At 41.6% G+C, this 123,795-nt stretch overlaps 1 protein-coding gene across 3 annotated transcripts; it reads left to right on the plus strand.

Moving 5' to 3' along the window:
* The first annotated feature begins 4,470 nt into the window (after window positions 1-4,470).
* RALBP1 (ralA binding protein 1) lies at window positions 4,471-116,903 on the plus strand. 3 transcript variants are annotated; one of them, XM_033934061.1, is made up of 10 exons: window positions 4,471-4,615; window positions 14,168-14,461; window positions 37,250-37,708; window positions 53,620-53,969; window positions 64,116-64,277; window positions 73,665-73,796; window positions 75,592-75,702; window positions 84,935-85,056; window positions 96,493-96,616; window positions 111,544-116,903. In XM_033934061.1, the coding sequence occupies exons 2-10, from the start codon at window positions 14,218-14,220 to the stop codon at window positions 111,808-111,810; spliced, it is 1,971 nt and encodes a 656-aa protein (XP_033789952.1). In that variant the 5' UTR covers window positions 4,471-4,615; window positions 14,168-14,217; the 3' UTR covers window positions 111,811-116,903. The 3 variants fall into 3 exon arrangements, with proteins under 3 accessions (XP_033789952.1, XP_033789951.1, XP_033789953.1); XM_033934060.1 differs by having other exon boundaries at window positions 4,492-4,677; XM_033934062.1 differs by lacking the exon at window positions 4,471-4,615 and adding an exon at window positions 4,810-4,925.
* The last annotated feature ends 6,892 nt before the right edge of the window (window positions 116,904-123,795 follow it).

The following is a 123,795-nucleotide window of genomic DNA, read 5'->3' on the forward strand; positions in this document are numbered from 1 at the left end:
GCAGTGAATGGCCATCTCCCTGTCCCCGCGGCAACCTTTTCTTTTTTGTCCCCGTTTCAGCGGGTAACACTCACTGTGTCATTCTCTAGTGTAGGTGATTTTCAGAGCTTTAAATAGCGCTTCTTTAATCCCATTTTAGAGGCCAGTTTAAAGGCTCAATTAGACACCTTTAAAATGGCTGCAACTCTTTTAGCTGTGAGTTATGTTATAAATTATGAACATTTCTTTATCCACACCAGAATGTTAACAGTGACTTAACTTCTACAATTGAGTACCCCAATAATGCCTGCCATTGTAGTTGTCTGACTTCTGTCGCTTATTTTGGAGCCTCTATCATAAGACTAACCTGAAGGTGTTTATTTCCCTAAAGCTAATCAAAATATATAAGTCCAATAAAATGGAATCGCATGGGGGGGGGTCATTTGTTTTTTTTCTATGTATTAGCCTTTATTTCTATGTACAGGCAGTCCCCAGGTTAAGAAGGAGTTCCCTTTTTTAAACCATTCTTGTTGTAACTTGGATCCTATACAGTACACAGTTTATAAAAACATTAAACATAAGAATAGCTTTACTGGGTCATACCAAAGGTCCATCAAGCCCAGTAGCCAATCCAGGCCCCTAGTACCTGGCCAAAACCCAAAAGTAGCAACGTTCCATGCTACAATCCAAGGCAAGCAGTGCCTTCTGCCATGTCTTTCTCAATAACATAGACTTTTTCTCCAGGAAATTGTCCAAACCTTTCTTAAAACCAGCTATGCTATTTGCTCTTACCACAACCTTTGGCAATGTGTTCCAGAGCTTAAATCTTCTCTGAGTGAAAAAAAATATTTCCTCCTATTAGTTTTAAAAGTTTTTCCCTGTAACTTGAGTGTCCCCTAGCCTTTGTAATTTTTAATGGAGTGAAAATCGATCCACTTGTACCTGCTTCTTTGAACCTTTTCGTTTCTGGTGCCTACCTTTGCCGGAGGCACAATTCTATACATGGTGCTGTTGTGTAATTGACATGCAATCGGCAACTTTTAGGGCAGCCACTGACAACGGTGCCAGTTACAGAATCTGGGCTAAAATCTATATGCAGGGAGAACAGCTTCATCTCCAGGGGGGTGTGAGAGATGCTGGGCAGGGCACTTCTGCTCACTCATTTTGTGCTCAGGCCCACCTAAAATTGGGTGTCTGGTTATGCCACTGATTTATCTTTACAATTTCATAAGAGCAATTTTCACAACATGCTTCACATACAAAAGATGAAACATGGTAGTAGAAACTGTTTCCTAGCTCACCATCATAGAATCCACCATGAATTCTACCGTGTGCTTGAAGAACATGTGAGACCATCTGTAAGAAAAGTAAAGCTTTAGCAGAAGTGGACCCTGTAACATGATGACCCAAAACATACCAGTAAATACACCAAGGACTGGCTGAAAACTAAGAAATGGAGAGTCCTGGAGTGGCAGAGTCAAATCCCTGATCTTAATCCCATTGAGATGCTATGGGATGATTTGAAATGGACTGTATATGCAAGAAACCCCTCAAACCTCTCACAGCTGAAAGAATTGTGCATTGAAGAGTGGGCCAAACTTTCCTCGGACCGATGTCAGAGACTGGTAGATGGCTACAAGAAGCGTCGCACTGCAGTTATTTCAGCCAAAGGGGGTAACACTAGCTTTTAGGGTGTCCTAGTTTATTCCTCAGAATACACATTTTTGTGGATATCTTTTGTTTCATGAGTAAATCAAGGAAAATATTTGTTATTTACCTGCAATTATATCACTTTCTTTTCCAGAGATAAATAAAAACCAGCTGTGAACATTTCTTAAGCAAGAACTGAATTTTTCATGGGGTGTCCTAATTTTTTCACATGACTATATTAATTTGTGCTCCAAAAAATGCACTAGGGTTTATTTTTGGGCAATGTCTTATTTTTTTCATGTACAACAATCATCTCTCCTCTACCCCAATTCTTCCTCTTTCCTTTCTCTCTCCCCCCCCATGCGCAGCATCTTTCCTTGCCTATCGCCCATCCCCTTGACATCATCAGTGACACGTCAGGGGGAAGGCCGTGAGGCAGCCCGTTCAGAGCACTGCCGCCACTGCTGTTTTAAAGGCTTCAGAATGGAGGTATGTATGTCAAGGCTCACTGTCGGTCGGTGGGGTTCCGCTGCACAGAGAGATAGAAAGATGCTGCAGAGGGAAGGTCCGGCTCCAGTGGAGAAGGCTGTGAAGCTGCCCATTCAGAGTGCTGCTGCTGTTTTTGGAGGCCCTGGAGTTGCTGCACAAGGGGATGGTTGAGAGGCAAGGAAAGATGTTGCACATGGGGGGAGAGAAAGGAAAGAGGAAGAATTGGGGTGGAGGAGAGGAAAGGAGAGATAATTGGAAAATTGGGCAGCACTAAGTGTCAGGGAGGGTTGGGTGGCTTCGGGAGTCAATCATAACTAGGGCTTATTTTTGGGATAGGGCTTATATTAGGAGCATCTTTAAAAATCATGCTAGGGCTTATTTTCAGGGTAGGTCTTATTTTCAGGGAAACACGGTACTACTACTATTTTATCACTTATACTAGAGTGATGAAAGGCTTAGGCAGTGCTATACATTTTGACATTTAATAGACGGTCCCTTCATTTCTTGGACAGAAAGATATGACATATAGGGTTTGGGATGCAGAACCCAAGATCAGAGCAGCTAGGAGCTGAAAGCAGAATCGGAGGTGGGCTTTTAACTTGGATTTTTGAACACTGCCAGAGACATAGCCCGCTGTAGGGATTCAGGCAGTTTGCTTCAGGCATAGAAGGGACAGAGTCTGGAGTTGGCAGAGGAGGAGAACACAGACAAAATATCTCTCTTCCCTTTCCCCTCCCCATTATCCACATCTTTCTTCTTCCTCTGCTCCCACTTCTCTTTCTCCAGCATGACTCTCTCCCTTCTTCCTGGATAATAATGCCATTATCTAGCTTACTCCCCTCTCTTGGTTTCCCTGCTCTCCGTGCTGCTGCAGCTTATCCTGTTCCTCTCTTCAGATTGTCTGTATCACAAATAGACAGTTTATAAAGTAGTCCTGAGCGGATCAGTCTTTTACTTTCCCCCCCATCTAACCGAGCTTTGGAATAACTTGCCACTCTCGCTAAGAAGCTTAGGTCCCTTCTTATCTTTCAGGAAGGCTCTGAAGACAATCTTGTTCGCCAAACATTTTGGAAATTAATTATTCTACTGTTTCCAAATTAGATTTCTTTTGTTCTGTTCTTTTCAAATACAGTGTTCCCCCCCGCGAATCGTGGACTCGCTCAATCACGGTCGATCTGCTCCAACCGCCTCTTCCTGTAGTAAAGTCAGGCTACACCAATCAGGAGCTGCGTGTCAAAGCAGCTCCTGATTGGTGTAGCCTGACTTTACTACAGGAAGAGGTGGTCAGAACAGACTGGGAGTGATTTTCTTCACCCGCCAGCGCTCCACCTGCCCTCTCCTGCCTCTTGACAGGCAAATTTGGGGGGAGTACTGTATTCAATTCTTAATGTTAACTGAGCTGTGCTCCAAATTGGTTTATGGTGAATTGTGGTTGGCGATGGGAGCTCTCTTAGGGATTTCAAATTCCAGCTTTCTCCCTTCCTCAGGCAGCTCCTGGCCTATCCCAAACGGGGACGTCAATGAGGTCGAAGCTGGCCCAATAAATCAACATTCCCAAGAGTGCTAATAAGCAAACCAGAAGCAAACACTCAGCAGTGTGTTTATTCTGATGACCCTCAATATCTCTCCTCACTTCTCTCTTCTTATACAGCTCCCAGAGAACCCTGTTCCTCAGATAAGCCGCTCTTAGCTTTACCCTTCTCCTCCACTGCCAATTCCAGACTTTGTTCCTTTCATCTAGATGCCCCCTATGCCAGGAATAAATTACCTGAGTTTGTCCGTCAATCCCCTTCCCATGTTTAAAAGCAGACTGAAAACCCACCTTTTTTATATAGCTTTCAATCCTTAACCCTACTCCTCTACCCTCCAACCCAGCCAGCTGATTAACCGTTCCCCCCTTAACTGTATCCATGACATCTTGCTTGTCTGTCTTGCCTGTTTAGATCTGTGGTTTCCAACCCTGTCCTGGACCACCACTAGCCAGTCAGGTTTTCAGGCTAGCCCAAATGAATATGCATGAGAATGATTTGCATATAATGGAGGTGACAGGCAAGTAAATATGCCTCATGCATATTCATTAGGGCTAGCCTGAAAACCTGACTGGCTGGTGGTCCTCCAGGACAGGGTTGGGAACCACTGGTTTAGAATGTAAACTCTTTGGAGCAGGGACTGTTTTCTTGCTCTTTGTGACTGTGCAGCGCTGCGTGCGTCTGGTAGCGCTCTAGAAATAATTAATAGCGGTAGTAACTTCTACCTCAGCCCCGGCCCATCATCTCTCCTCTCGTTCCCTCCCCAGCTAGTATTTCTCTCCAAGCCCCAGATTGACCCTTGAAGTCGACCGCAGCACCACTAAGCAGTTCATCCAGGTTTACCAGCCCTGAACCAGTGCTTCCCTCCCTCCCCTTGACGCAACGTCTTCCGCCCCCCTCTGACGCCACTTCCTGTTTCCGGCGGGGCGGGATGATGCGGTATCGGGGCATCTCCGGGGTCTCGGCAGGTAGTCTGTATTAATTGCCTCCGCCGCCAAGAGCGACAACTGCCTTAGAGACAGCTCTCAAGGTAGGATAGAGGGTTGGAGACTAAGGGCGAGATGCTGGACCGCAGGCAGGGCAGGGGCGTGATGGCTGCATGGGAAAGAAAGTGGGAGAGAGAGGGAGAGATGTCAGCTCGCGGGGGTGGGGTCCTCGGAGCTCAAATGCTGCGAAGAGGGGGTGCTGAGCGTGTGAGAGCAGGGGAATGCGTGTCGCTTGGTGTCTGCAGCGAATCCGGTTGGAAGAATAGAAGATTTTGCGAAAGCCTTTCTTTGAGTAAAGTCCTTAGGTTGTAAATGGGGAATTGCTTTTAGACATTCTGAGAGATAGAGGCAGAGCTTTGCAAAGGCTTGAGATGGGGCATGGTCTTAGGCCTGGTATAAAAGATTCTTAATCCAGGAAGTGGTTGTTAATGGCTTGTTTGGCTTTTTTGCTATCTTTAGGAACCTTCATTATCAATTTGAATCAATTTTTGGAGAAGCTGAAAGTCAGTTGTCCTAATTCCTTTTTTTTTCAAATGGATTTTATATATGCAAATCGAGAACAATCTTGGCAAAGAAAAATGAACTATAATGAATTAAAAAGCATATATAAGAAATAAAGTTTAAGTAGGATTACAGCTGGAACTGCCCCAGCCTAATATACCATATCCCAAATTACTTTCACAAAAAAAATATACATACTGTATTAAGGAATCATGCAATCACTAAATTAATTGTTAGTGCAATGGGTTGAGAACCTGGGGAGCTGGGTTTGATGCCCACTATGTCTCGTTGTGAGCTGTGATGTCTTCTCTGTTCATTCTTCTCACAATTAACTTTACTATTATTTACCCTATGCTTGAAAACTTGCTTATTTGATCTGATTTTCTCTCACTGAATTAAACTCCCCTAGTATGGACTTTTACCTTTTGCCCATTCAGCTATATTGCAAAGCCTTACCCTTGGTTAAGTTCCTATAGCTTGAAAGCGAGCATTGGTTTGACTTATTTTGAAGAAGGCTTCTTGATTTTAATGCCATCTTGTTTCCAGATTACGTTTACTTTCAAAAGTGGCTGAAAAGATTGTCTTCACACGTAGATAGTTCATTGGTGTTGCACTCTCTTAAAGCTACTACTACTACTAATCATGTCTGTGCAATTACAACAATTAGAATTATTGTTTTATATTGAGTAGAGATCCAGAATAACAATTAAAATAAGTAAAATACTGTAAAAGAATCTCAATTTAATTTACCTTTAGCACGTATTTACTAAAAAGATATGACTTCATTACCCTTCTAAAACTTTTATTATAAGTCAAAGAAGTAATATGAACTGTCACATTTTTCCAGGATTAAGCAGCTTGATAGGCAAAAGTTGCAGTATATAGCCTGGCATGTTTCTTTCCTTTCACATCTGGAAACTGGAATGGGGATTTTATCCTTAGATCATATCGATGCTTCCCAACCCCAAAAAACATGATAAAGAGGTCTTATAGTTTGGTGCTTCTCCATAATAAATTTAAAACAACAAAAAAAAACCTAAACCATATTCTGGTGTTTACTGGAAGCTAATGCGATATCATCAGGTATGGTTAAATTCTATCTCCCTTTCTTAGCCCAAAAATCAATCTGATTGCTGTGTTTTGTAATGTTTGCAATCTACAAAGTAATGATTTTGAGCAATCCAAATAAATGATGTTACAAATAGTCTATCAATGCCGAGAATAAAGATTGTACCAACAAGCGAAAGAGATGTTCACCCAAAAATTTCTAATTCTCCAAAATAGACTAAATGACATTTTATCACTAACTCTGGCTTTTACAAAACTGTGGTTGAGGTTTCTACTGTGGGCCAGCAAGGTAAATGCTCCTATGCTTATAGAATTCATGAGCATTGGAGCATTTACCTTGGTGGCCTGCGGTAAAAATCTCTACCGTAGCTTTGTAAAATGAGCCCTAAATTAATATGAGGTGCCAAAGATAGATTTCTATCTACAGTGTATTAACACCTAGAATTTGAATAATGAAATAGTAAAATCAATATTATTTATGGACAATGATTTATATTGATATAACATATTTGGTGGATCGACTATTATAAATTTTGTTTTATCTCTATTTAGTTTCATTTGGAATTCTTCCATCCATTGATCTATTGTACTTATACGGTTAACAATATCGCCCATTGCTTCTTCTATACTAGCTGGAATAAGAAGCAAAACCATGATATCGTCTACATATAAATGTGCAAAAAATTAGCTTTTTACAATGTAAAACCTAATAGATGAATAAATACATTGAAAAGTGTAGGCGACAGCGAGGAACATTGAGGAACCATGTATGTAATATACCAACTATCTGAAACATCAGAATGCATTTTAACTTTATAAGTTCTAGTTAGAAAACCCTTAAACCGGTGCCACCTCCCCATAATTCCAATATGATCTAGCAACTACATTTATATCTTATGATCTAAATAGATTAAAATCACTTGAGAGGTTGAACTGCATAACTAACATACTTTTTCCTTCTGCAGAATATGATTTTATTTTTTTCCAACTTTGTCCCTACAACTGTCTCAGTACTATAACTAATGTAATCTTATCTTTAGGTTTATATACTGGATCATCTCTATATATCTAGAGCTTGATTCGGTTTACAATAAAGTCAGTAAGTACAAATATAGAAGATAATTGGATCTTAAAGCAGAATCAGTATCATTTTAATACAGATTAAAAAGTGCAGTTTTAAATAATTTATAAAAATCTGATGAGGTACAGGATCTGATCTGTATTGGTAACTTATTCCATAATGCAGTAAAAATATATGACTGCAAATGCACAACACAATTTCTATTATGAACACCTTTAACTGGAGGGAATGATAATGTATAAAGATGAATAGATCTACAAGTTCTTCTTAATGATACCAAGGTGTCCAATAGTAAGCTGTGAATAATTTAAAAAATTAGACAAGAACATTTGAACTTCACTCTAGATCAGTGTATCACAAACTGTGTGCCGTGGTACCCTAGTGTGCCTCCTGACATTTCAGATGTGCCGTAAGAAGCCGGGGAGGAGGAGAGGTGCCTGCACCGGCTGACTGCCTACAGGAGGCGCCTCTTGCGGTGAGAGGCACATCCTGTAGGAAGTCAGCCTATCCTCTCTGCCTGTCTTCCCTTCTGGTGCCCCCACTGGTGGCTCAAGGCCCTTCTGTAGGGCCTTCGCACATGTGTGGACATCGACATGATGACATCACGCATACATATGACATCATCACAGACATCTGTGCACTTCCGGATGCCTTAGCTTGACAAAGTTTGCGAGACATTGTTCTAGACCATACTAGAAGCCAGTTTAGTGGTCTTAGTAGTGGAGATACACCTCAAAGTTAGATTTAAAAAAAAAAAAAAAATTAAGCAAGCTGCAGTGTTCTGTATTAACTGTAATCTCTTCAGATTTCCTTTGCTCAAATCTATGTACAGTGGTACCTTGGATTACGAGCATAATCCGTTCCAGAAGCATGCTCGTAATCCAAAATGCTCGTTTATCAAAGCGAGTTTCCCCATAGGAAATAATGGAAACTCGCTTGATACATTCCCACCCCCCTACCGAGGCCAGCAGCGCTGCTCCCCCCGAAGGCCCCGTGATCCGGCACCCGTCGCCATCGGGCACCCCCCCCCCCCGCCGCCACTGGGCACCCCCCTGCCGTGATCGGTCACACCCCCCCGCCGCAACCTGAAGGCCCCCAGAGCCCTCTTCTTACTTTAATATAGCACCGGCATGTCGGCCTCCTCTTCTGTGCTGTCCTTGAGCATGTCCGAGAAGCTCGTGAACTCGCAAGCCTTGAGCATGCGCACATGCTCAAGGCCAGCACAGAAGAGGAGGCCGACATGCCGGTGCTACATTAAAGTAAGAAGAGGGCTCTGGGGGACTTCAGGTTGCGGCGGGGGGGGTGCCCGATCACGGCGGAGGGGTGCCCGATGGTGGCGGGGGGGGGGGGGTGCCCGATCACTGGGGGAGGGTGCCCTCGCAAAACGAGGCGCGCTCAGTTTCCGAGGCGCCGATTTTGCGAATGTTTTGCTCGTCTTGCAAAACACTCGCAAACCGGTGCATTCGTAAACCGAGGTACCACTGTATTTCTATATTTTTTTTATAAATTCCCATATCCTGTATACTTGTTTGGATACATTAATACATTTCAATTAACCCCCCCCAAAAAAACAAACAAACCCCAACTAATATGCTTAGTTATACACCAAACAGATCACTACATTCTGAAAATCTAGCCTTACTGAAGAAGAATGTGAATCCAAGGCTTGCTGAGACTGGTAAAATGACTTTCTGCTGCGCAGGAATTAAAATATGGAACTCCCTTTTGGGCCAAATACGAAACTGTCATGAAAAGGACACGTTTCTTTACCTTTTTTAAATTAATAATTGTCTTCCTTGGCAAAGCTGATGAACTGTTCGCAGCCTTTAACATGGTTTTAGTTTGTAGATATGATTTTTGAGGATTATTTGTATGTCTATGTTATGATGATTTTGTTTTTAAATTATGTATGTAATTCTGTAACCCATTTAGTTTTAAACAGTATAGAAATTTTTTAAATAAATAAATACTTGTATCTGAAATATCTAAATCTATTGAATTAGAATAGTAGATCTTTCTTGTTTCAATTAGTTTATAGTTATAATCAAAGGTGGCTTTTCTTCAGTTAGCTCTAGATTATTAATCTAGATTTTTTTTCCTCCATGTTCTTTCTAACTTCCTACATAGTTACATAAGACTTAGGGCTCCTTTTACTAAGGTGCGCTAGCGTTTTTAGTGCACGCACTGGATTAGCGCGTGTGCACACTAGCCCAAAAATTACCGCCTGCTTAAAAGGAGGTGGTAGCGACTAGCGCATGCGGCAATTTAGTGCGCGTTAGGGCCCTAATGCACCTTTGCAAAAGGAGCCCTTAATAATTCAGATGTAAACCAATTACCATTACTTTTTCTTTCCATGATCTTTTCTTCCTCTTCTTTAATGGAGCCTGCTTATCCCAAAACAGATTTAGCCAACATATTCCAATTTACAAAATCTTACCTTTATCAAGCTGTGCTAGAAGTTTTTAGCGCAGGCTGGCGAGGTAAGTGCTCTGACACTCATGGAAATTTTTAGCGTATTGGAGCATTTACCGCATCGGCTCACGCTAAAAACCTCTAGCGCAGCTTCATAAAAGGGGCCCTGAGTAAGATTGTTTATCTCCTCAATCTTAAATTGACTCCAAAATTGAGAGAGGTCTACTTTTTTTTTTCCAATATTCTTATTGCACTAGAATTAAATTTGACCACTTTGACACCAATTAATTAACAAATGTAACACAAAATGGTTGGACCATAATTGTTCAGTTCACCTTCATATAATGTGTATGAAGCACTGTACACATTACAGTATATGCAGGTACTTTCTCTGTCACCATTGGACTCATGATCTTTTTTTTGCACCTGGGGCTTGCCCAGGGTCAGAAGGAGCTACAGTTTTAGATTAGAAGTCTACACGGGAACGGGGATCCCGCAGGAATCCTCCCCTAACCCACGGGACTCCCACGGGGACCCCCCTCTGGCCCACGGGACTCCCACGGGGACGGAAGGCTTTGGAAGCCGGGTTCGTCCATATAATATAATGGACACGTCAGCCTTAGTAAAAGAGGGGGTTTATAAGTTAATTACCTGAACAGAAAACAAAAAAGGGGTTCCACCAAAGAGATTCCACAAGGAAAACAGCAGCGCAAACACAAAAGAAACTGTGGAATTGATGATGCTGTCAGAAGTAATTGCTGCTTTGTATGAGGACGGGCGGGGATGGAGGTAATTCCTTGCGGGGATGGGTGGGGACGGAGAGGATCCGATGGGGACGGGTGTGGACGGAGAGGATCCTGGCGGGGACGGGCAGAGATGGGTGGGATTTCTGTCCCCGCACAACTCTCTATTTTAGATACTCACACAGCACCATAACAGGACTGACTGACATCTGAACAGCTGTCTGCTTGGGCTGTGCTGCAGACCTAAGCTGGCATAGTCTGGCCATATTTATTTTTACCGTAAGTTAGGAAGAGAGAACCCACTCAAGAAACAATCTCAGGACTCCAGAAAGGCTGAATCAGTTGCTAGATCCCAGTGCTTGAGAATAGAAAACGTAAAGATTTTATTTGAAGGCTGAAAGTTCTTTGACAGCATTTCTGAAAATCCAGTAGTCTTCTGACTTTTGAAGCTGTTCTCAGCCAAAAACAATGACATGAGCAAGAGGGGCTCCACACTCTGGACAAAGCAAGCTCACCTGGGCTGAAGTCAAGTCAGAAACTGGCATGGTAGCCTCTCTTCAGCCTCCAAAACATGGGAAACATAGATGGTTCCAGTTGCCCCCCTAGTTTCAAAATGAATAGTTGTAGGTCCATGAGGATTTTCAATATCTCCTTCCCCAGCATTCCCAACAGTGGGAAGTGCAGAAAAACTGGGCATGAACCTTTTTTTTTACAGAAAGGGTGGTAGATGTGTGGAACAGTCTCCCGGTAGAGGTGGTGGAGACAGAGACTGTGTCTGAATTCAAGAAAGCCTGGGGCATGTGGGATCTCTTAGAGAGAGGAAGAGATAATGGTTACCGCAGATGGGCAGACTGGCTGGGCCATTTGGCCTTTATCTGCCATCATGTTTCTAATTAGAGGAGGGAGGCTGGATCAATCACCAAAGCTAGAAATGCTGGTAAAGCCACTCTGGAGAAGGGAGGCCAAAACTGCTGCTTGAGAGGAATTGAGCCACCAATGAAGAGGGAGGCAGAGGAAGCTGGTCGTGCTGGAGATGCAGTGAAGGGCAGAGGAAAAAAGGCAGATGCTGTGGCTAGAGAGAAGGAATAAATATTAGGGGCCTCTTTTACGAAGCCACGGTAGTGTGGCAAATTGCTACTGTGGCTTTGTGAAAGGGGCCCTAGTTAAGGAAGAAGGGGGAGAGGGAAGATAGAAATAAGGGAGATGTTGGAAAAGGTGAAGGACCGATAAGAGATGGAAGAGTAGAAGGAGAGGGGGGGGGGAAGAAAAGGAGACATGCTGGAGGGCAAGGTCATTAAAATGTTTGTCTAGCTCTGGCAAATGATTTTGAAAACTTTTTTGCCCTTTACATACAACTTTTGGAAACCCTGTTCCAGGGATCCTAATCTGCTTTGCATACAATTTTTTCTTCTGGCTTCTGTCTACAAAATTATACTTTGATTTTCCTCTCCTTTTATTATTGTCTTAAATTTCTGGAAAAAAATTTAAAATTCTATTAAAAAACGAAAATGAAGGTCCGTTCAAATTTGCCTAAATGATGCCGATAACGTGTGTGACTTTATTTTTTTCCTAACTTGCCTGAAGCTGTTAGTGAAAGGGTGGGATATCGAATATAATATGTGTATTAGGTGCCATCAACTTGGGTTTGAGTCCTAGTGATTTGATGAATTATAGATTTCCCCCCCCCAAAAAAAAAAAAATTGTATGAACTGTGGTTGTATTTTATTTATTTAATTCGATTTCTAGCCTGTTGTCTCCAAAGAGTTCAGAAGTTTATGATACAAGTTTTTATCCTAACTTGATACATGCTAGGGGCTAATGATAAGTTTACTGGTTGTCCTTACGATGCAAGGTTTCCAGTACCAGTTATACCTAATTTGACACACAGAAAGTTACAGTATATGATACCAGTTATCTTTATGTGACACATACTGGTTCTGGTACAAATATACATCTCTTTGTAGTCTTTATTGGTCAAGGGTAGGGGTTTAGGTGAAGAGGTATGTTTTTATTGCTTTTCAAGGGATCTGATCTGCAGGAGCTGTCGATTCCAATGACTCAGTATAAAGTGGGAGTAGAACCATTGCTTTGCGGTTTGCAGTTGAAGGGCACGAGGAAGGAATGATCAAATAATTTTGTGGCATATAGTTAGGGCTTCAGATTTTAGCTTTTAGCTGTTTAAACACTGATAACCCTCCCACCCAAAGCAAAAAAAAGTGAAGTAGCTGTTCTTTGGATAAATACTGGAAGAGCTTTGCTTCCCCTGGTGCTCTTTCACCCACCTCCTACCCTCCTTGAATCTTCCATTTCGCTTATCTGTCTTTTCTGCACTGATTGTCAATTTATTATTTGTGTGAGTCGTGTGGCGCAATGGTTAGAGCTACACCTTCATCCCCCTAAAAATGTAGGTTCAAACCCCAAGCTGCTCCCTGTGACCCTGGTCAAGTCACTTATCCTTCACTGAACCGGGTACATTGACTAGATTGTGAGCCCACCGGCTTTAAATGTGATTATATAACTATAAAAAGGCGGAATACAATTCCCAATCTCTTCCCCTCCCCCCCTTGTAATTTACTATATATGAACAGTTTCTTTTATTGTTTGTTACCCGCATTGAACTGCAAAGTATTGCGGGATAGAAATAAAATTTAATGTTTTATGTTATCCTATCTGTACAGCATCCCTAATTGTATATCCACTGGAATAGCCCAATCCTCCTTGCCGTATCCCATTCCCTAAACTATGCTACACCATTCTTCTTGTAACTCTTCTGGAAATGTTCTTCTTCTTGTAACTCTTCTGGAAAAGTCCGGAAGTCTCTTTGTAATCATCCTGGAAATGTCCAGATGTCTCTTTTGTAATCCGCCCAGAACTGCAAGGTTGAGGCGGAATAGAAATCAGTAATGTAATGTAATGAAGATTCTTCAGCTGCACAAATGTTTGTATTTTTCACAGCACAGGTGCTACTCCTCGCTGTTTTTTTCTATTGGAATTTCACACTTCTTTTTTTGTGCTCTCAAATAATGCCTAATTAGCTAGAAAATAAACACATTTATAGTTTATGAACACCTAGCTACAATATTCTGTAACAGTTATACGGAGCTCTGCAGAGTCACATTTTGATGGTGATTGGTATTTTTCCCATTGCGTTGACTTTCCATTTCTGTTACCTGTTTCAAATATTTGTGTGTAAAGGATATTCTCCCGTTTCTCTTTCTTGGCAGAACACTTTTGTTCAGATTGTACTGCTCTGATGCAGAGTTGGCATTTCCCCATATACCTTGTGTGATTTTGATAAGATATTGAATTCTTACTAGAACAGAGCTTATGCTTTTCTACTGAAATGGCAACGCTTGTCTGATAAGTTGTTGGTTTTTTTTCCAAAGCTGGTTTTGCTTTGAATGGATGTGTGCCTTGTTCAATTTCCTTCGTTCCTATCAGGTTTCATATGCTGTTCAGTGAGAAAGCTCATGTTTTCAGAAAGCATGAGGGGAGGAGGTGGCATCTAGGAAAGTACTTTCTTGGTCCTTGTGTGGGTGTAATGAGTGCTGATTCACTGATGAATTCTTCACGCTATTGGAGTAAAGTTTGTTACAAAGTGCTGGAAAATGTGTTTCATTGGCATCTGGCTTAATAAATTTTCTTAGTTAAGTGAGAGGAAGCAAGCAGCTAGCTTGTTCCCTGAATTCATTAAATCTCTTCAAAGACTGCCTTCTCTTTCTCTTGCAGGTATAATGGACAGGTAACAAAGGACAGCCTGACTTTAGTAGGGAGTCAGGATGACAGAGTGCTTTTTGCCTCCCACCAGCAGCCCTGGTGAACATCGTAGGGTGGAACACAGTGGATCGCTTGCTCGCACCCCAAGTTCGGAAGAAATCAGCCCTACAAAATTCCCTGGGTTGTATCGGACTGGTGAGCCTTCTCCTCCCCATGATATCCTACATGAACCTCCAGATATAGTATCTGATGATGAGAAAGAACATGGAAAGAAAAAAGGAAAATTCAAGAAGAAGGAAAAGAAAAGTAAGTAGGCCTTCCTGCACTCTGTATTTGGCTCAGTTTTGTCCATTTGTTTCTGAGGAAAAATACTCTGTACTTTAATCATACATTTTTCATCAGCACTACTAAATACTTCTGTCAAATGGAACAGCAAGAATACCTTGGCAGGAAGAGACCTCCTCTGAGCCTGTACATTCCCTCCTCAGTGACTTCTATATGCCAGTTACAGCCTGTTGCATTTCTTTTATCAGACCTTCCTCTGAGGCCCAAAGTGCACCAAACTCCTTTGTCTGTTTCTAAGGGATGCCCATAGGCCTTGCTGTTCTGCTCTCAACTCTGTTGCCCTGCTATGAACCAACTTGCGTGTTTTTGGTTGCATGGTGATGATGCATTTTGCCTAGTTAATTAATTCTTTTCCGTAAGTTTGAAATATTAAGGTAACATTTACTCAGGGGTCTTGTAAAGTTTTGTTAATGAGCAAAATCCCTAATAAATCGGGCTATAAGTGAACACTTTTTCTCTTATTCAAACTGGTAGTAGTTGTTCTTGTGGTTTACCTCATCATGCATGATCTACTCTACTACTGCTATTTATTTCCATAGCTCTAAATGCAGCGCTGTACACAGAATCATAAGAGACACTCCCTACTCAACAGAAACTACAATCTATCAAGACAAACAGGACAAATGAGGGATTAGGGATTTTCTATTTTGGGAATGATTAAAACAAATGTGGGTATTGAACAGGTGAATACAGGGTTAAGAGTTAAAAGCAGCCTAAAAAGGGTGGGCTTTAGCCTATATTTGAATAGGACCAGAAATGGAATATAACTTACCAACAAGGGAAGTCTCTTCCAGGCACATAGTACAGATAAGAGTGAGTTAGCAGATGACTGGAGTTTCTGGAGCGAGATATAGGGAGAGATACAAGTTAGCAAGAGATATTTGAACTGTATACGAAAACGGATCGGAAACCAATAAAGTGGTTATTTGGGTGTAGTGCCACTGGTGGAAGATAAGTCGGGCAGCATAATTTTGAACAGATTGAAGGAGAGCAAGATAATAATAATAACTTTATTCTTCTATACCGCCATAGTCGAAAGACTTCTAGGCGGTTTACATTCGAAGAAGGCTGGACAATCAGCGAATTACTGGAAGCAATAAGTGAGGGTTACATAAAAAATAGGTAGAGGACAGCAGATGGTTTAGTGGGAGACCTTTGAGAAGAAAGTTGTAGTAATCTAAGCATGAGGAATGAGTGTAGATAAGGGTTATGGTAAAGTACTCGGAAAGGAAAGGATGAATTTTGGTGATATAGAGAAAGAGTGACAGGTTTTAGCAATCTGTTAGATATTTGCAGGCAGAAAGGAGTCAAAGATGACCCCAAGTTTACATGCTGATGAGATGGGGAGGGTGAGAGTACTAACTGCTGAAATAGATAAGGGAACAAGGACGTACGCTGATAGGACTAGTCTCAGTTAGGGCACTGGTCTTTGACCAGAGGGCCGCCATGAGAGCGGACTGCTGGGCATGATGGACCACTGGTCTGACCCAGCAGCAGCAGCAATTCTTATGTTCTTAGATGTTCAGTCTTGGCCATGTTTAGCTTCAGGTGGCAGTGAAACATCCGGGCAGCAATGTCAGACAAGTAGGCTGAGACTTGGGCCTGGAGTTCTGCTGAAATTTCTGGTGTGGTGAAGTAGATCTGGGAGTCATCAGGATAGAGATGATAACTGAAAACTATGGGAGGAGATCATAGCACCAAGGGAACAAGTTTATAGAGGGAAGAAAGAGGTCCCAAGGTGGCCCTGAGATACATTGACTGATAATAGGATAGCAATGGAGGAGGATGGGAGAGGTAAGAAGCAAATCAAGACAGAGCAGAGACCTGAAATCTAAGTGAGGACAGTATCAAGAAGAACGTAGTGAGTGAGAGTGTCAAAAGCAGTAGATAGGTCAAGAAGGATGAAGATTAAGTAAAGACCCCAGGATCTGGCCAAGAACAGGTCACAGGAAATTTGGCAAGAGTTGTTTCCTTTGAAGGAGAAAGCTAGATTAGAGAGGTTCAAGAATAGCTTAAGATAAAAGAAAATTGAGACAGCAACAGTGAACAGCATGTTCAATTACATTGGATAGGAAAGGGAAGAGGAAGATAGGATGATATTTGGAATTCATCCTATATTCTTGAATATAAACCAAGATTTTTGGGCCAAAAAATAGTCCCGAAATGGAGGTCTTGTTTTTATTTGACATTCCTTCCAGTAATATACCTCTGCTGCTGCCAGCCCCCTCCCCCCCCCCCCCCCCCGCCACTGAACAGGCAGCATTTGTTGTCTTCTTGCCCCCCACTGAACAGACAGTACCCTCTTCCCAACCCCAGGCCTCACCTTGCTTCCCTGGTGGTCTAGCAGTGTGTTGGGGCAAGAGAAATCTCCATTCACTCCGGCCCATACTCTCTCCTTGGTAAAAATAGCTCCTGAGACTTCCAGCAGCAGTCTCGCAAGGCTTGCAGAGAGTAGCACCATAACACCACCTCTATGGCCATTCGAGCAAGGTGTATGGCAGAAAATGTAACCTCTGTGATAAAGAGCAGTAATTGAAGCAAAATCTTCAGGAAAAAAATCACGTCTCGGAGCAAGAAGTTGGAGAGTATGAGAGAAAAAGATGTCATGAATGTAGATAATCTTGTTGAAGACAGAGCAGATATTCTATTTCACAGTACACTTGAGGAAGGAGAGGAATAGAAATAAGATTGGAGATGTTGCGGCATGACCTGCTCAGGCAGGATGAGAGCTCATTTGAAGGGTTGGGATTGGGATTGATATCTCCTGAAGGCCTGGTTCCTCCCTGAAGGCCTGGTCCCCCCCCTGAAAGCTTGCCCCCCCCCCAAAGGCCTGCATGTTCCCTCCTGGCCTCCCACTCTTACCTTAATAATAATAATAATAATTTTATTCTTATATACCGCCAAAGCCGTAGTAGTTCGAGGCGGTTTACAAGAAAGAAGGGCTGGACAATCAGCGAATAGGTACAATCAGCGAATATAGATACAATTTATATAGGTAAGCAGGATACAGGTACAATATATATAGGTGAGCAGGATACAGAGGAAGGCATCGGGGATCTTGGGAAACAAGAGGTCGGGCATAAGAGGTCTTAGGATACAAATCGGTTAAACAGGTTTGTTTTTAATAATTTTCTGAAATTTAGGTAGGATGAGGAGCGTGAGATAATATTGCCCAGCCAATCATTTAGATGACCTGCTTGGAAGGCAAGTGTTCTCTTCAGGTATCTTTTGTAACGGCAGGCCTTTAGTGTTGGATGGTTAAACGGGTGAACTCTGCGTGTGGGTCTGGATGAACAATCTACTTAAATCAAGTTGCAGGACTAGTGCACTTATGCCCTGGCTAAACAGTTCTATGGAGGGAATCTAGCAGAGAAGCAATAACAGTTTCAGTGCTGTATCCGGAGCGAAAACCTGACTGGTTATCATTTAGAATGCTGAATTTATCCAGATAGGTTACTAGATCCTGGTTGACCAGACCTTCCATCAACTTTGCAAAAAAGGGAATGTTCGCAATGGGTCTATAATTTGATGTCAGGTTGATGGAATCTTTGGGATTTTTTACAATCAGAGTGATTAGGATCTAGGCTAGGTCCTCAGGAAAAGTGCCTGACTGTAAAAGGGAAGAAAGCCAAGTGTGTAACTTGGCTTTGAAGGTGACCGGGGCAACTTTCATTACATTTGGTGGGCAACAGTCTAGTTTGCAGTGGGAATTAGCGTATTTTGAGTAAAACTTGCAGAATTGTTGCCAGGTAGGGATGGTAAAATTGTTCCAGAACAGATCAGCCCTAGGTTCGTCTTTGAGCTGAGCAACTGGGTAGTTCAGATGGCTGGTTGTGATGACCGGTAGGGTGGATCTCAGATTGGAGATTTTGCTGTTGAAAAACTCGGCCAGGGCATTGGCTGGTGGTGGGGAGTCTACGGTAGGACGGGTTAAGGTCTGAATGTCGTAAAGGTTGTTGACTATTTTGAAAAGATTTTTGATGTCGGGGTTTGGGAAGCTGCTTTTTATTGCGTAAAAGTTAGAGCGTTTGGTAGTTATAAGTTTTTTGTATTCCTTTAATTTTGTTCTCCAATTGGCTCTCTCTTTACTATCACCAGATTTCAGCCAATGTCTTTCAAGTTTTCATAATTTCACTGATCCTAGTTCGGCATCAAATCAGCCATCCAAATTTTTGTTTCTCATTTTCCTGTGCTGTAGTGACCTTTGCAGGCTACCGTCGTCCTCAGCACCACGTTCACTCTACTGCGATTCCGCCTGCTTCTGATGTTAGTGGCAGGATCATGGCAGAGCCAACGTAGTGCTGAGGATGACGGCAGCCTCCAAAGATCATTTCAGCACTGCGATCCTCTCTGTAGGCTGCCGATTATCTTAAGGTAAGAGCGGGGAGGCCAGATGGGAAGCCGGAGGATGCTGCAAAGGGCCAAGGCAGCACTTCCCAACTGACCCTCCCCCCTCTGCTCCCTAAAGCAGCAGCAGCAGCAAGCCATCAAGAGGCAGTGCTGCCGCTCCTGCTTTAGGGGGAGAGGGGGAGGGGAGGAGGGAGGATTGGTAACTGAATCGGTGAGTTCGACTTTTTTTTAAAAAACCAAATCAATTTGAATAGATTTACCTATTTCGAATCGGTGAATCGATTCAAATCAGAAATCAGGCAGCAGCCCCTACCTGCCTCTCCCTAGGCACCATCTTCTCTGTTCCTTTCCCCTTCATTGATACCATATATTCTCTCCTTTCCCTGTCCCTCTATGAGCAGCATCTTCTCCCTTCCCCTCTTCGCCTTGGGCTCCATTTCTTTCATCTCCTCCCTTCCTTTCCCCTCCTTGCCATGGGTACCATCTCCTTCTTTCCCCTCCTTGCCATGGGTACCATAGCTTCCCTTCTCTTCCCCCCCCCAGTGGTGTAGTAAGGAGGGGTCTGCTTTTAAACAAGGTAAGGAAAGGGGCTTGGTGGACAAACTCGAGTAATTTATTCCAAGCATAGGGGGGGCACCTAGATGAAAGGAACGAAGTCTGGAATTGGCAATGAAGGAGAAGGGTACAGCTAAGAGTGGTTTATCTGAGGAATGGAGTTCTTTGGGAGGTATATAAGGAGAGAGGAAAGATATTGAGGGGCAGCAGAATGAACACACTTGTAGGTCAGCAATAGGAGCTTGAACTATATGCTTTGGCGGATAGGAAGCCAGTGAAGTGACTTGAGGAGAGAGCATAGCGAGGTTGGTAGAAGATGAGTCATGCAGCAGAGTTTTGCACAGATTGCAAGTGAAATAGGAAGCACTTAGATATGTATAATCATATTAGTCTCCACCATATGATCTGGAACGCCATATCAAGAAATTAAATTTTGCATTAATTTTGGCCACGAGGGCCATTTAATTCATAGTACACAAAGAGGAAGCAAAACACAAAAACAGTCAATAAAAATAAGATTATAATATCAGGGGGTCAGGGTGGTGTCAAAGATGGACGTGTGTGCAGAGCTCTCTCCCTGCTAGGGGTTTGCCGAGGCGGTGCGGCTCCCCTTGGTGTTTTTTTTTTTTTTATAGGTATGGGGAAGCAGAAAGGGGGTTCCTGACCTGTTATGTATGTTATATCTGTTTTTAAAGGAGATATTACTTAAAAATAAACAAGTAAAAGATATAAAAAACAATTTTAAATGGACACTGGAGAGGAACCCAGAAAAGCAGTAATACTTACCCTGACTGAGTGATCCTCCACGTGTGCCGCTGACAGCTGCTGATGAGGCTCACCTCTGAAGAGGCTCACCATATCTGTTATAGAAGTGAATGGGAGAACCAGGTTTATGCTGTCAGTAGCGCACATGGAGGATCACTCAGTCAAGGTAAATATTACTGGGTTTTTTTGGTTCCTCTCCACAGTGTTCTTTTAATGAAGGTTTATTATTAGATATGTACATCTTCTATATTAGTGATTGCAAATTTAGGACCTGCTCGGCCTTTTTATTTGCTCATCAGCTAGCGTTCGTGTTTGTGCGGCCCCAGACAATTTTTTTCGAGGGAATACTGGTGTGGACAGTTGGCCCTATTGTCTGCTGGGAGCAGACGTAAGCAGCAAGAATCTTAAAATCTACACATTCTGCACTACATACAAATCCGACTTAAAAATCAGCTTTAACTCGTTCTTAACCCGGGGACTGCCTATACAACATTTGTAACCTGCTTAGAACTCCACTAAGTGAGGATTTGGCAGGATATAAGTCCAAACATAACATAACGTATAAATAGCCATATTAAATTAAAGGTAAGAAATCTCCTCCCAGTAAATGTGTGTCTCATATACAGGTTGCTCATGCTTGTTCTAACTTTATATCTGAAGTCAAGCCTTGGTTAGGGAGTTCATCTACATGGCTCTTTAGCATTGCTTGTCACCTAAGAATGTAATTTTTGTTTAGCTATTAAAAGTGTTCATTGATTACAGTAATGTGTTGAATCACACAACTGACCTGCTTTCCCTTTGTGAGTCATTCTCTGCTAGGTTTCTCTAATTAAAAGCTTTGCAAAATGATTTCCTGCATGCATCTGGACCTACAGTTCTTCAATGTTCTGCTAACAGTATCACTTTGCTAAGAAGCTCTGGAAAAAATCCTCTGTTCCAGTAGAAAAGAGCATGATGTGATCCATGAAGGGTGGTTTGTGATACTAAAATCCTAGCATGAGAAAATATTTTGCTCTGTATTCTGATGTTGTTTTTTCCTCTCAATAAATAGTTTGGTTTGGTTTATTTATAATCCGCCTTTTACAAGGTAAAGTATATCAACACATTCATAAATATGCACACCAATGACATTACAATCATTTTACAAAAAATTAAAACAATACCAAATTATACGACAAACTGACATAAGAACATTAATCTCTCCAGAAAATCTTCATATCCCAAACAGATCAGCTCAATGAACATGCCTTAAAACAATCACAGCAGTGTCAATAAAGTCATACTGTATATATCATACAATAGAACAAATGGCGTTTTAACAATTTTTTGATGGCCTGCAAACTCATTTGTTGCTTAATGAAAGATGGAAGCTTATTCCATTCTTCTGGACCACTATATGAAAAAACCTTTTCTCGCACCGTCTGCAAACTTAATTCCTTTCTAGATGCTATAGCCAAGTTCTGCTGTGTTGCCGAGTGAAGCTTTAACATCCTAACATAGGGTGATATGCAATCCATCAAATATTGTGGGGCAGACCCTTGCATACTTGAGTAAACCAGCAACAATAATTCTAAACTCATAATGATTCTAAACTCAATTTTCAGCCAATGGAGCTTACAGTAATCTTACATGTATAGAAGGCCAAATCCTTAATTGGTTAACCTCTTTCCTATCAGATCGTACTGCTAGAGTTAAATTCAGTGATGCTTATTCTGCAAATTTCACCTTATCATATGGAGTGCCACAAGGGTCTATATTATCGCCCCTTTTATTTAACATTTTTTTATCCCCTCTTATTACTATTGCACAGTCACTGGGTTTTACAGCCTTCTCTTATGCAGACGACATTCAACTTATGCACCCCCTTAACCCAGAAAATGCAGAAGAAATAAAAATCATCAATGACAAACTAGAACTAATAAAAAACTGGTTAAACAATAATAAACTATCCCTGAATACTCAAAAAACAAAAATAATGCTTTTTACTTGGAAAGGAAACATAACTTCAAAAACACCATTTATATTAGATAACGCTCCTATTGAATCCGTATCCCAAATGAAAATACTAGGAGTAATTATAGATGTGGATTTCTCATTTCATAGCCATATTAGCGAAACAGTTAAATCCTGTTTTTTCAGACTACGGCTTCTGCGTTCAATTTCCACCTTTTTAGACTCTAAATCAATCAATATTCTAGTTCATTCTCTAATTATCTCAAAATTAGACTACTGTAATTCCCTTTTTATCAATATAACCCAGAAAGAAAAGAGACGGCTTCAAATTATCCAAAACACTGCAATTAAATTAATTCATAAAGCAAAAAAATACGATCATGTTACCCCTTTATTTATCAAATCACACTGGCTCCCCATTTCTCACCGAATCACTTTCAAAACCATATTTTTGGTTTATAAAACTTTAAGATTTAACGAACCCCAATTTATATCAAAAATGATTGTCCCATACAACCCTTCTCGCTCTTTAAGATCATCTTCGTCAAATCTGCTCTCAGTCCCATCGTTAAGAATAATCGGCACTAGACGAAATGATATGTTCTCAGTGGTGGCTCCTTCATTGTGGAATTCCCTTCCAAATTTTATTAAAAACGAAAAAGATCTTATCACTTTTTAAAAATTTCTAAAAACTTATTTATTTCAAGACGCATTTGATTTATGATATGACAAATTCTAGATTTTTTATATCCTTTAAATAATCAACAATATTTTCTTCTCAGCTCACCCCATTTATACCTAATGTATTTTCCATTTTATGTAAATTTTAACAAACAATGTAATTGTAACTTTCCCCCCCTTCCTACTCATTCATGTTTGTCCAAATTGTTTTGTCAATTGTCTAACGTATATAAACTATATGTATTACCACAATCTGTTGGTTTTTAAATTGTACATCGCTTAGATATTGTTATAAGCGATACATCAAATGTAAATAAACTTGAAACTTGAAACTTCATTTCTTTGAAGCCGGAACACTCGCCAAATGGAATTTTGTGCTACCTGTAAAGATACAACAAATTCAGAAAGATACTACAAATAATGTAAAATAACAAATTATTATTAAAAGGAGAGCAGGACTTTCAAAGCAGAATTTTAAAACTAACAACAATATTTGGACAGGTTAGTGAATGGCTTCTCTCTCCCCTTTTGTAAACTATTTAGCTATTTTTAAACAAATGCTTCAAAATGCCTGCCTGGAAATAGTGCCAAGACTAGACCATAAAAACAAAATGAATGGGACACCACAGCCAAAATTGCTGGATTGTTGTTTTGGGGTTTTTTTTTATTGTGCTCTCCAGAGTTGGAGATATGAATAAAAACCCACTATGTACAGTTAAGTTTCTCAAAATGTTTTACAGAAATTATTTAATTAGTTCTTTATTGTATCTCTGTGACTGGTAATGATTTGTTTTGATGTACAGTAGGTCACGGCCCTGATGAGAAAAATTGGCTTTTTTGGTTTAGTTTTGCTAGTGGGGTTTTTATTTAACATGGGAAATTTTTTAGGGTTGCAAGTTAATCGCAGTTAACTGCGATTTACCCCCTCCTTTACAAAGCCACACTAACGTTTTTAGCGCCAGCTGTGGTGGTAACAGTTCAGACATTCATAGGAATTCTAAGAGCATTGGAGCTGTTACTGTGACGGCCGGCGCTAAAAACGCTAGCGCAGCTTTGTAAGGAAGGGGGTTACCGTAATGCATTAATCATGATTTAGAAAATGAATCATGCTGCATCTCTTCTATTTTTTTCCACTCCCAATCCTTGTCCTTAGTGAGATTCATCTTCTTTCCTCCAACCCGCAATTCAACATCACCACCCCTCTCTCTGTACCAGTCTACCTTATAGGTGATCTTCGGTCAGTTCCTGGCAGTGTTGGCACATATACTGCCTGAGGCCTTTTCCGAATCTTTTCCTCCGACTTGTCCTGCCTGCGCAGAAATAGGAAGTGATGTTAGAAGAGGTGTGATGGGCAGAGGGAAAGCTCTGAAGCAAGCTGCAGGCAGAATATATGCAATGATGTCGCTGCTGGGGACCAATAGAAGATCACCTTTGAGATAGACCGACTTGGGAGGGCAGGGCAAGGCAGATGCTGAGCCCCGGGTGGGAGGAGGGAAATGAGCTGCAGAACTGGAGGGGCCAAAGGTGAATGTCATGGTCAAGTTGATAAGCTCCAGCAGCTATGAGAAGAGCTTGGTGTTGCTCACCACCTAATTTTTCTCACTGCTCATGGGAGTAGAGGAGAGGAAGGCTAGATGCTGGACAATGGGGAGGGAAGAAAGAGATAATGGACCCCAGTAAAGAAAAAGATAATGGACCTGGGGAAGAGGAGAGGGAAAGAAGGAAGTGAAAGGGAAAAATGTTGGATCTGGGGGTGGGAGGAAGGGAAATTATCAGCCTTTTAAGGAAGGGGATGGCATTTGATATCTCACCTTTCTGTGGTTACTATCGGAGTGGTTTACAGATTATATACAGGTACTTATTTTGTATCTGGGGACAATGGAAGGTTAAGGGATTTGCCTAGAGTCTGCAGTGTGAAATAAATACCTTTAATTGTGTGATTAATCACAATTAAAATTTTTAAGCAGTAGTTTTCTGTATTATGATTTGTTGTGGTTTTACTTGCTTCAACAGTTTGATTGTAAATTTCTAGATCATTGGCAATGGTGTAAAGTAGGTTATCAAGTTTTTCCAAATAAATGAATGTTGCTCCTTTTTCAGCAGTGCCATAGTAAGACAATATTAGAAACATAGAAATAGACGGCAGATAAGGGCCACGGCCCATCTAGTCTGCCCACCCCAATGACCCTCCCCTACCTTTCTTTGAATAGATCCCACGTGTCTATCCCATTTGGCCTTAAAATTAGGCACGCTGCTGGCCTCAATAACCTGAAGTGGAAGACTATTCCAGTGATCAACCACCCTTTCAGTGAAAAATAATTTCCTGGTGTCCCCGTGCAGTTTCCCGCCCCTGATTTTCCACGGATGCCCCCTTGTTGCCGCGGGACCCTTGAAAAAGAAGATATCTTCTTCCACCCGTGAGATACTTGAATGTCTCGATCATGTCACCCCTCTCTCTGCGTTCCTCGAGTGAGTACAGCTGCAACTTATCCAGCTGTTCCTCGTACGGGAGATCCTTGAGTCCCGAGACCATCCGGGTGGCCATTCTCTGGACCGACTCCAGTCTCAGCACATCCTTACGGTAATGCGGCCTCCAGAATTGCACACAGTATTCCAGGTGGGGCCTCACCATGGATCTATACAATGGCATAATGACTTCAGGCTTACGGCTGACGAAACTCCTGCGTATGCAACCTATGATTTGCCTTGCATTGGATGAAGCTTGCTCCACTTGATTGGCAGTCTTCATGTTCTCACTGACGATCACCCCTAAGTCTCGTTCTGCTTCAGTTCTTGTTAGGATCTCGCCATTAATGGTGTAAGTCTTGCAAGGATTTTGGCTGCCCAGGTGCATGACTTTGCATTTTTTGGCATTGAAGCTGAGTTGCCAGGACCTAGACCAGCGCTCCAGTAGGAGTAGGTCGTGCATCATGTTGTCAGACATTGAATTTATGTCTGTTGTGCTTTTGCCCACTACATTGCTTAGTTTGGCATCATCGGCGAATAATGTTATTTTACATCGCAGCCCTTCTGCCAAGTCTCTTATAAAGATGTTGAATAGGATCGGGCCCAGGACCGAGCCCTGCGGCACTCCACTGATTACCTCCGTCATTTCGGAGGGGGTGCCGTTCACCACTACCCTCTGAAGCCTACCTCCAAGCCAGTTCCCAACCCATTTTGTCAATGTGTCGCCCAATCCTATAGAACTCATCTTGCTCAGCAACCTGCGGTGTGGTTCGCTATTGAATGCTTTACTGAAGTCCAGGTATACGATGTCCAGGGACTCCCAAACATCCAGCTTAGAAACATAGAAACATAGAAAGATGACGGCAGAAAAGGGCTACAGCTCATCAAGTCTGCCCACTCTACTGACCCACCCCATTAAGTCTGAGTGCATATGACTTAGTTCCTTAGCTCGACCTTCGTAGGGATCCCACGTGGATGTCCCATTTATTCTTAAAGTCGAGCACGCTGGTGGCCTTGATCACCTGCACCGGAAGTTTGTTCTGTGAAGAAGTACTTCCTGGTGTCACTACTAAATTTCCCTCCTCTAAGTTTAAGAGGGTGCCCCCTTGTGACCGAGGGTCCTTTGGGAACGGGACCCCCGTCACCCAGTCAAAGAAGCTGATCAGGTTGGATTGGCAGGATCTCCTCTTAGTAAATCCATGTTGACGGGGATCCCTTAGATTCTCCTCGTTCAAGATCGTATCCAATTGGCGTTTGATTAGAGTTTCTATTAGTTTGCAAACTATTGATGTGAGACTCACCGGTCTGTAGTTTGCTGTCTCCATCTTGGAGCCTTTCTTGTGGAGTGGAATGACATTAGCTGTCTTCCAGTCCAACGGGACGTTACCCTTACTAAGGGAGAGATTGACGAGTGCGGATAGCGGTTCCGCCAAGACATCACACAACTCCCTGAGCACCCTGGAGTGTAGGTTGTCAGGCCCCATTGCCTTGTTAACCTTAAGCTTTGACAGCTCGCAGTAGACACCGCTGGGTGTAAACTCGAAATTACTAAACGGGTCATCTGTGTCAACCCTTGTTTGTAGCTGAGGGCCAGGTCCTGGCGCCTCGCAGGTGAAGACTGAGCAGAAGTATTCATTTAACAGTTGGGCTTTTTCCGAGTCCGCTTCTACATAGTCTCCGTCTGGTTTCCTAAGACGTACTATCCCGCCTGGGTTCTTATTTCTGTCACTGATATACCTGAAGAAGGATTTATCTCCTTTCTGGATGTTCTTCGCTAGACTCTCCTCCATGAGGAATTTGGCCTCCCTAACTGCTGTTTTGACGGCTTTTGACTTGGCCAGATAGACTTCCCTAGAGTCCTGTTTCCCTGATTGATTGTAAGAGATGAATGCTTTTTTCTTCTCCTTGATGATGTCCGAAATCTCCGCAGAGAACCACTGTGGCTTATTGTTCCTTCGCCGTTTACTTACTGATTTAACATAGCGATTTGTTGCTTCTTGTATGGTGGCTTTCAAAGTCGACCACATTTCTTCCACGTTATCGGTTTCTGCTTGGCTTTGTAGCACCTGGTGAACGAAGTCTCCCATTTCTTTGAAGTTTGTGTCCTTGAATTTGATGGCCTTGGTCAGTGTGGTAGATTTAGTGAAACCTTTCCTGAGATTGAACCATACCATGTTGTGGTCACTGGAGGCCAATGTGTCGCCCACCGAGACCTCTGTGACACTTTCTCCATTGGTAAGTATCAGGTCCAGTATTGCCTGATCCCTTGTTGGTTCCAACACCAGTTGCCTGAGGCTTGCTCCCTTCATAGAGTTTAATAGCCTCCTGCTGCTGCCGGAAGCAGAGGAAAGCATGTCCCAATCCACCATCAGGCATGTTGAAGTCACCTAACAATACTGTGTCCCCACGCAAGGTGATATTCATTACGCCAAGATACAGACATTTGACCTTCCCTCTGGCTAAATTTACCCAAAGGGATTCCCCAGTGTAGTGGACATCTGTGATTCTGGTGACCTTAATGTCATCTTTAGTATATAATGCAACACCTCCTCCCATTTTGCCCTCCCTGTCCCGGCAAAGCAAGTTGTAACCCGGTATGACCATGTCCCACCCGTGGGAATCCGTGAGCCAGGTCTCAGATATCGCCACCACATCCAGGTCGGCATTCCTCATTTCTGTTTCTAATTCCAGGTTCTTGTTTCCCAGACTGTGGGCGTTTACGTACATAGCCCTCCATGTTGTATGTTTGTTACGTCTCAGTGGGGATGTTCCCGCTTGGAGTTACTTGATCACATACATATTGATTAAGAGTGTGACTTGGACATAGGGGAGAGATATAAACATAAATGAAGCAGCACTTAAGAGCAATTTTCAGCAAAAAAAAGAAATCGGAGAAACAGTAAAGCAAGTACATTCGAGAAAAAACTTGTTGGTGTTAATAGCGATTATATGGAACCCAAAAGAGCACTTTGAGAGAGCATTTTGAAGGTGAAAAAGGTTCTGCTTGCTAGTCCATTCCCATTCCAGAATATTGCTCTGTGCTGAACAATCATTCACTACATAAGTCTCTTCTAAAAACACATTTTAAAAAAATGGCTTTTAACTGTTCTTTTTAGTAAGACTAATCAGAATTAGATGTTATAATTGGAAATTTGTACGATTAGGTACTTGTACGATTGTGAACCTTACTATTATTTTTAGGCGTTCCTTTCATTTTTTTAAATGTATTTATTATAAACTGCCATGACCTCCTGCAAAGGTGGGGTATCAAATAAATAATAAACAAACATCTAATAGAGCTAATGGTAAATTGTCTTCTTTTGCCAAATTTGTTCAAGATTTATAAGAAAACAACTTTAAAACATTTTAGAACATCCCTATCAAAAACAATAATTGTAGTTGCCTAAACAGATGGTTAAAGACCATTTGGGAAGCAAAAGTTGTTTCTGTTGTACTTATCTTTTCCCAATATCACTCAAAGTAAAATCTTGTTGGCTGTGCATGCTTGCAGTACACCATACAGTAGGGCAGGGGTGTCCAATGTCGGTCCTCGAGGGCCGCAATCCAGTCGGGTTTTCAGGATTTCCCCAATGAATATGCATTGAAAGCAGTGCATGCACACAGATCTCATGCATATTCATTGGGGAAATCCTGAAAACCCGACTGGATTGCAGCCCTCGAGGGCCGACATTGGACACCCCTGCAGTAGGGGAAATGGCCTCAGTTTTTTTCCCAGTTCAAAAGGTTTTATAAAATTTTAAATAAAACAGTATACAAACAGGAAAAACAGATGCACAACTGAAGGCATAAGAAGAAAACACCTCTGCATATAGTATACATCATGTAGGTTACATAAGACATAAGCAGTGCCTCTGCTGGGTCAGACCAGAGGTCCATCCTGCCCAGCAGTCCGCTCGCGCGGCGGCCCATTCTGGCCAAGGACCTGCATAGTAATTCTCTATCAGTAACCCTCAACCCATTTTTCCTGCAGGAAATCATTCACTCCTCTATCTATACCCTTCAATCCCCTTATCCTTCAGGAATTCATCCAAACCCTTCTTGAAACCCTTTAGCGTATTCTGTCGTATCACACCCTCTGGAAGGTGTCCACCACCCTCTAGGTGAAGAAGAACTTCCTAGTATTGGTTCTGAATTTGTCCCCTCTTAACTTTTCCGAATGCCCCCTCTTTTTTGTATTTTTTGAAATTTTGAAAAATCTGTCCCTCGCCACTTTCTCCATGCCTTTCATGATCTTGTAGGTCTCTATCATGTCCCCTCTAAGCCTCCGCTTCTCCAGGGAAAAGAGACCCAACTTCTCCAATCTTTCGGCATATGAAAGGTTTTCCATACCCTTTATCAGTCGCGTCACTCTCCTCTGAACCCTCTCGAGTATCGCCATATCTTTCTTAAGGTACGGCGACCAGAATGCGGGCGCATCATTGCCCGATATAGCGGCAGGATAACTTCTGCCGTTCTAGTTGTAATACCCTTCTTGATTATACCTAGCATTCTGTTCGCCTTTTTTGAGGCCGTTGCGCACTGCGCCGACGGCTTCACTGATCTGTCTACCATTACCCCTAAGTCTTTCTCAAGGCTACTCTCACCCCATTACCAGCCCCCCCCATCATATAGCTGTACATCGGGTTTCTGTGTCCTACATGCAAGACTTTGCATTTCTCTACATTAAACTTCATCTGCCATTTATTCGCCCACTCTCCCAGTTTGTTCAGGTCCCTTTGTAAATAATCACAGTCCTCTTTGCTCCTAACCCCACTAGAAAGTTTTGTGTTGTCTGCAAATTTTATAACTTCGTACTTCAGCCCTGTTTCTGTGTCATTTATGAAAACATTGAACAGCAGCGGTCTGAGTACCGATCCCTGCGGGACACCACTCGTAACCCCTCTCCAGTCCGAGTAGTGGCCCTTCACTCCTCCCCTTTGCTTCCTACCTGCCAACCAGTTTTTGATCCATCTATGTCATCCCCTTCCATCCCATGGCTCCTTAGTTTCCTTAGCAGGCGTTCATGAGGTACCTTGTCGAAGGCTTTTTGAAAATCCAAATATACAATGTCTATGGGGGCTCCTTCGTCCATTTGCTTGTTTACTCCTTCGAAGAAGTGTAATAAGTTCGTTAGGCACGATCTTCCTTTGCTGAAGCCATGTTGGGTTGTGTTCATCAGATTATTCCTTTCTAGATGCTCGTTGATGCTGTCTTTTATCAGTGCTTCCACCATCTTCCCCGGGACCGATGTCAGACTTACCAGTCTGTAGTTCCACGGGTCGCCTCTCAAACCTTTTTTAAAGATGGGTGTAACATTTGCTGTCTTCCAATCCTCCGGGATCACCCCTGTTTTCAGGGATAGATTACAAACCTGCTTCAGTAACTCCGCTATTTCCACTTTTAGCTCTTTCAATACCCTAGGGTGGATTCCGTCCAGGCCCGGAGATTTGTCAGCTTTTAATCAAAGTTGGAATGACCTACAAACATAGTATGTTATAAAGTGAAGAAACGAAACGTACTCAATAAGACTATACAGGAGATACCACCAACAAAAGGCAAAGAATACCAAGGACTAGTAAAGAAGGTATATTACAGTGTGAAAATAGAGGTTCCCATGTTCTTTTATATGATTGTATAAGTTTTCTCTGCATTAGCCCTTTTGTATTTAGCAGTTAAACAAAGTGTATTCCACCATGTGTTGTACTCAGTATTAGCTAGGTTCTTCCAATTATGTAATACATTTTGTAAAGTAAGAGTACTCATAAAACAAAAAAGTTTGAGACCACCTTGTGTTAGGGGTGCAGTCTCATCTAGACAACAAAAAATGAGTTGCGCATGTGTAATTTTTGTTGGAAGAGAAAACACCTCTGAAATAGTATTACACGTACGTGTCCAATAATTATGAAGCAGGGGACATTGTAGTAATATATATTCCATAGAACCCAATTGCAGTCTGCAAGATCAACATTGAGGAGGAACGGCCTCAGTTTTTCCAACATTGTATTGAGATTCCAGATATGCACCTTACTAAAGTTTTGCTCTGTTTTCCACTTGATCTCATTTTTTGACCTCAGCAGGCTACAGTGGCATCTCCGTCTTACAACAGTCCAGCAGCATTGGTCTTGAGGGGCCATAGGAGCACTCTCACATCTCCAAACCCTTTCTGAATTTATAGGAGAGAAATATACAAGGGTTCTTCAAAATGTTTCCGCACTTTTTTCATATTTTTGTGGGAAGTGGTAAGAGGACATCATAGAATGTCATGTGACTAGTCAGTCATGCAAGCTGGCTCACCTTGCAGGTAGTGATGTAATTTTTCTTTTCAGATATTTAATAGTGTTCACGGACTTCTGTGGTTAAGGCGTACTGTGAATTGATGAATGGAACCTTTTCAGTGACTCGTCATGGTAACTGTGGAGCGGCATGAGCCAATGATGAGAAAGGTGAATGTTGACTGTACAGGTTGATGTGGGCCAATGAGCACGCTACTGTGGAGCAACTCAACATCCAAATGAAGAAAGGGGCTTCCAGATGTGTGCCCAAAATGACTGTGCAATGAACCCTGTTGTGAATGGGGCTCCGGAGCAGACTGTTGGTAACTCCAACAATTCTCACGAAGGTTCATCACAAAAAATGGCTGCAATTTGCACAGGAGTACTGACATTAGACATTGCCTTCTCTGATGAGTCATTTTTCAGCTCCGTCGAATGGATGGATATTGGCATGTAAGGCACAAAACCACTGAGAACAAGCACCCAGCAACCATTGTTGGGTACCACACCGCAGGTTGCTGGGCAAGATGAGTTCTATAGGATTAGGTGACACATTGACGCAATGGGTTGGGAACTGGCTTGGAGGTAGGCTTCAAAGGGTAGTGGTGAATGGCACCCCCTCCGAAATGACGGAGGTGATCAGTGGAGTGCCACAGGGCTCAGTCTTGGGCCCAATCCTATTCAACATCTTTATAAGGGACTTGGCAGAAGGGCTTCGAGGTAAAATAACATTATTCGCCGATGACGCCAAACTAAGTAATGTAGTGGGCAAATGCACAACAGACGAAGATTCAATGCCCGACAACATGATGCATGACCTACTCCTGCTGGAGCGCTGGTCTAGGACATGGCAACTCAACTTCAATGCCAAAAAATGCAAAATTATGCACCTGGGCAGCCAAAATCCATGCAAGTCTTATACCCTTAATGGCGAGATCCTAGCAAAAACGGTAGCAGAACGAGACTTGGGGGTAATCGTCAGTGAGGACATGAAGTCTGCCAATCAAGTGGAGCAGGCTTCATCCAAGGCAAGACAAATAATGGGTTGCATACGAAGGGGTTTCGTCAGCCGTAAAGAGGAAGTCATTATGCCATTGTATAGATCCATGGTGAGGCCCCACCTGGAATACTGTGTGCAATTTTGGAGGCCACATTATCGCAAGGATGTGCTGAGACTGGAGTCGGTGCAGAGAATGGCCACCCGGATGGTCTCGGGACTCAAGGATCTTCCATATGAAGAACGGCTTGACAAATTACAGCTATACTCGCTCGAGGAGCGCAGAGAGAGGGGAGACATGATCGAGACGTTCAAGTATCTTACGGGCCGCATCGAGGCGGAGGAAGATATCTTCTTTTTCAAGGGTCCCTCGACAACAAGAGGGCATCCATGGAAAATCAGGGGCGGGAAACTGCGAGGTGACACCAGGAAATTCTTTTTCACTGAAAGAGTGGTTGATCGCTGGAACAGTCTTCCACTACAGGTGATTGAGGCCAGCAGCGTGCCTGATTTTAAGGCCAAATGGGATAGACACGTGGGATCTATTCTCAGAGAAAGGTAGGGGAGGGTCATTAGGGTGGGCAGACTAGATGGGCCGTGGCCCTTATCTGCCGTCTATTTCTATGTTTCTATGTTTCTATGATGCACACAAGCTGGTGGCGGTAGTGTTGTGGTCTAGGGAATGTTTTCTTGATATGGATACCTATGGAAGGCACTATCAGCTGATACAGGTATATCTCCATCCATGCGAAGTATCATACCACCAGAATTGTTTGCGAGTGGTTCACAGAGCATGAGCAAGATTTTTAGCTACTTCCCTGGCCTCCGAATTTCCCAGACCTTAACTCAATTGAGCACATTTGGGAATACCTCAGTCAACATGTTTGACGACTGGATCTACCACCACGGACCTATCAGCAAATGTCAGGCGCACTGCAGTCTGGATGGCTCCAGATACCTCTAGCAACCATCCAACATCTTATTGAGTCACTCCCATGGTGTCTGGCTGCTGTCTGTACTGCCAGAGGTGGTTATTCTGGATATTAGCAGGTGGTCATAATGTGACTTGACCGAGTATATGAATACACAGGGAAATTCTATAATCAACGCCTAAACTTAGGTGTTGGTAGGCGCCCTGCCGATGCCTAAGTTAATTGAAAAACACCATCAGAAATGGGAAAAAAAATGGCAGTGTTGAAGCACCTACCAATGTCTAAATAAAAGGTGGCTGGAATCGCGACTAGGTAGCTGCTTTAGGCCACGGAATGCCAAAGTAGATGTGGCCAACGCTGGAAGTGACGTTAGCTGGGCTAAAGCAACCATCTAGCCGCAATTCATGGCAAGATAGGTGGCTGAAATGTAGGTCTGGAAAACCCTGGCCTACATTTCATCTGCCTATCTATGCTGCTATAGGTTCCTAAAGCCAGCCCGCAACAGCCATAAACTGATCACAGCAGGGGAAGTTTAACTCCGATCCGCTAAGCCAGCAGGGCTCACCGAAGCCACAGCTTTGGAGAGTCCTGCCAGGTCAGTTGATCGTGGCGGGGGGGTGCCCAATCGTGGCGGGGGGGGGGTCAGATCGTGGCAGGGGGTGCCCAATCGTGTCGGGAGGGGGGGAGCGGATCATAGGGGGGTGCCGGTTCGAGGCAGGGGGGGTGCCGGATCGCAGGGAGGGGTGCCGGATTGCGGGGGGGGGTGCTCGTAAATCGAGCCATGCTTGGTTTCTGAGGCACCGATTTTGCAAATGTTTTGCTCGTCTTGCAAAACACTCACAAACCGGTGTACTCGTAAACCGAGGTACCACTGTACATAATTTTTTCTTATTTCCTGATGTGGCAAGGACCACTGAGATGCTTTAATATAAAAGTAGATTTTTTTTTTTTCCATTGAACACATCTGTCTTTTTGAAATTCTCTGTAAATGTTTCATTATTTTTAGTATTTATATTCCACTTATAGCCTAAGTGGTTTACATTCAAGTACTCAAACATTTTTCCCTATCTGTCCCACTGGGCTCACACTTTACGTAATGTACCTATTCATTTGGAGAAATTTCCTTACTGTATTTTTTTTTCATTTGACCTCATTTTCTCATTGATGTGGTCTTGAATCATGATAACTTCTTGTTCTTTTTTTGCTCATAACTTCATTTTCTTTATTATTTGTGATGTGTTTCCTATGTTTGCTTTTGGAAGTACATTCAAAGGTTGTAGAAAAATGTTTTAATGTAAATTCTACCTAATGTGATGATATAGCTTCATGTTCCTTAAGCAGATCCCTGAAGCCTTTTCAGCAGAGTATACAAGAGGATCACCCATTGCTTCATGTCAGTATGGATGGGTGTATCTGTTTCTCTCACTTTACAGCCCCTTTCCCAAGCTTTTTCAGCAGTTTGTAAACTTTCCAAGAAGTAGGATCTAGAGCTAGTTCTTTCTCTCAAAACAGAAATTCAGGTCTGTGCTCCCAGATCCCATTTGTGCTTTCTTAAGGGAAAATTGTTAGAGCAGCACTCTTTCTGATAAAAGTTTAAATAGGAAACTTACTGTGTGCCACAACTTCATTTCTGTCTAAAAGTGCATTTCCTGGTTCTAACAAATAAATTTAATTGTATGGTAAGTCTGGAAGAGGTCCCGTGCAAATGGAAAGAGTCTTAAATGCCCTCAACATAAGGGTTAGTGAGTATTACAATATCTGCTTCATTACAGTAGGCTTGAGGTTTATTTCTTTTCAGGTCAATCTTTTTATATCATTAACTTTTGGAATAGGGTGAAAGAAACAGATGGAGCATGATTGTTGTGGTGACAGAATTAAGTAGAGACAAAAGGCTGCCCTCAAAGAACAAAAGAGACTATAGTGACTAAAGAAGGTAGGTAACCTGATGAACTACTGTCATGGAAAGCTAGCACGACTGGAAACATAAGACTCTTTCCAATCTATGCAGTATATTGTCTCCAAAATTGAATTGCAGTTGTCTTTTCCATTGAGATGTAATGCCGGTACCTCTGAAAAAGGACATCTGTTTCTTGCATACTATGCAGATTAATCATTCAGTCCTTCAACATCTGACAACACAGCAGAGCCGCATAAGAAAGGGGGGGGGGGGGGCAAATGCAGCCTCCCGTGAGCTCTCTTTGCCACACCTACAGTACTGGAATATTTGTCCTCATAAGCCCTGTCCCTGCCCCCACAAATTCAATCCCAACTACACAAGCTTCAAGTAGTTATTTTTTATTTAAATTATTTTATTTATTATAAATGACAAGCAATACAGAACAAGGATCAACAAAACCACTGTCTCCCATCTCACAAATATCCCTTCTACTATCAGGGAAACTGAGCAAGCTGAATTATTACAGAATGCTATATTGAAAATTCATGCTAACAGAATTCTTTGGTTACACCCAGAGAACCGAAATGCCAAATACATAATAGCTGACCAAAAATGATAAACATAAATTGAACCAAAATTCCAAGAAGCTACACCTTGCATGTAGTACAACACTAAAGAAATAGATCCATTTCCTCCTATACTATGCTAAATATAAAGATCACACAGGCCAGGGTTGGTGTTGGGGGAGTGCAACTAGGGCAACCACCCCCTGGCCAGAGAGAGTCCTAAGCCTGCTGGAAGCTAAAGATGGCATGGCCTGGTAATGGGCATGAGGTCCCCTCCCAAATTTCTGCCCTGCGCACCAGCCATGTCTAACACCAGCTCTGGCAGGATGCATATTTCAAATCTGACATATTGTAATCACAAAATAGAAAATTAAAATTTATTTTTTCTGTATTTTGTTGTCTGGTTAATTATTGTTCAAATTATGTTGGTCCCAGGCCCTGTGTTCAGCATCTCCCTTTATTGTGGCCCCTATACTTCTTTCCAGTATTTCCACTGTGTCCGTCTCCCCATATTCATCATCACTACTTTATGTCCATCTCCAGCATATTCATTTTGTGTCCATATACCACCTCCATGCAGCATCTTCTCTTTATGTCCTTGTTCCTATGCTCCCCTCTTTTGTATACCTTCCGGTGTCCAGCTTCTTTCTTCTTCCCCTACACCAATATGTCTTTCTCTTTCCTGTCTCTGCTGTGTTCAGTATTTCATTCCCTTTTCCTTCATCCCCTTTAGCATCTCTCTTTCCCTTCTCTCTCCTCCTCCCTGTAGGTTCAGCACCTCCCTCTCCTTTTCCTCTAGTATTCCACAAAGGTCCAGCACCTTTGTCCCTTCCCATCCCTCCAGCCCCCTTCAACAGGTCCAGCAACTCCCTTCCTCCAACCACAAACTCCAGGTCAAACAGCAGCAACCCCCTTCTGCGTGTCTAGTGAAGGCACCAAGCTCCTCCCCTGCACGGGTCCAACAGCGGCAACACTGAGAGTGGCAATAGTACCTTCCTCACCCCTCCCCCTGCTACCCTGTTGATACCTTTTGAAGCCTCAGAATTCCCGCCGCCGATCCTCAGGCGTGCTCTAGGGCCTTTCCTCTGCCCAAGTTCCTACTTCTGATGTAACTTCCTTTCTTTTTTGTAAAACAGCAAGTTGCATCAGGAGAAAAGGGTTCATCAGTTCTACCTATTTGGTTTTAGGTGTTTCACATTCAGAAAAAGGCCCTTCATGCCACGCTCTTAGTATCTCTTGTTGCTAGATGAAGATTTTAATGTTTTTGGAAATAAGATGTAATATGCTCTTCCATGTTTTTCTCTTTTCCTGAAAGTGGAAGGTTATGCAGCTTTCCAGGAGGACAGCTCTGGAGATGAAGCTGAAAGCCCATCAAAGATGAAAAGATCCAAAGGCATCCATGTCTTCAAAAAACCCAGCTTTTCAAAAAAGAAAGAGAAAGATTTTAAAGTAAAAGAGAAACCTAAAGAAGAGAAACATAAAGAGGAGAAACATAAAGATGAAAAGCATAAAGAGAAGAAGTCAAAAGACTTGACAGCAGCAGATGTTGTTAAACAGTGGAAGGAGAAAAAGAAAAAGAAGAAGCCAACTCAGGAGCAGGAACTACCACCAGTGGATGTCCCGAGTCATAGGCCGGTGTTTGGAATGCCTTTGACTGAAGCTACAGAGAGGACCATGCTCTATGATGGCATCCGTTTGCCAGCAGTTTTCCGTGAATGTATAGATTATGTAGAAAATCATGGTATGAAATGTGAAGGCATCTACAGAGTTTCAGGTATGCCTCTACTACTACTACTAATTTTTATAGCGCTACTAGAAGTATGCAGTGCTGTACATATTATATGCAGGTATTTTTTCTGTCCTTACAAGTAGTGGGCTCACAGTCTAAGGTTTTTGTATCTGGGGAGTTAAGTAACTTGAACTCCACTACCCTTGATACTATACAAAATTCCTGTTCTTAAATAAGGAGTATTTGCTTTTAAATTTGTCTACAAATTTAAATCCTCAACAAATACTCCCTCGATCTTATGGTCCTGATCATTGAAAAAAACACAGGAGGCAACCAAAAGATTGAAGGGAGAAATTGCTGGTAAATTGCAATCTTCAGAGATTGCCGAGGAATATGATAGAAGCTTGGCTAGCAAGCAGAAGAAATTAGATCAGCTGCGGGCAGTAGTACACGCTGGTTCTTCGAGCAGCAGTCGACAGCAAACTCCGGTTTACAAAGGAGTGGTGTTTCATAAGATGATTGAAGATATTTTGTGAATTTGTAAGTCTTAACTGTTATGATTTCACTACAAGACTCCTGAGGCGCAGGCCCTTGTGGGCCGAAACATGATTGTGTCGAGTCTTATCACAATAAAAGAGACTGAGCACCAATTGGTCACCTTTGTTGTTTCGTTTGCTGTTCACTGTTATGAAGGCAGTTTCTCCTGTTGGTTCTCAAGCAAACCTATTTTTTAATGAAATCATAAAGCATCTAGAATCTCTTTGACAAAACTGAAAGCTACTAAGGAATATGGGGGAATATGACCTTTTAATATATCATAAGGCTTTTATAATAAAACAAGGAGCGGAAAGATTATTCCAATATACCCTATTGGTTACGTTTAGAATCAGATATTATTGCTCCCATTCCTCTCTTTAGAATTTCAGAAACCTTATATTTGAAGCAATTACCTTATAATCCCATTGTGTCTACTACTGCTAAGATCCTTCAGGACTTGGATAAGCAATTAGAACATCCATGGCTAGAATCTTCTCATTGTCCTCTTTGGTACAATAAAAGTATTTTGATTGATAAAAAACATATAGCATTGCGATCTTGACAGTGTAGAAATATATGGGACAGCCATTCTTTATATGATGCTAATCACAAATTTCTTAAAATTACAAAATAAATATCAGCTTTTGAACTCCGAATTTTACCAATGGTTACTAAAATCTGCTACTTAGAAATTCAGTGTTCAACTTAAATATGCACATTGTTGCCCAACACTTATCACTTTCTAAACAATTCATTGCATTAAGTCATACTGTATTTAAATTTTATAAATTATTAAAAAGTTTTCTACCTATTCAGACATTAACATTTGAAAGAGCATGGGAAAGTGGCATTCAAGTTAATATTACTAATGAGGAATGAAACTCGATTTGGTACACTATATTCCATGTTTCTCATTCTGCATCTCTTACACAGTTTATTTTTTCTGATCCATAAAGTACAGTGGACCTTCATTAAGTTACTGTATTTCCCCATGTATAGGCCGCAGGAAGTGCCAATGTAGGTTTTAAAATTAGCTGTGGCTTATCTAAGAGTTTTAAAACCTACATCGGTCTCTACAGTGGGGCGGCCTATACATCATCTCCCTCCCTTAAATACCTCACTCGCCTCCCTCCCTGCCGGTAAATATCTCCTGGATGGCTACCTCCTCTAATCACGCTGTGCAGGGCAGGAGCGATGTTTGTGATCTCAAGCCTCGCCCCGCACCACTTCCCGATTGGCTGCCATCAGTTCTCGCGATGGAAGCCATTCAGGAAGTTGTGCGGGGCAAGGCTTGAGATTGCAAACATCGCTCTTGCCCTGCACAGCGTGATTGGAGGAGGCAGCGCCTGCCAGTGGCGATGTCTTTGGAGTTGGACAGCGGCACACACAGAGGGGCCTGGGTCTAAATTCCACGGCTGGCACCAGCCTGACTCCAAGTGATGAATTTGTTGTGTCCGTCAATTTGAACTGGTTATTTTCCTGAGGTCAGTTACTTGCTCTTATGGTGAGCTGTATTGGTGCATAAGCTGGATGATATTACTGATCATATATATGTCAGTTATCATATCAACTTCATGTTTGTGCCTTATGTAGTCTCATTCTTCACAGCATAAGAGCTCCTATCTATATGTCTGTGCTGCAAATTACTGTTTGTCTTGGCCTGTGGATGCTATGAGTGCTTTAACGCCTCCAATATTGAGCAAGTGTCCAAGTTTATTTCAGATTTGATATCACTTTATCCATGTATGGATAATATGATGGTTTCAGCATCCTCAATCCTATTAATGCTCCCTCTAATATTTGGTGGCATATATGTGCAAGAAAAACATTTTGTGCATAAGTTGCTCAACATATGAGGCCTAGCATATTTTCACAATTAAAAAAAAATCATGTATACAATTTCTAGGTATGTGCACTTCCTTTCTGACCTGTGTGCATGCATACACATGTTTTAGCGGAAACATTGGCTCCTATGACCTTTGTAGTTTTTCATACAAGAATCATTTGTATGTTTCCTGCTATTATGTGGGTATCTGTTGTCTGAAATTTAGCTGTGGGTTAGACTGTCAGGGTCAGTTTGCAAGTCTAGCCCTTTGGATAACCAGCCTATAGCTTTCTCATGCCATGTTGGTAGTTGTACGGTAATGCTGACAGACAGTGTCTGGTGGGCCATGGCGGTATTTTTATGAATTTATCTAGCTTTTGTTCCACCTTCCTCAGTTTACAGCTTTCTCAGCCTTTACTAGGTTGAAGTCAGTTGATCAGCTGACTTTCCAGAAAATTCCAGCTTCTGGGGGTTTAATCTTGCTTGCTATATTCTGTCTCCAGAAACAGAATGAACTGACTCTGTCACCAAAGCATTTTTCTTAAATCACATTGTAAATATGCATTCAGAGTGTAGTATTTGGTGCATAAGTTCCTTTTTGCATCCATTCCATATTGCAGTTCGTCTAGCTGCCTACCATTGTTTGCAGGTTCAGCTCATGCTACTTGACCCAATCATATTCTTCTTCTGGAGGTACATGGTGTTGCTCTGTGGCTACAGATGTTCTGGAGATAATTTATTAAACACTGACATATAAAACCATGAAAATTCAATTAAAAAAGTACAATGATAAAAAATACTGTGATAAAAATCCAACCAGACCATACACGGTCCGTGTTTCGGCAAACACGCCTTCCTCAGGGGTCCTAAAAGGAAAAGGTAATGATGAATAAAGAGAAAGATAGAAAGATAAGAAGTACATATTAGTGTCTATAATCGACTGCAAGATAAAACAAGTGAGCCAAGTGTGATCATGCTATATATAGAGGCTTGAAACATCGACAAGAGACAGGGGTGCAGGCAACCTAAGTAGGACCACAGAGCAACACAACAAAGAAAAATGGGGAGACCCAATGATCTACAGTGAAAACAATCCACCGTTGAAAACAAAAACTGTGGATACAGATGTTCTGGAGATAATTCATTAAACACTGACATATAAAACCATGAAAATTCAATTAAAAAAGTACAATGATAAAAAAATACTATGATAAAAATCCAACCGGACCCTACAGTGCAGTTCAGCTTCATTGCTACATGAAGAATTTGACTCCTGGCAGTACAGAATGTTCCTATCTCTGTATGTGGAGTGTGGCTCTGCCTGACTGTGTCGCAGGTATCCATCTTTGGTTGTAGATCTCAGCTTCTGGATGTTCTGCAGGGTTTGATTTGGCAGTCCGGTTCGATTTGGCAGTCCAGCTTGACCCTATCTCTAGTTGTGGAGTGCAGCTACACCCAGCAGTACAGCTTCACTCTCTGTGGATGTAGAGCGTGATGCCACCTGTCCATTCGGCTTGGCTCTCTCTCTGAATATAGGGAACAGCTGTATCTAGCAGTGCCACATGGTTCTGTCTTTAGATTTAGAGTATGGCTTCACTTGGCTGTTCAGTATAGCTCCAGCTCTAGATATAGATCACAACCCTGCCAGGCTATTCTGCATGGATTCACCTCTGGATATCAAGAGCATCTCCCCTTGGCTGTTCAGCGTGAATCCTTCTCTAGGGGTGGAATGGTCTCTACTTAGCTGTTCAGCATGGGCTCTCTGTATGTTTGGCATAGCTCCTCCTGCCTGTTTGGCATGGCTCCATCTCTGGAGGTAGAGCGCAGTGGTAGTGATGTTTCTGGAATCTAGTGGATTACAGGACTCGAAGCAACCATGGATTCACTAGAGGCAGGTCTTGTCAGACAAATCCAATTAATTTCTTTGAAAGGAAGACCAGAGAATTGGGTAGAGGGAGAGCGCTAGATGTGGTGTATTTAGATTTTAATAAAGACTTTGACAGTGTTCTACACAGGCATCTAAATAAACAAACTGTGTGCTCTCGGTATGGGCCCCAAAGTGATGGACTGGATCAGGAACTGGTTGAGTGGAAAGCGACAGAGGGTATTGGTCAACAGAGATCTCTCTGAGGAATGGGATCTTACCAATGGTGTGCCTAAAGGCTTGGTTTTAGGGCCTCTTTTTAACATTTTTGTAAGTGATATTGCTGAAGAGCTGTCTCGTAAGTTTGCTTCTTTGTGGATGATACCAAAATCTGCAATAGAGTAGATACCCCTGATGGTGTAAATCAGTGTTCTTCAACCTTTTGATACCTAAGGACCAGAGGAAATAAAATAATTATTTTGTGGACCGGCAGTTGAAGAACACTGGGTAAGTCGTGGGCCAGATCCCGCCCATCTCTACCCCAGACCCCGCCCCCATAATAGTACTAATTATAACACCATTTTTTCCATTGATTTTTCATATATACACACATAATATAATCGTATTAACAACCCATAATGGTTAACCACAAAATTAAACTACTCAAAGCACACTCTGTGCTTCTCAATATTCATTCCTACCAGAAGACAGATAACCCCATGCAAATACGGGACCAAAAACTAAAAGTACTAATATATACAAACAAACCCTAAGATGCAAGACTCTGCATGCAGTACAACCCCAGAGAAATAGAAACAAATGCATTTCTTCCTGAACAGACAGCAGATGTAAGTCAATCACTAAATTAAAAAAAATAAAATAATTCCCCATACCATTGTTGTCTCCCTCCCTCCATGCTGTGCCTTGCCTTCTGGCCTGCCCCAGGGCCGGCTCCCTCTTCCTCAGTGCTGCAGTGCACAAAACTGTGGGCAGTGGCTCCTTGCATGTCCCACACTTCATTTGGAAGCCTTCCCTCTGACATTGCGACGTCAGAGAGAAGGCTTCTGGTTCAGACATAGGATGCGCATATGAGCCTTTGCCTACAGTTTTGTGTACTGCAGCACTGAGGAAGAGGAAGCCAGCCCGAAGACAACACCGCATTGATCGCACCGTGGATCGGCAGCTGAAGAGCACTGTCTGGGTCCCGATGCACTTGCCGGCCCTGTGGACCGGCAGGAAATTTCTGCGGACTGGCAGTGGTCCATGGACCAGCAGTTGAACAACACTGATGTAAATAACATGATGAAGGACCTAGCAAAGTTTGAAGAATGGTCTAAAATTTGGCAGCTAAGATTTAATGCTAAGAAATGTAAGGTCATGCATTTGGGCTGCAAAAACCCGAGAGTACAGTACAGTTTAGAGAATGAAGAACTTTTGTGCACGAAAGAGAAAGGGAACATGGGTGTGATAATAGATGATGCTCTTAAGGTGACTAAACAGGTTAAAAAGGCAATGGTGAAAGCTAGAAGGATGCTAGGATACATAGGGAGAGGTATGGCCAGTAGGAAAAAGGAGGTATTGATGCCCCTGTATAAGATTCTGGTGAGATCTCATTCAGTATATTGTGTACAATTCTGGAGACTGCACCTTCCAAAGATATAAACAGAATGGAGTTGGTCCAGAGGAAGGCTCCTAAAATGGTTGGTGGACTTCGTCATAAGGCGTTTGGGGACAGACTTAAATATCTCAATATGTATACTTTGGAGGAAAGGCAGGAGAGGGGAGATATGATAGAAATATTTAAATATTGTCATACCCAGGCATCTAGTTGGAGCTCCAGGTTGTGGCAAAACTTCAAACCAGCGTGTCTTCTATAACCAGAGAATCCATTCAGGACTTAACAAGGAAATAGGCCACCGCCTAGGAGTGCATTTACAGGTAAGTAGCTTGTATTTCTTCTTTAAGAAACAAGACCCCCAAGTCAGAATGTCCAAAACAAACTGAAGTTTATTTAGGCCACTGACCAACTGTGTTTCAAAAGGCTCAAAGATGCCTCATTGTTATAGCACACAGCAAAAATAAGCAGCATAACTTTCATGAACAAAAAGAAAACAATTCAGTTTCTATAATTTGGTCGGTCTGAATTATAATTCCAATAGTCCTTGGTCTCTGAATTGGCCAAGATAGCTCAGTTTCCTTCACTGAGGCTGTCTGATGAAATCCTGACCACTGTTTTCAATAGTGCAGAAATCATCTAAATCAGGGGTGTCCAACCTGTGACCCCGTGAAGCATTTTGTGCTGCCCCGGTCAAGGGCGATGCAGTGTTTTCCTCTGCTGCCCCTGGGTGTTTACCGTCTTGCCGTCTCCCTCCTCTGTTTTGCTGCAGCGTTTGCGCGGCTCCAGAAACATTTTTTTTTTTCGGCTAATGCAGCCCAGGAAAGCCAAAAGGTTGGACACCCCTGATCTAAATGATAGATTAAAATAGTACTAATACAACAATAATTCTTAGCACAAAACAAGCTATATCCTAAATTCCTGGTTCTCTTAAATTCTCCTTTGCCAGGGCAATGCTTGAGCTGAGCTAGGATAATGCTGGTAAGAAACTGCCAGACTTTGCCAACAATTAGCATTGAACCAGGCAAATGGCAATCTGAGCAAAAATGGTTCAGCCACAGTTCTTTCCTTGGGCTAAATAACCACCTCATTAACACAGCAGAAAACTTCTGCAGCATTAGAATGTCTTTGTTCACAAACATACTGTTTGTGAATAGTTCTTGGAAATTAGGTACACTTCTCCCTCTGTATTCGCGATGGATGCGGGCAGCCAATAGGCGTGAAAATGGAAAAACCGCAAATAACTTTTTTACATGTTATTCACGGTTTTGGAAAAGCGCCATTATTTTTACTATTGAAACCGCAAATAACTGTTGAAAGCAGCGATTTCAGGGCAGCCAACCAGCGTTTTCATGCATGCTGGGAAGAAGCCTTTCTCTCTAGGGATGCTGGGAAGCAGCATTTTTCTCAGTGCACATTAGGGAAATATGGAAGCAGGGAAATTTGTGGGAGAAAGCATGAAAACAGCGATTTTCAGAGTTACAGTAATGGTAAGTGATAAACTTTTTTATCGGTACTGTACAGTAAAAGGAAAAAACTTTAGTGATGATGTTTTTGGGGGGCGGAGTCAGCGGCTGAAAAATCACGAATAAGCGAAACTGCAGATATGGAAACCACGAATACGGAGGGAGACGAGTACTTTCAAACAGAGAACTAAAGGTAAACTTTTAGTAATGTTAGGGTTTAATTCTGTAGAAAGACAGCAAGGCTTAATCACTGCTGTCTCCATGGCAACCACCTGGAGCTGCCTCAGCTGAACGGAGCACAGTGATTTGAAGCAAACAAAAAACAGGACTGCCTCAAGCAAACACAGTTTCATGTCGTACACATTTCAAATATATTGAAAATGCGTTTGTGAAATTCAGTTATAAGCAGGGATTGAATCCCTGCTTATAACTGAATTTCACAAACGCATTTTCAATATATTTATTATTAGTTTCATGTTTGTGCCTCAAATAAATTATTAGTGGTACACATTTCAAAGACATTTCCCAAAAATGCTTTGGTTCAAGTACACCTAAAGGAAACTCATAGAAACATAGAAAGATGACGGCAGATAAGGGCCATAGCCCATCAAGTCTGCCCACACTATTTACCCACCCTCTTAAATCTACTGACCCCCTAAAGAATAATTGTAATTATACTGTCACTCTACTGACCCGCTCATTCAGTCCTAGTGACCCTAACCCTTGGCATGACCTCGTAGGGATCCCACATAGGTATCCCATTTGTTCTTGAAGTCTGAGATGCTGCGTGCCTCGACCACCTGCACTGGAAGCTCGTTCCAATGCTCAATCACTCTCTCCGTGAAGAAGTATTTCCTGGTGTCTCCACGAAACTTCCCTCCCCTGAGCTTGAGCGGATGTCCTCTTGTGGTCGAGGGTCCCCTGAGAAGAAAGATATCATCTTCCACCTCTACCCGTCCCGTGATGTACTTAAATGTCTCAATCATGTCTCCCCTCTCCCTACGCTCCTCGAGAGTGTAGAGCTGCAATTTGCTCAGTCTTTCTTCGTACGGGAGACCCTTTAGCCCCGAGACCATCCTGGTGGCCATCCGCTGAACCGATTCAACTCTGAGCATTACAAAATCCCAGGTAATAATAATAATAATAATAACAGCTTATATACCGCAATACCGTGAAGTTCTATGCGGTTTACAAAGATTAAGCAAAGGTACAAATTGATTTAATTTAAGAGGGGAGGAAGAAAGAGGGTTAATAGAACAGGAAATCCATTTTTGAGGAGAGAGTGATCAATAGAACAAGTTAATAGCTATAGAGGGGAGAGAGAAGAGAGGATCAGTTGTCTAGATACTTTAGGAACAGGTGTGTTTTCAGACGTTTCCTAAATTCCTCATAAGTAGTGGGCGAAAGCAATTGTTGTAGGTCTTTACCCCATGATGCTGCTTGGTGCGAGAGAAGATGTTCATGGTGTGTTTCAGTTTACAACCTCTCACTGGGGGGGGAAACGAAGTTGGAATGTGAGCTTCTCTTGTGTCTGTTGGCTGAGAAGACGAAAAGGTCAGTTATATATTTAGGGGCAAGTCCGTGTAGTGCTTTGAAGCAGAAGCAGGCAAATTTAAACTTTACGCGCGCCTCTATTGGCAGCCAATGCAGCTGCCGGTAGTAGGGTGTCACATGGTCAAACTTCCTCAGCCCAAAGATCAGTTTGACCGCTGCATTTTGCATCAATTGTAAACGCTGCATGTGCTTTTGGGAAATTGCTAAATAGGCGATGTTACAGTAGTCAAGTAGACTCAGTACAAGGGATTGGACTAGGGTTCTGAATGCTGCTGTATCGAAATAAGCTTTAATGGATCTGAGTTTCCAGAGAGTGAAAAATCCCTTTCTGATCAAGGAGTCCACCTGGTCTCTCATGGTTAGGCACTGATCCAAAGTTACACCTAGTATCTTTATGGTAGGTTGGATAGGGTAATTAAGATTATTGATACATAGTGGTGATTTGGTGTCAAGCGGATGTGGCAAAGCAACGAAAAAAGTTGTCTTTTCTGAATTAAGTTTGAGCCTAAAGGTTGTCATCCAGTGCTCTATCACGTTTATGGCTTCTGAAGCTTTAGGAATAGTTTCAGAGATAGAATTAACGAAAGGGATGATGATCGTAAAATCATCTGCATAACTAAATAGTTTTATCCCTAACTGGGTTAGCTGCGTGCCTAGTGAGGACATGTAGACGTTGAAGAGCAATGGAGATAGCGGAGACCCTTGTGGCACACCGGATGGATTGCTCCAGGTATCTGAAAGTTCATAATTAAAACGTACTTGATAAGTGCGGGACATAAGGAAGCCACGGAACCAATTCAGCACCTCGTCCCTGATACCAATGGCGTCTAGGCATTGCAGCAGTTTCCCGTGGTCTACTAGATCAAAGGCAGAACTCATATCGAATTGCATAACCAGGGCATTAAGGCCCTTACTAAACAGTAGGTGCAGATTGTCTAAAATAGCCGCAATTACTGTCTCAGTACTGAATAACGGTCTAAAACCGGATTGAGTTTCATGTAGGAGAGAGAACTGATCCAGATAATCCATCAGTTGGGTGTGTACCAATCCCTCCATAATTTTTACAATAAACGGAATGGATGCTACTGGTCTGTAGTTGGATATTATAGCTGAAGATTCTTTTTGATTTTTTAGAATTGGGGTTATTATGTGACCATTATTAGAGAGGAACTTCCCAGTTTTTAGGTTATGAGCCAAATATTGCATCAACGATAGTTTAAATACTAAAGGTGCCGCTTTCATGATTTCTGGGGGGCATGAGTCCAGAACGCAATAGGATTTAGAGTATTTGTTATATAGTCTGTTGTAATTGTTCCACTCTAAATCTTGAAAGGAGCTCCAGATCATGTCTGCCGGTGTATCATTTCCTTGGGTGTTAGGTATCGGATGATCACTAGGGTCGTTTGTTGAACAATGAATTCTAAGGTTTTTAATTTTCAAATCGAAGTGTAGTGCTAAGTCATTTGCAGAGGGTAATTTAGAATTGTGTGTGGGTGTGGTGTAGCTAGCGGTTTCAAATAAATTTGTGATCAGGTTGAATAGTTTTTTTGTATTGATTCCTTGTGAACCATTACAAGATGAGTTGATTTTAATTGAGTAGAATGCTTTACGTTTGTCTTTTATCATTTGTTTGTAGATTTTTATGTTAGCTCTCCATTTGTTATGGTCTGTTAGTTCTCCTGTTTTTTTCCAAGTTCTTTCTAGTCGTCTAGCTAGTTGTTTCAGTTTTAGAATTTCGGTGTCAAACCATTTGTTATATTTATTTGCATTGCTTTTGCTATTGCATATAGGGGCGATTTTATCTAAAATGGATGTGCTGGTTGTCATCCAGTGATCCCAGAAATCGATTCCTTCTTCTATCTCTGATTGCAATTCATATTGTGACCAGAAATCTATTGGATTAATATAGCCTCTGGTGTGATGTTCTCTTTATTATTGGGCGTGTTTTAGATTTAGAATAAGACCAGATTAGCTTGAAATAATAAGTAAAATGATCAGACCAGATATCATGACACCAGATGCCTTTACGTATAGAGATGGCAGGGTTTGGGATGTCCTTTGTGGACATGGCTACCATATCTAACTGATGGCCTTTTTCATGTGTTTGTGTGGTAGAGGGAGGTTGTAATTGAGTAGGGATAGAAAGTTTTTAAACTCTTTCGCGTTTGTATTGTCCTCTTCATCTAGGTGTAAGTTTATGTCTCCTGCGATAATATTGTAAGAAGAACCGAGTGAATTGTTTAGGACAAATGCACAGAAGTCTTCTTTGGCTTTTGGCCAGCTTTTTGGTGGGACATAGAATAATATGCATGATAGGGATTCTTCTAGATGACGGTTGCTAATTTTACAGGCTAGAATTTCTAGTTGGTTGGTCATTTTGGAATCTAATAGTTTGAACTCAAATCCATCTTTAAGAATAATTGCTAGACCTCCTCCTTTTTTTCCCACGCGGTTTAGCGTAAGGATTTTAAAATTGTCTGGTAGGAGGTCAATTATTATTGGATCATCTTCTGATAGTAACCATGTTTCAGTTAGTAAAAGGCAGGCTATTTGTTTGTTAATGATCCAGGCATTAATTAGGAAGGCTTTATTCCTGACAGATCTAGTATTAAGGTATGCACAGGGGACAGATGTGGGTGTGATAGGTTTGGTAGCGGTATTGGTTTTGATGGGTTTTACTTGCCTTATTCTTTTTTTAAAGGTTCGTTGGTGTCTTCTTTTATTTGAGATAGCAGTAATGTGATTTGTTATGTTTTCTTGTGGAATAGAGATGTGTAAAAGTGAGAGATCCGGGTAGTTGATTGATTGTGATTGTGGGTGGAGGGAGTTAACATCTTTGATGTTGCCAATTAGCAGACAGATCAGGAAAATCAGGAGGAGATTCATGTTTGCAGGGTATGGTATTTCTTCCTAGCACAGAAGTGTAATGGTTTCCCTGTAAATTCTTGAGTTATTGTTTGTATAGTTGTTGACTGGTTTGGTGTAGGTTTTGAAGGTGGTCCAAAAGGATATAGATCTTAAGCAGTTCTACGACAAGTCTCTAGTAATTACACATGTAGCTATCAGTTACTCATGCATTTAACAGCTATTTGTGTCTCTGATGATAACATATGCCTCAAAAATTCCTAAGTAGTCCTAATTCAAGACTTCACCAATTACACATACATCTAGTGGTTAAATTTTCATCTAGCAATTGTATGACTGATGGTAACATATGTCTAGCAGTTACATATGCAGGCAGGCAGTTCTTAATCGCAGGATCGGGTCGATGGGCTCTCTGTAGTGGCGATTGCTGATCCCGCTGCTTGGAAATAAAAAGCAGGTAGTTATTGAGCGGAGCACAGATACTCGACAGGATCGGGTCGATGGTCTCCCGATAGTGGTGGCTGATCCCGCTGCTTGTTTTTAAAAGAAAGCAGGCAGTTGATTCTCCCCTGCGGACTGCGGGGGGTGCGGAGCTCAGACACCCGGCAGGATCGGGTTGATGGGCTCCCGATAGTGGTGGCTGGTCCCTCTGCTTGTTTTTAAAAGAAAGCAGGCAGTTGATTCTCCCCAGCGGACTGCGGGGCGGGGGGAGGGGGCGGAGCTCAGACACCCGGCAGGATCGGGTTGATGGGCTCCCGATAGTGGTGGCTGGTCCCTCTGCTTTTTTTTAAAAGAAAGCAGGCAGTTGATTCTCCCCAGCGGACTGCAGGGGGGGAGGGGGGCAGAGCTCAGACACCTGGCAGGATCGAGTTAATGGGCTCCCGATAGTGGTGGCTGGTCCCTCTGCTTGTTTTTAAAAGAAAGCAGGTAAGTAAGAGTGTAACTTGCAACACACACCAAAAAATTCCTTTTGCAGTCAAACCAGGGCACATTAAAGAGAGTGATGCACAAAAACTCACACAGGTTTAGTTGATCTGTATTTCCTCTGGGACATTACAAATTTCAGGCAAGCGCTCCTGGATTTCCATATCCTCTGGCATTACAGACAAACCTGCTGAGACAGGAGGAACTTCCTCCACCTCTTTCATTATCCAGTCTGAGCTGTTTGAGTTGGACGCTCCTGGAGTATGCTTCTCCTGCCTTCCATCCTCTGCTGCTCCATTCCCTTCTCCTTCTGCACCTCCCCCTCATGATTCCTGATCCTATCTTTAAGCAGCTGAAGACTAAATTAAACCTGAAGTTTATATACCGCATCCTCTCCATAAAGATAGAGCTCGGCACGGTTTACAGGTACTTTAATAAATGAGGGAAGAACATAATAAGAATTAGTGGTTATAAAGGGGGTGGTGAGATTTACATTTTTGAGAAAAGCCAGGTTTTCAGATGCTTTCGGAATAATTGGAAGGAGCCCAGATTCCGCAGCAGGGCAGGAAGGTTATTCCAAAGCTCAGTGATTTTGAAGAAAAGAGACCCTGCCCCCTAAGCAAAATTTCAAAAGTATTCTATTTAATTGGGCAATATCTTTGGCCTTTAGTGTTAGAGCGAGAATTTGAAAAATATAAAGTCATTACTGAAATATTATCATTGAAAAAGTACTAACCCTGCCTGATGAAGACAATGGAAGCATCCGCCATCCCTCCAGTTTCTGTTTAGTAACCCTAGCAGATATTGGCGGTTGACCAAATACACCTCTTGTATATTTCCTGGGAGTTGTATACCTAATTAGTTAAATGAGCTGTTTGGGGATTTTCCACTCAAGTGGTCAATCTCATCAAGCTACCGAAAGATTCCGGAAGACTTGGAAGGTGGCAAATGTTACACCGATCTTCAAGAAAGGTTCAAGGGGAGATCCGTGGAACTACAGACTGGTGAGTCTGACCTCTATATCGGGAAAGATGGTAGAGTCACTGATTAAGGACAGCATCATTGATCACCTTGACGGACACGGGCCAGTCAGCACGGTTTTAGCAAAGGCAGATCGTGTTTGACGAACTTGCTGCACTTCTTTGAAGGAGTATCCAGACAGATAGACAAGGGCGATCCGGTCGACATTGTATATCTGGATTTTCAGAAGGCGTTCGACAAGGTTCCGCATGAACGACTATTTCGGAAAATTGCAAGCCATGGAATTGAGGGTGAAATACTCACGTGGATTAAAAACTGGTTGGAGCATAGGAAACAGAGAGTGGGGGTAAATGGACAATACTCGGACTGGAAGAGCGTCACCAGTGGTGTGCCGCAGTGCTCGGTGCTTGGACCCGTGCTCTTTAACATCTTTATAAATGATATGGACATAGGTACGATGAGCGAGGTGATTAAATTTGCGGATGATACAAAGTTATTCAGAGTAGTAAAGACGCAGGGGGGATTGCGAAGATCTGCAATGTGACATAATCAAGCTCGAGAAATGGGCATCAACATGGCAGATGAGGTTCAACGTGGATAAGTGTAAAGTGATGCATGTCAGTAACAAAAATCTCATGCACAAATATAGGATGTCTGGGGCGGCAGCAAAAAGGGCAAACAGAATGCTAGGAATGATAAAGAAGGGGATCACGAACAGATCAGAGAAGGTTATCATGCTGCTGTACCGGGCCATGGTACGCCCTCACCTGGAGTACTGCGTCCAGCACTGGTCTCCGTACATGAAGAAGGACATGGTACTACTCGAAAGGGTCCAGAGAAGAATGACTAAGATGGTTAAGGGGCTGGAGGAGCTGCCGTACAGCGAAAGATTAGAGAAACTGGGCCTCTTCTCCCTCGAACAGAGGAGATTGAGAGGGGACATGATCGAAACATTCAAGGTACTGAAGGAGATAGACTTAGTAGATAAGGACAGGTTGTTCACCCTCTCCAAGGTAGGGAGAACAAGAAGGCACTCTCTAAAGTTGAAAGAGGATAGATTCCGTACAAACATAAGGAAGTTCTTCTTCACTCAGAGAGTGGTAGAAAGCTGGAACGCTCTTCCAGAGGCTGTTATAGGGGAAAACACGCTCCAAGGATTCAAGACAAAGTTAGACAAGTTTCTGCTGAACAGGAATGTGCGCTGGTGGGGCTAGTCTCAGTTAGGGTGCTGGTCTTGGACTAGAGGGCTGCCGCGTGAGCGGACTGCTGGGCATGATGGACCACTGGTCTGACTCACAGCAGTGGCAGTTCTTATGTACCTGTCATTGGCAATGCCTTTTATTTTCCCAAATTTAACCAGAACCCAGCTAAATCCCCATATTCTTGGAAAATCTCTAGAAAGATTGAAAAATGCTTGAGTACCAGAATAAATCAATATAAACTGTTCTGAGCTCCCCTGGGAGACTAGTATTGAAAATTGAATAAATAAATGTTGCAGATCCTGAAGATATACTAGTAAATCATCTGCAAACAATGCCAGTTTAAACAGTCTCACCCCGATCTGCAGAATAAACAGCGAAGCAGGAGAACAAACAAAAACTGCAGACAAGGGTCCCTTGGTTGGTAATAAGGTTTTTATATTACTGCATTTTATTTTGGGATAATAAATTTTTGCCTGCATCATGTACATTGTCTGCAGTTTTTGTTTGTTCTCATCCCTCTCACCACAATTCCCTTAATTTCCAGATTCCTGTGAATATCTCAGATAAGTGGGTTTAGAGTCTAAATTAATAATGAGCAACAAATAACAATCTTGTCTCATACACCAATAAATCATAAACTGTTCAGATGTGCTTGAGATTTGCTATACAGTGTTCTAATTGTATCCACAAAAAATCCCATAAACCTATATGCATGTAGCATTGCATATATGAAATACCACTGTACCCAGTTGAAAGCCTTCTCTGTGTCGAAGCTGACTAATAAAGTCTCCCAACCTGTTCCATAAATTCCAATAGAATTTGTGTATTATATTAACTAATTTGGGGAAGTTTTTAATTTGTTGATCCCCTAGATATCACATGATGTGAAACATCTAAGAAAAAAATGGGATAAAACCTTTTACACTTAAGGCACCTTGTATGCATCAGCATTGTAGAACTATAGGTGATTAAATGATAAACCTTCTAGGTCAATGTCAATCCATGACTCTCTCAGACTTGAAGCATGCCCAATTGCTGTAACTGGGCTATGTACAACTACTGTATATTATTTTCTACTTATTTTATCATGCACGTTTACTTATTTTTTATTGGAATCTTTAAGGAATAAAATCGAAGGTGGATGAGCTAAAAGCATGTTATGATCGTGAAGAGTCTCCAAATTTAGAGGAATATGAGCCCCATACAGTAGCTAGTCTACTAAAGCAATACCTGCGAGAACTGCCTGAAAATGTACTTACTAAAGAACGGATGCTCCGTTTTGAAGAGGCCTGTGGGAAGAGCTCAGAAGGTGAAAGAGTGCAAGAGTGCCAGCGCTTGCTGAAGGAGTTACCCGAGTGCAATTACTACCTTATTTCCTGGCTTATAATGCACATGGACCATGTTATTGCTAAAGAACTGGAAACTAAAATGAACATCCAGAACATTTCTATTGTACTCAACCCTACTGTCCAGGTACATGTTTTAATCTACTATGAATTTCAGGAAGTTCATCTAGATTATATAGAACTTTAGCCTTGCACAAACCAGTTGTCCTTGTATACATCATTAAACATGTTATGTTCCCACTAGGTATCATTCATTTTCTTGCTGCATTTTCAGTGGAGGCCTAGGTGAAATTAAGTGAATCCTGTGTTCCGTCACCAGGTCTAGTTTAATAGTAAAAACTCCCCTTTTGTCAGGTTTACAAACAGAATAAGTAGAGAATGATTGCTTCCACATTTTTCACATGAAAAGCATAGTAGTATTATAACTTTTTTTTCAAATTAGCGAAGATCATACTTACCAAATTATATAGTACATTGCACATTATTTTAAAGGTTAAAATTTCTTGATTTCTGGAGCCAAAATTTTCAAACTTGTAGAATGTATTTGGTCCAGGAAAAGGAATTCATAAACTACAGATTTCAAAATCTTAATGATATGTAATTTTATATAGTTTAATGATATAGAATATTTTTGTACAATGTTGATATTGTAGCAGCTCAAGAACTGGAAAAACCTAGATATGAGGTTGCTGAGTGCCTAAAATTCAGTGTGTGCTGCCAGTCCAAGGTGGAAGGCCCACAATTAGAGGTTGATTCTGGGCAGAGGGGCAGTGCCTGCTGGGTTTAGGCTGGGTCTGGGCTGCAGAAGAAAAATGGTGAGAGGAACTAGAAGACAAAGAAATGTTGAAACAAGATAGATGAAAACAAAACCAAGAAAAATATAGATTTGTTTTTTCTTTTCTAAAAGTTTTAGCTGACATCTTAAATTTTCAGAAACTATACCATCCCTTTGTAGTGTTACACAGGAGATAAGTTTAGATATATCAGTACTTAGATATACTAAATATCCATCAGTTGAAAAACTTTTGTATCCTTGAGAAGAAAAAGAAATGGGAGTGTTTGGTGCAAATGCTGTTTATTCATGTATAAAATTCACACTGCCTTGTTAGTTCTGTTCAATATACAGTAAGAAATACTTTAAAAAAAAATTGCCAGTAACACAGTACTAGTCAGTAACAAACACAAAAATGCATATAACAGAATAAATTGCAAAAAAAACTCAAAACCCACAATTGTTCTTGAACTCAGCTTAAAATGAAAGCCTGTGTTAAAAGAAACTCCTAAATCTCCTAATGAAGCAGAAGAGTTTATCCTTGTAGTTCATCATAACTCACTTGTTTTCAAGGGAAATGGTCTTCATATCAATTTAATAGATATTTGAGGGGTGGAATCGGTGTTTGCGGGGGCGAGTTACTTAATCCCCATTACCCCAGGTACATTAGATAGATTGGGAGCCCGCCGGGACAGTTAGCGAATAATGCTTGAGTACCTGAATAATTTGTAATCCGCATAGAATTGTAGGATATGCGGAATATAAATTATTAAATAAAATAATGATAAATGGTCTTACTGTTGCCTCTGGGAGTTCTGCTTCTTCCTGGTGAAATTCAGCAGGTCTTCTCTAAGATAATTCCAGTGGACAGACAGATCCATCAGAGCTATCCCCCATGAATAGGTCTTTGGTATAATGAGAATAGATGTTTCTTAGAATTCTTCACACCCGTTTCTGAAACCTGTATACAGTGTTATGGAATTCTGTCTATGAAGAGATGTGCATGGTAGAGTTGGCACTGTAAAGACAGAGTCAAAGTTACAAACCCTGGTGGCAGAGAGAGGTTGAAGTTGATATCCCATCTGTCTTGTGATGATGTCTTCTGAATTATTCTTGATCTTAAAGTTTCAACAAGGGCTTTGGGTTCTCTGGTTTGATATGAATTCCTAAAATCAGTGATCATAGCAGTTACGAGAATTCCTTTTCTCCTTGGATCTTTCTGGTTCAGGGTGCTTTTTTTATACATCTCGCTACAGCACCAAAGTGTTAGCAGTGGTAATGACTTCCCTTTGTCAAGAAGGTATGATTGACTTTTATCTGGATTCTTGGCTTACTAGGGCAAAATTGGAGCAGGACAACTGGAGGGCCACGTCCACATTGGTTCAATTCCTAGGAATCTAGACTGGGTAGTGAACTGTCCATAGAACATGTGGGTTTTTCTCCTGGTCCTTAGAATATCTGGAAGCCTACTTCAACATTAGGGCAGGCAAAGAACCTCTAAATTGTTCACCAAGATCTACGGATTTGGCACCCAGAAAGCCCCCAGGATGTGGGATTACTTTCAGTTTCTTGGCTGAGGTGATGGTATCCAAGATTGATTAAAGGTGATCAGGGATATGATGCATTGTGGCTTCAGTTTGACTTGAAGCTGCTTTGGATATGGTTTCTCAGATCAAAATGCTTAAACTGCTGGTGAGTTCAACAGTCCTAGAGTGGTCTCCATCTTATTTTTTGAATTGTTCACAGAACTGCAAGGTACAGGTGGAATAGAAGTCAGTAATGTAATGTAATGTAATTGTTTTTTCTGAAAACTCTGAATTCTATTGAACGATGTTAAAAACTGGAGTCCTACAAGGGTTACTTCTTTCTCCCCTTCTATTTAATCTATATTTGATCCCTTTTAACCAAAATATTTGATGGTTGGAACTATAAATTCCACCTTTTTGCAGATGATATCCAAGTCATAGTGTTTATGAAGAGGGACCTGTCTGAGGTTATGAAAATTTTGAACTAACTGGATCCATTGGGGATCTGGTTGCAGGAAAATGATCTAGTTCTTAACATAGAGAAATGCTCAGCTTTATGGATATCCAGAAAACAGCATCCGCTCTTAATTCCAACTCCCATAGGCTCCACAATCGACTCGCATTGCCCTTGCGATCTACTGGTCGATCGCGATCGACCTTTTGGGCACCCCTGGCTTAAAGGCTTATATTTCCCTGAAGAGAAAAGTTGTAATGTGACACACGTTGGAAGAGGTGCAGCTGTAAAGCTAAGTAGCCATAAGCTTTAAGCTATGCTTATTGCACAAGAAGAAATATACTAAAACCTGTTTGCACAAAAAGTAATATAAAGAAAAATTAAGAAACACAAAAATAAAATAAGGAAATATAAAAAAAATAAGTAGAATAAATGAGGATTGCCCCAGCTAAGGTTATTTTACCTGGCTGGTATTCTGAGGATTCTTGAAGATTACTCTGTCAGTCTGGGCTATGTTATTATCTTATTTTGCTTGTATTCACATAAGGTGGGGGCAGAACAACAAACTTCTAGCAATATTGGTCTTCCTTTCATTGTTAAACTATGTCTTTGTGAAGAACATAACCAATTCCCAAACAATCCTTTTTATTTATTAGGGAGTATACATTAATCAGTTCACATGAGAATGAGACAAGATTACTATAATTATGATTTCCTCTCAGTTTCTGGATATTCCAAGATTTTATCATGGTAGAAGGGATTCATATCTTAAGCTTTATTTCATTGTACTCAAGTAGATTAATATGGGAGCCATACTGCTTTTATCCAGTTGCTTGAAATAAAACTGTTTACTGTAGGCTGCTGTTTGATATGGAGGTATATTGCTCAGGCCCTGTTGTCAAGAGGGCAAACAAGGGCATATCTAAAGGAGTTCAAATCCCTCACTCATCAAGGAAACCTTTTGGGAGAGGGTAAGGTAGAGGAAAGACAAGGTCCTCAATTTGTAGTTATTTGAGTTCTGAAGAATAGCTAGTTAAAAGAGCACCCAGATTTGATGCTAGATTTTTGTTAATCAGCTGCCTTCAGGAATACATTACTGTTATAGCAGTTGTTTTCTAGAAAATATATCATCCCAGAACAAGCAGGTGGGTGACTAGATGGGACATTTAGCCTGTATCTGCCATCATGTTTCTGTGTCATCCATGGAATCCAGTATGGACAGTGCTAAAGCATATTGTCACTTTATAAAAATTTTAAGTTTCAAGACTGCCTATACCATGCATGTGCCAGTGCCTTCCTGCCCATCAGCTCGCAAGACCATCAGTTCTTAGTCTTCCATGGAGCTAAGAAGCTGTGTTTTTTTTTAGTTCTTCCATTTTTCTGCCTTCCCGCTTTATTTTTCATCATAGTTTTCCTTTTTATTTCATTTCTAGTGCTTTTCTTTTCTTTTTTTTTTTTGAAAGGACTGTTTTTTGGGCCTTCTCTCACACCGAGGGCATTGAGCGTTTTTTGGCTTCAATATCTCTCAACCCTACTGGAACATTGAGTCCTTTGATCTCACATCAGCAGTCTTCCCCTCCATGTTGAGGCCTGGTGGCTTTAAGCAGTATACATGGTGCAATAGGGCCATTTCAGTCACTGACCAACATAATTGGTGTGTTCAGTGTCTGGGTCCTGATCACCATGTAGACAGTTGTCTGTGCTGCTCCACACTTCAGAATGGTCACTAAAGGCAAGGCAGCTCCAGTTTGAAAAGTTATTCTGGACAATATCGGTAACATTGGAGATGTTTGGCACAGCTGACACTGACATGCGGGCACCATCTTCAGTATAGAAATTGGCATCAACATCAGTGCCTTGATAGACGTCAATTTCATCACCCAAACAGCCATCAGGTGATTCAATAAAAAGGCTAAGTAGCATAGACATGCTTCCCCTTCAAGATGACATCAGCATCTTATCAGGCGTTTACACCATCAGTGCACTCAAAACACCGATGTTTAGTATCGAGGTCACCATCCTTACTGGTAGTGTCTCTTAGCAAGCGTGCCTCTTTATTGAGGTCACCAATGCCTAGACACCCAGCACCATCTGTATCAATGACCACCACTGTACCAGTGTTCTCGCTTCAAGAGCAAATCAGGGAAATGGTGAAAAGGGAATTGGCTAGCATGGTATAGTCTCAGACAGATCAAATAACTGCAATGGCACCATCGATACTAGCCCAGCTCGAGCAGTGCTTGACACAAACATTGAGAGCCAGATCTTGCACTCCCCACCGACAACGTTTGAGGTTGAGGAGAGAGACATCATCCAGACATCTAAGCTATTCCTAGAGATCATCTTCATATCAGTGTCATCAAATGTCTTGAAGCACATCTTGATGTTCTCCTTGGTAGCATAGTCAATGCTCTTTTCTATCTTAACAAAGACCTCGATGCTCTGCCCGTCGACCATCTCAATGTTCACTATCACCAGAATGTTGCATCGAAGAGTATGATTCTGTTTTAGCACATAATTTTTCATCTAAGTGGCTGGAACTCTCTGGCAATGAGTCATATGGACTCTCTTCAGATCCATCTCCTCCACCACCTCGCATGAGATCACCACCTGAAAGCCTCTCCTTCACTAAGTTCATATATCAGATGGATCAAGCCCTCCCCATAAAAATGGAGTCAGAGACCGAACCTAGGGCAGAGCTCTTCAATGCACTGAACTATGATCAGACACCAAAAGACTGTTTTAAACTCCCTTATCATAACCTCATGAAGAAAAAGTATGCTTAAGAATTGGAAAGCACCACTTTTGGCCCTGTTGCCCCAAGAAAAATAGACTCTTGGTATAGAGTCTAATCATGTTTGTTTTTTGATAAATCACAACTCCAGCATCAGTCACTTCTGGTGGAGTCTGTCCTGTAAATAGCTAGCTCTAGAACTTGTGCTAGTATCCCTTCAGGCAGAGAAGGGAGGACCAAAAACTCTTTCAGAACTGAATGCTCACCAGTAGGATTTTGAGTTATAATTTTTACATGACTTTTTATGCAGTCATTAACTCAACAACTTGTACAGTTTGAGTGATATTTCCCAGATGATCAGCTATGGAATTTCCAACATCTCACAAATGACCTGTTAGAAACAAGAAAATTTATGGCCAGATCCGTATTTGCCACTTTTGACATCACCTCAAGAGCGTCTGTATTATCCATCACCATGAGAAGATAGGCATGGTTGTGAGTGTCAGATTTGGATGCCACTGTGTATAGGAATGGTTGGCTAATATTCCATGCCTAGGAGATAAGCTTTTGGGGGAGAAAATAGAAAAAGCCACCTAAAAGATCACTAAACACATGAGCAATCTACAGTATGTCCACATTATCGACGGCAAAATATTCCAATGCACAGACTATCCTGAGCACTCTGCCTATTACTCTTAATGAAGATGCATGGCACCTCATCCAGTCTTCCAGTGCAAAGACAGCCCAAGCAGCAAAAGGCTTAAAAGTCTAAAATCCAATTGCAGCAAAAGACAGCAATCTTTTTGACTTGCTACTAGAGAGCTTATTCAATGTATTACAACTTCTTTTCCAGTCACTTCCCATCAGAGGGTCGTCTTGCTCATTTCCATCAACATTGAACTGTCATTACATCAGACAGCTGGATCCTTTGGATTGTGAGATGGGGTTATACCCGTCACCTACGAAACACAGCTCCAAATCATCCTCCCAGAAAGTTTTTCAACTCCCAACAGACAAACCTTCTTCACCAAGAGCTTTCAGATCTTCTCACAATAGAGAACCAGTCCCGCTATGGGAGAGAGGCCAAAGGTTCTACTCCAAGTATTTCCTCATACCGGAAAAAATCAGAGGCCTCCGTCCAATTCTGGACCTCCATGCGCTCAACAAATATTTGGTAAAGAAAAAAATTCAGAATGGTTTCCCTGGGAGCCTTATTGCCACTGTTTGATAAGAAAGACTGACTTTGCTCTCTAGATCTCAAAGAGGCCTATACACATATTCCCAGCCCACAGAAAATAGTTTTGCTTTCGAGTAGGTACATGCCACATCCAATACAAGGTGCTTCCATTTGGCCTGGCTTCAACAACCAAGGTGTTTACAAAATGTTTAGTTGTATTGGCTGCAACACTCCACTCTTACAACTTTCATGTGTTCCCTTATCTGGATGACTAGTTGATCAAGGCCCAGATACCTCAAGCAGCTTAACTAGCGATTGAAGAGAGGGTGGTGGATGCCTGGAATGCGCTCCCGAGAGAGGTGGTTGAGAGGAAAACGGTGACGGAGTTAAAAAATGCGTGTGATGAACACAGAGGATCTAGAATCAGAAAATAATAGTAAATATTGAAGAACTAAGGCCAGTACTGGGCAGACTTGCATGGTCTGTGTCTGTATAGGGCTGTTTGGGGGAGGATGGGCTGGGGAGGGCTTCAATGGCTGGGAGGGTGTAGAGGGACTGGAGTGAGCTTTAATGGAGACTTCAGTAGTTGGAACCTAAGAACAGAACCGGAGCTTTAGATTCTTGCCCAGAAATAGCTAAGGAGAAGAAAAAAAATCAACAAATTTTTAGATTGAATCAGGTTGGGTAGACTAGATGGACTATTTGGGGTTTTATCTGCTGTCATCTACTATGTTACTATGTTACTATGACTTCTAGAGCTCCTGGGATTTTGCAGTCAATTAACAGAAATCCTATCTCCAACCAATGCAAGCTCTGGACTATATTGGAGCCCTTCTGGACACAATACAAGCTCAAGCATTCTTCCCATAACAGAGGCTAGATGCCCTGATTCAAATCTGCCACAATATGTCAGCTTTCCACAACATCATGGCACGTCAGATGATGCATCTTCTGGGTCACAGGGCATCAACTTCAACAGTTCATGTAATTCCTTTTGCCCATCTACATATCGGGGAACCTCAATGGAAACTATCGACCCAATGGTCTCAAGCTTCATAGCCATTATCACTCCATCAGTTCCTTCAATGGTGGTTGCAACTGACCAATCTCACAAGAGACCTTCTTTTCCACATTCCGCCTCATCAGAGAATATTGACAACTTGATGCTTCCTTGTTCGGGTGGGGGACCCAGCTCAATGGCCTTCATATTTAAGGCTCTTAGAATCTTAAAGAGAAATCTCTTCACAGCAGTCTCCTCGTGTTGCAAGCAATCCGCAGCGCCCTTCATACATTTCAAGATCACATTCTCATTCAAATAGTACTCTTCTGAACAGACAATCAAGTAGCCATGTACTACATCAATAAGCAGGGGGGGAACAGGTTGCCTCTTTTGTCAAGAAGTGATACAAATCTGGTCCTGGGCAATTCCCTGCAACATAATCCTAAAAGCAGTTTATCTAGTGGGAAAGCAAAACATTCTAGCAGACAAGCTGAGCAGATTCCTACAACCTCACGAGTGGTTTCTCAACTCAACCATGTTACGATGTTTGCCATTTGGGGAACTCTGGAGATAGATCTCTTTGCTTCTCCTCACAATCACAAACTTCCAGTGTTCTGTCCCAGAATATACACTCCCAATTGTTTAGTTTCCGATGCTTTCCTTCTGGACTGAACCGACAACTTTCAAGTTAATTTAAAAATTTTATATACCGCCCATTCGGCCTTCTAGGCCCTCCAATTCATTTAATAGTGAAAACGTTGTTCAAACTCCACCAACAACCAGCTACCATGATCTTCATAGCACCTCGGTAGCCACGGCAACCATGGTTCCCTCTTCTTCAACTCAGTGTCCAGGAACCCTTCACACTTTTGCTTTTTCCAACCTTGATCATTCAGAACAAGTGGTCCCTTCTTCATCCCAATCCCAATCCTTGGCTCTTACAGCGTGGTTTCTCTCTCTGTCAAAGTAGTTACACTATCTGTTCCTGTATCAGCGATGCTGTCTGTGGCAGGTGCTAAACTTTGGAATATGTTGCCTGGAATTTCGCGATATTGTGATTGGGGGATGAATTTTATGAAAATGCTGAAAACTCAATTGTTTGTTATCACTTTCCTGTGTTAAGTTTTTCCGTTTTTCTTTTCTATGAATTCTGTTCTGCAATTGTGTTTTATGATTGTAAGCTTTGTAAACTGTATAGTTAATATACGGTATATAAATTTTTAAATAAATAAATTGAAGCCTCCAGAAAACTGTCCACCCATTCTGTTACTGCTTCAAATGGACTCGTTTGACTCTTTGATCACTTCACCTGGACACACATCCTCTCTCATCAGTCTTCAACAATCTCCTACACTTTTCCAACTCTGGCCTCAAAACCATTTTTGTTAGAGTTCATTAGCATGTTTCATATCCCTTGATTAAAAGGCCCTTGTCTGTGCACCCATTATTTTCTAGATTTATGAAAGGCCTTTTTCATACCAAACTGCAAATCAAACCTCCTCCAGTCGATTGGGATCTTAATGTTGTGCTTTCAACACTAATGAAACTGCCCTTTGAGCCATTTGTATCTTCATCTCTCAAACATCTGACTTGGAAAGTAGTATTCTTAATCTACATTACATCTGCATGTCAAGTCGGTGAACTTCAAGCACTTGTATCAGACCCACCTTATACAATGTTCTACCACAATAGAATGGTTCTTTGTACCCATCCCAAATTCCTCCTGAAGATCTTCTTGGAATTTCATCTGAACCAATCTATAGTTCTTCCTCTCTTCTTTCCAAGACCACATTCTCACCCTGGGGAGGCTGCGCTCTACACACATTGGACTGTAAACGTGCTCCTGCTTATTATTTGGATCGCACAAAACCTTACAGCTGTTCTTGTCTTTTGAACCTTACAGACTTGGAGCTCCAGTTACTAAGAGAACAATCTCCATATGGTTCGTGAACTGTACCTCTTTTTGTTATGCTTGGATCATGTCACAGCAAATAAGGTTAGAGCAATGGTGACTTCCATAGCTCATCTCCATTACACTCCCATTGAGGATATATATAGTCAGCCACTTGGTCCTCAGTTCATACCTTCATGTCTCACTACTGCTTAGAGAATCATTCCAGACAAAATAGTCGATTCAGCCAAGCAATTTTGCAAAATTTATTCTCTTCATGAAGCCAACTTCCCTCCTCCCTTATTTTACTTTCAGCTAGGGAGTCTGACATGTGAGAATATACTGCCTGATTGTCCTGGGATAAAGCACAGTTACTTACCTGTAACAAATGTTATCCAGGGACAACAGGCAGATATTCTCACAACCTGCCCTCCTACCCTAGTTGTCATCTTAGCTTTTTTTTTTTAACTGAATTGATGATCCTGTGAGCTGACATTGGGTAGGAAGGTACCGACGCATGTGCAGTACGGGCAGTCTCGAGACTTAAATTTTTTTTAAAGTGACAGTACACTTTAGTACTGTCCATACTGGGCTCTGTGAATGACATCACCCACATGTGAGAATATCTACCTGCTTTCTCTAGATAACACCTGTTACAGGTAAACAACTATGCTTTATGTTAGGAGACTGAATCTTTTTTCCAATCTATTCTTTTACAGATCAGCAACCGTGTCTTGTATGTGTTTTTTACTCATGTGAAGGAACTTTTTGGGGACACAGAAATAAAACAGGTGAAAAAGCCTCTTCGCTGGTCTAATATGGCAACAATGCCAGCACTGCCAGAAACACAGGAAAAAGTCAAGGAGGAAATTCGACGACAGGTTTGGCAGCTTTTTTTTTTTAAAGTTACTTTTGGTGAAATGAAATATAAAAGGTGTTTTTACCATCAACCAGTTTTTATTTCTGAGCTGACTGTTTATGCAACCATTCAATAGTGAAATAACATTATTGTACAAGGAAACTTTCCAAGGCATCTTAGCCTGGCAGATTATGTTGTTCTTTTTATCAGGACTGTCTTGAGCAATCTGAACTACAGAATTACAATGCAGGCACTACATGTTTAAAATGTTTCCACTTTCCACATCAAATCTGATAATTTTCCATTATTTATCTTCTAGAAGAAACTTGTTTTATGTATGCAATAAAATATGTTATTCTAAAGAATTTACTCCATTTTACTGACCACATCAATATAAAGTCAGACTAAAATGATACTGCAATATACATAAACTAGTGTTTAAGCCCGTTACATTAACGGGAACTAGAATAGATGTGTAAACTTTTAGCACAATGGGGCGCTGAGGCCTTTCTTTCTTTCTTTGCTTCCTGCTCCCCCTGTCCAGCAGTAGCCCTTCTCCCTTCCTTTTACCTCCACCCTGTCCAGCAGTAGCCCTTTCCTGCTCTCCCTGTCCGGCAGTAGCCTTTCTCCCTTCCTTTTACCTCCGCCCTGTCCAGCAGCACCCCTTTCCTGCTCTCCCTGTCCAGCAGTAGCCTTTCTCCCTTCCTTTTACCTCCGCCCTGTCCAGCATCAGCCCTTCTCCCTTCTTTTTACCTTTTCCCTGTCCAGCAGCACCCCTTTTCTGCTCTCCCTGTCCAGCAGTAGCCTTTCTCCCTTCCTTTTACCTTCGCCCTGTCCAGCAGTAGCCCTTCTCCCTTCTTTTTACCTCTCCCTCCCCTGTCCAGCAGCACCCCCTTCCTGCTCCCCCTGTCCAGCAGTAGCCTTTCTCCCTTCTCTTTACCTCCACCCTGACCAGTAGTAGCCCTTCTCCATTCTTTTTACCTCTCCCCTATCCAGCAGCGCCCCTTCCCTGCTCCCCCTGTCCAGCAATAGCCCTTCTCTCTTCCTTTTACCTCCCCCCTGTCCAGCAACACCCCTTCCCTGCTCCCTTCTTTTTACCTCCCCCCTGTCCAGCAGCACCCTTTTCCTGCTCCCCCTGTCCAGCAATAGCCCTTCTCTCTTCCTTTTACCTCCCCCCTGTCCAGCAACACCCCTTCCCTGCTCCCTTCTTTTTACCTCCCCCTTGTCCAGCAGCGTCCCTTCCCTGCTCCCCCTGTCCAGCAATAGTCCTTCTCCCTTCCTTTTACCTCCCCCCTGTCCAGCAGCACCCCTTCCCTGCTCTTATCTGAGAAGTCTCCCGTGTTTTCTGAAGCATCTCTTCCAGGACCTGCCGCAGGCTCCTTGTAACGATAGGGAAATCGTCACAGGCTCCTTATTCAGCTGGGGAAACTGCCGCATGTGTCGCAAATTGCCACAGGCTCCTTTTACTATGCATGCGGCGGCACGACACCAAGGAGGCACGGAACATGGAGATTGAAATGTGCATTTGCGCTAAGGTTTTATTATAGCAGATGGGCATTTATTGCAATAAACTGAACTAAATTTACTTCATCTAAATGTTAATTATAGTTTTATTTTGGTTTTATCAGGCTGATAAATTAGTAGTTCTCAAATTCCAAGTTCTTGTTAGAGGAAGAAACATTATAAGACAGAGTATATCAGGGGTATCTACACTTTTTTGGCTTGTGAGCTACTTTTAAAATGACCAAGTCAAAATGATCTACCAACAATAAAATTAAAAAAAACACAAAGCACACTTTACGCAGAGAAAATGTTAATTATCATTTATATTCAGAGTTTTTTTTCAAAGAGGTCAAGGCAGATGACTTTAAAATATGCAATGTCACCTCTGTAACAACTATACAAAAATAGACAAATATACCCCTCCCCTTTTACGAAACCTCAATGGCGGTTTTTAGAGCAGGGAGCTGTGCTGAATGCCCTGCATTGCTTCTGACGTTCATAGGCTCCCTGTGCTAAAAACCGCAATCGTGGTTTAGTTAAAGGGGGCCATAGTGCAAAATATAGACAGCAGATATAAATTCAGCCACATTTTGATCACTAAATTTAAAATAAAATTATTTTTCCTACCTTTGCTGTCTGGTGATTTCATAGAAACATAGAAGATGACTGCAGAAAAGGGCTACAGCCCATCAAGTCTACCCACTCTGCTTACCCACCCCCTGTCTATGCCCTAATGGCCCAATTTCCTTATCTTGACCCTCGTAGGGATCCTACATGGGTATCCCATTTATTCTTAAAGTCTGGCACGCTGTTTGCCTCGATCACCTGTACTGGAAGCTTGTTCCAATGATCAACCACTCTCTCTGTGAAGAAATACTTTCTGGTGTCGCCATGAAATTTTCTGCCCCCAAGTTTGAGCGGGTGCCCTCTTGTGGCCGAGGGTCTCTTGAGAAAGAAAATATCATCTTCCACTTCGACATGTCCCGTGAGGTACTTAAATGTTTCGATCATGTCTCCCCTCGCCCTACATTCCTCGAGAGTGTAGAGCTGCAATTTGTTCAGTCTCTCTTCGTACGAGAGACCCTTGAGCCCTGAGATCATCCTGGTGGCCGTCCGCTGAACCGATTCAATTCTGTGCACATCTTTACTGTAATGTGGCCTCCAGAATTGCACACAGTACTCCAGATGAGGTCTCACCATGGCCCTGTACAACGGCATTATGACTTCAGGCTTTCGGCTGACGAAACTTCTATTGATACAACCCAATATCTGTCTTGCCTTAGATGAAGCCTTCTCCACTTGATTGGCAGTTTTCATGTCTGCACTGATGATTACTCCTAAATCTCGTTCTGCTGAAATCCTAGTTAAAGTTTCTCCGTTCAAGAAGTACATCCTGCATGGATTTCCGCTTCCGAGGTGCATGACCCTACATTTCTTAGCATTGAAGCCTAGCTGCCAGGTTGAGGACCAACTTTCCAATGTAAGCAGGTCCTGCGCCATATAATTCTGTAAACTGCATTCACTTACTATATTACATAGTTTAGCGTCATCGGCGAATAGTGTTATTTTACCTTGAAGCCTTTGAGTCAGATCCCCTATGAATATGTTGAAAAGGAGTGGACCCAGGACCGAGCCCTGCGGCACTCCACTGGTCACCTCCGATGTTTTAGAGAGGATACCATTAACCACCACCCTCTGAAGTCTGCCACTCAGCCAATCATTGACCCATGAGTCTCTGGTTGCACTTCCTTCTTCTGACTGTAAATCCAATATTTCTTTCTTTCTTTCTGCCTCCTACATGCTTCCTCTCTTTCAGACATCATTCCATTCCCCAACCAAAATCTCTCTCTGTCCTTCCATAAGTCCAACTTTTTTTTCCTCTCTCCCTGCTCCTCTCCTTCCTTTTTTTCTTTCTTCCTTTCTCTCTCCCTTTCTTTCTTTCTTTCTTTCTCTCTCTCCCTGCCCCCTTTCTTTTTTTCTTTGTGTCTTTCTCTCTCCCTGCCCCCCTTTCTTTCTGTCTGTCTGTCTTTCTCCCTGCCCCCCCCCCCCCCCCCCCGAAGCCACCACCGCTGATTTCTCCCTGTTTCCCTGATGCCAGGCACGTACAAGCACCGGGCCTACAAGCCTTCCTCCCCGACATCAATGCTGACATCGGAGAGGAAGTTCTGGACCAGCCAGGTAGTGATTGGCTGGCCCGGAACTTCCTCTCTGACGTTTGAATTGACGTCGGGGAGAAGGCTGTGGGCCCGGTGCTTGTACACACCTGGCCTGGTGGGGAAGCAGGGAGAATGGAACGCAAAGGCAACGTGAGTCTATCTTGGAGCCCAGGATGGATTCCGCGATCGACTCGCATTACCTCTGCGATCTACTGGTCGATCGCAATCGACATTTTGGGCACCCCTGAAGTATGTGTTCTCCAAGAATAAGCAAGATTATGAAACCACACATTGTTATACATAAAACGCATTCTTGAGTCTTAATTTTTCTTAATAGGTATTAGTTTCTTGGAGTGCATTAGGCATTTCTTCTCCGGTTTAAGTGTCATAGTGTTCTATGCACTCTGATATAGGGCAGATATTGCTTGTATACAGAAACTCTAGCATTGAACATCAAAAGTTAAAAAAAGAAGAGGACAGGGTAGGGGAGGTACTATATGCATCATCAAGAGAACACAAAACAAGAGTGGCTATATAAATCTTTTTAGTTAAAGTACTTACAGTTCAAGGGGATATGAAGGGTCAGTTTTTATTTGCATACTTACTAGTCAACAGAAAGAAACTGAGAGAATGTGTACGCATCTAATATTCATGATGCCGTGTTCATTCAAAATATACAGTCTTGTGTCTCTCAGTATGTAGATCAACTTATGATAATTGCCAAGGACTTTTAATATGGTCATAAACTAAGAGGATAGGAGAAGGAAGAGAATTGCCAGGATTATGTTAGATGCTTGGCTAATTTTACATCCCTCAATAAAATGACTATGTTATCCAGAATTGAATATATTTTATCCTCACTATTTTAGCATTAAGGGTAGCATCCATTGGACCTGTAGAAATGCAGACAATGCATTAATTTGGATTGATTTGAGGGGATATACCTTAGAAATGGGTCAAGCAAACTGTCCAATTCCAGCCTATTTATATGATGATCAAAAATTTTGGGATTATTTAATAGCTAAACAGCAGGAATACTGTTTCTTATAATGATCAACATAACTCTCCAATTATTTTCTGAGAAGCAGTTAAGACTACCGTATTTTCACGTAGATAACGCGCACCCGTGTAAAACGCGCACACGGGTATAGCACGCGAAAAATACAAATTTATGTACAGAAATTTTTATATACCGCGCACACCCGTATACCGCGCATGCTGCCAGACTCTCCTTTCGCCCGCCCCGACTCTCCTCTGGCCACCCCGACTCTCCTTTCGCCTGCCCCGACTCTCCTCTCCCCCTTGAAGTCCTGTCCCCACCCTGAAAGCCTGATGCCCCCCCCCGATGTCCGATTCAAACCCCCCCTGCAGGACCGCTCGCACCCCCACCCCAAAGGACCGCTCGCACGCACTCCCACCCGCACCTCCACCCTGAAGGACCGCTCGCACCCCCACAGCCTCCCGACCCCCCCATCATGTAGAAGCTCCTACCAGTGTCCTGCTGCTTCCTCTTGGCGGTCCCGACTCCCCGACACGATCGGGGCAAAAGGGAGCCCAAGCCCTCTTGCCCCGCCGACTCCCCAACTCCCCGACAATATCGGGCCAGGAGGGAGCCCAAGTCCTCCTGGCCCTGGTGACCCCCCCCCCTCCCCGCTAGTTTGGGCCATGAGGGAGCCCAAACCCTCCTGGCCACGGCGACCTCCTACCCCCACCCCGCACTACATTACGGGCAGGAGGGATCCCAGGCCCTCCTGCCCTTGACGCAAACCCCCATCCCCCCAACGACCGCCCCCCCCCAAGAACCTCCGACCGCCCCCCAGCCGATCCGCGACCCCCCTGGCCGACACCCCCACCCTCCTTCCCCGTACCTTTGTGTAGTTGGCCGGACAGACGGGAGCCAAACCCGCCTGTCTGGCAGGCAGCCAACGACGGAATGAGGCCGGATTGGCACATCCGTTCCAAAGCTCCACCTACTGGTGGGGCCTAAGGCGCCTGGGCCAATCAGAATAGGCCCGGGAGCCTTAGGTCCCTCCTGGGGGTGGGGCCTTGGGCACATGGTCGGGTTGGGCCCCATCATACCCAGCAGTCTGCTCCTGCGGCAGCCCCTAGTTCAAAGACCAGTGCCTAACTGACACCAGCCCTACCTGCATATGTTCTGGTTCAGCAGGAACTTGTCTAACTTTGTCTTGAATCCCTGGAGGGTGTTTTCCTCTATAACAGCCTCCGGAAGAGCGTTCCAGTTTTCCACCACTCTCTGGGTGAAGAAGAACTTCTTTACTTTTGTACGGAATTTATCCCCTTTTAACTTTAGAGAGTGCTCGCTCGGTCTCCCTACCTTGGAGAGGGTGAACAACCTGTCTTTATCCACTAAGTCTACTCCCTTCATTATCTTGAATGATACTCTCTTACATCTCAGTCAATTTTCAGAGGTATTTCCCTACCTCCAAACAATGATTTCTTGTAGTTTCATTCTAATTATTTGTTAAAAACTTTATATACTGCCTATCTTTTAACAAACCAAGGTGGTTTAAAAACAAAAACAAGGGAAAGAACTCCATTTCATGTAGGACAGGAAAAAGAAGAGACGAATAGTGGTAGTTATCATCCTATTTCTAACTTACTTTGTTTCCGAAGGGGTAGAGAAAGTAATGGCATCTCAGATATCAGAATTTTTAGAGAAAACAAAGGTGTGTCATCCAAGGTAATTAGGTTTTAGAGCTGGTTATAGTGTAGAATGAGCATTAGTGGAGCTGACTGATCTTCTTAGCCTACAGTTAGATAAAAGTAATGATGTCTTGATGCTGTCATTGGATCTAAATTCTGCATTTGATTTAATAAACCTTGTACTGTATTCTTTCTATAGACTGTGAAAATTGGACTAGAAGATGGCAGTATTTAAATGGTTTTCCTTTTACTTTGATAATTTGGAAGTGAGAACCAGTTAGCTACAAAACAACTGAAACAATGATCTTTTTAGATCCACTTCTTCTACCCTCTCTAGGGCTCTTCAGTTAGAAAACATTTCAGTCACCATAAGTGACAAGTTTCAAGTTTTAGGCATATATTGAATCAATTAACATTTGGTTCTCACATGTTGAGACTAGTAATGAAACTCTTCTTTGCCTTACCTGTTGATACTGCACTGTTGCTTCTGGCTCCAACCTGACAACTGCTTCTTTTGCCGACCTCTGCATCCATCTCATTTCACCCTTATGATCACTACTGCTTCTGACCTGCACAGCCACCTCCAGTCCCAACGCCTATAGCTGCTTCTGCATCTACTAATGCTGCTACTTCCTTCTTTGTAGCCACTGCTGGTCCTGCCTTTACAGCAGCCTCGGTATTCTGCTTGCATAGATTATTATAGCATCATAAAATGACTGTCTTGCAGTCCCCAGGTAATAGTATCACGTAGCCTCAGGGGTCTGTAGACTACAGGTTAGGAACCGCTGCTTTTACACAAAATGCTGCATGCAATTTCCAAAGGTCCTGATAATGTAACCATTCTCCACAGTGCATTGTAACTGCCTCCCCTCTTGTAACAATGTAGCCTCTTTCAATAGTACTCTGAGACTTCTCCCTTTTGTAAGAGTTCTTCCACTTCCATTTGATGTGCTGTTAAATGATCCTCCTTCTCAACATATTGTAACTGCTTCCCCTCTTGCAACAATGAATTTTTTTTTTTTTTTTTTTAACTCTGTCCCTTTAATGACAGTTCTACCTTCTCCTATGTGATGTAACTCTGGGTATATACATATATATACATATATACACATATATATACATACATATATATATATATATATATATATATATATATATATATATATATATATATACCCAGAGTATATATATATATACACATATATATATACATACATATATATATATACCCAGAGTTACATCACATAGGAGAAGGTAGAACTGTCATTAAAGGGACAGAGTTACAAAAAAAAATACAGTGGAACCTTGGTTTCCGAGCATAATTCGTTCCAGAAGCATGCTCGTAAACCAAATTACTCGTATATCAAAGCGAGTTTCCCCATAAGAAAGGGACACTCACTTGATACGTTCCCACCCGCCCCTGAGGCCAGTGGCGCTGCTCCCCCCCCCCACCCGCAAGAACCAGCATTGTCCCCCCATGTGAACAGACACCGCCTGCCCGAACAGCATTCAGCCTTACCCCCATCTTGCACCGCCATGCAGCCCACAGGACATGCCAGTGAAAGAAGTTAATGCCTTTTGCCTGGGCCTTGCGCATCTGCGCATGCTTGAGGCCTTCTGGTTCTCGCTCTCTCCGGGGGGGGGGGGGAAGCGATGCCGGTTGTCCGGGGGGGTGCTCGCAAATCGAGTCAATGCTCAGTTTGCAAGACAAGATTTGCGAGAATGTTTTGCTCGTCTTGCAAAACACTCGCAAACCGCGTTACTCACAAACTGTTTACTAATGTAAACAGTAACACTGATATATGTTTACATTAGTACTAAACTAAAGCTTAACTTTGTATACCGAGTCATCATTCTGAGAAGGCTCAACTCAGTTTACAGCAATTAAATAAACAGGGAATGATTTACAAATGATAAATAGAAGATTATAGCAAAATTTCAAAAGAATTAATTTTCAAAATGTTTGGCAAATAGAGTAGTTTTTAAAGATTTACGGAAAAATTGAAATGAGCTGGAACTCCTTAAAAAAAAGGGGAGATCATTCCAGAGTTGGGAGAATTTAAAGACCAAAGATTGACTGAAGATCTTGACTCCTTTAATCCCTTTTTTAGAAGGAAGGGAGAGTTTAAATTGTTAGATACCTCTTGCAAAGGAGAATTGGTAAACGTTCCAAAATAAAGAAATAAGAGGATTAAAGATGCCATGTAGAATGTTAAAAGAAATACAAGCACATTTAAATTGAATTCTAAAATAAACCGGGAGCCAATGAAGACTCTGAAGCAGAGGGGTCACATGGTCAAATTTATATTTTCCAAAGATCAGCTTCGCAGCAGTATTCTGAATTAATTGTAATCTATGACAACAAATTTTTGTAATGCTAAGGTAGATAGCGTTACAGTAATCAAGACAAGATAATATAATTGATTGAACTAAGATAGAAAAATGACGGTGATGAAAAAGATGTCTAACCTTCCTCAGCATTTGCAAACTAAAGAAGCATTTCTTGACCAAGGAATTTATTTGGTCCTTAAAGGAAAGAAAGGAATCAAAAAGGACTCCCAATATCTTGGCAGAGAACTCAGTTGATAAGGAGGACCCAGATACCAGAGCTACAGTAGGAGGAAGACAGTCCAATCTAGGACCTAACCACAAAAGCTTAGTTTTAGTTGTATTAAACTTCATCTGGACAGATAAAGCCCAGGCTTGAAGTTTGGAAATGCAAAGATTTACTTTTAGATCAAAGTGGTCGTAATTAATTTCCGAAAACAGCAATAGAATAACATAGCTTACTGAATACATTTACCTAACCAAGATTGTTGCCTACCAGCTTGAAGTGCTAGGGTCCTATCTAAGAAGGTTATTTGCAATCTTATATCCTGCCAAATCCTTAGAGTTCTAGGCGGGTTACAGACAACATATTGTTACATAGAACCATTAGGCTGTTCCTCTGTTCTATTCCCCTGTACATTACAGTGCTTGAAATGGAAGAAGCCTCTTGTAAGCAAACAATTTGACCTATCCTATATTTGTTCAGCTAGATACATCGCTTACCCTTTATAAACATGACATTTTAAATTTTGGCTTAGGAGTTTCTTTTGAGCTGTTTACACCGAGACCTGCAGGCAGGTATAAAAGACTTGTCCAAAGAGGAAAGGCTATGGGAAGTGCAACGAATTTTAACAGCACTGAAAAGGAGACTGAGAGAAGCTAAAAGGCAGGTCAGTACCACTTCAGAATAACATGATTTTCTTCCTGTGTATTCAGGCTTGAATGTAAGGGTTCTTAATATGCAGATGCTATGATCGAGCGCATAGGTGGTATATGATTAGAGAATGGGTGAATGTGTCTTGTGAATTCATATAAGAACAGCCATAATGGGTCAGACCAATGGTCCTTCTGGCCCATTATCCTGTTTTTCAAAAGTGGCCGCTCCAGGTAACAGTACCTGCCAGAAACCCAAATAGTAGCAACATTTCCAGGCTACCAATCCCAGGGCAAGTAGCTTCCTCCATGTCTATTTTTATCTCTATTTTATCAGCGGGGAAATTAGGGTACTCTTCTTCCTGTGAACAATTCTACATTCCGTTTCCCTCACCAAGATTAGTTAGGCAATTTAGTCAATGGAATACATATATTATTTTTCAGGCTTTGTTAGTCTGGAATGAGCTTCCTATTGAATTACGATCAGAGAATAATTACTGTATAAATCGTTTAGAAATCTTTTAAAAACTTATCTTTTTAGGAATTTATGTTGACTAACATTGTTTCTTTGGGGGGTTTTTGTGTTCTTTAACTGTCGGAATGATCAATGGCTTGATAGTTGTTTAAGTGGATATTTTTCCAGTAAGGAATGATTTTATTGTAATCGGCCATGAACTCTTAGGGGCTTTAGCGAAATATAAATTCTAATGTAATGTTAAAAAGAAGTTAATTTCCATCAGTTTCTTTTCTAATTAAACCAATAACCCTGCCACAGCTTTAAAGAAAAGAGTTTCTATTTAAAAAGAAAGGACAACACCACATCCCCATAAATCTTGCCCATAAAACATAGTGAGATTATTTTCATGGTATGTGTTTTATATTACTAAACCACCAACAGCATTAAAAAAACATTTCTATAAAAAAATACTGACACAGGGAAACCCTTGGTGGAGAAAAGACCTCAGTGTCTCTTAGGATACCGCAGCACAAGTCTCCTAAGGACTTAGCCTGCCTTCAAATTATACAATTTGAGGGCAAGCGGCATATCCTTGGTCATAAAAATTCCTCCATACAGGAACTGACTACAATTATTCAGATTCTTCAAAACTGCTAAATTCTTCAAATCATCAATAGTCCATTCACAGCTCTAATGTTCAATGTTCAATATCATAGTAAATCAGAATCACTTATCTTTGGTTGAAAAAATTCCCATTATCATTCAGTATATTTTGCAATCCCAAAAAAGGCAGGTTCAACTTCCACTGCCGTTCTTCTCTGGCTGAAACACCCTTTACAACTCTTTACACTGCTTCTGGTCCTTCCAGGGGCCAGCAAGAGGCTGGTTAATGGTTGTCGCCTCTGCTTGTGGGCATGTTGGTTTGGAATCATTATATATGCATTTTACAAAGCATCACCTTTTAAGAACAGCACTCATTTTCTCAGTACCCTTGATGCAGGTATGTCTTCATGCTGAAACACAGTACTGTGTTGGGTTCAGATTGATTGCTTTTGGAGTCCAATAAATTGATATACAACTTTCCTTGGCTGAAGTTTGGTTCATTGGCTAGTTTGGAGTGCAAGTCAAGGATCATTGTCCAGTACCACTTTTCTCCTTTTGGTTAGTGAAGGATTGACATATTCATGGTAATTATTGTGGACTGAAATATTGGATATTAACTACTGGGTTGTGAACTAAAAAGACACTGGCAGAAAAAGACCTATAGGGAATGGAAGTCAGCAGATAGTACATTTGGGCTGGTGCTAAGAAAACATAATATAACAGAGATTTTGTAATCCACTTTCTATTATCAGGAATGTGAAACTAAGATAGCTCAAGAGATTGCCAGCCTTTCAAAAGAGGACGTATCTAAGGAAGAAATGAATGAAAATGAAGAAGAAGTTATTAATATTCTACTATCTCAGGTATAATCCAGTTAAAATTTATGTCCTCTTTCTTTAATGCAGTGCAGTTTTCTTTTTTTTCCTTTTATTAATCTATTATCGTGTATATAACAAGCAAAAAAGACAATCAAGTAATACAATAGTTGAATCAGATCATAACATCTAAAATAAACCAAGAAACAACCCGTTTTCTGTTTGAATTACTTTGTTAAGGTTGTATTTTAAACTTTAATAACTGTTGACATAAGATAATTTCAGGGGGAACTAATTAAAGAATGTTACTGCGTTAACATACACTAATTGCTTTAGTGCTTGCTAAAGATACCCATTATATTCCTATGGGTGCCTTTAGCGTTTAGTGCATGCTAATCAGTACATACTAATGTGGTAGCACCTTTTGATGAATTTCCCCTTCACGCACTTCTTCAAACAACAGCATAACCTTTTATTTTCTTCACTGTATATATGCTTTTGACTGCATATTTTTAAGCATTCCATTTTTTTCAGGATAAGAGGTGCTCAACTTTTAAGTATGAGGTCAACAAAATTGCGGTATTTTGAGTTTATTAAAATGTTTTTACCATGTATTGTGTCAGCATTGTAATGTAGCACATATGCTATCTTGAGGCGCGTCGGGATGTACCCCTTCAATAGCATCAAATTGGCCACTTTAAGCCGTGAGGTGGAAGGCGTTAACTGGTTCTGTATTGGTTCTGAGCCAGGAATCAATGCAGCAGATGTGCAATCGTACTATCACTACCCTCAAAGTCAAATCTCAGCAGCTGCAATGCCAACACTGGGAACGTGTTTAGTCCTCCATTGGATCCCATTGAGGATCGGTGGTATATAGTGATGAATGACATCAGTAAATTAAAGGAAATAGTCAACACACAAAGAAAAAATGAGGACAGTATTTTCCCCAGGTCAGTGAAAATTTTGCACACACTTCCACACATTACCTTTCAAATTAAGGAGACTCGACTCATGCGCATTACATTATTTAAACATCTCTCAAGATCAAAAAACAAAAAAAATTACAAAAAAGTAGTGACAATACAACCAAAAAATTACAAAAAATGTCACTCGCCAGCAGTTTTGAGGCTTTTTCTCCACCTGTTTTTGAATTTCATTGTTAGATCTTAGAGAGGTAGCCCACTGCTGGTGAGTGACATTTTTTTGTAAAATTTTGATTTAAACATCTCTTATCATATCTCCCCTCTCCCGCCTTTCCTCCAAAGTATACAGATTGAGATCTTTAAGTCTGTCCCCATGTGCCTTATGATGAAGACCACATACCATTTTAGTAGCCTTCCTCTGGACTGACTCCATCCTTTTTATATTTTTTGTAGGTGCGGCCTCCAGAATTGTACACAATATTCTAAATGAGGTCTCACCAAAGTCTTATACAGAGGCATCAATACCTCCTTTTTCCTACTAGCCATACCTCTCACTATGCAACCTAGCATCCTTCTAGCTTTCGCCGTCACCTTTTCAACCTGTTTGGCCACCTTAAGATCATCACATACAATCACACCCAAGCCCCGCTCTTCTGTCATGCACATAAGCTCTTCACTACCTAATCTGTACCGTTCCCTCAGGTTTTTGTATCCCAAATGCATGACCTTGCATTTCTTAGCATTAAATTTTAGCTGCCAAATTTCAGACCATTCTTCAAGCTTCGCCAGGTCTTTCTTCATGTTGTTCACACCATCAGGCGTGTCTACTATATTGCAGATTTTCGTATCATCCGCAAATAGTCAAATCTTACCCGACAACCCTTCAGCAATATCGTTTATAAAAATGTTAAAAAGAACAGGCCCAAGAACAGAACCTTGAGGCATACCACTGGTAATAGCCCTTTCCTCAGAACGATCTCCATTCATCACTACCCTCTGTCACCTTCCACTCAACAAGTTCTTGACCCAGCCTGTCACTTTGGGACCCATCCCGAGGGCACTCAGTTTATTTATTATTAGAAGTCTGTGTGGAAAATTGTCAAAGGCTTTGCTAAATTCTAAATGCATCACATCTTGCGCATATCCTCTATCCAATTCTCTGGTCACTCAGTCAAAGAAATTGATCAGATTTGTCTGACAAGACCTACCTCTAGTGAATCCATGTTGCCTCCTGTCCTGTAATCCACAGGATTCCAGAAATTTGACCATTCTCTGTTTTAAAAGTGTTTCCATTAATTTGCTTACCACAGAAGTCAGACTTACCGGCCTGTAATTCCCTACTTCTTCCTTACTTCCACTTTTGTGGAGAGGGACCACATCCGCCCTTTGCCAGTCTTCTGGTACCACTCCTGACTCTAGAGACTCGTTGAAAAGGTCAGTTAGCCAGTCTCAGTTAGGGCGCTGGTCTTTGACCAGTGGGCCGCCGCGTGAGCGGACTGCTGGGCACGATGGATCACTGGTCTGACCCAGCAGTGGCAATTCTTATGTTCTTACCAGAACTTCCCTAAGTTCCTTCATCACCCTACGATGTACCCCATCCGGCCCCATTGCTTTGTCTACCTTTATTTTAGCTAGCTCCTAACAAACACAACCCTCTGAAAATCAATCAGGATCTATTATTCCTCCATCCCTATTCACGTTTGTCTTTTGTAGTCCCGCTCCCGGCGCTTCAGCCGTGAACATAGAATAAAAATATCTGTTAAGCAATTCAGCCTTTTCTTTATCAGCTTCTTCATATTCCTTCCCTTCACTTTTGAGTCTCACAGTGCCACTATTGTACTTCTTCCTATCACTAATATATCTAAAAAAAAATGTCGTGTCTTCTTGTTTTAACGTGTCAGCTAATTTTTCTTCCATTAGCATCTTTGCTTTCCTGACTACAAGACCAGCCTTTCTTAACTTTTATGATATTTTTACCTGTCTTCCTCTTTCTGCGATCTTTTGTAGTTTATGAAAGCTAATCTCTTATTCCTTACCTTCTCAGCTACTACTTTTGAGAATCATAGAGGCCTTCTTTTCCTCTTACTTTTACTGGCTTGCCTCACAAAAAGGTTTGTTGCCTTTACAATCACTCCTTTCAGTTTTGCCCACTGCATATCCACTCCTTCCAGACGTTCCCATCCAGACAATAATTCCTTGACGTAAACCCCTATCTGAACAAAGTTAGTTTTTTAAAAGTCTAGAACCTTTACTTTTCAATGAGTCCTCTCTATACCCATCTTAATATTAAACCTTACCATGCAGTGATCACTCGATGCCAGATGATCACCCACTGAAATATCAGAAACATCCCCATTTGTAAGCTTTAAGTCCAGTATGACCCCCATCCCTTGTGGGTTCCATTACCAACTTCTGGAACAGTTCTCCTTGTAGAAAATCCAGAATCTTCCTACTTCTAGAAGACCCTGCAATAGGGATACCCCAATCAACATCCGGCATGTTAAAAATCACCTATTTGCAAGACTTCCCTTTTTTTTTTTTTTTTTTAATATATTCTGAATGTCTACTATTAAATCTCTATCTTCTACTTCCGTCTGTGAAGGAGGCCTTTATATCACACCAATGTAAATATATTCACCAATCCCTCTTTCCAAATTGATCCGCAGTGCCTCTTCCTTGCCCTGCAGATCCTGCAATTGTGGCTTTAATATGATCTTTAATATATAACGCTACTCCCCCTCCTTTTCTTCCTACTCTGTCTTTCCTGAACAGATTATATCCCGGTATAGCTACATCCCAGTCATGGATCGCTACTATATCAAACCTCTCTTCTTCAATCACAGCTTCTAGATCCAGAATCTTGTTTCCCATGCTTCAAGCATTAGTATATACTGCTTTCCAGACATTGCCCCCTTTTCCCATCCGTGTAGAGGTATTAAGTGATTTATTTATCTGGCTTATACTCACCTGGGAGCTTTGATCACCCTGCCCCAATCACTTCTAGTTTAAAGCTCTCTTTAGTAGATTAGCAAGCCTGCTGGCAAAGACACTTCTTCCCTTCTTTAATAGATGCACACCATCCCTGCTCAGCAGCCCTTGGAAGTTCATTCCATGGACTAGGAAGCCAGAACACTCTCGACGACACCATCCACGTAGCCATGCATTCATCTCCAGGTTGCGAGCTTCTCTGCCCTAGCCTTTACCCTCGACAGGGAGGATGGACAAGAATACCACCTGCGCACCTGACTGCTTCACCTTCTCTCCCAGAGCCACATACTCTACCCCCTCTATCACAGGGAAAAAGAGAGAAAATATCATCTGCATAAATACGGTGGTTTGCAATATCACTTCACACATATAGACTCATTTCAACTTCCAGTATTTTTGTTCATATACTTTATTTGTTTTTTATAGATTCTATTACACATAGATACAATTTTACAATTAGTATTTTTGTTCACAATCAGTACATTCATTCACACCTTCACTCTACAGTATCTCACTTACATCCTATACCTTATTTGCTTTTTGGGCTCTATAACACCATTCTAATATCTTTCACACAGTTTTGGTTTTTATGTTTCATTTTTGTTCCACTTTAGCCTTTGTTGTTCGATATTTCATGTTTTTTCGTTTTTCTTTTTCCACATACAGCTTTGACATTTATTTTTGCACAAGTTTTACACAATTACACTGACAACATATCTCTGCACCTGTTTTATGGCTCCGTTTTCCTGCAGCGTTTTTTTGATGCAATCTCACTTTGGAGAGCATTGAGGTTTCAACATCTCAGGTATTTGTAAGTTTGTGGCCCTCATATATGTATTTCTTCGATTTATTTGTATTTGTGTCAGTTTGGGTCTGGTTTACCTTTCTCGGATCTACCTCCGATGCAATATGTATGAGTTACAATATCGATGTTTTTCATCGCTTTAGCCTGTTTATTTCTTAGTGTGCCTTATATACTTCTCTTTTTTTACTATTACTTTTGCTGATTTGGGTTTGGCTCAACTTTCACGGATCTCCCTCTGATGTAATAGTTGTCTTTTGTTTTTTTTTTTTAATTCTTTATTGATTTTCTAAACTTCAAAAGTGCAATACACAAATATATTTATATCATATAATAAGTTAATAAAAGCACATTCAACATACAAATATACATAACCAACCATTTTCTCCTCCCCCACACCCAATGATTATTCAATAAAACACAGAAACATAGACTATCCCAATAACCTTACCCTATTCAGATTAAAAATCTCCTCCCACCCCAGGTGGACATACTCAAAAGTCAAATTAGGACAGAAATAGCACCCCCCCCTTTCCTGGATGTGTACGAAAATAAACCAACCTGACTCATAATCAAAGACGTACTATAGTGAGATAATATATGATGTCAATGGCCCCCAAACCAGCTTAAATAAATTACTGTGCCCCAAACTATCAGCATTCATTTTTTTATATCTATAGCTGGAGCACAAATTTGCCCACCAGAAAGGAAAATTTAGGCAGTCATAGTTCTTCCAATTTCAGGTTGCCATCTGCATGACAAGAAAAAGGCAGCATTTATAACTATCCATAGGGGGTTTAACATGTAATAACGTTCCACATATGACCACTTCATACATCAGTGGAATTGATGATTCCAATATGTTGTTAATCGTACCCCATATTGACCTCCAAAAGTTAAGTATCAAAGGACAATAGAACAACTGATGATCCAGTGTCCTTATGTCCAGATGACAGTGCCAGCATCGATTAGATTTAGAACTGTCTAACTTGTGTAACTTAACAGGGGTCCAAAAAGATCTATGTAATAGTTGTCTGATATTTTTTCATCGCTTGCACCCTCTGGTTATTTCATAGCGTGGCTCGATGCACGTTTTCAATTTTTGTTTTTTAAATATTTACTTTTTTTATATAGACCCTTTATACATTTTATGATTGTTTTATGTGCTTTTTAACATTCAAATACAGGAGACCCATATGGATTATTTTTTTATTATGATTGTTCATGGTATTTTTTATTCAGCTCATATAGTATTCATTCTTTCATGTTAAGGTTTGGCATTTAGATTTGTTTGTATTAAATCTGCATTCCCTGAATTTGGGTATGTATCCGTTAGTTCTTTTGAAGTAATTTTATCTCTTTCACATTCATAGATAAATTTTTTCTGACATCAATGGTGCCTATTATATTTTTGTTGCCTATGTTTATTTCATTATGTGTTTTTCACTGTTCTTCTTCCATTGCACTTTTCTCCCTTTGCCTTGGTTGGTAATTGTTAATACTAATTGAGTTGTGCTTAGTGGAAATAGATTGTGAGCCCACTGGGACAGACAGGGCAAAATGCTTGAATACCTGAATTCATTCATGTAAACTGTTCTGAGCTCCCCTGGGAGAATAGTATAGGAAATTGAATAAATAAATAAATGAATTTTCACTTCACACATTCTAGTACTGCCATTTGCTTTTTTCACCAATGCACAAACTTAACGGCATAATTATATTCATCTTCTTTACATACCTTTTGCATATATTAGAACATACGAATAGCCTTACTGGGTCAGACCAATGATCCTTCAAGCCCAGTAGCCCGTTCTCACAGTGGCCAATCCAGATCACTAGTACCTGGCCAAAACCCAAGGTGTAGCAATGTTCCATGCTACCAATACAGGGCAAAAAATAACTCCAAAAACAAAAACTGCAAAAATATACTAAACAGCAACCACAAAAAGCAGTAAAAGTCTAATGGACTTTCAGAGTGATCCAGTCTGTCTCAAGCACTCAAGTAAATAACAATTATAATAATAAATGTGTGAAGGATTCTCAGTGTGATTCTCAGTGTGAAGGAAAAGCGAAGGGAGAACATTCTCCAGCGCTTGCACATACTGGTGAAGATATAATAACCTCCACCTACACACCATCACTGAATCCCTCTTGTGTGCTCAATTCAATAACTAGTGAGGAAATTAATACAGTGATAAAGTAAATCACAAGTTTAAAGTGCTAATATAAAGACAGAGTGGGACACACTGAAGGTCCCCCAGCCGACTCCTAGATCAAAAAAACTGACTTAGCTTGAAGACATGGTCTGGAAGATAAAGACAGGGCTACAAGACCCACTGCCACATCAGGTTCTACCAAACCCAGTTTCGGAGACTCTGGGTCCCTTACCTCAGGAACCTATAGCATTGGACGGACACAAATCATAAGGCCATGAACGGCTAAGTCTGCTTTTTTGATCTAGGAGTCGGCTGGGGCACCTTCAGTGTGCCCCACTCTGTCTTTATATTAGCACTTTAAACTTGTGATTTACTTTATCACTGTATTAATTTCCTCACTGGTTATTGAGTTGAGCACACAAGAGGGATTTAGTGATGGTGTGCAGGTGGAGGTTATTATATCTTCACCAGTATGTGTAAGCGCTGGAGAATGTTCTCTCTTCGCTTTTCCTTCACACTGAAAATCCCTCTCACACATTTATTATTATAATTGTTATTTACTTGAGTGCTTGAGACAGATTGGATCACTCTGAAAGTCCATTAGACTTTTACTGCTTTTTGTGGTTACCAATACAGGGCAAGCAGTGGCTTCACTATTTATTCACTTACACATTTATAGATTTACATTTTGCTTCTCACATATATACATATATACCTTGGAATCCGAACTTAATCTGTTCCAGAGCTCTGTTCGAGTTCCAAATCGTTCGAGTTCCAAGACAAGTTTTCCCATTTAAAATAATAGAAACTGGATTAATCCGTTCCTGGGTCCCACAAACTCAAATTTTAACAGTAAATACACTGGATTTTAAAGTAAAATATTAACAAATAATAATAATATAGTACAGTATTTTCCTCACTACACTACACAAAGGCGAAAATCACATGAGATGCTTTCACTACAGCTTCCGACAATGACCTGAACGGAGTATGGGTGGCCCGAGCGCTGGGGAAACATATGCACAAACACACACGAACAACATGCAGGACGTTCAGATTCCAAGGTATCACTGTATATGTGTGTATATATATATATATATATATATATATATATATATATATATATACACACACACACATATTTCCATAGGACCCCTGAGGAAGGCAGTTTTAGCCAAAATATAGACCATGTTGGGTCCGCATCATTCTTGGACTCATGTACATTGCCTGAATAGTTCTTATATGCTGGATTCAAATTAATGTTTACATCAAGAACATCTATTCCACAGTGTTACTTTTGTTTTGGTTTTCCCTTCCTTTTCTGTGGAATTGTTGGGTATTTTTTTTTAATTTTTTTGGGTTTTTTTTTTTTGTTGTTGTCAGCCAGATGACTAAGCATAAGGAAACCTTATATAAGTAACTGTATTCCTCAGCCTCTGGCTCTTTTGATGATGATTATTAATTTATTTCAATTTCTATCCCATTCTCCCAGAAGCTCAGAATGGGTTACAATAGGATATTCATAAATTAAGTTTAAGGACAAGACTGGTTACAAATGAGGAGCATATAGAAGGAAGCTTGTTGCACATAGCAAATTGGTTCTCTTGCTGCTATGCTTTAAATTATTGTTGATCGTTCTATTTTTTTTTCTAAGTTACAGAGTAGAAAGAATTGTATGATGTCTGCAGGAAGTTCTCCATACTCCTCCTTTGTATTCTATTACAGCTCGATTGCTTTGGGATGTAACTGAAGGAGCACTGCACTCCACTCCACTGGTAATGGTGAGGGGGGGGGGGTGCTAAAAGCTGTAAGTGTCACACTTCTGCAAAAGCTGGTTCACAGGAATGAATTGATCACCTATTGTACCGACTCCTGAGAAAATGAACAGAAGATTATCTAGATAAGAACCTAATCTCTCAAATTAGTTTGTGACCACTAATACCAAAATTAGGAATTTTGGCCAGTTTACCCCAGGCCACTTTTTACCACTGTTTGGTAAAAATTGTTTTATGAATTTTTATATATGTGTGTTTTTTCTAAACACAGCTTTGATGGATGGTATGTGCACTGGACAACAAAAGTTTTATTGTCCTTTTATCTTTCCTTTCTTTATGTGCACCTGTTTGTGGATCCTTGTCTTTCATATTGGTAGTAGCAAAATAAGACATGTTGCCAGCAGATGAGTATGGCCATTCAGAAACCCTCTCAGATGTTTTAACTTCCCCAATATATCACAGTTACCTCTTTAAACATGAAATGCTTCTAAATTCAAAATTATTACACGGAAATGGCAAAATGTGCTCATTTCTTGGCTTTGGACTATTGTAAGATTTGAAAAGAAAGCAGTGTGCTACCAGTTGAGATGTGATGTCTTTGGAGTTGGAGCAGCTGATCCTGTTCTCTGACTGTAGGAGAATGAGATCCTGACAGAACAGGAGGAGCTAGTGGCAATGGAACAGCATCTTCGAAGGCAGATTGCCACAGAAAAGGAGGAAATAGAACGCCTTCGAGCAGAAATTGCTGAAATTCAGAGGTATTAATAAATCAATTTGGAATTTAATGCATAGATTTTTAATCATGTTTTCTTTTTCCCCCTGATGCTCTGTGGCCTCATGTAATAACCTTTTTGAAAATTATTTCCAACCCAATGGAAAATAGAAAAAACTATACAAAAGAGGTTGAGAAAACTTGTCTAGGGGCAAAGTAATGCTCTGAAAATTTAACAGAAAGGGATGACACTTTGCAAGCAGGAAAAACTGATGAAGAGAAACATATTTTGAAAATGAACCTGGTTGGGCTAATGATTCCAATTAAATAAGCTTTCCAAAAAGCAACCTAGTATATTTCTGTGGACAAAGCACTTTCAACTAAGATAAGGCGAAACAGCAGTTTGGGAATTGCTGTTTAAAACTGCTACTTCCAGTTTTTTTCTCTACTTATGCCCCTCAGAATTATTCCTGCAACTATCCCCAAAATTACCCTACATAACTACTTATCCACCCCTTAATTTCTCTGTCTCCCCAAACTTCTCACCTAGCCAGCTTCATCCCAGTAAGTACCCCCTAAAACTACCCCTTACAACTGTCCCCCTCCTGTGCCCCAAACTTATATCCCTGCAAACTGTTTCTTTTTTGGGACAGATGTGTCAAGTGTAACAAACAAAGGGAAAACCAGAAACCTCACTTTTCCAGTACAGTGGTACCTTGGAATACGAACTTAATCTGTTGCAAAACATTCGAGTTCCAAGACAATTTTTCCCATTGAAAATAATAGAAGCTTAATAAGTCCAGTTAATAATTTATACCACTGAGCGGCCTGGTGACCCAAGAAGTCTGTCTGAAAACATAGGAACTCCAGACTGTATTGATTATTAAGTTTTTTCCATTCAGGGAACCCCGCCTAAATGGCATGCTTCAGTTGCAACCATCTAAAACTTTCTGATTTAGTAAGGCCATATTTGTGCTGCAACTGTGAAAATTCAAGCATTTTACCATTAGAAATAACATCCTCTAATATACGTATTCCTGCTATCATCCTATGCTTCCAGACAAGTCTTTCTCCGCCAATTTGAATCTTGGAGTTCACCCAAATAGATTGATTTGTAGATTTGTGAATTGGAATATTTGTTAAATTACTTCTGTAGAAACATAGAAAGATGATGGCAGAAAAGGGCTATAGCCCATCAAGTCTGCCCACTCTACTGTCCCACCCCATTAAACCAGAGTGCTGCTCGACCCACGTAGAGATCCCACGTGGATGTCCCATTTATTCTTAAAGTCGAGCACGCTAGTGGCCTTGATCACCTGCACCGGTAGTTTGTTCCAGTGATCCACCACCCTTTCTGTAAAGAAATATTTCCTGGTGTCACCACCAAATCTCCCTCCTCTGAGTTTGAGCGGGTGCCCCCTTGTGACTGAAGGTCCCTTAGGAAAGAATATGTCGTTTTCCATCTCGACACGACCTGTGATGTACTTAAACGTCTCAATCATGTCACCCCTCTCCCTGCGCTCCTCTAGAGAGTAGAGCTGCAACTTGCCCAGTCTTTCCTCGTATGAGAGACCCTTGAGTCAAGAGACCTTCCTAGTGGCCATTCGCTGGACTGACTCATGTATCAGCTAATATGCTATTATCTTTACTATAACTAGGCATTTTGATAATGAGCACATGACAAAGGCGTAATGGAGACATGAGTTGCCATTCTAACCATAACCATTCTAGCCATAACCAAAACAAATACAGGTCTGAGAGACATTTGGAGCATTGAGATTAACCATCAAATTAATGCGTCTCAATGGCACGAATTTAGTCTTGGAGGATGAGATGTACAGTGTCGGCATCTATGAGACAAACTTGGTTTTTTCTGTTACATAAAGCTTTATGGACCTCTGTTCATTTACAAAAATTGGATAGCTCTAAGTCTAATGAATGTTGGCACTGTCATCTCGAAGCAGGGACTTTAGATCATTTATTATTCTATTGTCCATTCATTATGAATTTTTGGAAATCAATTTGGGACCAAATTAACTGTTTATTAGATAACCCTGTGGCATTATCATATGATACTGTGCTGTTTGATATGGCAATGAGAGCAAAAAGTCAGATATCTACAAATAATAACAAATTATTACTTATAATGACTGGGGTTGCCATTCAACAAATTACATATAATTGGAAAAATTGGAATAGATTAAATTATAATTTTTGGTGGAACTCCTTATGTCATATTTATAAAATGGAGAGACGTATTGCAATACAACAGGGTTGTTTCAGGAAATTTCAAGATATTTGGGAGCCATTAACAAAGTATTGTAATGATTAGAAAAATCTTGTTTCCCTTAAATTTACAAGTTCAATTATGGGGTGGGAGGGAGGGTATTTTTATTGTTACATGTTGTGTAAGTATTGATTATATGATAGATAAGGGTGGGGAGGGGGGAGATAAAAGAATATTATATGTATCATTGTTGATTATTAAGTGATATATTTATGGTTATTGGTATGGATATGTTATCACACTTATAAGTTTAAAAATGAATAAAGATTAAAAAAAAAAAAAAAAAAGAAAATAATAGAAGCTGGATTAATCCATTCCTTGGTCCCACAAACTCAGATTATCCAATAAATTTAACAGTAAACACACTAGATTTGGCAGAGGCAGCAAGATTGGGCCACGCCAGCATAGGCAGCAAGATCGGCAACTGCAAGCTGTGCTCAGCCCAAAACTTCCCTCCCAGGCGGCAACAGGAAGCTGTGTCAGAGGGAAAGCTTTGGGCTGAGCAACGCTTGCAGTTCCCGTACATTTGGATTCCAAAGCAGTGTTCAGATTCTGGGGCAAAATTTAATTTAAAAAAAAAGTTCGGATTCCAAGTTGTTCAAGTTCTGGGGCATTCGGATTCCAAGATACCACTGTACCTGCTCTCTGGGGGGTTTTTTCCTCCCCTTCTTAAAAACATAAGAAAAGCCTTACTGGGTCAGACCAAAGGTTCATCTTGCCCAGTAACCTGTCTTCATGGTGGCCAATCCAGGTCACTAGTACCTGGCAAAAACCCAAATAGTAGCAACAAGTAGTGGCTTCCCCCTCCCCCATGTCTGTCTCATTAACAGAGTATGGAAATTATCCCTTTCTTATAACCAGAGCTTGACTATTTTCTCAAGTGAATAAAATATTTCCTCCTATTGGTTTTAAAAGTATTTCCATAATCGATTGTCCGCTAATCTTTTTAATTTTTGATGGAGTAAAAAATCAATCCACTTGTATCCATTCTGCACCACTCAGGATTTTGTAGACATCAATCGTATCTCTCCTCATCCATCTCTTTTCCAAGCTGAAGAGCCCTAACCATTTTAGTCTTTCCTCATACGAGAGGAGTTCCATCTCCTATATTATCTCGGTTGCTCTGTAGGAAGATTTATGGTAGATACTAATCAGTTACATAAACAATTACGTCTCTGATAATGTTGTCTAGGGAAAACCATAAACGCTGATCCAGGTTCAAATTTCTTGGTCTATTTATACGACACAAAACCCAGGCTAATGAGAAATATCTTTATTATGAAAATAGAAAAATATAATTCACAAGCCAGCTGCAATATCTAAATATTGTTCACAAAATATCTGACTACACAAATGAAACTCAGTACATAATTATCACAATACACTTGTTAGCAACTAAGTAAAACTAATTGTTACACACACTACACAATTCCTTATAATAATAATAATCCCTGATTAGCAAATGATTACCGTATCACCAAGGTAACTTTACAAACCTTGTCCCATATCACAATTGGATCCTTATCTAACCCCAAGCTGATAAGACAGTAAATTCCGTATGCTCACCCTTGTTCAGGCCTCCGGCACAAATTAGGTGAAATTGAAAACTTTCTTGTTGGCTTCAAGAGATGCAAGAAATTCCTTGTAACAGGCACACGTGTTAGTCAGTCCTGGGTAAGGCTATAATTCATCAGCAGACAAGTTTCCTTTTAGTGCTGAATTCAGAGCTGTTTAAAGTCCGAATCTCTCTCTCTGAGGCAGAGAGTCACCCGAGGTAACTTCACAGGTCTAATTATTAAAAGAAAAAGATCGCGTGCAGAACACCTGTGGGAAGATGTGAGCTTCCTCGCATCCCAACACAGACTAATTATTAATTAGCACCTTCTCACTTGGATCTCATCAGATGACTTTCTCGGACCAATCCAGAAACAGAACTTAGATGAATAGCCTTTCTGTGTAAAGTATCATATAGGCTGGTAGACCCAGGGCCGTTAGACAGATAAGAACAGGATAACTTCCCCCAGAATCACACAGTCCCATTATGAAGGCACAGATGGATGTCCTTGAATAGAATAACATTCTGGTACATACCCATAATGCATCAGGCAGAAACAGTAAAGATGTGTCTTCTTTTTTCTTGCAATTCATGCTGGAAAGATTTCTTGCAGAATGGTTCAGGCTTTGATGAGGTCAGAGAGGCCTAATCTTCAGGTGCAAATACGGAAACACCCCTACAGCTCTTCTTTGAACCTTTTCTAGTGCTGCTATATCTTCCTTGAGATAAGGCGACCACAATTGAATGCAATACTCAAGATGAGGTCTTGCCATGAAGCGATACAGAGGCATTATAACATTCTTAGTCTTGTTAACCATCCCTTTTTCAATAATTCCTAGAATCTTTTTACTTTTGTGGCTGTCGCCACACATTGGGCGGAAGGTTTCATCATATTGTATACAATGACACCCAGATCTTTTTCTTGGGCGCTAACTCCCTAGGTGGACCCTAGCATCTGGTAACTATGATTTGGATGATTCTTCCCAATATGCGTCACTTTGTATTTGTCCACACTAAATTTCACCTGCCATTTGGATGCCCAGTCTTCCAATTTCCTAAGGTATGCCTGCAATTTTTCACAATCTGCATGCGTTTTAACAACTCTGAACAGTTTAGTGTCATCTGTAAATTTAATCACCTCACTCGCTGTTCCAATTTCCAGATCATTTATAAATAAGTTAAATAGCACTGTTCCCGATACAGATCCCTGTGGCATTCCACTCTTTACCTTCCTCCATTGAGAAAAATGACCATTTAACCCTACCCTCTGTTTTCTATCTGATACCTAGTTCCTAATTCACAACTGAACATTGCCTCTTCTCCCATGATTCTTTAATTTTCTCAGGAGCCTCTCATGAGGAACTTTGTCAAGTGATTTCTAAAAATCTAGATACAGTATATTACATTGACCAGCTCACTTTCATCCACATGTTTATTCACACCTTCAGAGAAGTCAAGCAGATTGTTGAGGCAAGATCTCCCTTGGCTGAATCCATGCTGACTCTGTCCCATTAAATCATGTTTGTCCATGTGTTCCACAATTTTATTTTTTATAATTGTTTCCACTATTTTACCCTGCACTGAAGTTAGACTTACCAGTCTGTAATTTTCTGAATCTCCCCTGGAACCCTTTTTGAAATTTGATGTAACATTGGCCACCCTCCAATCTTCAGGTACTTTAGCGAGAGGTTACAGATCACTAAAGCAGGTTAGCAATTTCATGTTTGAGTTCTTTTAGTACCCTGGGATGTATACCATCCAGTCCAGGTGATTTATCACTTTTTAACATGTCAATTTGTCTTATTACATCTTCCAGATTCACTGAGATTTCTTTCAGTTCCTCCACATCATCACTCTTGAAAACCATTAACAGTTCTGATAGATCTATTACATCTTCTTCCATAAAAACCTAAGCAAATAATTCATTCAGTCTCTCTGCTGTGGCCTTATCCTTCCTGAGCGTCCCTTTTGCTCTTTGATCATCCAATGGTCCCACGGATTCCCTCATAGGTTTACTGCTTATGATGTACCTAAAAAAATTGTTACTATGAATTTTTGACTCTTTGACAAGTTTCTATTCATATTTTTTCTTAGCTTCAATGCTTTGCATCTAACCTGCCAGTACTTATTTGTCTGCTTATTTTCTTCATTTAGGTCCTTTTACCATTCTTTAAAGAATGTTTGTTGGGTTTGGTTTTGGGTTGTTGTTTTTTTTATAACTCTAATAGCCTCTTTCACATCATCTTATAAGCATGGCAGCTCTTGTTTTCTCCTCTTTCCACCTTTGTTAATACATGGAATACATCTGGTCTGGGCTTCTATCATGGTTTTAAAAAAAATAACATCCATACCTGGTTTACAGTCCTAACATTTACCACTGATCCTTTTAGCTTCTTTTTAACCATTTTCCTCATTTTATTGTCGCCCATTCAAAAATTAAATGGTGTTGCAGAAGATTATTTTTAGTAATGTCACTCCAGGTATCTGCACAAATTTGATTACATTGTGATCACCATTAGAGAATGACACAGTGACAAAATTTGTGAATAACCGTGGGAAACCATCTCCATATCATTCTATAAGGAGAGGGAAGAATGCTGGTGTAAAAGGATTGAGGTTGAGATAGACACTAAGGGCTCCTTTTACAAAGCCGTGCTAGGGCCTTAATGTGCGGAATAGCGCATGCTAAATTTCCGCATGCGCTAGCCGCTACCGCCTCCTTTTGAGCAGGCGGTAGATTTCCGGCTAGCGCGCTAATCCAGTGCATTAGATAAAACCACTAGCACGGCTTTGTAGAAGAAGCCCTAAAGAATGAAACGGGATGGTTTCCCGCAGTTATTCGCAGGGACAGGAATGGTGATCAATTCTATTTCCCAGCAGAACCAACACAGTTCCCTCTTGTATTATGCCTTGCATTCTACTAAGGACCAAATCTAAAATAGTTTAATTTTAAAAATATGTATATACCACCTATCTACTATACTCAGCAGTTTACAAAATACGCACATAAAATACAGTGGTGCCTCACACAACGAACTTAATTCGTTCCAGGAGCAAGTTTGTTATGCGAAAAGTTCGTTATGTGAAACGCGTTTTCCCATAACAATACATGTTAAAAAAAATAATTCGTTCTGTAGCATAAAATATGCTAAGATGACATAAAAAAAGATAAATTTTTGGTTATTATTTTTATTTAGATACATCTAAAAACATAATTGTTTTTTAAAACAACACACATTTTTTAAATTTAAAGACAAAGTAGAGTCTAATTTTACAGTGAGAGAGGGCAGAGTCTCAGCGGCAAAAACTGGGACTTAACTGTTCATTTTTTTTTTTTTTCCTACCGTGTTTCCCCGATGATAAGGCAGGGCCATCAAATAAGACAGCCCCCCCTTTTTAGAAAAAAATGTAAAATAAGGCACCCCCCCCCCCCCGCAAATAAGCCACCCACCGATACCTGCGCTTACCCGAATCGGGTGGTACGGTGGGTGACTCCGTGTGGTCCCTGGCACCCCTGACACGATCGGGGCAAGAGGGAGCTCAAGCCCTCTTGCCCCCCCGACTCCCCGACACGATCGGGGCAAGAGGGAGCTCAAGCCCTCTTGCCCCCCCGACTCCCCGACACGATCGGGGCAAAAGGGAGCTCAAGCCCTCTTGCCCCCCCGACTCCCCGACACGATCCCCCGACTCCCCGACACGATCGGGGCAAAAGGGAGCTCAAGCCCTCTTGCCCCCCCGACTCCCCGACACGATCGGGGCAAAAGGGAGCCCAAGCCCTCTTGCCCCGCTGATTCCCCAACTCCCCGACAATATCGGGCCAGGAGGGAGCCCAAGTCCTCCTGGCCACGGCGACCCCCTAACCCCACCCTGCACTACATTATGGGCAGGAGGGATCCCAGGCCCTCCTGCCCTCGACGCAAACCCCCCCTCCCCCCAACGCCCGCCCCCCCCCAAGACCCTCCGACCGCCCCCCCAGCCGACCCGCGACCCCCCTGGCCGACCCCCACGACACCCCATGGTCGGGTTGGGCCCATGTGCCTCAGGCCCCGCCCCCAGGAGGGACCTAAGGCTCCCGGGCCTATTCTGATTGGCCCAGGCGCCTTAGGCCCCACCAGTAGGCGGAGCTTTGGGACGGATGGGCCAATCCGGCCTCATTCCGTCGTTGGCTGCCTGCCGGACAGGCGGGTTTGGCTCCCGTCTGTCCGGCCAACTACAGAAAGGTACGGGGAAGGGGGTTGGGGGTGTCGTGGGGGTCGGCCAGGGGGGTCGCGGGTCGGCTGGGGGGGCGGTCGGAGGTTCTTGGGGGGGGGGGGCGGTGGTGGGGGGGGGGGGGGGTTTGCGTCGAGGGCAGGAGGGCCTGGGATCCCTCCTGCCCGTAATGTAGTGCAGGGTGGGGTTAGGGGGTCGCCGTGGCCAGGAGGACTTGGGCTCCCTCCTGGCCCGATATTGTGTGGGGAGTTGGGGAATCGGCGGGGCAAGAGGGCTTGGGCTCCTTTTTGCCCCGATCGTGTCGGGGAGTCGGGGGGGCAAGAGGGAGCCAGGCGGAGAGAGGGCAGTTAAGCGCAGTGCCTGCGCGGAAGGATGCAGCTCGGGCGACTTCGTTGTGTGAAACGAAGTTCGTTGTACGGATCAAGACATAAAGTTCGTTGTGCGCAGCGTTCGCTGTGCGAGGCGTCCGTTATGCGAGGCACCACTGTATATAGCTTCATACACAAATTTCTTCAAATATACATAAACAGCATCAGTAATATACACAAATCAGATAAAAAACCAATTTGCCTTATGGAAATGCCTGAGAAAACAAATGGGTTTTCAGCAATTTTCTAAAATCATTCAAGGATTCAGATATTCTAATACTTTCTATAATTGGGATCCTATCCCCTCTTGTCGGTTCCTGGACCAGTTGCTCCAAGAAACAGTCATTTATATCGTCTAGGAATTTTACCTCCCTGGAACTCCCTGATGTAACATTTCTCTAGTCAGTGTTCAAGTAATTGAAATCACACATTATTATACTGTTGCCCAATTTGCCAGCTTTCCTAATCTATGAAAGCATTTATTTATCTGTTTGCTTATTCCATCCCGGGGACGATAGTATAACCCTATCTGTATATTCTTTCCCTCCACACATAGGATTTCTATCCATATGGATTTCACACTACTATCTATGTCATGCAGAATGTTTATTTTGTTTGATTAAATTCCCTCTTTAACATATAGCGCAACCCCTCTTCCAATTTGATCTAATTTATCCTTGCAATAGAATTTTTACCCAGGTAACTGTGTCCCATTGATTGTGCTCCTTTCACCAGGTCTCTGAGATGTCTATCATATCTACCTCATTATTCAGTCTTATATACTCTAACCCAGTGTTTCTCAATTTCTTCAAGCCAATAAATATCAACTGAGTACCCCTGCCCAAGTTCTGCCCCAGACCTCTCCAGGCTTTGCCCCAGCCCCCATCCCCATAATAATAGTACTAATTATAATGCAATTTCTTCCATCCATTTTTCATATGCACGCAATATAATCTTATTGATACATAATGGTAACCACAAAATTAAAAACAAAGAAACCAAAGTACACTGTATACAGAGAAAATGTTAATTATCATTTATATTCAGGGTTGTGTTTTTTTCAAAGAAGTCAAGGCAAATGACTTTAAAATATGCAATGTCATCATCTCAGTAACAACTATAGAAAAAAAGAAAAATATAGTATAAAATATAGACAACAGATATAAATTGTCAAAACGGACACATTTCGATCACTAAATTGAAAATAAAATCATTTTTCCTACCTTTGTTGGCTGGTGATTTCATGAGTCTCTGGTTGCACTTCCTTCTGACTGTGCATCCAGTATTTCTTTCTTTCTTTCTTTCTTTCTCCTGCACACTTCCTCTCCTCCAGATTTCATTCCATTCCCCAACCAACATCTCTCTCTGTCCCTCCATGAGTCCAACTTTTCTCCTTTTCTCATCCCTTGGATCATGTGCAGCATTTTTCACCATTGCCCACCATCCCCATTTCTCCTATCACCCCTCTCCAGCATCATGCCATATCTCTCCCTCCATCACTATGTCCAATATTCCTCCCCCTTGCATCCCCTTCAGTCCGTCCCTCTGTTCCCTCTCCACCACCATATCTTAACATTTCACCCTATTATCCTTCTGTTCCCCATGCATCTCTACCTCTCTCTATGCCCAATTTTCCTCTTTCTTCCTTTCCCTCTCACTCACACAATCATGCCCAACAATTCTCCTTTTCTATTCCCTCCCATGTCCCAAATTATTGTCCATTCCTCCCTCCCTTCCTTCTGTGTCCCATGTTCATGCCACCTTCCTTCTGAGTTGAGTTTGTGCCCCATCCCTGCCTTCCAGCCGTTGTCCCAGAATTGTGCTCTTCCAATGTCCTAATGCACTCCTCCCCCCTCCTTTCTCCCAGAAAGATTGTGTCCCCTTACTTGTTCGAGCCGCAATTACTCCATCTGCCTTAAGCGGCTTGATAGGGGGGGCACGCAGGCAGTGATTCACACACTGCATGTGGCTGACCCACAAGCCTTCCCTCTGACGTCTGTTCTTACGTAGAGAGAAGGTTTCCGGGTCAGCTGTATGCAGTGTGTGAACCGCTGCCGGCTGCGCATCCCCCCAGCAAGCAGCTGAAGGCAGAAGGAGCGAGTGCGGCAAGGAGGTAACTGGGAACCCCCCAACCCAGAAGACTTTGCTCTGACATCAGGTCGGCTTTGGGAAGGAGGGAGGAGAGGGGGCCAGGCAGGGATCCCAGCAGTGACTTCAGTGGGTGGGGTGGGCAACAAGGAGGGATCCCCGGCAGCAGCAGAATAGCTTCGGATGGGCGAGCAGGGAATATTCTCTGTGGCGGCCATGCCGCATACCCCTGGTGGGCAGATCCTGGCTACAGGATTATTTCCTACTTCACCAGGGTGATGCTCTGTTAGGAGACCTCCCACCCCCAAGGCAGCACAGGGGCTGCCAGACTTTAGGTCTCCTGTATGTATTTCTCTGTCTCCCTCAGCTCCTCCAAGTCTGCTACTCTAGCCTCAAGGCAATGAACTAGTTCTCTGAGAGCTAGGAGCTCTTTGCAGCAGCAAGCACACACATATATTACTTCTCGCCAACTGGGAGATAATCATACATGTGACAGTGCAAAAGACTGGATAGAACCCCTCTTGTTGCTGGACTACTGTCTGTATCTTATTACTGAGTTGATTAATTAAGCCCTATTAAGCTGCCAGGAATATATTAGACTAGTTTAGAGAACCTTAGGATTATATTGTGTGCTTTATTTAGTGTTCTACTCTTAGCAGATAATGAAATACAGTACAGTCCTAATTAGAGTAATTGACTATAATTAAGACTATAAGTAAAGAAATGAGCTAGGGATGGAATGAAGACAGCCAGATTCTGCTCTGCCTGCCAGAGACTATCTCTAGCAGAAAGTTCAAGTTTTAAAACTATAAAAGGCTTTTATTCTATGGAGAATAGCTAAGGAAAATTTGCTCTTTTAAGATGTAAACTGTCTATATAAAGGAACCTAAAATTTAGCTTTTATCCCCAAACTTATGAATGCTTATGTTTTTTGTTTCTTTGTGATTTGGGGCTTTCCGTTTGTACCTCATATAGTCGCCAGCAGCATGGTCGAAGTGAAACAGAAGAGTATTCATCAGAGAGTGAGAGTGAAAGTGAAGATGAAGAGGAGCTGCAGATCATCCTTAAAGATTTGCAAAGACAGAATGAAGAACTAGAGGTGAATGAGATTCTATTAATGAAAAATTATTTCCATATTACCTATTTAAAGATGGAGAAAAATGCACTGAGACAAAGTGGAATTGTCCCAATCAGAATGGTGAGCACTAAAATAGTGTCCTTCAACTCATCTGATGAATGCAAATGCCTTTATTGGTTCAAAATCTTGTGTATATATCCAAAGACTCAACGACCCGACATGCACATGTTTCGGCCCAACCGACACTTTTTTAGTGCTCACCATTCTGATTGGGACAATTCCACTTTGTCTTTTTGCTTTCGAGGTTGTGGTTTTGTTGCCCCTGTTTTATTTGTTGAAAAATGCACTGAAACAGTAAATGCTACTTAGTTGTTAACATTGTCTGTTAAATGTAAATAACTAGGATTATCCGTTCTGAGTAATCAAAAGCATTATTGATTTATTATGCATTTTAATCTGCTCTACTGAAGTACTCTAAACTAGGTGGTTTTGATTTAAATCATGGTTTTCTACAGAAAGACTCATTCTAGTGCAATGTGTCTAGTAGTCCTGAACACTAGGGTTATCTATCTGAACCTGAAAGTTGCTTGCAGAATTCTATCAAGTCATCTTTTCAACTCTGCCTCCTTCCCAAACAGTTGCTCCTGCCCTCTCAGTTTTTCTTCTGCAGGCAAGTTGCTCAGATGTGTTTCTGATCTGCTCTATGTGTGTGTGTGTAGGGGGGGAATGGTTCTGTGCTATGTTTGAGGCTCAGTGCCCAGAGGTTGGGACCTCTTCCTGGGAGAAGCTGAAGACTTGCATGGTAGAAGTCTGCTGCTAGCAGGATCAGCCCTCAGGGACACCTGACTAGCTCGGAGGTCATCCCCTGAGGAGCTGCTCGCATCCCTGATTTATCAGGAGCTGAGCACAGGCTATTTGGTTCCATCCAGGTTTGGATGGGCTTAATAGTGGACCAGCTGTGTAGTCCTCTCCCTGTTGCAGTATGAGATTTTCCTAGGGTTGAGGCTCAGTCCGGCATCGATCCAACTGGCAGCCTGAAAACCAAGTTCGTAGAGTGAACCTGCGAGGCAGAGTTCTCCATTTGTTCCAGCTGCACTTCTAAGCTGAGGCAGGCAGGCACCACATATCACAGGGAAAACTGGGGTGGTCTGAAAAAGTTAATTTTGAGGTTTTATGGGGGTAGAGTTGGGTTCCCATTTTCTAAACCCCTCTCCCTATAATTTTTGAACTTCAGGGAAGCCTTCACTTGCCGTTTTTAGCATGAATTTGCTGGTGGCAGCCATCTTGGATTTAGACTCATTCTTACTGGTATAATCTTAATATTTACAACCAGATGAAGGTTTTGGTTTTTTGAAAATTAACTTTTCAGGTTGGTTTTACAATTAGATTTTAAAAATACTGATTTGGCTATACCATTAGAAATACATAGATTTGGTAATACCATTAGAAATAAATAAATAATTATGTAATTCTTGCGAGGTGAACTATCTCCAGTATAATAGATTAATCATTCATATTTGGCAACTTTTCTGCTGTATTTTATTGAAAGGAAAAAAAATAATTATTACCTTAACAATTTAAATAGTTTTATTTAACAAAAATAATAACATTATAGTTGCATTTGCTTAAACATTCATGTTAACTGATGTGGTTAAACAAAATGTCTTAAAAAAAAAAATTAAACTATCAGCTAGGTCCACACATGAAAAACTTAAAATACTGTCTTCTCATCTTCATCTTACTTAACTGCCCTGATTAGGCACTCATCTTACTCACTCATTTTCATCTTACTTGTTCATAATCTGGAAAAGAAACACAAGCTTTCATGCTTTTATCGGGTCCCAAACAATTTCTCAATTTGAATGAGTCCAAAGTAAGAGATGATTCTTTCTGTGCCAGCAGAACAAGTTACTGCTGTTAAAAGTGAAATCATTAATTCAACAGACTCTAAATCCAAGTGCTTAATAAGCAACCTCCAGTAGTTCACTGTTGTGACTTTTTTTTTTAATATCTTTATTCATTTTAAAGCCAAAAATAAGTGCAACATATTATACATACATTTTACACTTTAACAGCACTTAAATTCTATCAAATTATATTTATAATAAAAACATATATCATCCCCCCCTTTCTACATATCCAATAATTGCATTCAAATAAAAATATCTCCACACCCACCCAGGATGTGTATGATCCAAGGGCAAAATCAACAATCACTCCTTACAGAATTTTGTCAATGGCTCCCAAACATCCATAAATTTCCTATAATGTCCCTTTTGTATGGCCAACATACGTTCCATTTTAAAAGTATGGCATAGAGCTTCCCATCAAAAAGTATAATTTAATCGATCGCAGTTTTTCCAATTCCTTAAAATAAGTTGAAATCTATATTCTTTCACTATTACAAGTTGTTCTTCCAGAGTAGAGTTGAGGTGTAGTGATAGAGCAGTGAGGAGAAACTTGCAGTGTTACTCTCTGTGCTGTACTTATTCTCTGTATAAACTGGAATTTCCTGTACTGTCAGTCTGACATGATTTTCTCCAAAAGAAAAATGGCCATGGAAGTACTATGTAGCAGTACAAGGTTTCTGACTTGTGGTTTTTATTTAAAAAAAAAATGTTCAGAGGGCATTTTAACAAGTTCACTTTTCAGGGTTATGTAATCATGCTTAGAGCTGAACAGACATTAATCTTCCAGAGGTTTCAGGAAAGGTAAAAACCTTTCACTGTGTCGGTGAGGTAGCTCTGACACTCCTGGCCCCAGTCCCTTTCTTCAGTTTGTTTACCAGGGCTACTGGGCATGTGTTTATGACGAGAAATAGCACTGGCTTCTCTGCCAAGTTACCTTAGGATTTGCCCTTACTAGGCTGTGTAGTATGTCTGTTTTTTCATAGTTCTTCTTGAGCTAGTATGTGATTTTTGTTTTGGCCCAGCAGTTTCTTCTTGCTGTTTTGGCCTTCCAGCTCAATCAAAATCGGCATCTGTTGGGTCATATGCCTCCATTTACAGATACCCATGGCTTTTTTCCTTCATTTTATGTTACCTTCCCAGTGTAGCTGAGCCATTACAGCAACTGTCTGACTAGGAGCACAAATTTCAACTCCATCCATAACTCAGTTAACGTGAATCCTAAACTTGATCTCTTGGAGTTGCCATTGAATGATGTGTCAAACTCCTCACCTTTATGTGGTATGAATGCTTTTCTGAGGATAAGCAGGCATAATAATCTCACATGTGGGTACCATCCACAAAACCTGATATGGACACTGCCAAGTGTACTGTCACATTTAAATCTTTAGGCATTTTCCATATTGCATGCATGCTGGTACCTTTCCCTTCCCCTCAACATTGCCTTGTAGGACTGTTTAGTTTTTCATAGAACATATCAAACTTAAATATCTTTTTTGCCTTCCCAGTTTTATTTTACTGTAGTTTTCCTCATAATTCTTCACTTTTTATTTTTTGGCCCTTGGGCCACTTCAAGACCTTTTCATTATACGTTTCACTCGAGCTCCCTGAGCCATCAAGCCTTTTGACTTTGTATGGGTTGTTTTTCCCTCCATGTCAAAGAGGGTGCCAAGCATCTTTAAGAAATGTACTGCTCTGATCCCCAATAATTTGTGTGTTCATATCCTGACCATCAGGACATTTCCTGTGACCTCTGCCTGCATATGTAAAAGAGGACACTTAAAGCTGCACAACATCAGTGTGAAGAAAACCTTTTGATTCGGCATTGAGCATGGTGGGAGATTCGGGATCCAACACACAGCTGATATCGACTGCTTAGAGAACATTAAGCATTGGGCTCTTTCTTCAAAGCAAGACTCAATGTCGTCTTCCTCCATGCCTCGCTAACTGGGGGAAGTAGCATGTAAGAAAGCTAAGCAGAAAACTTTCTTCTGCTTCTAGGCATGGCAGGGCGTCATCCCAGGCATCCATCTCTTCAATGTGTATAATAAGCATCAGCTCTCCATCATTGCAGATAATGTTTCCTCCCAGGTATGCCCAGGCAACATGCACCACAGACTGCTTCCATGCCAATCTTTCTTCCATTGCAAATGCCAAAACTCCAGCAGGAAATCTGAGCTATGCTCAAGCAAGAGCTTTTGACACTACTGCAGATGCTATCTTCACAGGCTTTAAAGCTGTCTGTGCCTGCCTCAGCCTAGCCCAAGGATCAATCGAGATATCAGTTGAGGATGAGGCCATGCACCCCTGCTCAAAGTTGAGCATCGAAGTTGGAATAGAACCATTCCACACATGTGTCATCTCCTGGGTCAGAGCATTGACTCCTACCTTGATACTTAGCAGCACACTGACAGTGGTCCTTGATGCGCAAATTCAGATTTGCCTAGGAGAGAGTATTTTGAGGAGTCACTCAAAAGAGATTCAGATATCTCAAACCACTCTGATGAGATCTACCAAATTTGTCAGCAGAAAAATCCTATAGCATACCTTCTGATCCTTTTCCTCTACCTCAAATGCATAAGTCTCCACCAGTGAGCATATCTTTTATTGACTTCATAATGCAAATGGGTTAAGCTTTTCCCATTAAAATGAAGACAGAGGAGGAGCCTCATTCAAAGCATTTTGAGCTTCTTGACTATGAATCACCACCAACTGACTGTACATAAGAACATAAGAATTGCCTCTGCTGGGTCAGACCAGTGGTCCATCCTGTCCAGCAGTCCACTCATGCGACGGCCCCCAGACCAAAGACCAGTGCTCTAAATGAGTCCAGGCTCACCTGCGTACGTCCCAGTTTAGCAGGAACTTGTCCACCTTAGTCTTGAAACCCTGGAGGGTGTTTTCCCCTACAACAGACTCCGGAAGAGCGTTCTGGCTCTCCACCACTCTCTGGCTGAAGAAGAACTTCCTTACGTTTGTACGGAATCTATCCCCTTTCAACTTTAGAGAGTGCCCTCTCATTCTTCCTACCTTGGAGAGTGTGAACAATTTGTCTTTATCTACTAAGTCTATTCCCTTCAGTATTTTGAATGTTTCAATCATGTCTCCTCTTCAGTCTCCTCTTTTCAAGGGAGAAGAGGCCCAGTTTCTCCAATCTCTCACTGTACGGCAACTCCTCCAGCCCCTTAACCATTTTAGTCGCTCTTATCTGGACCCTTTCAAGTAGTACTGTGTTCTTCATGTACAGCAACCAGTGCTGGACGCAGTACTCCAGGTGAGGGCGCAGCATGGCCCGGTACAGTGGCATTATAACCTTCTCCGATCTGTTCGTGATCCCCTTCTTAATCATTCCTAGCATTCTGTTTGCCGCCACAGTGCATTATGCCGACGGCTTCATCAATTTGTCGATCAGAACTCCCAAGTCTCTTTCCTGGGAGGTCTCTCCAAGTACTGCCCTGGACATCCTATATTTGTGCATGAGATTTTTGTTACCGACATGCATCACTTTGCATTTATCCACGTTGAACCTCATTTGCCATGTCGAAGCCCATTTCTCGAGCTTGATTATGTCACTTTGTAGATCTTCGCAATCCTCCTGCGTCTTCACTACTCTGAATAATTTTGTATCGTCCGCAAATTTAATCTCCTCACTCGTCGTACCAATGTCCAGATCATTTATAAAGATGTTGAAGAGCACAGGTCCAAGCACCGAGCCCTGTGGCACCCTGCTGGTGACACTCTTCCAGTCTGAGTATTGCCCATTTACCCCCACTCTCTGTTATGCTCCAGCCAGTTTTTAATCCATGTGAGTATTTCACCCTCAATTCCATGGCTTGCGATTTTATGAAGTAGTCGTTCATGTGGAACATTGTCGAACTCCTTCTGAAAATCCAGATATACAATGTCGACCGGGTCACCCTTGTCTATCCTGTTTACTCCCTTGAAGAAGTGCATCAAGTTCGTCAGGCAAGATCTGCCTTTGTTGAAACCGTGCTGGCTGATCCTCATTAAACCGTGTCCGTCAAGGTGATCAATGATGCGGTCCTTTATCAGCGCCTCTACCATCTTTCCCGGTACCGAGGTCAGACTCGCCGGTCTGTAGTTTCCCGGATCTCCCCTCAAACCTTTTTTGAAGATCGGCGTAACATTTGCCACCTTCCAGTCCTCTGGAATCTTTCCTGATTTGATTGACAGATTGGCTATCAGTTGAAGCAGTTTAGCTATCGTCTCTTTCAGTTCCTTGATGACCCTCGGAGTGATGCCATCCAGTCCCGGGGATTTATCGCTCATAAGCCTATCAATCTGCCTGTATCATGATACTTTTACATAGGGTCATGAAAGATACCCTAATTAAGACCTGGGAAACCCCTCTCTTAGTCCAGGTAGCTCCTAAAATACTTGACGCAATGTACAGAATACAAATGGGTCCAGGATTTGAGAGAACACAACTTCAACATCACTCTCTAGTTGTGGAATCTGCTCTAAAATGCTCATGCAGTTCAAGGTCTTATGCTTCTGCTCCTCCAGGAAGGGAAGCCAGAACACTAGACTCTTTTGGTAAATGCATTTTTCAATCATCCATGTTCACAAATAGAATTATAGACTATTATTTTTATTCTTCTATTTATTTAAAATCCTTGCTTAAACAATCTTTCAGAGCAAGAGAAATTTCTCCCTCAGGACAAACTTAAATAATTCCAACAGTTATTCAAGAACTTGTTTATTACAAGAGAGTTCCTAGTTAGAGGCATATTTTATGAAAGCGGTTTCTTCTAGAACATCAGCAGTGGCAATTGTTATGCACTGTTAATTTTGACTCAGAGTCTCTAATCTGGAAACTTCAGTCCAGGAGCGCCTTTCAGATGTTCCTTGCAAGGGTGATGATCTGTTTGAAGACAAGAGTGAAGAAGTGGCTGATAACATTTAAAAAAACACACAGACACCATGTCATCTTTGTCTAAGCCTCAAACCTCTCAGTCTTTTTCTTCTTCTAGAAGATACTCTGCTCCATCTAGATGTTCATACTACTATTACACAAAACATCATTATAGTCGAGCATCTTCATCATCCTCTAGCCCTGCTGGTCGGTGTTCCTGTGCAAAACAGCAAAGACACAAAAGTCTCAACCTCATTCTCAGTCCAAACAGTAGTCATCCTTTTCTAGAGACCATTGCCAGTGTTCCTCTCATTTACCTTCCATTCTCCTCATCAAAGACAGATTGCTCTATTTTCACCAACATTGGCTTTTTATCACAACAGATCAGTGGATGCTTCAAGTTGTTACTCAGGGCTATATCCTACATCTGATCATAAAGCCTCCAAACCACCTACCAAAAGAGTTTCTTTTCAACTCCCTCCAGAAGATCCTCCTTCACCAAGAACTCTGGGCCTTTCTCCAGCTAAATTCAATAGAACCTGTTCCTCTGCAGGAAAGGAGTTGGGGGTTATACACCAAATATTTCCTGATACCAAAAAAGACTGGGGGCTTTTGACCCATTCTAGACCTCTGAGGCTTAAACAAATTTTGGCTGAAAGAGAAGTTTTGCATGATCTATCTGGGAGCCCTTTTACTCCTGCTAGAGAAAAGTAGATTGGCTTTGCTCTCTAGATCTCAAAATAAGCCTATGCTTACATATCCATCCTATTTGCTCACTAGAAGTACCTCTACTTCCACATAGGTCCCTAACACTTCCAGTACAAGGTCTTGCCCTTTGGATTTATCCTATGGCCTATGCGCCTCGTGTCTTCACAAAATGCTTAGTAGTAGTTGTAGTGACCCTTTGCTCTTGGGGCTTTCACATATTTCCCTACTTAAACAACTGGTTGATCAAGGCTTCATCATCACAAGCAGCTCAGCATGCCATAACCTCAACAGTTTGTCTCCTTGAATTTCTAGAGTTTACTCTCAACTACCAAAAGTCACATCTACAGCCGCCCAAACCTTGGAGTTCATAGGAGCATTCTTGAACACCATTCAGGATTTGGCTTTTCTACCCAAGCAGAGGGTCAATAATCTCATTCACTTGTGTCAACTAATCTCCACCCTCAAGCACACTTCTACACGCCAGATGTTACAGCTGCTCGGTCACATGGCATTGATAGTTCATGTGACCTCATTTGCATACCTTCACTTTAGAATTCCACAGTGGACCTTATCAACACAGTCAACAAGCCATGGGATCCCTCTCTGCTCCAGTTCAAATCACTCCAGATTGGGAGATTTGATCATTGGGCATATAGATTGCTGGGTGGCTGGTGGACATGCAGATTGCTTGATTACTTGCCTGTCTGGTTAAAAGGTGGCAGACCTCATGCATCACCTAGATAAGATTTTAGATAGTGCTGGGGAGGAGTTTGCTGTCTTGGTACATGTGGACACCAATGACATAGGGAAATGTGATAGAGAGGTTCTGGAAGCCAAATTTAGGCTTTTAGGTAGGAAACTAAAATCCAGAACTTCCAGGGTAGCAGACAGAGCTCCGGAGTCTGTATGTAGATGAGGCAGTGGTACAGGGAGGAGGGTTTTAGATTTGTTAGGAGCTGGGCAATATTCTGAGGAAAGTGGAATTTATTCCACAAAGGTGGGTTCTACCTTAATGAGGGTAGAACCAGGTTGCTTGCATCAATATTTAAAAAGGAGATAGAGCAGTTTTTAATCTAGAAACTGGGGAATAGCCGACAGTCACTCAAAAGAACATGGTTCAGAACAAGATATCTTTAAAAGATACCACCATAATAGGGCATCCTGATAGCAAGGTCACATTAGAGACCACAGTAGACCAGGAGTCCTTAAATACAGAGCATACTAATTTTAAAGATTGCAAATTATCCCTGTTAACTGTTGAGCAAGTTGTAAATAGGAATGACAAACATAGAAACATAGAAAAATGAAGGCAGATAAAGACCATATGACCATGCCATCCACTATCCTTTCCTCTCCCTTAGAGATTCAGCATACTTGTCCCAAGCTGTCTTAAATTCTTTTAAACTCTTAAGTCTCCAACATCACCGGGTGGCTGTTCTAATCATTCATTACCCTTTCCATGAAAAAGTATTTTCTGAGGTTATTTCTGAATCTGTAACCTTTCACCTTCATCCTATACCAGGGTGGGCAACTCCAGTTCTCGAGGGCCGGAATCCAGTCAGGTTTTCAGGATTTCCCCAATGAATATACATGAGATCTATTTGCATGCACTGCTTTCAATGCATATTCATTGGGGAAATCCTGAAAACTTGACTGGATTCCAGCCCTCGAGGACCAGAGTTGCCCACCCCTGTCCTATACTTCTCATTCCAGAGCTTCCTTTCAAATAAGATATGCCTTATGTGCATTTGTGCCACATAGCTATTTAAGCATCTCTATCATATTTCCCCCAAAGTATACATATTGAGATCTTTAAATCTGTCTCCGTACACCTTAAGCTGAAGATTACTGACCATTTTAGTAGCCCTCTGGACCACTCCATCCTGTTTATATCCTCTAGCTTTCACTGTTGCCTTTTCAACCTGTTTGGCCACCTTAAGATCATCACATACTATCACACCCAAGTCTTGCTCCTCTATCGTACACAATAGTTCTTTACTCCTTAAACTACCATTCCTTTGGGTTTTTGCAACCTAAAGGCATGACCTTGCATTTCTTAGCTTTAAATCTTAGCTGCCAAATTTTAGACCATTCTTCAAGCTTCAGCAGGGCCTTCCTCATATTATCCACATCATCAGAGGTGTTCATTGTAGATTTTGGTATCATCTGCAAAGCAGCAAATCTTACCAGAAGCCGTTCAGCAATATCATTAACAAAAATGTTAAAAAGAACAGGCCCAAGATCTGAACCTTAAGGCATACCACTGGTAACATCCCTTTCCTCAGAGCAATCTCTACTGACTACTAACCTTTGTTGCACTCCACTCAACCAGTTTCTAACCCAGTCTGTCAATTTGGGGCCCATACTAAGGGCACTCAGTTTCTTTATTAGAAACTTTGCTAAAAGGCTTTGCTAAAATCTAAATGTACCACATCTAGCACTCTCTCTATATCCTTTCTAAGAAATTGATCAGATTTGTTTGACAAGACCTGCCTCTAGTGAATTCATGTTGCATTGAGGTCTTGTAGTCCACTGGATTCCAGAAACTTCACTATTCTCTGTTTTATGTGTTTCCATTAATTTATTTATCACAGAAGTCAGACTTACGGACCTTTAGTTCCCTACCTCTTCCACTTTGCAGAGAGGGACCATATCCGCACTTCTCCAGTCCTCTGGTACCAATTCCGAATCAAGCATTGAAAATGTCAGCCAGTGAAGCCATCAGAACTTCCCTAAGTTCTTTCAGTACCATATGATTTAAACCAGCCAGCCCCATCACTTTATCTACCTTTAGCTAGCTCCTCATGAACACAATCCTCTGAAAATCATTCAGGGTGTACCATACCTCCATTTCTATTTCCATTTGTCTTCTGCAGTCCTTCTCCAAGTGCTTCACCTGTAAACATGAGAAATATTTGTTAAGCAATTTAGCCTTATCTTTATCAGCTTCTACCTATTTCTCCCATTCACCTTTCAGTCTCACAATACCACTTTTGTACTTCCGTCTATCACTAATATATCTAAAAAAAAAAAAAAGCCGTGTCACCCTTTTTTGCCGTGTTGGCTATTTTTTTCTTCCATTTGCATCTTTGCTTTCCTGGCTACTTGACCAGCCTCTCTTAACTTCTAATATGGTTTCATTTCAGAGGTGGACATAAACTACATAGAAATATGATGGCAGAATGTGGTGAAATCAGCTTAGCAGGGTTTTAAAAAGATTTGGATAATTTCCTAAATAGGTCATTATTGAGATGGCCTGGGGAATTCCACTGCTTATTCCTAGGATAAGCAGCATAAAATCTGTTTTACTCATCTTGGAGAAGCTGCCCTTCATGCCTTTGACTGCAAAAAATGCACTGGCATACTACCTTGGAGTACACTGAGCCATATAGAGGGTCCTGCCAGCTCTTGGTTGCCTTTGACCCTTATAGGCTATGAGTTGCAGTTTCCGAAAGAACCATCTCTACTTGGCTAGCATACTGTATCTCCTATGTTTATACTCAGGCTGGGTTGATGCTACAAGGCTGCATCAGAGGCTTATTTTTTGCTCTGCATCTATTAAAGAATGCGACTATGTGGTCCTTAATACATACATTTATTTTTCAGTACTGTTTAGAACACAACTCCAAAAGAGACAGTCAATTTGGGCAAGCAGTTCTGCAAAATTTATTTTCTACTTAAAACCAACTTTCCCTCTCAACCTTATAGGGTGCGTTACTCCAAAAGTCATCCCATAAAGTTCATCCGGAAATCAAATAAGGCCCATATGGTATTTAAAGTAACAGTGCACTTGATATGTGTCTGTACCGGGTTCTATGGATGACATCATCCACATATGATAATAATATGCCTACTATATTTGTAGAACACCACTTACATAAGAATAGCCTTACTGGGTCAGACCAATGGTCTATCTAGCCTAGTATCCCATCTTTAAGGTGGGCAATCCAGGGTACAAATAGCTGGTAAAAACCCAAAAAGTAGCAACATTCCTTGCTACTGATCCAGGGCAAGCAATGGCTTCCCCCATGTCTGTTGCAATAGCAGACTGTGGACTTTTCCTCTAGGAACTTGTCCAAATCTTTTTTAAAACCCAGGTACATTAACCGCTTTTTCAGTGCAGTAGGGATGGTATGCTGAACCATAAGGTTATCCAGCTGTGCTAGCAAACATACTGCAAAAGATGTCAATCACAGCTTTTCAACTCCTCAGTTTCTGCTGCCCCCTTTAGTTCTTCCTTCTGAAAGCGAGCAAGAATGTGTCTGATTTGCTCTGTTTATTTCTTTATTGTTTTGCTGTATTTTTCAGGGGGTCTTTTTTGCTTGTTCACGGATTTTTTTGTGAGATTTCTGAGATCCCGATTCAAAGGGACTGCTCTGCCTTCTCAGAGAAGAGCAGACGTTTGAGTCTGCAGCTGACATGTGTGTCCCTTGGGAAATTGTACAGCCGGCCTGCTGAAGATCTGTGGAGCTCAGGGTTCCAGGCCCTCAGCACTTGCTCACTTCTTTGATTTGTTCAGGAGCTTGAGTATACGGTGTTAGACATCAGTAGTGGTCTTTCGATGTTCTCAGTGTACCTACCAGCTGTGACTTTACCTGCCCCCCCCATTTTTTATGCACTGTGTGTCGCGGTCCAGGGGATTAGAGGATCAGTCCAACTGGCAGCCCGAAGATCTCTGCATAGCAGCTGACCTGCGGCTTGAGGCAGAGAACCCCTCCAGATCCAGTTACATTTTAAAGGAGCTAAAGCAGGCTGTAGCACCATTTCCCAAGTACATAGTCTGTGAGTACAGACTGTGACAGCATATGGAGAAAATCAAGGGGGTATTGAAAAGTGGTTTGTGACTGATTTTGCCACTTCCTGGTCAGCAGCCCCTCCCTCCTCACGATTGCGGGTGCTTCAGCAACTCCCCTTGCAAGTCCAGCAGCCCGCCTCCCTCCCTATCACGGGTCCAACAACCCTCGCAACCTCCCTCTCTAGTTCCCTGAAAGCTGGCAGCAAAAAATCCCCATAACAAACCTGTGACTTTCTTGGGTCAACCCCTTCGTGCCTCCCGGGGTGGGCCTACCAGCCAGTTGAAAGCTTCCTGCATGCAGCGCTGCTCTGGGAACCTTCTTGCCACCGAGTCCCTCCTTCCGATGTAGCTTCTGGTTTTATCGGAAGTTACATTGGAAGGAGGGACTTGGCAGCAAGAATGTTCCCAGAGCAGTGCTGCGTGCAAGAAGCTTCCAACTGGCTGGTAGGACCACCCTGGGAGGTGCGAAGGGACTGACCCAGGAGAGTCAAGGGTTTGTTGTGTTTGTTTGGGGGATTTTTTGCTGCCAGTGTTCAAGGAGCCAGGGAGGGGAGGGTGCGAGGGCTGTTGGATCTGCGATAAGGGAGGGAGCTGCTGGACTTGTGAGGGGGGCTACTGCTGCACCCACAAAGGAGGGAGGGGTTTGCTTGGGTAGCTGGAGCTGAAGGGAAGGGATAGAGGTGTTGGACCCATGGGAATGGGGCTGGAGGGAAGGGAGAGAGATGCAGGACCTGCAGGGAGGAAGAGAGAGAAGGAAAGGGAAAGAGAAAAGCTGAACCAAGGGGATGAAGGAATAGTGAGTGAAATATTGAACATACTGTAGTAGAGGGAGGGAGGAAAAAGAGAGTACGAGAGATATGTTGGTGTAAGGGAGTAAGAGAGGAGAGAAGCTCGACACAGGGAGATATACAAAAAGAGGAGAGATGGTGGGCATGGATGGGAGCATAGGAACAGGGACAAAAGGGGAATGCTGTATGGGGGTGGTATATGGACACAGAGCAGTAATGCTAGATATGGGGGTATATGGACAGAGAGAGAAAATGGCTTGACATGGGGATAATAACGCAGAAGGAAGATGCTGGACAAGGGGGAATATAGAGGAGTGATACTGTACACAGGGGGAGGGGGGTCATAGAATGGAGAGATGATGAAAGCAGAGATGTGGGCACCGGGGAAATACTAGAAAGGGACATATAGGAGACAGAAGGGAGACACTAAATATGGGGAACAATACATACACAGAGATAGAAGATGGATAGTGAACATGGAGAAAGAAGAAATGTCAAATGGTCAGGAGACCCTGGCAAGTGAATTGAGAAGACAAAAGAAAACAGACCAGTGCCTAAGACTAACATGATTTGAAGAATAAAATAGCAAGACAATAAAAGTTAGAAAAAACAATTTTTTCTATTTTTTGATTAGAATATATCAGATTTGAAATATGTATCCTGCTAGAGCTGGTGTTAGACATAACTGGGGACTGCAAAGCTCAGGCTGTGCTTCTTTACCTTCCTTTGGACTTTCTCCGACCAGGGGGTAGTTGCTCTAGTTGTACTCCTCTAACACTATTCCTGCCATGTGTGACTGAAGTATTCTGTTAGCTTGATTTTTCTATGTAGCATTCTGTAGTAATTTGATTTCAGTTTTCTCAATAGTGGAAGGGATATTTGTGAGGGGGAGGAGAGGGGAGACAGGGGTTTTATTGATCCTTCTCTGTATTATTGTGATTTATAAAATGACAATTGTACAGAATATTGTTTCATTTTATATTTTAATAAAATAAGTTCAGTATAAAATCAGAACTATTAAATTTTTGTGTGGATGGGAGCAGAGATGGAGCGGGGATGAGGATCGAGCTTGTGGGGACAGTTCGGGGACGGGGCAAGGACGGGACTGAGCTCGTGGGGACAGGGAAAGATTTCCCCCCTGCATCATTCTCTACTCTCCTGCTCTAACCATTAAGGTTCTCCATTCAAAGCATGTGCTTGCATAGTTCCCATGCTTACTCACAAACATTTACACTATTATACCCACAGCTAGGCTGTGCACTTTTCCCTACTACTTATGGAGAGGTGAAATGATGGTGAGGGGGGGGGGGGACTACAAATATGTTTCCTTAGGGCCAAATATAGTATTAATCTGGCCCTGCCTGCCTAGGCAACAGTTTCCTTGAGATCAAGTTTCAAGTTTATTAAAAATTGATATTCTGCCTATCTGACTTCTAAGATCTATGTATGTGCTAAATTATGGCATCAGGAACTTGTATGGGAGTCCAGAAATGCAAAATATCTTTTTTTTTTAACCAAAACTTCATAAATTGGGCTTAAAGTCACTGCTAAGCCAGGATATTTATTTCTTTTTTCATAGAAACCATGTCCTTACACATCTCACTCTTTCAATAGTGTATTTGATGAGATTGTGCTTCTGTAAGGCTCTTCTTTCAGTTTCTGCAGCTGCACATTATGAGTTTGCTTTTTTCTTGGACGGTTTTTCCTTCTTCCATTGATACAAATGTTTTAGTGTGTATGCCCTTGTTGTGTGTCAAATAGCAACCAGTAGCAAGAGATGCTATATCTAAGTGTCCAGCCTTGAATTCACTGGCAGCAAAAAGAGCGGATTTGTATTTTTTGTATAAATGATACTCTTTTTCCTCACTTCAAAGATCAAGAACAATCATGTGAATCAAGCAATTCATGAGGAGCGAGAGGCCATCATTGAGCTGCGTGTGCAGCTCCGTTTGCTACAGAGGCAGCGAGCTAAATCGGAACAGCAGGTGCAGGAAGATGAGGAGCTGGGAAAGCATGGGGTCCTAACCCAGCAGCAAAGAGACACTGTCCCTGAGACAAAAACAGCTAAAGAGCAGCCAAAGGCGGCCAAGGAGCAAGTGAGGCCCTCGCCTAGCAAAGACAGAAAGGAAACACCAATCTGAATGCATACCACAAAGTACTCAGCATAAATGTGTGTGCGTTTAGTAAGGTGTCTTATGCCTGCCCATCTTCATGAATACTGCAGTTATCTTGAGCTAAAGATTTAACCAGAAGGATGCAGGCTATATAGGGGGAGATCAGATTTTCAGACTGAACTTCATACTGGTTGGCCATGCATATATTTCTCATTATTTAGCTTTAACCCTTTGAAGTAGTTCCATTTTACATGTGACTTAGTTTTTCCTCTGCAATACTGGGATCATTTTCTCCCTTTGAAGGGAATGGGAGAGAAACAATAATGCTTTGTGAGTGAATTAATTTATGTATTTTTTTCCCCAGTTCTCTTTGATTTGTGCCTTTATGCCATTGATTCACCTGGTAAAATGGGTCCTCTGCTGGTTCTATTTTGACTAATAAATGTTGGATGGTGACTGCAGTTTATTATTTATCCAACAGTGCCCTCTATTCGAACAGTTCAGTAGCATCAGATATCTTAATAGTAAAATTAAATAAATGGCGCTCTCAGGAAAGCTTTCTGCAAAGGGCATATTATTGCCTATTAGTGTCCAAACAGAGCCAATCATTTTTTGGAAGAGCACTGTGAATTATAATAGCATCTCTCCATAAGGATATTGAAATTGTTTAAGTAGAAAGGCAAGAGACCTTGGGAGTAAGGACACTGATTATAAGAGAAATAGAGATCTGCTGACTAAAAGAGCTTTATTTTCCATTAGGTAATAGATAATTATGAACAAATAAAATGGTTAAAAGCCACAGGGACAAAACACAGTTATATGTAGATGGCAAAAGCTTGCTTTATTTTGTTACAGTAAGTAAAGAGAGTATAACTGTAGCCCTTCTTAAAGGAACGGCCTGTGGAAATTTGATAATTTAATTAGTCATTAAAATACCTATGTTGTATACCAAGTATTACTAAAACAGATCTTTCCTTATCAAGTTTTGTGACAAACAGTTTTCAGATAGATTTGGAACCTGTGTATAAGCTTTTACTTTTCAGAGTACTACTCTGCAAAAGACAAAGGATGTATAGTAAATTTTGTAATAAACTTCACATTTATTGTCCCTGTTAAAATGAGATGGCTAGTTTTCTACAAAAAAATCATGCTTACTTAAGTTCATGGGAATTAAAGTACAAACTGACACACATGACACTGACTTATTTTGGTCTGCTTAGATGTGATATCCAGTGGATGAGTGTAGCCACGGGGGGGAGGCAGTGCTCCCTCCCACCTACCACACTTGGAGTCAGACCCAATAAGGCCAATAAGAAGAGAACTGGAGGTGTGTAAGTATTCACAATGGCTTAGTGCTAACTAAAGGCCTCTGATTATGCCACTGATTCTTTGCCTTGTAAGTGTCTTCACTCTTATAAATTTTTTACATTCTGCTTTCTAAAAATATAGTTCAAAAGGCATTAAAATAGGAGTTTGTTTCCCTGCTGTAGTTGTGTGCTAATCTGTGAGACTGTGTATAACGCACCTGTTCTCACCCTCTGCTGAATTTTTTTTTTTTTTAACCTGGAATCTGCAACTTAATTGTACCTCTGTTGCACTCTGAGGGTGCAGTCTGAGGGCAAAATGTGGCCAGATTGGGTTTTAATAAAGTAATTTGTTTGACTTATGTGGTAATACTAGTGATTTTTGCTCATGTGATCTGTATTACCTCTGTGTATTTTGGCTGTTTTGTTTTATGCCAGTCATGTCAATTAGCATTGAAATCAAGAAGTTCCATTTGGGTCTCAGACCAGAAAACCTCGCACATGTGTGCCTTATTTCTTTGGGAAGGTGATATGGTACATTATAGCTGTTCAGCCATGGCTTCCTTCTTGCCACTCTCCCATATAAGCCATGATGGTAGAGTAGTCTTGAAACTGTCAATCAATTAAACTTGTATCTTGTTCTAGCCAGATGTCTCTTTTCTTTGTTAAAAAAAATTAGATATAGATACTGTCATGTGAAAAAATTAGGACACCCCATGAAATATTCAGTTCTTTCTTAAGAAATTCACATACTGAATTTTTTTAATCTCTGAAAAAGAAAGAGATGTAATTGCAGGTAAACAACAAAAATTTTCCTTGATTTACTCATAAAAGATATCCACACATGTGTATTCTAACTGAGGAATAAATTAGGACACCTTCCCACATATCCTCCCACTTAAAGTGGCTCAAATCGCACACAGGTGTATCACATCAGGTGCACATGATTAGAACGTTACTCAGCATTTTGAAGGAGTTTTGTCCTACTTAAACCTCTTATCCTTAACCACAGATAAGTGCATTTCATTTTTCATTCACCGGTTTAAGTGAAGTGTTTAAACACACGATCAGAACATTGTGCTGTTAACCGGTGTGGAGGGGAGTGTGAGACCTATGATTGAAAACCTGTCCTGCGGTATGATCATTAGAGAATTGGATATTCTTGATGGTGCAGGCTTCTGAGGTCTTCCCCTCCTGTTCAAAAATTTAAGATATTTATTTAAAATTTACACAATTGCACGTAGAACCTGCACCAGTTTATTTGTTGTCTACTTAAACCTCAGACATTTAGTTTGGGGTACTCATGACTGCTGCGATGAGATTGAGCACCATGTTGATACTGAATGATGGATGCCGACGGCATAGTAGACAGTGATGTAAATTCATTCAGTATCCCCAGCCTTGATAAAGAGTGGTGAAACGCGTTGGCAAAGGGGAGCATTATTCAAATGCTGGAGAAACACACTCAAAGCATGAAATAACACTATTTAAAAGCTAAGTTATTTAAAGCACTTAAATTATTTATACCCAAGTATGCAATGAAAAAATAAGATAACAGGGATGAATGAGGAATTGACAGACCCGAGGAATTAGATAACTCAAAAGGTCAATCTGATATCCCATATATGTCACATCAGAACTGTCCTGTTTCTGCTACACCACTGAGACAGTGTATTTATCTATTTTGATCTTTTTGTACATCAAATATAGCATTCCAGGAAAAGAACCTCATAATAACTGTGAAGCATGGAGGGGGAAGTGTCATGGTTTGAGGATGCTTTGCTGCAGCAGGACCTGGCCAGCTCACCATCCTAGAATCCACCATGAATTCTACCGTGTATCAGAGGGTGCTTGAGGAACATGTGAGACCAACTGTAAGAAAATTAAAGCTGAAGCGGAACTGGACCCTTCAACACGACAATGACCCAAAACACACCAGTAAATCCCCAAGGACTGGCTGAAAACTAAGAAATAGAGAGTCCCAGAGTGGCTGTCTCAAATCCCTGATCTTTATCCCATTGAAATGCTGTGGGGTGAGACTGGTAGGTGGCAGTTATTTCAGCCAAAGGGGGTAACACTAGCTTTTAGGGTATCCTAATTTATTCCTGTCAGAATACACATTGTTGTTGATATCTTTTGTTTCATGAATTTCAAGAAACTTTTTGTTGTTTACCTGCAATTACATCACTTTCTTTTGCAAAGATAAATTTAAAAAAATTTGACATTGCTATGTGACTATTTCTTAAGAAAGAACTGAATATTTCATGGGGTGTCCTAATTATTTCACATGAATGTATATCTTAGGCCTTACAATAACCTTCCTTAGCAGTTATTGCGTTTGGCACTCATCTTGCAAACCTGGCTGCATCCATATGCATATTCATTGTGGATATCCTAAAAATCTGACTGGCTGGGTGTGAAAAGGATTGGGTTGAGAATCCCTGTTTGGGAGGAGAGGCCTGAATGGTGCCTCCACTTTACAATGATAGATGTGACAATGCCTTCAACTGCATTGAAACTTTCTTACAGCCAGTCTGTACCTTTGAATAATTTCATCCTGGAGTACTTTCAGCATATTTTGACTTTTATTGAGGAGGTATGCTTATGGATCTTGAGGCAATTTTTGAAATGAAGCAAATTTTGAGTTTGCTAACACAAAGGGTGTGAAGGTCTCGTATAATCTTGGTTTTGTATTCCTATATCATTTTTTCACATAGAAAGTGTAGAGGATGTTGTGATCAGTGAAATAAAAGCTGGCGTTGTTACATTTTGAAATATATACCGGTATATTTTAGATAACAGAATGTGAAAAATATACATGGCTGTGCAGACTCATGCAAAATACTGCAACAAATGCCAGACCTTCAAGGCTACAAATAGTTATTTTTGCCAAATTATGCTTCATGAAAATATTTTGTAGATATTCTGAAAATCAGACATGACTAGTCTGATGGTTGAAAACCACAGTTGACCACCATGAAATCCTACTTGTGGCTAATATTAGAGAGATTTAATTTGAAGGTACTTCCATTTAAGGAGGAACCTGAAACTTGGAATTCAAGGTAACTAACTGTTCAATCAGGTTTGATGAATTCTCCTGGCTAGCATGTTCTTGACCCAGACTGTGACCAAGTTTACACTGAAGTTGTTTTTTTTTAGTGCTACTGTGAGTTGCTGGTTTTGCCAGCCAGGACAGAGGTCTGTAATATCACAAAGCCTCTTTGTTCCCACAATGTATAAAGCTTTATGATATCACTTCTCTGCTGCTTTCAACACAAATTAAGTAGAGGCTTCTCCTAGGTAACCTAGTTTCCTGCTCACTTGGGTCTTAAATCCCTTATTCATTGAGGTGGAACTTTCACCTAACTGCACCTTAAGCCACCTCCAAGTTTTGAACACAAGTTTCCTTTAAATAGCATTCAAAGTTGTCAATGAAAATAACACTGCTTTATTTAGTTTTTACTGTATTATTTAATTATTGTAAGTATCCTGTTGGATGAGATTTGTATCCACTGGTAGAGCTTTGGCCATTTTATTTGATTTTGTATTAAAGAGATGTTTGGGAATGTTATAACCTACATATTATTTTTTAATTATAGGGTATCTAAGAACTTAAGATGTAAAATATAAAATATTGGTATCCTGTTTTATGTATTTGTTTGATATTCATGTTTTGGTCTATGTAAAATTCACACTGATTTTTATGTTGTGGGGGGTCTAATCAATTTTTCTTTCCTGCAAATGTCTAGCAGTTAACTTTTGTCAGGATCATGTGCAACAAGCAAATAAATTTCAATGACTGTTTTAATCACTTCAGATTTTGTTCAGATTAAAATTAATTTAAATCTACAAATGTTTTATAGCAAAATCATCTTGAAGTTATCAATTCATTTAGACTGTATCCCTTTTCTTATTTTGCATAGTAGTAGTATTACTAGTGTAATGTGTCTAGTGGTCCTGAATTGCTTGCAGAAAACTGTCAATTATGTTTTCAATTCCACCTCCTTTCCAGGGAGCTACCCTTGCCTCCTCAGTGTGTTTTCTGTAAGCAAGTTGCTCAAAGGTGGTTCTGCTCTTTTATTATTTTCAGGTATTTTTTCTCAGTATTTGCTTAGAGGCTCTGCCCAGAAGTTTCCACTTGTTGTTACCTCTTCCTGGAAGAAGATGCACACTCATGTCACAGAACTCTGATGATAATGGGATCAGCTCCTTGGGGACAGCTAGCTAGCTAGCCTCCTGGTAATTTTTTACAGCTGAGGGGCTGTCCCCTGTGTAGCTGCTTGCATCCCTGATTCAATCAGGAGCTTGCATGCAGGTTGCTTGGGCTCCTTGGCTCAGCTGAGATTAATAGTGAGCCGGCTGCATGGTCCTCACCCCACTTCATGATGAGATTTTCTGGGGGTTGAGGTTCAGTCCGACCTTGGTCAAACTGGCAGCCTAAAGACCAGGTTCATCCAGTGAATCTAGGAGGCAGAGTTCTTCATTTGGTCCAGCTGAGCTCCTGTAGATAGATTTATGGGTGTAATAAAGTAGTGCTACATGAGAAAGTCACATGCACATATCTAGGCTACACCATAAACACCTTTCTGGATTCAGCAATCTTTGCCTAATTCTATGAAACAGACCAAGGCTATATGAAATATTTTATTATGGAAATAGAAAAATATAATTCATAAGCCAGCAGTGAATAACTAATTATTGTTCACAAAATATCCAAATACATGAAACTCAGTACATAATTATCACACAACTTTTGCTAGATAAATGAGTAACTAATTCTTACACACACACTAGATCATTCCTTATAATAATTCCTGATAAGCAGCAATCTAAAAATAGCTTATCACCCCAGGAACTTCACTTCCTTATCCCATACAATAGAATTATTTTATCTAACCCCAGCTGAAAATATAGATAATTTCCTTTGTTCTCACCATCAAATTAGGCCTTAGCAAACTCAGGGAGATGGAAGACATCTTCTCAGCGCAGAGGACATGAATTTTCTTGAATAGGAATAAAAGTCCATCAGTCACTGGAACAGCTGTAAATTAGGTTGACAGCAAGTTTCTTTATGTGATGAAAAACCAGATCTGTCTCAAAAGCAGTCCTTCATTTTCACTCCTCAGAGAGCTAAGTCACAAGAGGTACTTTTCAGGTCTTAATTATTATAGAAGATGTGCAGAGAATCCAATGTTAAGATACAAGCTTCCTTACACCTCAGCATAGAATAATTAATTAATTAGGCACCTTCTCCTAAGGTTTCATCAGATGACCTCTCAGGACCAATCCAGAAACAGAACTTGGATCAATAGCCTTTCTGTGTAAAGTCTGATACAGACTGTGAAACAGAGGCGCATTCGTTAGATAAGAACAGCACAGAAGCAAAGCCTCCCCCCAAGATTCACACAGGCTGAGCATGTAGGCATAGTCGGATGTCCTTGACTAGAATACAGTTCTGGTACATACCCAGAATGCAACAGGCAGGCATAAACAGCAAAGATGATTTCTTCTTTCTCTTCTTGCAGACAATGGTTCATGCTGGAAATATAGTTCAGGCTTAGTGACATCATAGAGGCCTAACCTGAGATGTGAATAAGGAAACACCCCTACACTCCTATGCTGCAGCAGGCAGGCAGGCACCGCAATGCACCATAAGGCTATTATAGCCTATGGGAAAATTGGGGCGGGGGGGGTCTTCAAAAGTTAGCTTTTGAAGGTTCTGCACCCAGAGCCTAGGTCCCCTTCTAAAACCCTTTTCCCTCTGTTTTTTTGTCCATCAGGGAGGTCTCCACAGGTTGTTTATGGTGCAGTTTTCCTGGATTTAAAATAATCTTTTTTTCCTAAAGGCTCAAACTATCTCAAAACCCCTCGGTTCTCATTAAAATGACAGGGATTAACCCCTCAGCCCTTTTTACCCCTATATCATGCCAGGTTTGTTATGGATTCTCTGATGGCACAGGCCACTAAACACACCTCCCTGCCTAGTGAAGGTAAAGTGAAAGAGGCTATTATAGCCAATAAAAATCAACCAAGGAGCATCTATGTCCTACATGCAATGGTGCACATAGGGGAGGGTCAGGAGTCTATGACTCTGCCTCCTCAGAGTCCTGGGGATCTGCAAGAGGTGCATTGCCAGGGGAAGAGACCCTTTACTGAACCCTCCAAAAGTGGATCACCAAGCACAGACGCATGGGGGCTGCAGAGCACAGAAGGGTCCTTGAGGTCATCAGTCCAAGTCTTAACCCCAGGTTTTGTGAGCCTCATGTGGAATGCCTATTTGAACTGCCAAGGGTCCTCTGTGTCTGCTTGCAGTGCACCAGCGGCAGTGGCACAGAGGAGCTCCTTTTAGCAGGTGCTTCCAGCCAGTTGATAACACAAAGACTTTGGCAGGGAAGTTCAATCTTACATAGATTGAAAGGATGGAAAGTCTGATTCTATGCTACTATTAACCCAGGATGAAGTTTCCCTGGCAAAGTCCGGTTAGGTGCAGGAGAGCAGCAGTGGACCTGAACCAAGGGGATGACCCCATGGTGTGATGGCTTTTCAAAGCCTCTGCACTTCCCAGAATTCATTTTGCCTCACTGAGAGAACTGAAACTGGAAGTTCCTCCAGCTTTTGACTCTATGCTGTTATGAGCAGCGCTGTTGCTCAGCGTGCTTTCCCTCACATCCAGATATCACTAAGTGGTTCACGGACCACTGGGAGTCTCCAGCGGAGTCCCTGCAGGTAGCAAAGGCTATGGTCAAGCTTTACCCAATGGCTTTGGATTTAAAGCAGCTATTTGTTCAGCTGAAGGTGGAGTCTCTGATGGCACAGGTCACTAAACACACCTCCCTGCCTAGTGAAGGTGATGTGATGTTAAAGAATGCACAGGCCCATAAAGTGATCTACTGTAGAGGCATTTAATTTTCAAAAAGGCGACTATGAGGAAAGTGGTTAAAAAGAAGCTAAAAGGATCAGTTGCAAAGGTCTGCATATTATTTAAAAATACCATTGTGGAAGCCCAGACCAGATCTATTCCAGATATCAGCAAATGTGGAAACGAGAGCCAAGTGTCGTTAAAAGGTGAGGTGAAAGAGGCTATTATAGCCAATAAAAATCCTTTAAAGAATGGAAGAAGGATCTGAATGAAGAAAATAAGAAGAAACACATGCACTGGCAAGTTAGATGCAAAGCATTGATAAAAACAGCTATGAAAGAATATGAAGAAAAACTTGCAAAAGAGGCAAAAACTCATAACAATTTTTTTAGGTACATCATAAGAAGAAAACCTTTGAGGGAATCTGTGGGATCGTTGGATGATCAAGGAGAAAAAGGGGCGCTCAGGGAACATAAGGCCATAGCAGAGAGACTGAATGAATTCTTTGCTTTGGTCTTTACGGAAGAAGATGCAAGCGATTTACCTGAACCGGAAATGGTTTTTAAGGGTGATGATGCAGAGGAACTGAAAGAAATCTCAGTGAATCTGAAAGATGTACTAAGCCAAATCGACAAGTTAAAAAGTGATAAATCACCTGGACCAGATGGTATACATCCCAGGGTACTAAAAAAACTCAAACATAAAATTGCTGACCTGCTGTTTAGTGATCTGTAACCTGTCGCTAAAATAGTCTGTAGTACCTGAAGATTGGAGGGTGGCTGATTTTTAAAAGAGGGTAGGGTTAAATGGTCATTTTTCTCAATGGAGGCGAGTAAACAATGGAGTGCCACAGGGCGTCCAAGTGGCAGATGAAATTTAATGTGGAGAAATTCAAAGTGAAGAACAAAAACAGAAACTGCAGTGATGATGTACTGGACGTCAAGTCTTTAATAAGCAATCAAAAAATGAACACCAACCACAGGGACCACTTTTCATATATAGAGACCCAAATAATCAGGACTATTCAAATCAAGTCACTTCACAACCAATCAAGATTACCTTTATTCTATGCAATCACTGTGGTGCTTTAATTCCAAGACACACTATTTGGAGGCTTAAGGCTTGTCCCATCTGTCTTCAACTTGCTAGTATTAAGGAGGAGCTCTGCAAACTTAAACAGGAATTGAATACAATTAAAGCAGCTTCCATCACTCCACAAAATCATACCAAGTTACCACCTCTACCTCAAAGAATAAAGCAGCCCAGGAATAAATGGGTCACAGTAGGCTCAGGAAGACTGCAACATGTAACACAGAAACATCCACCTTCACTAATATTACCACTACATAATTCCTTCGCTCCACTGAGATACTCAAGAAAACAGAAGGGAGTTGGGACTGGAACCAATGAAGGTAACTCAAGAGAACAAGTGCACCCTAAGCACAAATAAAAAAGCCAAAAACAGAAAACTATTACTGTTGGGGATTCCATCATCAAAGGCATTAACCTTGGAACACAGGGCGAGGAGACCAAAATAGTGAAATGTCTTCCAGGATCCTCAGCTACCAGGAGTTCCAGGCAAATACAGACTATAATTAAGGAAGAAACTAAGGATTTTAACACTGATGTTGTTATCCATCTGGGAACAAATCACCTGGCCAACAACTCCATACTTGCAGCACAGAAAGCTTTTCTAGAGCTTGGTGAGGGCTTGAAACCTTTTGTAAAGACTTTAGCTTTTTCTGAAATACTGCCTGCATATAGAAAGGGAGAGCAAAGAGTGAAAAACACAGAGGACTTTAATAGATGGCTCAAAGCCTGGTGTCATCAAGAAGGCTTCAGGTACATAGGAGGATGGGGAAATACATGGAAGGACAAGAAGCTATATTGCACTGATGGGCTACATATTACTACAGCAAGTGGTGTCAGGTCAAAAGCGCGCCGGGACAAAGGCGCGCGCAGACAACTGAGCACAGTGTGGAGGTGCGCGCCGAAGAAAATGATAGTATTAAAGGGCTCCGACGGGGGTGTGTGGGGGGGAACCCCCCACTTTCCTTTATACAGATCGCGCCGCGTTGTGGGGGGTTTTGGGGTTGTAACTCCCCACATTTTGCTGAAAACTTCACTTTTTCCCTAAAAAACAGGGAAACAGTTAAGTTTCCAATATAATGAGGGAGGTTACAACCCCCCAAACCCCCCCCAACACCGCCGCGATCTGTATTAAGTAAACTGGGGGGGGGGTTCCCCAACAAAACCCCCCGTCGGAGCCCCTAAAAACACTCTTTTTCTTCGGTGCGTGCTTTTGTCTTGCGCTCAGATGTCGGCGCGTGCCTTTGTCTTCGGCAGTTTTGTCTATGAACCCAGCAGGTAAAAGAAACCTTGCAGAGAAATTTAGAGAATATGTTTCTAGGCATTTAAACTAGAAGGTGGGGGTGGTGTATGTATGAAGGACAATTATAGAGACCTCCCCCGGCAAAAGAAAAGATGTGATAGTAGTAAAGATTGCAACATAAACAATATCAGCAACTCATTTCTTAGTATTGCAACGGAAAGTGAAACGAAACAAAAATCCATATGAAAAAGGAGATTACCGCTGAAAACTAGCTGGAAAGCGATGACCACAAATGCTCGCAGTCTAAGCAACAAAGTTCATGATCTGCAAGCCCAGATCTAGATATTGTCGCTATCACAGAGACGTGGTTCAGTGAATCACATGGATGGGATGCAAACATACCGGGATATAATCTTTTTAGGAAGGACAGAGATGGTCAAAAAGGTGGAGGAGCAACTCTCTATGTAAAGATCAATATCCAAGCAACCGAAATATAAGGGACCTGGGGAGAGGAAGAAGCAATATGGATCGCTCTTAAAAGAGAAGATGGAATTTCTATCTACGTGGGTGTAGTCTACAGACCTCCGACTCAATCGCAGCAAATTGATAAGGATCTGATTGTGGATATCCAAAGGTTTGGAAGGAAAGAGGAGATTCTGCTGTTGGGAAATTTCAACCTGCCGGATGCGGACTGGAATGTTCCATCTGTGGAATTGGAAAGAAGTAGGGAGATTGTGGATGCCTTTCAAGAGGCTCTGCTCAGACAAATGGTGACAGAACCCACAAGGGAAAAAGCGATATTGGATCTGGTCCTCACAAATGGAGAGAGTATCTCTAATGTTCGAGTGGGAAGTAGCGATCAACAAACGGTTTGGTTTGATATAACGGCTAAAGTGGAGTGCGGCCGCACGATACTTAAAAGTCCTAGATTTCAAACGTACAGACTTTAATGTAATGGGAGAGTACCTGAAGAAAGAGCTGTTAGGATGGGAGGACATAAGAGAAGTGGAAAGACAGTGGTCTAAGCTGAAAGGAGCGATAAAAATGGCTACGGACTTTTATGTGAAGAAAATAAATAAAAACAAGAGAAAAAGGAAGCCGATATGGTTCTCCAAACTAGTGGCGGAGAAAATAAAGGCGAAAGAGTTGGCGTTCATGAAATATAAAAAACCCAAGAAGAGGAGAGCAGGGTGAAACTGAAAGAAGCCAAGAGAGAGATACGTCTGGCGAAAGCACAGGCGGAAGAACAAATGGCTAAAAATGTAAAAAAGGGAGACAAAATTTTTTTCAGATATATTAGTGAAAGGAGGAAGATGAAAAATGGAATTGCAAAACTAAAAGATGCTGGGAACTGATATGTGAAGAGTGATGAGGAAAAATCAAATGTGCTAAACAAATACTTCTGTGTTCACAGAAGAAAATCCTGGCGAAGGACCGAGATTGTCTGACAAAGTTACACGAGAAAATGAAGTAGATTCTGCGCCATTCACGGAGCAGAGTGTTTATGAGCAACTTGA

Source organism: Geotrypetes seraphini, chromosome 2 (assembly GCF_902459505.1).
Source record: "Geotrypetes seraphini chromosome 2, aGeoSer1.1, whole genome shotgun sequence".
Taxonomy (NCBI): domain Eukaryota; kingdom Metazoa; phylum Chordata; class Amphibia; order Gymnophiona; family Dermophiidae; genus Geotrypetes; species Geotrypetes seraphini.

Coding starts and splice junctions, on each gene's coding strand:
- RALBP1 (XM_033934061.1), top strand. CDS start 14,218: ATGACAGAGTGCTTTTTGCCTCCCACCAGCAGCCCTGGTGAACATCGT. Junction 64,278..73,664: donor AGGAGGAAATTCGACGACAG/GTTTGGCAGCTT, acceptor ATTTTGGCTTAG/GAGTTTCTTTTGAGCTGTTT. Junction 85,057..96,492: donor GAAATTGCTGAAATTCAGAG/GTATTAATAAAT, acceptor TACCTCATATAG/TCGCCAGCAGCATGGTCGAA.